The sequence below is a fragment of the Bubalus bubalis genome, chromosome 18 (genome assembly GCF_019923935.1).
Source record: "Bubalus bubalis isolate 160015118507 breed Murrah chromosome 18, NDDB_SH_1, whole genome shotgun sequence".
In the NCBI taxonomy this organism is placed as follows: Eukaryota; Metazoa; Chordata; class Mammalia; order Artiodactyla; family Bovidae; genus Bubalus; species Bubalus bubalis.
Genome location: NC_059174.1, coordinates 23397253 through 23541431, shown reverse-complemented (window position 1 = coordinate 23541431; position 144179 = coordinate 23397253). Strand labels below are relative to the sequence as shown.

The following is a 144179-nucleotide window of genomic DNA, read 5'->3' as shown; positions in this document are numbered from 1 at the left end:
TCAAGATAAGCAAGCCTCAACCTAATCTGGGGATACTCCACGGTCACAACTCAAAGAGGGAGAACAGAGTTGAGGAAATTGGGGCATCCGGTACCTCAGGACCAAGGAGCAGAGGGGCAGGCGGAAGCTGGTAGTGGGCAGAAGACAGGCCCCTTTTCCTCCAATCCTAATATCATACCCCCAGGCGCTCTGGGGTTTCTGCTGTGTATGGTGTGTGGTCCTGCCTTAGCACAGCAGGGAGCAGTGGGTCCCCACCCCTCAGCCCCCGCCAGAACGGTCCAAGCTGCACCTACTTGGAACTGCCTGATGTCCCTCTGGGCCACCAGGTGATGCTCGCTCTCTGGAGTTATGCCATAGGCCAGTCTCTGTGAGGATGGAGAAGTGGAGGAGGCCTCAGCTTGGCCCAGGGACACCCTTCCAGCAGCCCAGAGCACACCCCACATCAGGGCCATCTGCTGCTTGTCCCTACAGGCCCACATGGACAGCAGGAGAGGTTTGTACTAGACGCTCTCCACCCTGCTTTACGGAGCTGGTCAGTTCACTCTGAGATATGCATTCGGTGAACGCTTACTGAGCCAGTGACTGCTGTCACACACTGGCCTTGGCCCTGGGGGTCCAGGGCTGAAGGACACCCACACGCTCTGCTTTGGGGGAGCTTACAGCTCACAGAAGGGGCTGACACTGAACAAACACACACACAGGCACTTTTACAACCACGATCAGAGGCAGTACCGCAGACAAGCTCAGAGCACAGAGAGAAAACAGTGACAGAACCTCAGTCCTGCCTGGGGACCCGGGCCACCTTCTTAGGGGGCTAGACACAGGGTGGACTCAGGGAATGTGTCTGGAATCAATATCTGATCACTAGGTGGGGGGACCTCAAAGTGTGAAGAATAAAAATACTCAAAGTAGGTCCTGGTTCCACATCCAGGATGAGCTCACTGAACACGGTCCTCCCAGGGGCCCAGAAGTTCCGGGACCGTAGGATTTCATGAACAGGAGACATGTCTCAAGGGGGTGGGGGTAGACACAGCCCTGCCTGGGACCCTCTTCCCAAAGTTCCTGTACGGCTCACTCTTTTAGGTCCTCCTGTGTGTATCTGTCCTTTCATGAGAACGTGAGTCCAGGGGAGTGTGTCTAGTGCCGAGAATACGGTCTGCCCTGTACAGATTCTCAGTAAGTATGAGTAAAGACCGTGGGTAAAGAAGGAATGAAATCAGAAGGACACAAGGAAAAGACTACCACCATTATTTATAAAGAAAGGGCATTTAACCGAAGAATAAGGCAGACGTAATTTCAGTTAAAATTCTTTGGTTCCCAAATACCTGAATATATGTATCTGCAATGCACACAGCTCAAAGAAGAAATGTCCTTTGGAAATCTCTGGTTTAGGCTGGTCAGGTATCAGGTTCAGGAAAAAGGCAGATGAAATCCAAAATACAAGGTCATGGTGGATACAGATAGGGAGAGTGGGAGATATCTAGGGTTGTGACAGACCTTAGGAGATGGGACTCAGGAGTGGGTATAGTTAATGCAGACTAATTCCTCCCTAAGGGACTGGAGGGCTGAGCTCATCACGGTGACAGTGGTGGGAGCAGCGTGGGAGCACACACGTATGACAGATGACATAACAGCAGGCATCACGCGCTGGCAACCTACAGTGTGCCAGGCCCCGGGCTAAGCATTCCCTTTCTCCTCTCAAGGCCCACCTGATTATCCCAGGGTACAAAAGTGGAACCTGAGGCTTGGGAGTAAATAACACGGCCAACATGGTGGGTCCGTCTGACTCTAGAGTCTGTGTCCTGTCTGTCTCTCTTTTTTAAAGATTTATTTTATTGAAGTATAGTTGATTTACAATGCTATGCAAGTTTCTGCTATATAGCAAAGTGACTCAGCTATGTGTATTCTTTTTTTCGTGGTGTGTGTTTTTTTTAAATTTTTACAATGTTGTGTTGGGCCATACAACCATGTGAATCAACCACAATCACACATACATCGCCCCCCTTTCCTTCCTGTCTGTCTCTCACCCCAGCAGGAATGAGTTGGGATGCCCCTTCTCCTGCTCTCCCCACCCTCCCGGCTGTCCCCGACCCTGCCCGGCTGTCCCCCACTCTGCCCTGGGCTGGTTCAGAGCTCACCTCTCGAATGGAGCCCCGGGTGCTGAAGAATTTGTAGACGATGTAGGCGGGCACCAGAACCATGGAGGAGCCCGCAATGCCCCATCCGACCCAATTGGCCCAGAGTGGGAAGATGTAGTCATCGTAAGTGAGTGGCTTGAAATTGATGATACTCACAATCACCACAAACTGGGGGAGGAAAGGATACAAGGATGAAGGAGAAGAGAGACAAGGAGAGAGAGGGGAGGAGGTGGGAGGGAGGGAGAGAGGCAGAGAGGGACCAGAGAGAAGTGAGGACCAATGCATGAGACGGATGCAGGGGATGGAGGGAAAGAGAGAAAGGATTCAAGGAAGGATGGATAATGAAAAGGAGACAAAGAAACAGGAGCAATACAAATGGAAGACTAGAAAGGTGACCCTGGAGCTGGGCTGAGGGGTGGCACACACAGCCCCCACCCCAGACTGGCTCCAGGCTGGACACCCTGCTCACATGGAAGCCTCCTTGGAATCAACAGGGCAGGCGGAGCCTTCTGAGCAGGTCTCTGCATCCCAACCTCCTCCCCTTAGAAGCAAAGATCCCCACCTCCACCCTCACCCCAGGACGCTCCCACCACACACTACGCACCAGGAGGAAGGCAGGGCTGACAAACTTCCAGCAGAGTCTCCAGTACAGGCCGGGCTTGAACCCCATCATCTGCTGGATGTCGTTGCTGAACCTGTCCACACCTGCATACACACAGGCAGGCCTGTCACTGCGGCCCCTACAGAGCCTGGGGCCACCCACTCCCCTCTGCTGCCTCCCTGGAGGGTCTGCCCCCAGGTAGAGAGCAGAAAGCTGGGGCAAGCAGGGGCACCCTGGCTTATAGCAGACCTGGGGATGGGCACTTGGTTGATTCAGAACAGGTGAGAACACACTCAAGGGTAGCGTCCCCTTGTGTGAGTAACCCCAATTCACTTTTTAGAAGGAAAACCAGGGCCTGGGGAAGGGACACTTGTCCCTGTTACACAGCCAGGGTGGCCTGACCCCAAAGCCCAGCTCTTTCCTCTTGCTTCCTGTATCTTAAAACAGTGATTACTGTGGGTACAGAGGCTTCCCCGACTTTAATCTGGTAGAAGGGACCAGACTCTTTCTGGAGAGCAGAAAAGAATGAGAACAGGATAAATACATTAATTGTGACACACTGGGGACTTGCCCTGTGGCGCTAGAGGAAAAGAACCCGCCTGCCGCTGCAGGAGACATAAGAGACGCAGGTTCAATCCTTCGTTCAGAAAGATCCCCTGAAGGAGGGCATGACAACCCACTCCAGTATTCTTGCCTGGAGAATCCCACAGGCAGCGGAGCCTGGTGGGCTAAAGTCTGCTGCTGCTACTGCTAAGTCACTTCAGTCGTGTCTGACTCTGTGCGACCCCATAGACGGCAGCCCACCAGGCTCCCCCATCTCTGGGGTTCTCCAGGCAAGAACACTGGAGTGGGTTGCCATTTCCTTCTCCAATGCACTAAAGTGAAAAGTGAAAGTGAAGTCGCTCAGTCATGTCCGACCCTCAGCGACCCCATGGACTGCAGCCTACCAGGCTCCTCCGTCCATGGGATTTTCCAGGCAGGAGTACTGGAGTGGGGTGCCATTGCCTTCTCCAGGGCTAAAGTCTACAGGGTTGCAAAGAGTCGGACACAACTGAAGTGACTTAGCACACATGCGCGGGGGAAAAAGCGAATGACAGCACATTTCACTTTCTACCAAGTTCTCCCCGTCCAGCTCCAGAATAAGGTTGCCAGAGAAAATACAGGACACTCAGTTGCATTTGATTTTCAGAGACAACAATATTAAATTTTAGTTTAAGAAATTTCATGCAGTATTTGGGACATACGATAAAAAAAAATTACCCATTATCTGAAATTCAAGTTTAACAAGGCATCTTATATCCTGGATTGACTAAATCTGGCAGCCCTACTCTAGAATGAATGGCATGGCTCAGGGAGCAGCAGTTTCCTCTGAATTTCTCTCTTAGCAGCTGACACTGATGCCTCTGGGGCCTTTGCCACCTCTTGTTAAAGGGAGTTCATGCAAAGATGAGTTGAGAGCTACGACCAATATAAGCCACTTATACAACTCTGGGATCAGCCAGTGACAGCCCTGGAGATGAAAATCCCCTTTTCCTGACCAGGTGAGAAAGGTCTCCAGAAGCCCAGGGGGCCGAGGCTTTTCCACACACACTCAGGGCCCAGCACCTACCATAAAACCAGGAGACGCCGATGGCTTCCATGAGCACAGCAAAAAGAATGGAGGTCCCCGCCGCAAACGTGTCCAGCAGGGTCAGCACATATATTCCACCCTGGGGCGTGGACAGAGAGAGCCTGAGGCCTTCATGGCTAGAAATAGTGATCAACTGTTACATCCATCAAATTGAGCTCTCCCCTGTCCAGCTCACTCGGAACTCACCCCTACCCCATACTCAAGTAATGAGGTTTAGGGTGCTACTGTGTTGCTGCTACATATTCTAACGAAGACCTTCTGGGGTCACTGAGTCTGGGGGTGGGGACTTCAGCCAGTAAATAGCAAGCTGGGAGACTTCCAGGATTCAATCCCTGGTCAGAGAACTAAATCCTGCATGACACAACAGAAAGATCTCACATGCCTCAGAAGATCGAAGATCCTACGTGCCACAGCGAAGACACAGTACAGCCAAATAAATAAATAAATCAGTATTAAGGAAAAAAAGCAAGATGGATTTTATCAATGAAAAAAATGTTGATTCCCATGTAAGTAAAAAAGGATGCTGCAGCCATCAAGCCATCACATTACAGCTGCCCTGAAGGTGAGCCCCGAGGGAATTCAGGATAGAAACAGGATGCCTGCCATATGGCAACCAACTGCCGCAGTCACCCGCTGCGGGGGCACTCCGCTTGAGGAAGTGTGGATACTGACCCCCAGATAGCAGAGGTGTATATCAAAGGAATGATTTCAATGAGCCCAGACTCTTGTATCTTCCTATAGACAGAAAAGCCCTAAACTCCTTAACTTGAGATGTTTGGTTTTCTTTAATTAACGGTAATCTTTTGATGTTCCAACTTCCTCGTTCTTTGTTGCAAAAACTCATATATTCTTGAGGCAGGAGATAGATGGGCTCCAGGTTTGACATTTACAACTGGCCCCCTGTTCACACTTACTGGAGTGATAAAAAGACAGGCTCCAGGCCAGACACTCACTACCAGCCCTGTGTTTACATTTCCTGAAGCAAGAGACTAATGGGCTCTGGGCTACATGTTTAGGACCAAAGGCCTGCCTACATTTTGAGATCCGCATTTCGATATGACAATAGGCATACGGTGGTTAACCAGGCATTGGGTACTTCATTGGCATGAACAGCGAGGAGCTGCTGCTGCTAAGTCGCTTCAGTCGTGTCCGACTATGCAACCCCATAGACGGCAGCCCACCAGGCTCCCCCGCTCCTGGGATTCTCCAGGCAAGAACACCGGAGTGGGTTGCCATTTCCTTCTCCAGTGCATGAAAGTGAAGTCGCTCGGTCATGTCCCACTCTACGCGACCCCATGGACTGCAGCCTACCAGGCTCCCCCGTCCCTGGGATTCTCCAGGTAACAACACTGGAGTGGGTTGTCATTTCCTTCTCCAATGCATGAAAGTGAAACGTGAAAGTGAAGTCGCTCAGTCGTGTCTGACTCTTAGCGACCCCATGGACTGCAGCCTTCCAGGCTCCTCCATCCATGGGATTTTCCAGGAAGGAGTACTGGAATGGGGTGCCATTGCCTTCTCTGAGGGACACTACACATGTGCAAAAGGCTTCTTGGCGTCAAAAATGCAGGGAATGCCAGGCCATAATAATGCCAGACCCCCTCTATATGCCTCTGTGATGAAATCCATCTTGACTGAGAAATGTGTGCACACCCAGGAAAGGGTCCTGAGGTAAATTAGCCATGGCAGGGGTGCGGGGTGGGGGTGATGGGTGGGTGGTCAAAGCAAGACTACTGGCCAAGAAGATAAAGACCCGGAAGAGTTCCCCTTTAACAAGGATTTAAACTTTCCAAAGGCGCGACTCTAGCAACTCTGAGTTCACCCATGCATCTTTCCACATGCACTCTGCTTTTCTAATATATACTTTACTTGCCTCTATACATTCCGTCTCCTTGTCTGATTTTTCCTTACAAGGCAGACAAGGACTAGGGACGGAGATTCTAGGCACCGGCCCCTATGGTCTAATGGTTAGGATTCCTTGTTTCCACCCAGGCAACCAGGGTTTGTTTCTAGTCAGGGAACTAAGGTCTTGTTTCCAGCCACTGCTTATTGCAAGCTACTGCTTACTGATGCATGCATCCGAAATCATCCTGGCTCCTCCCTGACCTCATCGGAACAGCCCCTCAGAGCTATCTGAGATGCTGTGCCAAGCTTAGGGCTTCCTTGGTGTTCAGATGGTAAAGAATCTGCCTGCAGTGCAGGAGACCCTGGTTCAATCACTGGGTCGTGAAGATCCCCTGGAGAAAGGAATGGCTACCTGCTCCATTATTTATGCCTGGAGAATTCCAAGGAAAGAGGAGCCTGGTGGGCAACAGTCCATGGAGTCGCAAAGAGTCAGACACAACTGAGCAACTGACACTTTCAGGCTAAGTCCTCAGCTTGGTTCACCAAATAAAACCGATTTCTCAACTTTCAGGTTGTGTACTTTTTTTCAGCTGACAGTTTAAAATGGCCCTTTGCTGCTCCCCACCCCTAAACCAATAAGCAGGTTTGCCTGGATGTCCTCAGGCTTAGAGGGGATAGATGACAATGGGATATAATCCTAGAGGACTGGACCACAGAGTTCAGGATACCAGGTACTGCCATGGTCCCCCTAGTCCTACCTTCTGCTTCAAGTCTGGGAATATCTGGCTGGATTGAAATGTGGCCTCACAAGCCCCAGGTGACCCAGAGCCAAGCCCCCCTCACCTTGGTTATACAAAACAGAGCCAGAAGGAAGGTTCCAAAGGAGACAGCAAACGTGAAGAGTTTCCGGTGTCGCTTCAGAACCTGGAAGTCATCAGCCAGGCCGGTGATGACCGCCTCCATGCCTCCCATCTGGAGGGGACCGGGCAGGGTGGGATGCAGAGGTGAATGAAAATTGTGGCCCGCCATATCAGCAAACAAAGGATGCTCCAGCCATCAGCTCCCAACCAAAGGTACACCCTGAGGGGACTCAGGATGGGAAAAAAACAGGATACTGGCCCTAGATGGCTAAGATACATATTAAATGATTTCAGTGAGCCCAGACTCTTGCATCTTTCCCTTAAAGAAAAGCATTAAATTTGTTAACTTGAGATGTTTGGTTTTCTTCAGTTAACACTGACCACCTGGTTTTTGTTGCAAAACTCCCATACATGCTAGCTCCTCTTTTACCTCTTCAGAGCAGCCTCAGAGCAATCTGATAGGCTGCTGCCCAGGCTTGAAAATTTGCCAAATAGACCATAGGAAATTTGCCAAATAAACCATAATTATCAACTTTAAGGCTGTGTAAATTTTTTCAGTCCCTGGGGTCCAGGGAGTCCAGTCTCAGGTACCCAGCTCCCTCGGACCTCCTAGCAGCCCTGGACTCACGCACCCCAAGAGATTTCTAGAGAAACTGGCAGGTTCAGCTTTCTCCCTATCCTCTCACCCTACTTCTGCCCTGTTGTCAACCAAGCTCAGAACTCAGAAACTATGTGAGAGGGGGCCAAGAGTTAACTCCTATCTCTCCCTTATCAACAGGGTCTTGACTCCTGTCCACTCACTCAGCCTGAGTGGATGCTGATGAAATACCATGGGAAGAATGGTTGGTGAGAGAACAGGAGTTATGAAACTCTGAATTCAGTTTCCCCATCTGTAAAAGGAGAGTACTGGGCTGGCTTATCCCAGGTCCCTTCTAATATAAATTTCCACAGTGCCAAGGGGTTTCTCCTAGTTCCTAGCAGGTGGCTCAGTGATAAAAAGAAAACCCGCCTGCAAAGGCTGGAGATGCAAGAGATGCCAGTTCGATCCCTGGGTGGGGAAGATCCCCACCCAGGAGGGCACAGCAACCCACTCCAGTATTCTTGCCTGGAGAATTCCGTGGATGGAGGAGCCTGGTGGGCTACAGTCCATGGAGTCGCAGAGAGTTCGACACAAGTGAGCACATACACCGTCAGTGTTGACTTTCTGAGTATTGATTTCTTTGTTTGCATTTAAATAGGGCCTTCTGGAAACAACTACTGATCAGGGATTTGAATGGGGGAAAACTTGAGACTTAGTAGTGTGTGTGTATTTGGGGAGGGAGGGTCAGAGTCTAGTGGTGTCTGTGGGCAGAGGTAATCTGAACAAGGTCACTCACCGAGCTGTCAATTCCCAGAGCCAGGAGCATGATGAAGAACACAATGGCCCAGAATGTGGATCCCGAGAGGGTAGAAATGGCTTCTGGGTACAGGATGAAGACTAGGCCAGCTCCTGGAAGAAACATCAAGGACCTCATCAATGGCTGGGGCTGTGGGTCTGAGCTGCAGATGACAGGGGAGCATTTTGAGTCCCAATAAGCCCTAGTCCAGCCCCATCATATTTGGTCAGTCATGTGTGGATAGAGCAAACCAAGGTTCTAAAGATGATGGACAGGGACTTCTCTGGTGGTCCAGTGGTTAAGATGCTACACTTCCAACAAAAGGGCTGTGGGTTCAATACCTGGTCGGGGACCTAAGAACCTATATGCCATGTGGTGAGGCCAAGAAAGTAAATAAATAAATATGACTGATGAATCCAGATCCAAAATAAGGCTGGAAAGAAGGTGGGGTCATCTTAACAAAGCTCTTGAATGCATAGGTGAGAAGCTGAGAGGCACTTGGGAGCCATGGAAAATTTGTTGAAGAAGGAGGCTGGTGACTTGATTTCCCAAGAGTTTGATATCAGTTTCATATCACCAGAATGCCAAGGGTTTGATCCCTGGGTTAGAAAGATCCTCTGGAGAAGGAAATGGCAATCCACTCCAGTATTCTTGCCTGGAGAATTCCATGGACAATGGAGCCTGGTGGGCTACAGTCCATGAAGTCCCAAAGAGCCAGACATGATTGAATGACTAAGCAGGTACACATGTGCCAAGGAGGCTGACCTTAAACAGCCAAGCCCGAGAGCTGTACCTCTCCTGGACAGCTACGGGCCTCAAACCCCACCTCCTACACCTTGTGAGGGATCCTCTCACTCTCAAAACTTTGTGAGTTTTCAGAGTTCATCAGAGGCAGCCCCTGCCCAGGTCTCAGCCTATCTGTGGCCATAAAAATAGGAGAAGGAATAAAGAAAGAATATGAGAAGCCATGGGGAAGCATAGGCTCTACTGTAGGACTGGTCAGGGTTCAATTGCTGGCACCATGACTCACTAGCTGGGTGACCTCGAACAACTTTAATAGACTGAATTTCAGCTTTCTAATCTTTAAAATGGGTCTATTAAGACTTGCCTGGCAGCACTGCCAGAACTAAACCAAGATATATCAAGTGCTTAGCCCAGGGGCTGGTACAGAGTGGGTGCTCCAAAAACCTATCTGGCCTGGTCTGATTCAGAAGATTCTGCCTGGAATTTCTTCTGACGGCCTCAAAGAAAGTCCATCCAGCAGCAGCAGGGAAAGCCCCATGTCCAGCTCCCCTTGGTCCACAGGAGAACTGCACAGCTGAGAAGAAGGTGAGTTTCTCAGCCCCTTCCTTCTCAGTGGGCAGGACTACCAACCCACCTTCAGTGGCAACATCCTCAATGTTGACCTTGTGTTCATGGGCCATGTAACCAAGGATGGAGAAGATGGCGAACCCAGAGATGAAGCTGGTGACACAGTTGATGGTGCTGGTCAGCAGGGCATCCCTGGGGAAAAGCAGCACTGTTAATTCAAGTTGTCTGACTCTCCACAACCCTCTCATAGGCCATCTATGGAATCCACGGCTTCGAATGCCATCCCCCCTTCAGTTTGCTGATGCCATCCAGACCCCAGTGCCCCACCATCCCTGGGTCAGAGCCTGTGGATGTAGGAAACAGGTCAACAACTGCTGGATAAAACACTCTGATACCAGAAACTGCTATCAAACTCTTGTTGGGAGACTGAATCAACAGTCTCCTTCTTCAACAAACTTTTCGTGGCTCCCCAGTGCCTCTCAACTTCTCAGCCAGGCATTCAAGAGCTTTGCTAAGATGACCTCACCTTCTTCCCAGCCTTCTTTCATGAGACTCTTGAACACGCACTCTCTGAGCAAGCCAGTGAATTTGCTGGTTCACAAACATACCACCTCTCCTGGCTCTGCTCATGCTGTTTGTGATCCACCCACTCCATGTCTGCCTATCCCAACCCTAACTCTCTACCAAGGCTCACCTCAAGTGCACCCTCTATGCTCTCATTGATCCTCTATCAGAGGGCTGATTGCCCCATTTCCTTAGCCTCCCCACAGCCTGTCCCACTGGCATGCATTCATCCTACTCTGCCTTGTACCAGGGATTCTGTCTTAAGCCTTTGACAGAGAGTGATGAAGCAGCCCCATCTGTGCCCCTGTCTGAAGCCTTCACAGCACTGGGCCAGCAGGAGGAAGCATTAAATGCTTACAGAGCCAGCTGATCTAGAGCACCGTCTTCTGACTCTCCTACCCTGAGCAGGCTTCTTATTCTTCCCTGTGGTCTTAAGTTCTGACCCTGCCAGGGCCCTCACCCCTCAAGCAACCAGCCTGGATACTCCGCTCTTGTCTGCCCCCCAGGCGTCAGATGGACAGGGGGCAGTGCTGGCTGCTCTGAAAGCCACAGTGTCCCTCTGTCACAGCTCTGCACTCCCATGATTTCCCAGGGTTAGTGGCCTCAACTATCCCAGTTCCTCAGCTTGCACTGCTTAAGTGTCCTGAAGTGACATATGTTTACCAGGACCCCCATAGGCCATGTCAGAGTTCATAGAACATCCAGGATGGTCTTTACTCTGCCTCATCTCACAGGGAACTAAACCCAAGAAGAAAATCTGACTTGTTTCAGACCAGAACCCTCTTTTCTACCCCTGTGAGGGTCCCTAGGATTTAGAGCTTTCTGGAATCCCAGGAAGGATCTTACCTGTAGCAGTTATTGTCAAATTTGTTGTAACTAGCAAATGCAATCAAGACTCCAAATCCAGCCCCCAAGGAAAAGAATATCTGAGTTGCAGCATCAATCCACACCTGAAATGGGCAGATAAAGACCATCACCCTCTGCTCCCAGAGAACTGGACTACCTCACTGCTCCAGACGGGCTGAGAAGCCCCAGGGATGCTCTTAGACTCAGGAAATGAGATCTAGCCAGAGATGGGCAGTCACACAACTCCTGCTCCCCAGCAGCCTGTACAAAATCACTGTGGAGAGGCTGGGGTCTCTCTGGCATCATCCAGCCTTGGGTGGTCATGAGTAAGCTCACCCTGGAGGAACTCACTGGCTCAATTTGATATTTTGATTTTCAAAGAAAGTTAAAAACGGGAAGTTAATAAACTAAATGTGGCTTTAAAGTGGATGTGGCAAGGGCAAAGGGTTAAGACTATCTCAGGTGTTATGGAGACAACAGCTTCAGGAAGGAGTTATGATTCCTAGTAGCTTCTACCAACCCACAGAGAGTGGGGACTCCTTGGTGGCCAATGGGGCTTACTTCCCTCATCTGATGGATGATGAAATTACATGGCTAGAAGCCTGGAGATCTGAGCTCCTCCAATTGCTCAGCCTCATCGTCTAGCCCTGGTCAATTTCACTATCTATATCTCAGTTTCCTCATCTGTACAATGGGTATAATTTTACCTAGCTCGCCAGGACTAAGCCACAATCAGAGCTATGAGACTTCGGTCATCTACCCACTTTGTAAGCAGAGGGTGTAACAAGACAAGCCATCTGATGAAGGAAGACAGAGCTGCTCCTTCAGATGTCAGGCTATTTCTACTGTTGGAAAAATTTAAGATATATAAACAGTGCAGAACAGATAGAACTCTGACTTGCTTCACAATTTACAAGGCTGATTTGTTTCCTATGCTGTTATTTTTCTGGCAGTTACTAAGGAAGCAGGTTTTTCTCTTGGTTATTGGGCTATAACACTGAGGTATGCCTGGAGAGTAGAAGCTGTGTCCCTCCTAAACCTCATTGGTCCTCCCTGCCAGGATATCGTGGGTTCAAAAAGAGTATGGGGATGTCTTTGGGGATTCTGAGGGGAATATGTTGAGGTGTTGTCACTGAGGAGCACATGAGTGAAGAGGTTGCAAATCATCTCAGCTGTGATCTGAAGATGCTCAAGGCCCTAGGAACCTCCAAGGTGTCTCTGCTCCTGGCCTCACCCCGCTGTTTTGGACTCCACTCCAAATTCACCCTACCTGCATGGTAGTCTCTGGGCAGGACAGTGAGCTAAAGTAGATGTGAGGAGAGACAGTCAGTAGAGTTTGGGTCCCCCCATGGCTGATGCTACTCCTTATGCTGACATCACAGACGGTACCAGAGGCCAGGGTTTGGACACCAGAGTAGAAATAGGTCTGGGGTGTTGGAGTGGGTTAGGGAGCCATGACACTGGGCAGGGGTAAGAACCCAGGACAGCATAGTGCTGTCTTTGAAAAGAGGGGGTCTGCAAAGGCCACTTAGTAGAACCACAGATTCCAGACCATCAGAGCTGGACAGGCTCACGGATACTGTTTGGGTGCAGATGAAACCGGTCTTTGGTCAGACGGAGATGCTGCCGCTCAGAGTGGGGAGGATCCATCCCAGGCCACACAGAGCACTGAGAACTCTCCTCACCCTGGCCCAAGGGTGGGTGGTCGCTGGGCACTGACCGTGGCCTCTTTTAGGCGGTAGAAGTCGATGTGCAGATAGGCGTTGATGCCATTGGAGGCGCCGGGCAGCGTGATGCCATGGACCAGGAGCACGAACAGCACGAGGTAAGGCAGCGTGGCCGTGATCCACACGACCTGGCAGTGGACAAGCTGGCCGTGAGAGCCTGGCTCTGATGCCCGCGTGGTGCAGGGCTGGGGTGAGGGAGCCAGTCACACCCTCCCACCACCTCCTTCCCATAGCGCACGTGCTAAAGGCTCCATCGCTAGGTCAGACCTGGGTCTCTCCAGGACAGAGTGGACAGACCAAGGCTGCACCTAGTGAGAAAGCCAGCCTGGAGGTGCTGCCACCAGGAAGCTAAGGGCAGCGAGAATGAAGACCAGGTTCTCGCGGTGCCCAAGGCCTCCTCTTCTACAAGCTGCCTGTACTGATGCCCAGGAAGAACTAGGCACCCCCACCTTTATGCCCTCCATTGTCCCTCTTCTCTCTCTGTCTTGTTTACCTTCATTCAAGCATATCCTCCTAAGCTCACTGCCCAAGGAGGGATGTGGTTGGGCAGAAAGTCCCATCCATAGCAGTTCCTTCTTTTGGGCACATACAATTTAGGGCAAATACAAACTGCCCTGTCCAGAAACCTGTAAGGGAAGAGGCTGACCCCAGACTAAGAGACACTTGCCCGTCTTGCCCAAGCTGAAGAAACAGAGAAGTGGGGAGAGGAGAAGGTTGTGTGGCTTCCTCTTTGTTCCTTCTCACCCCTGACTATACACGAGAATACTCTGGGGGAAAGTATAGACTGAAAATGTCAAAGTTCAGATTCCATTTTTGGAGTTTCTGATTGGATTGGTCTGGGGTGGGTGCTGCACTTCAGGCTTTAAAAGCTCCCCTTGGCACTTTCCTGGTGGTCTAGCAGCTAAGACTCCATGCTCCCAATGCTGGGGGCCTGGGTTCGATCCCTGGTTGGGAAACTAGACCTCACACTCTGCAACTAAGAGTACAATGCTGCAACTAAGGATCCTGAATGCTGCAATTAAGACTTGGCATAGCCAAATAAATAAATATATATATATATAATTTTTTTTTAAAGCTCTCCCAGGTTGCAGGGGACAAAGATAGATGAGGAACATTTATGAAGCGATTTCCACCTGCTAGCCCAGCACCGAGGACCTCTCACCCCATCCTCCCAACTGCCCTAGAGGCTGGCAGGACCATTAATGGGTCTCACTTTGCAGGTGAGGACACTGAAGCTTAAGGGGCATCATTCATCCTGAGGGAATGATGGTGTCTGGACTCCAACACAGGTCATCTGACCACAAAGCTGTGTTCTTAATCCTTCATGCTACTTTATGTTTGAGCCCCAGGTTCAAGTCTTTTCTGTCAAGACTCCTATGAAACCCCGTCTGTCTCTTGGCCTCAGCGTCCCCATTTGTACAAGCACCTGGAGTAGATGGTCTTGGAGAACCTTTTAGATCAGCATTTAGATGTTCAGTACAGGCTTGTAGTTACTAAGGCTGGTTGAGCCAAGGACTACTAGTTGGAGGAGGCAGACAGGATTCCAGGGCAGCAAACAGCACTGTGTTTGACACCCTTGTCTGACGCCCTGGGGGCTAACTGACTCCTGACTCAAACCTCCAGCCTCCACCCTGCACTGGTCAGTGGGCCAGGGTCACAGAGTGTGGTCTGTGGTAACCCCGTTCCCTGAATCAGACTGTACTCGCCCCTCGACATCCCAGGCGCCAGCTGTGAAGTCATGCACCTTCCTAAACAGAGCCTTCACCAGCCAAGACAGAAAGTGTGAACATTTGCAATTCATCCCAGGCCAGTTCTGTGGCTGGGGCAGCCTGCTAAGAGAAGGTCCGTATTCTGTTCTAGATGTAGTCTGGGAAGAAATAAGCAACACTTGTGGTTTTCTCATGAGCCAAAGTATAAAAACAAAGAGCACAGCACTATCCTGTGTGAAGCTCCTTATTCTAGAAAGCCCCTCCCCATGGACCGCAGGGCCCCTTGCCCACTCAGCTGCCAGAACACTGGGGGACTTAAGCAAAATGTGGGCGGGGACTTTGGGTGACGTATCTTCATCTGGGGCGGGGCTTCCTAGGGCAACACCCCTGCCCTGCCAGGCCCCTCACTACACTCCTCAGGGGAGGGGATGAGTCCTCCTCTGAAGGTACCTTTGTATAAAGGAATGAAACATGTTCAGCTCCACTCCTTTTCTCTTTAGCATCGGTCCCCTCAGAGACAACTCCTGCCTGCTCCAGCCAAGTGCTAAACCAGCTGGGGCAGGCTGTACCCCTTCAGCGAAGGTAATAGGAAACTTAATTTGGGGCTGCAATATTAGAAATGCGTGGTGGCCCCTCACACAGGCTGGCAGCAGCAGTAAAACTCATACACCTTCTGCATCTCTGTTGTCTGCAGAGGCCAGAAGAGCCCTGCTCCAGACCCCCAGGAGAGGCACGAAGAGGCTGGATGAGGCTGGCCTGGGGCTTCTGTGGCTTCGCTTGCAGTTCCTTCCATTGACAACGCCTTCCTTCTGTTCCATCTCCACCTGCCCCTGTCCTTTGAGTTCTATCCCAAATGACACCTTCTGCATGGTCTTTGCACACCCTCTCAGTTTGATGAACTTCCTTCTGCCACTAATGCAGCTTTTTGGACCATAGGAACCATGGTAAGAAAAACCTTATATATTAAGACACATGGATTGCTATACCTGAATCACAAATTCCACAAGACAGCCCTTACTTTACTACAGGCAATGTACACTGCTATTATCTAGACAATTTCATTTTGAAAAACTGTGGTGACCCCCTAAATTGATTTAATGACAGTTGAAAAACCCAAAGATTGTATCTCAAAGTGCAACCTGACTACCTGTTGAAAAATTATCTTCAAGGTAAAGAAAGTTAAGTTTTTATAAAAGCAAGATCTGTAATAGTATGCATAGTTTGTGACCATTAGTGTTTTTGGAAATGGATGGGGATGCAAGAACGAATGTGATTGGCCTACACCTGCCTGTAACACACATAATACTACAATCCACTGAATCTGTCATATTTACTCTTGCATCACTAATACTAGCACCAAGCCTGGCACATAGGAGGTATCCATAAATGCTTAAAAAGTTGAAGTGGATCCAAAAGAACATTTAGTGAGGTTCCCCAAACTCATTTACCCACCCACCCTTCTTCCTACCTTCCCTTCTTCCCTCATTAGTTCTTCAATAAATATTTACTGAAGACCTACTATGTGTCAGGTATTGGGATGGTTGTGGTCCAATCCTGGCTCTGCTCTTAGAATTCCTCCAAGCCCTGGTCTGCATTTCATTTGGGTTCTTCCTTGGAGCAGATACCATGTCTCCAACATTCTAAGAGGAAGTTCCACTTCAAGCTCTTCTTGACAGATTTCATTCTCATTTGCTGCTGGTGCCTTGCTGCCATCTTTGCTATCTATCACTTAACCAAGACTCTAGGAGAACCACAGAGATGCCTGATGCATCCCACTTTCCAAAATTAGTTGCCTAATGAAGCTTCTCATAAATTCAGGCTGCCTGATTATGATAGGTTGTTGCCTTGTAACTCCCAATGAACACACACTCCGTGTGTTCCATGTTGACTCTGGGCTTTACCACAAGACTTATTTTGGCCCCTGGGACAATAGCAAGCATGATGTAAAGACAGACTGGAAGAGCTGCTTGCACATTAGGGTTTGTTTCCTTGGAACATGCTCTTGGAACTCAGCCACTACGCTGTAAGAAGCCTAAGCCACACAGCAAAACTATGTGGAAACAACCCAAGGTGCTCGGGTTGACAGCTCCAGTTGAGCTCCTAACCAGTACCAACTGCCCTCAATGAGTATGTGCCATCTTAAAGGTTCCAGCCCAGTCATGCCCCCAGACATGTAGCCCAAGCAATATCATATGGAGAAAAAGAACCATCTTGCTGAGCCAAGTCAACTCAAAGAATCATGAGAGACAATAAAATGACTGTTATTTTTCCATCATGAAATCTTGAGCTCTTTTATTGCACAGCAATAGCTAACCAAAACACTAGATAGAATATTTTCCAGCTACAGCCTCTTTAATACAGCCAAGCTCTACATAGACCCATAGGGTCCAAATGAAGTTGTTGTTCTCATGATGTTTCTCAGGCTCAGAATCGATGTGGGTGATGACCTGATTATACTCCACCCTGAGGGGCTGGCTATGGGGAGCAGTGTCACCTAAGTCAGAACACCAACTCTGGCAAGCTGTCCTAGGTCATCTAATGCTGTACTCCTCTCCCTAGGAAACCTAAACTCTTGTGAGCACTCAGCACTGTGTCAGAGGATGTCCCAGGATTCATCCAGATATCTTCTAGAGCATTCCATTTCACTCAAAGATTCAGGGGTGAGAATGATCAATTTTATAGTGAAGGAAATGGTTATATTCTAGAGAAGGCTGCAACACTGGCATTTTAGTCCCACAGAATTTAAGATTTATCAAGTACATGTCAATAGATTGCTTTGGGCTTTGGGTGTCCTCATTCCCTGGTCTCTGCTCTTAGGGAAGCTTTGGTGGAAAAGTGTGAGGAACCCTGATCCACTCACACCCCCTCACCCTACTGTTGGAGAGCCCGGAGCTTAGGAAAGGGAAGGGATTTGTCCGAGGTCTCCAGCAAGCTGGTGGCAGAGCTGGGGTGAAAACTCAGACTTTGTTCTTCTAGCATCACCTTTTCCTTTCACCAACTACCTGAATTACAGGTAGAAAAAACATCTTTTTTTTTTTTTTTTGAGGCCAACCTCCCAACTAAAAGAGAAACAAAGACATTACCTTTCCTGATGTCTTCACTCCTTTCCAGAGGCTAAAAAACAGGACGATGACAACGATGATCAGACAGAGCAAAAGCTGCCACTGGGGCAGGCCAATGTCATGAATCCCACTGCTCTCATGCAGATGCAGGACACCACGCCTGCCGGGGAAGATGGTATCATCAGGGAGGCTGACCTAGGCCTTGACCGCAGGCCAGTCCTTGAAAGTGCACATCGATGGAGACGGGCCCGGGCTGCCCCAGTCCCTGCCCCGCAGCACCTGGACCTGCTCTGTGCAGTCACAGCCTGTGCTTAGCACTGCCCTGCTCTAGCCAGCAAGTCTTCTTGGAAGACACCCCCACCCAAGGCTGTTCTTTAAACAGTTACAAAAGTTTTCAACATAATAAATATCTCTGCTTGCCAGGTCCTGGAGAGATGGTGGTGAATAAACAGAGGAAAGGTCTCTGTCCTCACAGCACTCACAGGCTAAAGCAGTGGATATTGGAACATCTGGCAATGTCTGGAGATATCTTTGATTGTCACAACTTGGGCAGAAGGCATCTAGAGCAGTGGACCCCAACCTTTTTGGCACCAGGGACCAGTTTCATGGAAGACAGTTTTTCCATGAGTTCAAGTGCATTATATTTATTTCATACTTTATTTCTATTATTATTATGTCAGCTCTACCTCAGATCATCAGGCATTAGATCTCAGAGGCTGGGGACCGCTGATCTAGAGGACAGAAAAGTGGAACACCCTACAATGCACAGGATAACATCCTATACGGCACGAAACAGCCTCCAAAATTCCCATGTTACTGAGCTTAAGAATCCCTGGCCTGGAGACTAAGAAGTAAACATTTCTCCTATTTTACTCAAACTAAACGTATGTATATCCTCTGCCTTAGCAATTCTACTCCTGAGTATCTGTCCAATAGAAACATATACACATGTTCATCAAAAGACATGGTGTAGAATGTTCACAGCGGCATTGTCCATAACAACTCCAAATTGCAAAATACTCAAATATCTATCAACAGTAGACTAGATAAATTATGACATATCCATAAAGTAGAACATTATACAGCAACTAACTCTGTATGGATGAATCTCACACACATAATTTCACGAGAAAGAAGTCAAAACCAAAAGAGGGCTGCTGGGGGCTGGTGACAAGGCTGTGGACAAGGAGGTGATGGCTCCAGCCACGTAGAACTCCTGGGTGACAACAGCTGGTGCAAACATTCCCCACCTTGAGCTTTTTTTCCCTCTCCAGTAAAAGGGCTCTCAAGAGGTTTACATTGCAGAATATGAGATAGTGCTAGAACTCAGGAAATGCTCAACACCAATGATCATTGGAACTACCAATCTGATTGAGTCCCAGCCTTCAAGGGAACAGTAGGCATCAACAAAGAAGCTGAGGGGGGCCCAGAAAATTCAGCCAAGGGAGTCAGCAGGGCAGGCTTCACAGAGTGGGTATCTGGTGCTTTCTCTGCAGGCCCATGGGAGAGCAGGTGAGTTGAGCTGGAATGCCTGGGTGTGGTAGGAGTGAGATGGGGAAGGTGTGGTGTTGACAGGCCTACAGAGAAGTCTGCAGTGAGTGAATGAGCAGAGCTGTGTGACTGATCAAGGCTCACCAAGACCTGTGTTCCCATCCCTAGAACAGCCTTCATCCTGACCGCCCCGGGGCAGGATGTCATGGCTGTAAGCTACTCAACCTGCATCAGCTTCCCCAGCAATGAGTCTCCATGTCTGGTCCCTCCTAATATTATCTCTTGATCTGCTACCATCACCCCATCCTCAGGGCCCAATGTCAAGCCAGACCCATATTCCCTTCCTTCAGGACTGCTATAAAAACCTCCCCACTCCCCATCATCCCAGTCTCTCCAGTCAGTGTCCTTAAATCCACAGGCTATGCTGCTGTAGAACCATCTGACTCATCTCAAGTTGTGTTCTAACCTTGTCAGTCTCCTGCCCCCCAATCCTCAGAAGCTCTTTATCATCTAAAACAATGGTTCTCATGGGGTGCAAATTTGCCCCTGCCTTCTCCAGACATTGGGCAACATCTGGGGACATTTTTGGTTGTCATAGCTGGGGGGCAGGGTGGGTGTTGCTGGTATCTAGTGGGAAGAGGCCAGGGATAAGCTAGACATCCAAAATGCACAGGAGAGCCATCCCTCTACAACATGGAATTATCCAGCCCCAGATGTCAAAAGTATCAAGGTTGTGAAATCCTGGTCAAGAGGATAAAAAAAAAAAAAAATTAAAGGCTTTCAGAATCTGAGGCCTTTCAGTATTGTCCTGTGCCAAGTGCATCCCCCTGCCTTGCCACATCATGCTTTTGGCTCCTTGTGACCGCCAGCCACTTGTCATTCCCCAGTTATATGAAGCTCTCATCGCTCTGGGCCTTGGAACTATCTGTTCCTTTCTGCCTAGAATACACTTTCTGGCCCAATGTGTCTTCCTGGCAAACTTCTCTCCCTGCTAGTCTCAGCTCTAAAATGATGCCCTAGCTGAGGCCCACTCTCCTGTCCTGAGAAGGAGGGAGAGGAAGAGAGAAAGAGGGGGGAGGAGACAGAGAGGGAGAGAGAAAGGTGGGGGAGAAAGTGAGACAGAGAGAGGGAGGAAGTGAGGGAGGGCGGAAGAGGAAGATGAAGAAAAGGAGGAAGAGGAGGAGGAGGAAGTGGAGGAAGAGAATGGGTTGGAGGAGGGGAGGGAAGTGAAGAGAAGTGAAGAAGAGAGACTGGGCATGTCTAAAAAGACAGAGAACTAGAATCAGGTACTGAACCCATCTGACTCTTAATCCTGCTTCTTTCCATTGCTTTACATACAATCAAGTGTTAAATGGTATGAGTAAGCATTTGGCCAATTTGGGGGAAAAAAAAGGCTCTGAACCAACTGTGCTTGCCCTGAAACATGCTAAAATGACTCCAGCATCCCATCAGATGGCTGACATGCCCCCTAACCAGTCCAGTGACTCACATGTGTGCAACGTCCACTTTAAGGTTTGCAGTGGTTGTCTAGCTATTTCATCAGTGAAAAAAGCTAGACTCCAGAGCTGATTTCCAAGAAAAGAGAATCCAGCCTCCTCCCCACTAGAGGCCCCAAGCCTTGGGGGTTAGGACAAGTAACTTGGGTTTGTTGCAGTTTTCCAGCAGTTTAATGAAAATGAATCATCGTTAAGCATATGATCCAGACTTTCCGAAGTCTGCGGGCCAAACGGGCTCAGATCTCACTTGACATTTAAGCGCAGAGGGTTAGTGCTGGGGTGGAGGGAGAGGTCTTTTCCCAACCAGGAACAGGAAGAGAATAGAAGTTTTTTATTCCTGGTGCGTGTTCACCAAGGGTGCCCTTTTACAGATAGAGTTACAGAGCATCATGGTTTCTTTTTGCCTCGGGCTGTTTGGCTTCAGGCCTGGATCCTGGGGAGTATTGCAGTTTTGTTCCCTTAAATGATATGTTCAGTTCATCAGCTTAAACGAACACAAGATGGTAAGAGAATTGGCCAGCAGGCTCCAAGGAAAGTAAAAAAAAAAAAAAAACCCAGCTAGCCTCCTCAGGGTTGGCACTGGGAGTCCTACTTGCTGGGTTCCCAAACTGAAAGTGAGTAACTTTTAAAGCAGAAGCATTTAGATAAAAGGGCCATTAAAAACAAATCCCAGAGGCAGCTCATGACTCAGAGACTGAGAAGCACACAAAAGCAGCCTGAAGGTGAGAAAGAGATGCATGAGAAGGGCTCCGATCTACCCACAGACACCTCTGCACTCCTGTCCCAAATACACCCCACTGGAGACTCTGAAAGGACAGAGAAGACAGAGAAGAGGCTCACGGATGGAGTGAGAGCCTCCACCCAGACAGCCTGGATTCAGATCCCTTCCGCCACTTCCCTAGAACCTGAACCACCACATTCTTGTCTGTAAAACAGGAGTAATTTCCACCTCTGTGAACTGTGAAGACTAAGTGGGACGTGGACAGGAGGAGATGCTGATGCCTGGATCACAGCAGATACCAGACTTGGGGTGGAGGTGGGGGCACTTAAAAGGATGGAGGAGAGGAGGGAAGGTGGAGGAGAGGATGGGAAGGGAGCTCTATAGAGCAAAAAGCTGCTGAAAATAAGTCTTGGACTCTGCCCTCAACGACATCCCCCAAGAGAATCAGCCCAACGCAAAAGAATTCCCTTTTCTACCTTCTCACAGCCAAGCTCGAGGAAGTTTAAGGCTGTAATTAAAGCAACCAGAGTCTCAAAACCCAACTCACCTCTCCTTCCTCCAGCAGCAGATCTGCTGGCCATGAAGATGTCAGAGGAGGAATCAAATAACAACCAGGCTAGAGATGAGGCTATCATTTTCCATTTTAATTTATAAGGACCAGGGTTACCAAAAGCAAAAAGAAAAATCGTGGATTTTCCTCTATCATGAGATGATAAAGGAGAAAGCCCAGAACCAATTACATGTATCAGCAGCACCCTCAGCTCCATTATCCTCTACCATTCCAAACTGCACTCATAAACTGGGAAGACCTAAAACCTCTACCAGCAAGCTCTCCAGGGGTTCTGGGATTGTCTGAGGCCACACCCCCTCAGGAGAAAACTAAAGGAGGCCCTAGATTTTCCATGACATGATACTGTAAGTATGTCAGACTGACCCCAGTAAGAATCTGTCAGAGATGGGAGAGTGCAGTGGCCAAGACAGGGGCTGTCAACCTTGGCTGGATATTAGAATCAGTGGAGGAACTGTTAATAAAATCCCTGGACCACAGTTGCACCTGGACCAATAAAATGAATCTCGAGGCACAGCATCCAGGCACCAGTGTGTTTTAAGGCTCTCCAGGTGGTTCCAGTGAGCAGCCAGTGTTTAGCATCACTGGGCTGAGAGCTTGGACTTTGAAGCCAGACTTCCTAGATTCAAACTCACTTCAAATGGCACTTCTAAATGCATGGCTGGGACATAATCGAAGCTGGATAAATGTTAGTTTTGATGACAATAATAATTTGATATCATAATAGCCATTCAAAATGTCTGGAATCCAATATAACACAGAGGTGAAGCCTGCAGGCTCTCGAGTTTCACTGCCTGGAAAGGCACGGGCTAGGGTGAAGAGAGCGAGGATCATGGAACAAAGGGTAAGGAGGAGCTCTCTCTCAAGAGTCCAGCAGGTGCCATCTGCCAGGGTCCAAATCTTGACTCTGCACAGGACTAGCCGTGTGACCATGGGCCAGTGATTTACTGTTGCATCTGCAAAATGAAGCTAATGTTTGCAGCGGAGTTATGTACGGAAGAGTTACAGAAACCTCATGGGGTTGGTGTGAGGTTTACATTGATATAATACATACAGAGAAGTGAGCAGAAAGCCTGATGCACATGGTAAGTGATTAGCTGTTGATGTGATGGAGAGGAAGACAGGGATGATGGTATTAACTTAAATAGATGCTCACTTCAAATTATAGCGGTTCTTTAGATTCTTTGGGGGCTGTAGAAGGATTTCAAGTTCTATGACAACTGTGGACCCTCTCCCCACAGAGTTTCCAAATCTATATAATTGTGCACTTGGTCCTGAAAGTCCACAGGAAACACAGATGGAGGCAGGTGGACATGTAGGTCCAGGATGCTTAGCAAAATCTCAGCCTCCATGGCTCATGGAGGGTACTTCCTGGGTCCTGAGAACCCCGACTCCCCTCCCCTGGACCCCAGGAGGCAGCAGACTTTCCAGAGGCCACCTTTAACCACATCAAATCTCCTTGGTCCAACTGCACCGAGATGGCAAAAGTGGGAATGGTCCTAAGGAACCCCATTCTCTGGATAACCCCACTCTCTGGTCTGTGGTTTAGCAAATACACAGAACCAGAGAAGACTGGCCCTGAATTTGTAAACTTGTCTTTTTTCATGCTCTAGACTTGCACTGTCCAAGGAAGCAACTGGATGTTTAAATGTAAATGAGGGAAATTTCCTGGTTAAGAATCGCTGTGCAATGAAGGGGATGTGGGTTCAATCCCTGGCCAGGGAACTCAGGCACTGATTGCCATGGATCAATTAAACCCACATGCCACAATTACTGAGTCCCAGCGCCACAACTAGAGAATCCACCCGCCACAACAGAAGGTCCTGCATGAGGCAACTAAGACCTGATACAGCCAAATAAACAAATACTTTAAAATGTAAATGAATGAAAATTAAATAAAATTAAAAATTCAACTTCTCCGTCACACTAGCCACATCTCAACTATTCACTAACCACATGTGGCATGTGGCTACTGCACTGGGCCGTGCAAACACAGGACATTTCTATCATCGTGGGCATTCTCCTGGGCAGCACTGCTCCAGACCAGGGGTCAACAAGCCACGCCCCCTGAAACTCGGCTGTGACCTATTGAGTGATGCCTGTGAGCTACAGATGGTTTCTATCATTTTAAAGGGTAAAATTAAATAAAGAATATGCAAGATAGGTGTTTGGCCCGCAAGGCCCAAAATGTAATCTTTTACTGGAAAGTTTTCTAACCACTACTCTAGACCATGTGTCCCTTGAGAGTGAGGTTCGAGTGGGATTTACCTGTCCTGCCCCACACCTTGTGCCAGGGACTTTCTGCTTATCTGCTAACACTTGTGCAGGGATTGCTAAAATGGGGCTCACCCCCATCCCCTGAGGGATAAAGACAATAGATGCTACATTCTGAAGGGACCACTATGCAAACTTTCAAAATTAGATGGCTGAGAAGTTGACTATCACCAACCTCAAGGACTTCAAAGGATGGAGTAGAGGTTGAAAGGGTTCAAGGAAGCAACAAAATAAATAATGACGGTTATGGGTTAAACCACAGAATAAAATAAACTCCAATGAGCACATACAGACAGAAATGAGTAAATAAATGAATGGACAGATAAGAGAAAAGGGACAACTTTTCCCTTCAATTAATCTAGAGGGAATGATGAGACTAGAAATCACTTTGGACAAACACTATAACAATAATTCTCATTTGTGGGACTTCCCTGGTGGTCCAGTGGCTAAGACTCTGAGCTCCTGGTGCAAAGAGCCCAGGTTTGATCCCTGGTCAGGGAACTAGATCCCACATGCCACAACTACGAGTTTGCATGCGACATCTAAATATCCTGTGTACCTCGCCAACGTCAGGCCTGTGGTGGCTGCTGAGGACACGTTACAAGGACTGACGTGGCCCCTTCCTCTCCAGTGGTGTCCTTTAGTGTTTGGCTCAGGTTCTGCCCAGTACAGGTCTTGATGTGAACAGTACAGGTCCCCATGCGAACAGGACGAGGGGTCAAGGACTTACTCGTAAAACTCTGCTGCAGGTGTGAACTTGTACTTGGAGTACTTGGTGTGGTTGCCCAGCACTGAGCTGTTGAGGAGCTTGGGGTCTGTGCAGTTGGGGCTGTTCCAGGCGTGGCCGCAGTCAGTCCAGGGCAGGTTCGGGGTGAAGGAAGAGAAGAGGTAGTAGAGGGACCAGGCGATAATGACGTTGTAGTAGAAGCCAACGTAGAGGGCGATGAGGATCACAGCGTAGCCAACTCCTGGGTGGGGGGCACAGCGGGTCAGGCAGGGGCTTCCCTAGGCCCACTCTCCCTCCCAGAGCCATGTCTCCAGGGAAGCTGGCTCCAACCATTGCACTACCCACCCCTACGCCTGTCTTTTTTCTGTAGCAGACCGTCAGGGCCTAAATCCCCCGGGCAGAAGAATGCAGTGGGGGGAGGGGAGTGGGAGATAGTTAGGGAGTTTGAGATCGACATGTACACACTGCTATATTTAAAATGGATAACCAACAAGGTCCTAGTGTACAGCACATGGAACTCTGCTCAATGTTATTGGTAGCCTGGATGACAGGGGAGTTTGGAGGAGAATGGATACGTGTATATGTATGGCTGAGCCCCTTCGCTGTCCACCTGAAACTATCACTACATTGTTAACTGGCTATACTCCAACATAAAACAAATTCCCCAGGCACCCACCATCCCTTTGCCTGAGGGCTCTCTCTTGCCACTGGAGCCCATCTGTCCACTCATAAGGCAGGACAGAAATGCCAGGATTTTACTGCTCCCAGGGAGCAGCCAGGCCAGGTGTTGGAGTACAAGTATCCCAGCTCCCGCTATAACTTCAAGTGAGCATCTATTTAAGTTAATACCATCATCCCTGTCTTCCTCTCCATCACATCAACAGCTAATCACTTACCATGTTCATCAGGCTTTCTGCTAACTTCTCTGTATGTATTATATCAATGTAAACCTGACACCAACCCAGTGTCTGGAATCCATATTTCCAGACTTTCTGCTGCTAAGTCGCTTCAGTCGTGTCCGACTCTGTGAGACCCCATAGACGGCAGCCCACCAGGCTTCCCCGTCCCTGGGATTCTCCAGGCAAAAACACTGGAGTGGGTTGCCATTTCCTTCTCCAATGTATGAAAGTGAAAAGTGAAAGTGAAGTTGCTCAGTCATGTCCGACTCTTAGCAACCCCATGGACTGCAGCCTACCAGGCTCCTCCGCCCATGGGATTTTCCAGGCAAGAGTACTGGAGTGGGGTGCCATTGCCTTCTCCATCCAGACTTTCTAGGCTATAGCTATTCCTGACATCTCCAAAGTGCTCCGTGTAACTTTGAATGGTGGATGTGCTTGACCTTGCCAATACTTATAAATTCCACAAGAGAGCTGGTCTACCAAGGATCCCACCTTTGGAGTAGATTCTCCAGGGGCACACAGAAGTCTTTTAGAACAACCTCTGACTCCTTCTTTACCTTTGAAGAATGGGCAGATTTTCCACACGGTGGCTGCCCCTTCCCGGTTGTACTGGCCCAGAGCCAGCTCCATGTAGAAGAGGGGCATCCCAGCGATGATGAGGAACAGGGTGTACGGGATCAGGAAGGCACCTGGGGGACATGGAGGCAGAGCATGAGCCCCAAGACCCCTGTCCAGCCTTGGGCCTGCCCCTCAGAGTGTGTGGATCAATGTTGGTCAGAGTTGTAAGGGTTGTCATTCATCTGTCACCTGGCCATTTCTCAAGGAGTGTCTTGTGGTAGGAACACCAGGGCAATTAAACAAATAATCATAATATAATGAAAGTTATAGCACTACTCACAATCATAATCATGAGGTTCTGTGGTCAAATTAGTAAAATCTGGTTCATCAAATCTAAATAGAGGACTTTCCTGGTGGCCCAGTGGCTAAGACTGTGCTCCCAAAGCAGGGGACTCGGGTTTGATCCCTGGTCTGGGAATTAGACCCCACATGCTGCAACTAAGACACAGGGCAGGCAAATAAATAATAAAATTAAAATAAATAAATATTTTTTAAAAGCTAAATAGGCTTGTTCCTTGCAGAATTCTCTATGCCTTTGATACATAAGCACATGTTGTGACAGGCTATGAGGAAGATCAGCTGCAGTCTTTACCAAACTGATTTCAACACAGAATCCTTTCTTTCATGAATCACCACTCTGGGGAATGCCAATCACCCCAAACCCTTCCTTTTATAGGTAAGGAAATTGAGAGCAGAGAGGGAGAGATAATGTAACTAGTGCCCAAAGTTATATATGATTGAGTCGGATATTTTTTCTTTTTTTGGCTGCACTGGGACTTAGTTGCAGAATGAGGGATCTAGTTCCCTGACCAGGGATTGAACCTAGGCCACCTGAATTGGGAGCTCAGTGTCTTAGCCACCATTTAAGGTCACCTGGGACTTTCCCAAATATGACCTCATTGGATTGTCCGCAGTCTCACTTCACTTCACAGACATAATCAGAGAGGGTCATTATTTGTGCCCCTGAGCCACCCCCACCCCACACCCTGGGGGCAACTGAAGGCAGAGAAGTCCACTTGGCTTTGTTTGCGTGGCTGCTAAGTGACAGAAGCAGGATTCACGTTCATTTCTTCCAACCCATCAGGCTCACTCTCTTACTGGCAGCTGAAGGTAAACAAACACTGGAGCAAAGAGGCCAGAGGCTCCAGTCTCTGACCAGGAAGATGCCCACCCAGAACACTGCCAAAACTAGAGAGAGCCCTTGGCAAGATGGGCAGCAACAAATCCCTGGGAGAATTCCTGGTGGAATGAGACAAGTCTGAGCTCCAGAGAAAGTTCTTGGTATGTCCGGTAGCCTGGGGTGAGCTTAACGGGTTCTGACGCTGTGAGGTGACTCACGGGATAGATACCACGTCAGCCTAGGCTGCAAGCGTGATCAAAGCAAAATGCCAGCTTCTTGGCCTGGGTGCAGCTGGAGGTGGCCAGGCCAGACCACGCTCCTCCCGCCACTGGCCTTTGGCTGAGATGCTGTAACCTTGGAAACCAAACACTCTCTGACCCGCCCACAGTAATAAAGTGCAGAAACTGGGAAATATTCAATGATGATAATATTAGGAAGATAATATTCCCAGCTGTGTTCCAGGCACTGTGCTCCATGTAATGTCTCATTCCACCCTCACAACAACCTTAAAAGTATTACTACCTCCAATTTATGGATGTGGAAACTGGGCCTCCAGGAGAGCAGAGAATCGTGGAAAGTTGTGTGCACCCAGGGTTACACTCACCCAGCTACCCAGACTGTCAATCTTCACTTTCTTCCCAGGGCTTCTCCTCAGGAAGCCCAGGGCTCTTAGTGACAAAGCATGAAATTCTGCCCCCAGTGCTCTGAGACCCAGTTCTTTTGTAGCAGGAGATGGGCCAGTAGGGTGGGCAGTAGGGAAGAAACCACTGGAAAATGAGGATCTCCTATGTATCCAGCAGAACACTGGGCACTGGACAGCTGTCATCCCATTTACCCTGCCCAGAAACTGTCTTGGGTAGCAACTCCTATACCCATTTTTCAGAGGAGGAAATTGAGGCTTAGAGAAATTAAGTGACTTATCTAAGTTCATTCAATTGGTCAATGATATCTGGGATTTGGACCCTTGTCTGCCTGGCTCCAAAACTCCAGAGCCATTCCCAAAATATTCTGCCAATTTCAGACTATCTCAGCCAAGATGTAGGACATGAGTCTGAATAAAATCTCAACAGAGGACGTTCTAAAACTGGGACTCTGGGGGCCAGGTGATCCACCTGGTCTATTGGCCATGTTCAACATTTCAGCCCCTGCTCCAGGCTGGATTTCTTCTTCCCTTTTTTTTGTGTGTGTGTGTGTGTGGACCATTTTAAAGTCTTTAGATTGAATTTGTTATAATATTGCTTCTGTTTTAAGTTTTGGTTTTTTGGCTGCAAGGCATGTGATATCTTAGTTCCTCGGGGATCAGGGATCCCTGATGAAGGGGAACTAGGGATTGAACCCACACCCCTACATTGGAAGGCGAAGTCTTAACCACTGGACGCCAGGGAAGTCCCAAGGCTTAGACTTCTTTGAAATGGCCACATGCCAACCTTTCCCTTCCCCTCTTCATTTCTTACTTTCAATCTCTACCATTCTCTTTCCCCACACAGAGAGGGCTAGTCTGGCTTCAGAATGCACATCTGTCCACATTGTCGACAGCAATGTTCATGACGCTGACCGAGGTCAGGGTGGTAGTGGTGATGATGGAGTTGGTAAAAGTAACAGGTACCATTTATTAAGCCTCCATTATATGCCAAGCCACACACTAAGTTTTTGAATAATTATTCCTTTAAAACCATCCCTGAGAGAGAATTACCACCAATCCCATGTAAAAGATGAGGAAACCGAGGCTTAGAAAGGTCAAGTTGCTTGTCCGAACCAGTAAGTAGGCAGCTTGGCTCCACATTGGGATCTGTCTGCACCCCCCTTATGGCCACCTGCCATTGCCCATGGGGCCTGGAGCCAGAGAGTAAGGGAAACAGACGTATTAGAGTGTTAAGTTAACAGGCCTGAAGACTGAAGTCAGTGGCCCAAGGAAAAAAGGAAAGAAAAAATCCAGGAGTCACGCCTCAGGTCTTGGCAGCGTGACTTGCTCCTGGCAACTGGATGCTCTTTTCTACAGCCAGAGGAAAGAAGAGCATCATCAGCCAATTCACCAGGCATCTCACGTTGGCCAGTTTTCTCAACTCTAAGCCTCTGGGCGGCACTGCCAACAGGTAGGTAAATTGCCCAGTTTGAGATTCATCTCCTCTTGTGCTGGCTGGGAGGCCCAGTGGAGGGACAAGAGGAAAAATGATGGGTCTGCACAAGTCCAGGACTCTTCCAAGTGCATTTGATGTGGGCCAGCCGAAGCTTCAGCTGGCAATAGACCAGAAACACTCAAGAATGACGGAATGGCTGAGTGTGAATGAAAACCAGAAAGCTGTCCAGTGGCCAGTGTCTTATCCTAATAGTAGACATCAACCGGTGAGCTGGTCTAAGCCTCCTTGCCGAAAGATCTGGAGGAAGCCAGGGCAGAGCTGAAGAGTCAGAAAGAGATTTATCAGGGGTGCCTAAAGGTCAGCAGAGGATGCTTCTCCTAGAAACAGCCCTGCAGCAGCTCCTGGGACACTGAGACTGGTTGCACACTTTGTAGAAGGTGCTGCTCTGTAAGGCCCCAAACTGCCACCTTCCCATGGCCCTGCCTCATCTCCCTGTGTGGTGGTGCCAACTGCATCCAGCCTCACAAGGGCTGGAGAGCTGAGAACCTAAGAGGCCACAAGCCCAGAGTCCTGGCTTCGGCTGTGCATGTTCTGGGCTGATAGGCGCAGAGCTGGAGAAACAGAGGCAGGGTGTACTTCCGCAGGATTTCAGCTCCTGGTAGTCTCCACCATTCACACACAAACTGCCTGACACCCCATCATTAGAGAGGAACCCTACTGGTCAGAGTGGGGTTCTGGAAATGCCAAGTCCTCAGAAAGGGAAGCCAGTGGTCACTCAGTTTAGAGTGGGGTGTGCTGGAGCAGACCCCGGGTGGGTGGGGAGGACCCCAGGACAAGGGATCCAGCAAAACATGGGAGGGGACTTAGTAAGACATGGCATGGCCCAGGCCTGGTGGGGAATCAGGAGGAGGTGGAGGGACTATGATCAAGGAGGGGCTGCAGGAGGGAGAGGAGAGTCCCTTGACAGGAGAGTCCCTTGAGTCCCTTGGACCAGTTTCCCAGTCTGTGAAGGGCAAGATTCCTCAAAGTGGCCACATTCTGATACATTAAGATATGAAAACCCACAGAACTGTTCACCTGGTGCCTGAAGCTCAGCTATAGGCTGTCACTGCCCATGGCTTTCACCAGAATTTCCAGAAAACCTTGGTCAGTGCATAGGGCAGCAGATCTGTTCCTGTTCCCCAAATACCCCAAGGGTATAGACAGCAGGGAGAAAGAGAAAGTGAGATTTCAGTAGGAGACATAGCTTCAGCATGTAGCAGGCCCACTCAACTGGCAGGGCCCAGGATAAGAGCACACGTGGAGATCTACCTTACAATGTCTACACATTAAAGATGACAACTCAGGCCGCAGCTGTTAAACATGCCCCTTCTTCCTACCTTGACGATTAGACCTTCAGCGTGGTTCTATTCATTATAAAGTTCAATTCTGGAACCCTCAGTTCTTGGAGAACTTGTGCTGGAATGTGGAAGCATGGTGGGGGGCCCCAGATTCTGATTCTTCCCCACCCCAGCTCCATCCAGAGATGTGTGAGGCCTTTTGCACGTTCATATGGACTCTTGTGCCCACAAGTCTAAGCTCTGTCCACAGCCTCTGCAGACAGCGGGCCCTTGGCTTCCCCTTGGCCTGGGTCTGCACAAGCCTGTAACCCAGTCCAGGCTGGGGTAGAAGGATCCAGGTAAGGGGACCATGCAGAGATTTCCCTGGTGGTCCAGTGGCTAAGACTCTGCACTCCTGATGCAGGGGGCCCGGGTTCGATCCCTGGCCAGGGAACCAGATCCCACAAACCGCAACCAAGAGTTCACATGCTGCAATTAAAGGTCCTGTGTGCCTCATCCCCTGCCCTTTACTGAGACTAGCCAGCAGCATCCATACACTTCTCTATGGAAGCCCCTGCTGTGCTATGAGGGGATTCTACAAAATGATCCACAAAATGACCAGAACTGACTTTTCTTGGCTCCGCAATCTCTCACTATCCCCTGTACTACCGCATCTTCACTTTGGGTCCTTCCAGCTGACCTCTGGCCTTAGCTCTGAGTGCAGGACAGTCCTAGCGAGGAAGAACGCTCACTCCCCTGTAGATTAAACCCCAGTTCTCTAAGGAGGTCAGTGGGGGTGAAATTCAGGCAGACTGGAGCTGGGCTACCCCTCCCCTCTGTGACAATTCTCCCCTGGCTAACAACTTTGCAGGATCTGACTTGAATCTTCCTAATGAAGTTTCTTGAAGATTTTGGTTTCTCACCTCCTCCATCCTGGTCTCTTTAAGAGGAAGCAATTATAGGCTGCTTGGAATGGTCCGAACCATATTAGAGAAGAAAACGTAACCTACGAAGAACAGAGTGGAACTCCCCTTCCTGATTTGGGAGCTAATACTACCTCAATAACAGAATATAAAATGACATTAACTTGTAGAATATCTATAATAGACTCTGAACTCCCTAAAGGCAGAGACTGCCTTTTGTTCATCTCTATATTCCTGGCACAGGATGGGCACTTAGTAAACGGGGTTTTTTTTTTGTTGTTAAATAAATGGATCCCAGCAGTGACTCACACAGAGGCTACAGCTAATGCAAGCCCCGGGGCCTATCTCCACTTGTGCTGTGGCCTCATCCTTACTTAGGCAATTGGGTTTGGGACCGCAGGGCAGGATGTAACATTTATACTTGTGAAACCCCATCTTGTTGCAAATGGTCTCTCTAGATCTTTTTGGCCAGCTCAGAGCAATGGGCCAATCATGCTGGTAATGTCAGATCATGGTCTCAGCTCCAGCCCTGGATGAACAGCCTCATTCCCACAAACTTCTTAGCCGGAGGGCCACACCAACTGGCAGCTCATGTGCATCTGAGCTGAATCACCAGCGTCAGGCTTGGGAAGTCCCGGATGTAGATGGCCCCCTGCAGCCAGGCCCAATGTGAGACCACTGAGTTTGCAAACTCCTGCCCTTTGTACCTGCCACCACTTCTTCCTTGGCCTTAAGAACCCCAGATATTTTGACCAAGAGGATTCCCAAAGGTCTGTGGGTACCTGAGAACCTGAGCTCACTTGAGGAAAGAAGGGAAACCTATTTGGGACCCAGAACTACATATCTCATGGGACCCTATATAGGAATGCTCATCCCCATTTTTCAGGTAGGGAAACAACAATGGGATAAGGTTAGGTGGTTAGAAATTCCAGGCCTGGGGCTTCCCTGGTTGTCCAGTGCTTAAGAATCTGCCTGCCAATGTAGGGGACATGGGTTCGATCCCTGGTCCAGGAAGATCCCACATGCTGGGAAACAACTAAGCTTGTGCTCCATAACTACTGAGCCCTTGCTCTAGAGCAATAACAAAGACCCAGCCCAGCCAAAAATAAGTAAATAAAAAGAAATCCCAGGTCCAAGCATGATTCCTTTCCAGTCTTACAGCCCTTCCAACTTTCTCTTAGAGCCAAGTCTGCTCCCTCCAAAATCAGGACCCTTTCCTACTCCCAGATCTAGCCTGGGTCTAGCAGTTCCAGATCTAGAACCATCAGTAACAACTTCATTTACTGAGCCCCTACTATGTGCCAGACACTGTTGTGAGTCCTTTGCTTGTAGTATCTCTAACATCACATCACTCTATGGGAAGATGCAATCACCCTCCGCCCACCTTTTCTGCACAAGGAAACTGAGGTCCAGAAGTGACTTGTGCAAGGCCACATTTCCAGGAAATGTCAGGTTCAGAGTCAAGCTCAGGTCTGTTGGAACCTAAAGGACATCTCTCTGACAGCTTAGAGCCATCAGCCGGACACGTCTCAAGCTGTCATTTACAAAAGATAATTCACAGTGGTCTCTTCTCTGGCAGGGAGGCAGACATGAGGACCCAACTGATCTGTCCACTTCTCCCTGGGGACCAGCAGGGCCAGGTGCAAGACCCCAGGAGTGGAGGACCTTGGAAAAAGCCTCACTGGCACTGCCTCCATGTTCAAGAAGGTTCTGAACAAAGCCTTGGAACTCCTGAGAGGGGCTTTCCTGGCCAGACGCCACCTGTATCCATGCATCTCAGCAATTAGCTTATGGGAAGATGTTCAGACAGGCTGATCTTTCTCAGTAATTCATTCAAAAAAATATTAGCCAGAGGCCTAAACTATTGTTACCTTTATCATTTCAAAATATCCTCCAGTCTGGGCCAGCGTGAACAGCTGGACTTGGAAGTTGCCATGTTAATACTGGCACCAGGAGAGCACACAGCTTGTTAAGTAACAGGGCGTGTGAGTCCTGGCTTGGGGGCAGTGCTGATCCAGGCCTTGGAGAGGGACGGATCTCAGGGATCACCCAAGATCACCACCAGCTTCAGCAGGGCACCTGAGCTCAGAGAGGGGGACTTGAGCTCAGAGAGGGTGATAGAGATGGAATTCGAACTTGGGTCTTTTGACTGCGTCCAGAATCACAGGTTATCACCTACCAACCTGCTTGCCCATCTCTGGGGCTGATTTTTAATCACTGGATGAGAACTGACCGACAAGGAGCAGCCAGGAGGTCTCAGCAGAGACAGTGCCCAGAAGAGGCCTGCTGAGCATTCCCTGGAGGGGTGAGGAGTAACTTAGAACAGGAGCTGCCTCAGACTCTAATATATGAGGCTGCCCTGCTCCACTGTGCTCCATGGACATTCTACCCAGAAATGGAAATTCACTTGTGTAACTTTCCCCGGCCCGGAGCCTGGCAGTCAAGGTCTCCATAGCCTGGCCCCAACTTGCCTCTCCACCCTTCTCTCCCGGCTTGCCCTTCAACCAGTCTGTACTCCTAATCTCAGAGATGACCCCACCTACATTCTCGCACAACTAGAATTCCTCCTCCCTTTCCTGAGGTTTGTGTGTGCCCCACCTGTCTGTGCTCCAACCACAGCCCATCTCCTCAGAGTCTTTCCTAAGTGGCCCTTCCCCAGGCTCATCCATCTCACACATCATCCTAAAGATGTGAATAAGAAGCGGCAGCTACCTTTACTAAGGCCATTGTTCACGTCAGGCCCTCCGGGGGCATTATCACCTTGAGTCCTCACAATGACCCTCTGAGTTGAACATTTGCCAGACGAGGAAACCAGGGCTTGGAGAGTCACCCAGTGTTACACAGCTAGAAGCTGGAACCCAGGACCCACAGCCAGGACTCCTAATCCCTAGGTGCCACCCCCACCCCCACCAGCACAGGCTTCCTCACTTTGTTGGTTCCTGCTGGCGGGGTTAGGGGTTCTACTGTTCCTGGGTAGGCATTAGGTCTCTGAGGGCCTGGACCATTTGATTCATTTACTCATTAGTTTGTCGGCCACCTTCTACCACATCCCCTGGATCTAGCCCTTATCTTGGGCATTAGAAATACAGGCATGGGGACTTCCCTGGTGGTCTGGTGGCTGAGTCTGTGCTCCCAATGCAGGGGACCTGGGTTTGATCCCCGGTCAGGGAACTAGATCTCATATGCTGCACCTAAGACCAGTGCAGCCAAATAAACAAAACTCAACCATAAGAACTTCCCTGGTGGTCCAGTGGTTAAGACTCCACCTTCCAATGCAGGGGCCCCAGATTTGATCCCTGGCCGAGGAACTAGATCCCACATGCCACAACTAAGAGTTCGCATGCTGCAACTAAGACCCCATGCAACCAAATAAAGAAAAAGTAATGTGACTAATATAATAAACAGAAAAAAGAAATACAGGCATGAAAAGCCACAGCCTCTCCTCTCAATGTGCCCTAGTCTGTTTGGAAGACAGACCCACAAAGAGACAAATGACCAAACAACCCAGAATGGCTGATGGGCAGGGCTAGCAATTCCAGGAGAGGGAGCGTCTGGCCAATTTCGCCCCAAAATCGGAACATGTGACAAATGTGCTGTGTCTTGTGCCCTGGGTGCCTGGGACAGATCACCTTGCATACAGCAGGAACTCTCAGTTGGTGGCGATGGCCAAGGGAGCACACAGTGTCAGTGAAAACACCAGAATATCCTTCTCGCTGACGTGTCCAATTGGCCACCTGGGGTGCTTTTGGTTTCAACAAACACTTAAAAAAGAGAATGACGTGTAGCAGCATGACAATGAAGCCCTTAGGTGACCAGAGCGCCTGGCAGGCAGAAGTGGCAGTTAATACATCTAGGTGACCCCTGCGGAGCCTAACACTGTGCCTCATGCCAAGAGGAACCCAATAAATACTGCTGATTAATGACAGAACCTGCCTCTGTCTAGGGTCATGCAGCCTCGGACGGTCATGGAGGACGTGCTAGACAGAGTGTCCTAGGTTCTCAGTCTTTCATTCCTCACCTCCCTGTCAGCTAAAAAATGACAGAGAATCCATGTCTCCTCCCTGCTTGAGTCTGAAGGGCCAGAATGCTTAAACCTGATCAGAAACTCATGAGAAGCTGCAGCAGCCCAATGAGGGAAAGTTTCACCTCTGGATTATCTGTTTCCCATTCCTCACCCAAAACAAGTGTCCAGAGTACACACTGAAGCAAACAGCTTGGGACCCTATAGGACAAGGTCATGAGCTTTCCCTCCAACTCCAAACTCTTACCCTGCCTCCCTCTGACCCCCTGGAGTCCTGAGCCAGAGCCCCCACCAGGCAGATGGCCCACTGGATAGAAAAATATTTCGGCTCTGGTGGCCCCCCACCCCCCTTGCCGACTTCTTCCTCTAGGTCATTTTCCCAGGCTCGCTACAGGGTACTCCTGAGCTCATCCCAGCAAAGAGGGGAGGTCTGGGGCAGTTTCGGCAAAAGCTCTCAGGAAGGAGCTAGGGCTAGGCCCCAGTATCCTGCACGCTGGGCTGTTTTCCCCAGGACTCTGCTCCTTGAGTGGGCTGTAGTTGATAACTAGGCTCTCATCCCAGGGCAGGCAGTATTAGGTTACCTGGCAAAGGAAGGGGGAGAGAGCCTGACTGCTGGAGTGACGTTTCCTCCAGGCCCTTCTCCCACTCAACCCTGCAATGTGGCCAGGACCCCAGGAGTTAGAGGCTTCTTCCTAATCACCCAAGCCTCTTGCCCCAAGGATTAGACCAGTTCTTGGTAGTGGCTGACACTACCCACCTAGGCTGTGCTCTCTGGCCCCTCCAGCCAAAGGACCATCAACCTGAGCAGTGGAGTTCTCTCTGCCACTAGCTTCTCTTTATGTGTCTTTCATCTAAGGGTTTCTGTCCCCAAGAGTACAGGGCCTCCCAAGTGCCTTCAGGGAACCCAAGTCCTTTATCAAACTCAGAGCGCTTGGAGTTAGGATTACTCCAGAATGTGCGCCTGGTTGTCACATTCTGTGCACTTTCAGTGCCGCATCAGAAGCTCTCCAGATCTCTACCTCCCTTCCTGCAGACCATCAAAAGGTTCGAGCTCCTCACCCAACTTGGTGCCCTGTAGTCTGTCCTTCTAGGCATGCGCCCATCACTGTCCAAGTTCATGCCAAGGTCATCCCTCGATTTCCCTCTTCCAAAGGGGACTCCTTTTCCCGTGAGCCCTGTTTGGTCTCTTCCTGCGCCCTGGACTTGCCCGTCTGTCTCTTTATCTCCTCCCGTGGGTATCCCCAGCTCCTCTCCCGGCCCCCGTCACAAACAGGTAGCTTCCCAAGTCAAAACCCCCAGCCCGTCAGGGGGCTCACCGCCTCCGTTCTTGTAGCAGAGATAGGGGAAGCGCCACACGTTGGCCAGGTCTACGGCGAAGCCGACCACCGACAGCAGGAAGTCGATCTTCTTGCCCCAGGTCTCTCGGGGCTGCTCATCGCCGTCGCGGGACGCCAGGAGGCACTGGACGCCGTTGCGCTCTTTCACCACCAAGACTTCTTTGCGCTTCCGCGGGGGCTGCTCCGACCCCGGGCCCGCCCCGCCATTCTCCGGCTGCACCTGCGGGTTCATCCGCGCCAGAAGCATGGGTGCGGTTGGTGAGAGGGGCGTCAGGAATACTGGGAGTACGCAGAGGCTCTGCTGGGATCAAAGGAAACGATGTGATCACTGGGCCATTCCACCCTGCCTGCGGCCTCCCGGGAGCGCCGGGATACTGTGGTTGGCACGCGCTGAGCGGGCGCAGGGTGCCCAGAAAAGGCGCGCCTCTGTTGGAAAAATTTGGAAGCAGAGGTAGTGGCGCGCCCGACTGGGACGGAACTTATAAGTGGAAACGGCCCCTGCAGCCCTCGGGATCGTTCCTGGGACCCCGAGCGCTTCCCTCATTCGCCCTCTCCCTCTTGCCCCCAAAAGGCGAGGTTTGGACACGCCCAGGCAGAGGTTTCCGGGGGTGGTGACTTGACCCGGTGCAGCTGGCTGACCCCTACCCTCAGCTCGGGTCTGCGCCACGTCCAACAGCACCAGGAGCCTTCCCGGACACTTATTACCTCTGCCCTTCAAACTCGCTGGCACCCTAGCTCTGCGCATCCCAGCCTGGGCCTCCTTGGCACACCTAGTCCGGTCCCGCGCGCAGGGCGCACTCACGTGTCCGGCAGCAAAGGGATCCCGGGTGCCGTGCGCCCTGCCTGCCCGCCCCGGACCCGCCTCGCCTCGCCAGGCTGTGGGGCGCGGGCTGGGGCTGGGGCTGGGCTCCGCCGCGTGGCGCTCGGGCGCGGCCAGAGGAGCGCTGAAAGCGCGGGGCGGCCGGCGGGGCGCGGGTCTGCTGGTTCTGACCGTGCTGGGCGGGGGCCGGGCTGGTAATGTAGCCTGCGCCCCAGGTAACGCGCCGATTGCATTAACCCAGCGCCGGGCCCGCTCTGTCTGGAGCCTGTTAGCGCTAATGGAGACTGACAGCGCGGCCGGGGATGGGCAGGGGCGGGGGCGCGGCGCGGGCTCGGCGGACTTCAAGAGCCCGGCTCACGGCGACTCGCCAGACCCGGGCGACCACTGCCTTCCCAGCACGCACTGGGACACCAGACTCAGCTCCTGGGGGCAATAGGCTCTGACCTTCGACTATAGGAAGTGAGCGAGACTCTCAGAACTAAGATCTGAGTTTGAGAGGGAACAGGGAGAAAACTGGGGAGTGCAGTGGCGGTTAAGTATCAGTTCTGTCATCCGCTGCAGGCCACGTAAGCTACCTGCCCAGAGTTTCTTCATCAACAAGATGGGAATGTTCTGTTCAGTGCCTACTGAGGGCTGGTGGGCCATCGGGTGGGTTTTGTTTAGCTTGTTCAGATTGAAAGGTCACAACGGGGTGCTTACTCCTTCATCTGTTTGTTATGGGCAGGCTAGCAAGGCATTTGAGATTCTGACCCCTATTACATGAGGCTTAGAATTGCTCTTCATTCACTTATTTACCTATTTGTGCACCCCTTTGCTCACGTGTTCCTACATATGCCTGTTAAGTGCCAGACACTGTGCTAGGCTCTTGAGATACATTAGTGGACAACTCCGTCAAAAATTAGTGGACAACTCTGTCAAAAATTAGTGGACAACTCTGTCAAAAAAGTCATGGGACTTCCCTGGCGATCCAGTTGTAAAGACTGCACTGCAGGGGGACTGGTTCAATCCCTGATGGGGAAACTAAGAGGCTTCCCATGTGGCTCAGTGGTAAAGAACCTGCCTGCCAATGCAGGAGACACAGGAGATGGAGGTTTACTCCCTGGGTTGGGAAGATCCCCTGGAGATGGAAGTGAATGGAAACCCACTCCAGTATTCTTGCCTGGGAAATCCCATGGACAGAGAGGCCTGGCAGGCTACAGTCCATAGAACTGTAAACAACTGGACACGACTGAAGTGACTTAGCACACAGGAGAGTGTTTAGAGCATTTTCATTAAGGCGACCAACATGACAGATGTCCTCTGTGAAGGATGCAGAGAGAAGAGAAAGGGGAAAAGAGTGGGGTGGTGGATCTGCCCTGGCCTTCCGGAGGCTGAGGGCTGATGGCTGGAGGCAGAAGGTCAGGGCAAGGAGGAGGTTTCAGGAGGAAAGCCTGGGACCACACGCACCAGCGATGTTCATCTCCTCTGACCCCTGGACCATTCTGACAATCCTGTGAGGAAAGCAGGATTGGAACCATCATCCCATTTGGGGGTCAAGAAACTGCAGCTCACAGGTTGGAAGTGACAGAGTTGAAATGCGAACACAGGTCTCCTGGCCCCTGGCCCCTGTCTCCTCCACTAGCTTATGGATGGAGACACTCAGAAACTCACTAGGAGTCAGGCTGCCCTCCTGCCTGCTACCCTGAGTATCATCCAAGTGATCCTGAGGATCCCACCTTAAAACATGCTGCGAAGCCCCATTCCCACTGCTGAAGCATCCCCACAGAGGGTCCCCATCCATCACCTTTCACTGCAGCAGCCTCCTTGCTGGTCACCCTGTGTCCAGTATCTTTCCAGCCACATGATATTCACCAGCTGCCAGAGCATTTTTTAAAACTCATCTGATCACCTCACTCTTCTGCCTAAAACTCCTCTGAGAGACAACAACACATAAATGTGATTTAATTAACCCCGGATTTGAAGTAATTTTATTTTCTTTTTTATACTTCTCTTTATCTGCCAACTTTTATACAATGAGCCTTTGATACTTATGCAATCAGAAAAGGATAACCCATGGTTTCTTAAAATCATCCCATCTTTCCAAGATAATATCAAAACACCTTCTGCAATACAGACAAGATTCTGCCTGCCTATTTAACCACATCTCTTGCTATTCTAATCTCTCTGTATTCTTTTAAAATTCCTTTACCATCTCCAAAATATGCTTTATTCTCTAGGAACAAGAGAGATACTCAACTACCAGTGATTCCTTGGATACTTTGTGCCTTTTTACACTTCTGAATTTTTAAAAAGTCTTTCCATCTTCCTCTTGTCTATCTGGAGAACTCCTATTCATCCTTTAAAACCTCAGGTGTCACTTCCACTGTAAAACCTTCCCTGATAACTACCTCCCACAAGAGAATAAACTCCTCCTTTATATTGTTTTGTATATTTATCTAGAACATTCTCTGCATGACTTCCCTACTAGGGATAAAGATAGTACCTGATATATCCTGTTACATAGCTTACACTCCAGAAATATGTACAAAACGGAACAAGGAGCGATCTCAATCGTTGGTTGGATTTGGTGTCTTTGATTGGGGCTTTTTTCTCTTGGATTCTACCAGAAACAGAACCTGAAACAAATAATTGAATTCAAGTAGTTTATTTAGGGGGCTTCCCTGGTAGCCCATATGGTAAAGAGTCCACCTGCAATGCAGGAGACCTGGGTTCAATCCCTGGGTTGGGAAGATCCCCTGGAGAAGGGAACAGCTACCCACTCTGGTATTCTGGCCTGGAGAATTCCATGGACAGAGGAGCCTGGCAGGCTACAGTCCATGGGGCCTCAAAGAGTTGGACACGACTGAGTGAGGTGATCCTGGAAACAGTGATAAGAGGATACGGGAGGTAAGAAAGAGAAGGAAACCAATAGAGGGGGCCTTAAGAAGCAGTCACTGCTGTGGGCAGCTGGTGGTCAGTCCTGCTGGAAACCTCTGGGCTAGGGGTGTCTCAGATCTGTCCCATCCCCGGGCAAGAAAGCTGGAGTATTTATCCATGAAGACTGCTCCCAGGGTGCTAACTTACCAGCATTTCCATTCTGCCTGGTGTGTGGGCTGAGCAAACTCTTGTTGCCAGAAAAAGGCTCCCATTAGAGTCCCAGGTTCGGGCAGTAGGAAGCTGGTGGTTGGGTCTATGTTGGCAAGAAGAGTGGATTACAAGGGGTGTGGGCAGGCCCTGGAGTGTCCCCTACAGAGATGAAGGGAGACACTGCCCGCCACCCCCACAATGCACATCACTGGAGGGTCTGACAGCAAAACTTGAGGGTTCCACCTTGTGGTTTCACAGACTTCTGGAGACTAGCCTGTGGCTGGGCTGAAGGGGAAAATGTCTTTCTCCATCTGGGGCCCAGACTCCCTGCCTTCAGATCCAAGAGCCATGGGGCCATGTGGCTTCTCTCTGTGCCCTGCCTCCTGCCCCTCCAGGTGGCCTGAGGGCAAGTGGGGGGGCAGACGGCTGGAGCGTTATCAGAGCTAACGTGATCCTTGGGGAGGCATCACTTCCACTTACCACGACACTTAGTGATACAGGCCATGGGCACAAGGTGCTGTTAGCCCAGCTCTGGCCATCTCCCCTCAGACACTAAGACCCTGACACACAAAGCCTGGTCTGTAGGATATTTGGAATCCAAGCGACTCGGTTCTGGAAGTGTCCTGAAGATAGTATCAGAACCTGTACCTCCGCTGCACTGATGGGGAAAATGAGGTCAGGGAGGAGGAGAAGTTCCCTGTACATTTCCTCCTTTCCTTCTTTCCTCTCTGTTTTCTTTCTTCCTTTCTTTCTGTTTCTTTATTTTGTTTTTCTTTTGATCAGGGGCATTAGACCTATGTCCTGGCCACTGACCTGCCCTGGATGATTGGTATACGTTAAACTGCATTTCCAGACAGCAAAAAAGTGCCCTCAATAAAAGACCCCGGTGAGCTGAAGTTAGTCTCCTTCAGGATATCTTCCTCTAAAGCCTCCCAGGTGTCCTTGAGGCTTCCAACCTCCTCAGATGGTCAGTCCTTTCACTCTTCTCTGTGGAGCTCCTACCTGACCTGGGACCACATCCAGGCACTGGCACTAAAGAGCATCCATCTGTCATTGATGATGGATGCATCCATTAACATCACCTGCCTGGATCCAACTACAGAGCAACATCTCCACATGGGCAACAAAAGACACCTGGAACCCCTGTGTCAGAGATAGAATTCTTGACCTCCCCTTGTTCACCTGCACACACCTGCTGTTCTTGACCTCCCCTTGTTTACCTGCACACACCTGCTCTTCCTTGTCTCCATTATTCCAAGTGATGGCATCATCTTCCTTGTAGATCCTCCAAGGCCCAAAATCTTAGAGTCCTCTTTCTCATGTTCCCACAACCAATCCTACCGCAAACTCTCTTGAATATATCGCTCCCATCTCCCCATCTCCAAGGTCACCAGCCTGCTCCCAGCTATGTCATCCCTCACCTGGGTTAGTGCCTAGGATCTGAATGGCCTCTGTCATGTCTCACTTTACCCCTGAGGCTCTACACAGTCACCAGGAAGACCTTCTAGAAACGAATGCAGATCCTATCCTTCCCTCTCTCCAGTGGCTCCCATCTCATTTGGAATAAAATCTGAAGTCCTTCAGTGGGTGAGACGGAGTAACGAGTAAACCATCCTTTTGCGCACTTGGCACTGCAAGCCTGGACAAGCACATGACTGCCCCCACAGGAGGACAGAGGTGCTGGGGGGGAGAGGACAGGTGTGCCAGGTGGGGCAGCAGAAAAAGCACAGGGCTGGGTCCTGACTCCTGCTCTATTAGGGCTTTTAGGAGAGGGCCAAGTCCATCAGCAAGATGGGGATGGACAGGAGGAAGAAGAAAGATAGACAAAAGTTATGTCAGGACTGGAACTGGGGAGAGAGAAAGGGATGGAGGTGTTCAAGGCAAAGGGACTCAGTTTCCTTGGAGGAAAGAAGGACATCCCCCTTCTGCATGAACCACCAGATGACACCCTTTGACCCTAAGGTGGTCACGTGAGTTATGACGACAGAAAACTCACACCTGGTTCATGTCCCTCTCCAAGGCAGAGTGGGGTTGAGGTCAGCTGATCAGGATGAACCATAATCAGGCTGACACAAGAGTTCTATCCATCTAGGGAATGAATATTAGAGCACGATGGGACCATAGAAACCTTCACACTCAGGTACACTCTATTAGAAGACCAGACACTTTGATAATCTGATGAATGTAGACTCTTCCAGAAATATGCACACACACAGCACTTAAAAATTTAGTGTGAAATTTCTCACACATAACAAAAAGCATATAAAACATATGTAAACAGTTTATAGTTTAAGTATCAGTAATATGAACATATAAGAACCCACCCCCTGGGGATTCCCTGGCAGTTCAGTTGTTAAGACTCCACACTTTGATTGTAGGGGTCATGAATTTGATTACCGGTCAGGGAACTAAGATCCCACACACCAGAGGATGTGACCAAAAAGGGAAAAATAATTTAAAAATTTAAAAATGAATTTTACAAAAAGAACCCATTCTCTTGGCTTAAGAAATAGAACACACCCTACAAGCCCACCTGTGCTCCTCCCCCCATCCCAACTCCAAGGTAACCACTTTCCTTTATTTAGTAAATCATTGTTTCTTTGTTATTCTTCATGGTATTGTCACCTATGAATCTATTCCTAAGAGTACATTCTTTAGCTTTGTCCTTCTTTGAACTTTACATAAAAGGAATCACACTACGGATATTGTTCTGTGACTTCTTTGGCAGAACACCATATTTTTTTTTTAATTTTATTTTTAAACTTTACATAATTGTATTAGTTTTGCCAAATATCAAAATGAATCCGCCACAGGTATACATGTGTTCCTCATCCTGAACCCTCCTCCCTCCTCCCTCCCCATTCCATCCCTCTGGGTCATCCCAGTGCACCAGCCCCAAGCATCCAGTATCGTGCATCGAACCTGGACTGGCAACTCGTTTCATACATGATATTTTACATGTTTCAATGCCATTCTCCCAAATCTTCCCACCCTCTCCTTCTCCCACAGAGTCCATAAGACTGTTCTATACATCAGTGTCTCTTTTGCTGTCTCGTACACAGGGTTATTGTTACCATCTTTCTAAATTCCATATATATGTGTTAGTATACTGTATTTGTGTTTTTCTTTCTGGCTTACTTCACTCTGTATAATAGGCTCCAGTTTCATCCACCTCATTAGAACTGATTCAAATGTATTCTTTTTAATGTCTGAGTAATACTCCATTGTGTATATGTACCAAAGCTTTCTTATCCATTCATCTGCTGATGGACATCTAGGTTGCTTCCATGTCCTGGCTATTAGAAACAGTGCTGCAATGAACATTGGGGTACACGTGTCTCTTTCCCTTCTGGTTTCCTCAGTGTGTATGCCCAGCAGTGGGATTGCTGGACCATAAGGCAGTTCTATTTCCAGTTTTTTAAGAAATCTCCACACTCTTCTCCATAGTGGCTGTACTAGTTTGCATTCCCACCAACAGTGTAAGAGGATTCCCTTTTCTCCACACCCTCTCCAGCATTTATTACTTGTAGACTTTTGGATCGCAGCCATTCTGACTGGTGTGAAATGATATCTCATAGTGGTTTTGATTTGCATTTCTCTGATAATGAATGATGTTGAGCATCTTTTCATGTGTTTGTTAGCCATCTGTATGTCTTCTTTGGAGAAATGTCTATTTAGTTCTTTGGCCCATTTTTTGATTGGGTCATTTATTTTTCTGGAGTTGAGCTGTAGGAGTTGCTTGTATATTCTCGAGATTAGTTGTTTGTCAGTTGCTTCATTTGCTATTATCTTCTCCCATTCTGAAGGCTGTCCTTTTCACCTTGCTAATAGTTTCCTTTGATGTGCAGAAGCTTTTAAGGTTAATTAGGTCCCATTTGTTTATTTTTGCTTTTATTTCCAATATTCTGGGAGGTGGGTCATAGAGGATCCTGCTGTGATGTATGTCGGAGAGTGTTTTGCCTATGTTCTCCTCTAGGAGTTTTATAGTTTCTGGTCTTACATTTAGATCTTTAATCCATTTTGAGTTTATTTTTGTGTATGGAGAACACCATATTTTTGAGATTCGTTCATGATGATGGAGTTAGCTGTAGATCACTCATTTTCATTGTTGTATATATTCATTCTGGGCTTCCTTTGTGGCTCAGATAGTAAAGAATCTGTGCAATGCAGGAGACCTGTGTTGGATCCCTGGGTCAGGAACACTCCTGGGGAAGGAAATAGCTACCCATTCCAGTATTCCTGCCTAGAGAATTCTGTGGACAGAGAAGACTGGCAGGCTACTCTCCATGGGGTCGCAAAGAGTAGGACATGACTGAACGTCTAACACTTTCACTTTCTTTTCATATATTCATTCTATTGTCTGAATTATAACAATCTATTTATTCACTCAACTATTGAAGTGGGCTTCAATGTTGGACTGTTTCTAGTTTTTTAAATATTTTGAACAATGCTGCCTAGAGTCTTTTTTACAGACAGCTCTGATGCCCATGTGTAGAGTATGTGTTCAGCTTTATCAAATAAGGTCAACTTATTTTCTCAAGTGGCACCAGCTGAAACTCTGTTATTTCTTCACTTCCAATTTCTTTACATCCTCAGGAACTCTGGGTATTACCTGGCTTTTATTTTTTATCAGTCTTTAAGATGTGATTTTAATGTGCGTTTCCCCGACTTCTAATAACCTGAAGCATGTTTTCACATACGTGTGTGGGTCATTTGTATTTTGTTTCCTTCTGCAACATGATGACATGCCATTTGTGCAATTTCGTGTGTTTTTTTAAAAAATTGATTCACATGTGTGTGTGCTAAGTTGTTTCAGTCATGTCCAACTCTTTGCAACCCTAGGGACTGTGGCCTGCCAGGCTCCTCTGTCCATGGGATTCTCTAGGCCAGAATATTGGAGTGGGTTGTCATTTCCTTCTCCAGGGGATCTTCCTGACCCAAGGATGGAACCTGGGCCTTTAGGTCTTCTGCATTGGCAGCTGGGATCTTTACCACTAGCGTCATCACAGTTGTTCTTAATATCCTGTGCACAAATCTTTGTCACTTATGTTGCAAATATCTTGTCTTGGTTGTATGATAAGTCTTTTTTCTCTATATGGTGATTTTGGTAAACAAGAGGTTACTCATTTTAATGCATTTTATTTTTTTGATTAATTATTTGGCTGCATCGGTTCTTAGTTGTAACACATGGGATCTTCATTGCTGAAAGTGGGATCTCTCCAGCTTCAGCACATGGTCTTAGCTGTCCTGTGGCCTGTGGAAACCTAGTTCACTGACCAAGGATTGAACCCACATGCCCTGCACTGGAGGGCAGTCTTAACCACTGGACCACCCGAGAAGTTCCTATTTTACTGTATTTTAATACAGCAATCTTTTCTTTTGGTTTTTGTATTTATGTCAGAATGATAGTTTTCCCCTTCATATTTTGGAGGAGGAAACGGCAGCCCGGGCCAGTATTCTTGCCTGGAGAATCCCATGGAGGAGCCTGGTGGGCTACAGACCATGGGGTCGTGAAGAGTTGGACTGAGTGAGTAAACAACATTAACAACAACCCTTCGTATTTATATCTTTAAACTATATGAAAAACTGATGCCGAAGCTGAAACTCCAAAACTTTGGCCACCTGATGCGAACTGACTCATTTGAAAAGACCCTGATGCTGGGAAAGATTGAAGGCAGGAGGAGAAGGGGACAACAGACGATGAGATGGTTGGATGGCATCACCGACTCAATGGACATGAGTTTGAGTAAACTCCAGGCATTGGTGATAGACAAGGAGGCCTAGCATGCTGCAGTCCATGGGGTCACAAAGAGTCGGACACAACTGAGTGACTGAACTGAACTGATATGGAGTTGATTTTGTATAGGGTATGAGATAGGGATTCCTATCTCTATTTCTCACTATTCACTATTTCTCAGGTAAATCACTGATAAACTGTCCTGGCCCATTCATTAAGTAGTTATATCCTTCCTGCTCTGCTTGGCAGAGAATGGTCACTCACCAACCAAGTCTCCTTATACAGCTGGGTTTGCCTCAGGGCTTTAATTCTGCTCCATTTGTCTGTTTTCTGTGTCCAAGTAATACCACACTGTCTTAATTAACATTGTTTTCCAAGTACAGACTTTCAGTCATAAGATGACTATGTTCTAGGGCTCAAAATTATGGCATGTTGTTATAGCTAAGAACACTATAGTGTATATTTGAAATTTACAGAGAGTAGATTTTATGTATTTTACTGCACACACACACACAAAAGGTGTGAGATGACACACTTGCTAATTAAGTTAATTATGGTAATCATATTACAATGTATTTGTATATCAAATCACCACATTGTACATTTTAAATACATAAATTTTTTGGTCAATTATACCCCAATAAAGGGGTCATTTATACCCCTTGTGGCTCAGCTGGTAAAGAATCTGCCTGCAACGAGGGAGACCTGGATTCGATCCTTGGGTTGGGAAGATCCCCTGGAGAAGGGAACAGCTACCCACTCCAATATTCTGGCCTGGAGAATTCAATGGACTGTATAGTCCATGAGGTCACAAAGAGTCGAACATGACTGAGCGACTTTCACTTCACTTCATATCCCAATAAAACTGGGGAAAAAGCAAACCGCGTTGCTTTATGATAAGTTTTTCTCTCTGATGGAGCATCACTGACTCAATGGACATGAGTTTGAGCAAACTCCAGGAGATGGTGAAAGACAGGGAAGCCTGGCATGCTGCAGTCCATGGAGTCACAAAGAGTTAGACAAAACTGAGCTACTGAACAACAACATTTAATGGGGCAAGATTCAGCAGCTCTTTTTCTTTGGAAGTGTCTTGGCAATGCTCTTCCCCGCAAATTTCAAAATCAGCTTATTGAGTTCCCTGAAAAATCCCATCAGAATTTCAACCATGATTACGTTGAACCTATAGATCAACTTGAGGAAACGACTTTTTTTTTTTTACAGTATTCAGTATTCCTATTCAAGAAAACAGTACTTATCTCTGTGTATTTTTCATTTTTAATATACACAGCATTTTATTTTTATTTTTTCTTAAATATTTACTTATTTGGCTGCATTAGGTCTTATTTGCAATCCATGGGCTTACTTGCCCTGTGGTATGTGGCATCTCAGTTCCCCGACCAGAGATTGAACCTACATCCCTTGTATTGCAAGGCAGATTCTTAACCTCTGAACCACCATGGAAGTCTCTACATAGCATTTTAAATGGAGGTTTAGGGGACTTGCAAACTCCTGCACAGACTCTATCTCGGGATCCCTGATATGACGGCCCGCTAGTCTCTGTGCTGTTTCCTTTTTCCTCAGGAAACATTTCCCAGTGGTGCCACCAGTGGTACATAATACATATGCATACACCTACCTTCCCACCCTCTTCCTACTTGTCTCTCTGGCCTTCTGATATCTATTCCTAGGAAACTTACCAAGTTAAGCTTTTTCTGCAGTCTGGAGAGACAGAATGGCTAAAAGCATGAACTTGGGAGCCATACTGCATAAATTTTAATCCTGGTTTCTTCCTATCTGTGAAATCTTGGCCAAGTTCTCCTACTTCTCTGTGTCTCAGTATCTTCGTCTGTAAAACAGGTAAGATGGTGATGACAAATAGAACTTAGCTCATAGAATTGTCGAGAAGATTAAATGAATAAATACATGCAAAGCACTTAGAAGAGTGCCTGGGATAGCATGTGTTACTCCTTGCTGTTGTTTCAAGAAGTTTAATGTCTTCACATCCGTGGGAGGAAGGGATCTTCTTTAGAATTTTAAGTTAGGACATCTGACTTCAAATTCCTAGGCTGGGATGAAGTAGCAAATATGGGTTAGTGTAACAATTATGCTTGTGGAATTGGAGTTTTAAAAAAATGTTGGATAGGTTGAAAACCTTGTTTCGCCATTTACCTACTGGGTGACTTTGGTTTCTGAGCCTCAATTTCCTCACCTGTAAAATGGGAATAACACAGCTATTAAATAAAACAATCAATGGGAAAGACTTTGGTAATGCTTTAGGAAGGGACTCATTTAGCAAGGCTCCGTGATGTGAGTTACAGTCACGTCCTTGAAGGTCATCTGCTTCTTTCTAGAGTTCTGTGGCCTCTTTGCCATGTTCACAGCTCACATTAGCCTAAGCAGATTGTTTGAAGAGCAGATTCCTGTGCCTGGCCCCAGAAATTTAGGTACAGTGGGTCTGCAGCCGGGACCAGGAATCTGCATGTCTGTGGCATGTTTAATTCCTATTTAAAAATATGCAATTCCAGTATTAACGATATGTTTCCAAAGCATGATCCCAGGTTGAGAGTGGCTATAGCAATTCACACTCGTCATCTGAGCGCCTTCTTTTCCTAGCACTGGGCCTTCCTTTTACTCTGGCCACACTTGGCAAAAAACATTCAGCCACTTCCTGGCTGAGCCACTTTCTCCCTGGGAGAGATGAACGGGTGCCCTCTAGGGCATGGAAGGAGAAGAGCTGCTTCCTGCTCATTGTCTAGAGGTACCAGGAGCAGCCATAAAACCCCCAGAGCATGTGTGGGGAATAGGCAAGGGGATGGAGGTGGGAACTGCACTCTCATCGAGGTGATCTTCGTGAGGCTTCAGCACAATGAAACCAAGGGCTGTGGGATCTGCCCCCAGTCTGGGCTGGTCCCACTCTGCTCTCGTGCCTGGGAACCTGAATCTAAGTCACTTAGTGAGGGCAGCACAGGCAGTAGCCACACTCTGTAGACCACGCATAGAAAACACCTGCCCACGGCACATCCTATGTGAGGCCTGCCCCCTACTTTACCTGTCGTTTTTAGCCCTGTTAGCCTGGGCTGATGTGTGCTTCAGTTCTCTATACAATGGGGCTTATCATAGTACTTATCTCATAGGGTAGTTGTAAGGTTTAAATGCTTCATGACTGTGAAATGCTTCATGCTGGGCACATACTAAATACACAATAGATATCTGCAATATATTGGAGTCTTTCCAGTCATTGATGCATGAATTACATGAATTTTATTGGTTTATTGGTTCTAGAAGCACTACACTAAGCGGGCTTCCCAGGTGGCTCAGTGGTAAAGAATCCGCCTGCCAGTGCAGGAGATACAGGTTTGATCCCTGGGTGGGGAAGATTCCCTGAAGAAGGGAATGGCAACCCACTCCAGTATTCTTGGGAAATCTTCTGGACAGAGGAGCCTGGTAGGCTATAGTCCATAAAGTTGCAAAAGAGTCAGATACAACTCAGCAACTAAACAATAGCCATGCTAAGTTTTATTTCACATAATACTCATTATTATCTCCATTTTACAGATTAAAGAATTAATGGTATTAACTATACTTCAATAATTTTTTTTAATTTTTCAAAAAAAAAATTAATAGTAGATGCCTTGCCCAGGATCACATGGATAGGATGGGACAAAGGGTGGGATTTGAAACCCAAAACTAGGCTGGCTCCAGGGTACATGCTATTAACCACTGTTCTATCCTGGTGGCTCAGGGTCTCCCTTTTTGGTCCCCACTTTCTTCATTCACCTCACTTTCTCTCCTGCCCCACTCAAGCCCCCCATTCTAAGCAGGTCTCCTCTCCCTTTTTGTTTGGAAACCTAAAGGCTGTGGTTGATGCAGCTCTGAACCCAGCATTGTCTGTCTGCAGCCACCATCTTCTCTGGTCCCTTCTCCTCATAGCTGGAGTCCTTCCCTCTCAAGGCTCACCACCTCCTCCTACCCCAATCCCTTATGTCCACCCTACCTGCCACCCCTGGGACCTGCCACAATGCCATCCTGCTTCTCTTCTATTTTTCTTCTCTCTCATTCCTGTTGTCCCACCCAGGTCTTCTCCATCCAATGGCATCCTCACTCAGTGTGGTATCATGCTCCTTTCCCTTCCTCCCAGAGAGCTACCTTGAAGAAGACCCTCCACCCACAGACGCCTCCCCCTAACTCCCAAGGTCATTTGGGTAGTGGCAGAACAAGGATTCAGACCCTGACCCCTGACATGTGGTCCAGGGCTCTTCCACATGCCACATCCTCTCCATGGAGCATTTATCAGACTAGGTAGTCTGGGCACACCCTGAAGGGATGAAGCAAGGGACAGGGAAGCTGAGATGAGGAGTCTGGTCCTGATGGAGGAAGTCCAGGCTAGGCAGGATTCTGGATGATGACAGAGTCTAAGAGAGGTCATTAGGCCTTCCCTGCTTATTCCAGAGGATACAGAAATGCACATACTAATCCTCCACTGCACTGCTTTCCTTGCAGTGAGACCAGGTAGCCGTTTCACACTGGCCGGGGACAGATGAGGGCTCTTGAACTGATGTTAATTCAGATACTCCTGTCCCTACCAAAATAAAATGTGTATTTCTGCTTGTGTGTATGCTGGGAAGTTTGAGGATAGGCAGTGGTGAAGGGACTTGCAGCCTTCAGGAACTGGGGGGCAGAGCTGCTGGCCTCACAGGGGGACATGCGGTCAGAGAGGAGAGGCAGCAATTATATTCTCTGTGACCCAAGAGCAGGACTGAAGCCCATATACACACCCTGCTGGGGGTTAGCACCCAACTCACCGGAGCACAGGAGAGGGCTTAGAGGGCTGTATCAGGGGTGGGAGAAGACACCCTCCCAGGTGTGATGGCCTGGTTCCCAGATGCGTCCAGGCTGAGCCCTGGTGGGAGGACAAACCTCACAGTGGGGACTGTCTGCCTGACAGGTTCCCAGGTGTGCACGAGGCTGGGGAAGGGGGCCTTGCGAGGAAGGGGACTCTTCCTCAAGGCTTTCCCAATTCTGCTCATCATTTTACTGATAATAATCCCTCCTGTTTTTCCTCCCTGTCCCATAGCCCACTCTGAACAAGACCTCACCCTACTCCCCAAACTATTTAGAAGCCAGGATGGCCAGAGCTTAGCAAGAACCTCACTACTCCTTCCTGAAGTGGGTCATGAGACGCTGATGGTTTAGGGCCACACAGGTCCTGCTTTAAATAACACTGACTCACATAGGAAGAAAGCATGACCCCCTTCCTACTACAAGAGAGAACAAACCTGACTCCATATTGGATCTGTTTTTTCTACTTTAACCTTTGTGTTCCATTGCTTTTGCTTCTGTTTAAGAATGTTGCCTATACCCTGAAATGTACAGCACAGCCCATTCTCAAGCCTCTGACCTTGAAGGATATAACACTATTTTATTCATATAGAGATAAAACAGTGCAGAACAAGGAGAATGACATTTGCCTCATTGGAGGTTTATAGGAATGTCGTGACCGGACTTATGTGGACAATGGCAAAAACAAAGGATTCTGACAGCAAGAAGTTTGCAACAACCAACCATGCTCCTCCCTCACCTTGCCTTTAAAAATGCTTTGCCAAAACCCTTCAAGGAGTTCCATGTTTTTTAGGGGAATAAGCCACCTTTTCACCTTGCATGGCTCTGCAATAAGCCTTTCTCTGATCCAAATTCCAACAACACTGGGTCTTTTTAACCCTGACTATTGGAGGGGCACTTCTCCTTTGCTGATGCCCATTTCAACAGAGGGAAATAAGGCTTGGAGTCAGACCCTTTTAGCCCCCCTCCTCCAGAGCCCCCCTTCCCCAGCCTCATGAGCGCCTGGGAAACTTTCAGGCCAAAGTCCCTGCCGTGGGGTCTGTCCTCACACCAGGGCTCAGCCTGGACGTCTCTGGGAACCAGGCTGTCATACTGGGGAGGGTGTCTTCTCCCACCCCTGATACAGCCCTCTAAGCCCTCTCCTGTGCTCTGGTGAGCTGGCGGCTGACTCCCTGTAGCACAATTGAATAACAGTATTTGGTCTCCTTGCATATTTGTATATGGCATGTGGTAGTGGTTTTCTAGGGCTACCCTGATAGCTCAGCTTGTAAAGAATTTGCCTGCAGTGCAGGAGACCTGGATTCAATCCCTGGGTTGGGAGGATCCCCTGGAGAAGGGAAAGGCTACCCACTCCAGTGTTCTGGCCTAGCGAATTCCATGGACTGTATAGTCTATGGTGTTGCAAAAAGTCGGACACGACTGAGCCACTTTCACTTTCTTTCTCTCAGTGGTTTTCTATTTCTGATGTTACATAAAGCTTTCCTCATTATTTACAACTTAATGATTTTAGACTTAATGACTTATCTCAGACTTATATAAAACTATGGACAATCCTATAACAAACAGCTAGCTGACTTAAGTAAGAAAAACATTAGATATATGGTTGAAGTCCCTGTGTCTCTCTCCCCAGTTGTATCCCGCTCCCTCCCACCTCTGCTGGCTTGCCACCATCCTTATATACTGTTGATTATTCCCAAGCAGGTATCTATGCTTTTACTAGGAGGGTGATACGTAAGTAGAGAGGGAGACAGATGGATGGATAAAGATAGATATAGGAATATACAACTATAACGGGCTTCCCAGGTGGCACTAGTGATAAAGAACCTGCCTGCCAATGCAGGAGATGTAACAGACGCGGGTTCAATCCCTGGGTGGGGAAGATCTGGAAAAGGATGTGGCAACCCACTCCAGTATGCTTGCCTGGAGAATCCCATGGACAGATGGAGTCTGGCAGGTTACAGTCCATGGGGTCACAAAAAGTTGGACATGCCTTGGTGGCTGAGTATGCATGCATGCATACCTGTATAATCACCACCCAGGCCATTTAAAAAAGTGTTTGGCACCCCAGAATTCCCCCTATGTTCCCCCTCTCAGTCAACATTTCCTCCCACCCCAAAGGGAACCATGACCTTACCCTCTAATGGCATGGATTGGTCTTGCCTGTCTAAACAACAGAAAGGATCAGTTTGCACGTTTAAAGTTTATACAAAAGGCATCATTCTGCACCAATCTTTCTGAAAATGTTCTTGAGCTTTTTCCATGTTGATACTCGAGCTTTCTTTTTAAAACAAATGTATTTGATTTAGAAGAGTGAGTTGACTTAAATGAAAACATCAAGGGCACACTGGGACAGTTTGAATGTGGACAGCCAGAGAAACAATGGCTCTAACTTCACTGCTTTCCCCTTTTACAGATGTGAAAACTGAGGCCTGACAGAGTAAGAACCGTCCCCCCAGGTCACTTGGCAAGTTCGGAGCACAGCTGGGATGAGGGCCACAGCCTTAAATGTCAGAGGCCAGAGATCTTTTCTACTGTGTCATGCTGGCAAGAACTTTTCCCTTCACCCCACCCCAGGGCAACAGATACCAACACTATTTCCTAGCCAGGAATAGATAGTTCTTCACCTAGAACAGCAGAAAGTGGACTGATTTTGTGAGTTGACTGTTGGAGAATTAAGCCTGGGATTGGGGTGGTGTGGTGTTGGAGGGGAACAAGACAGCTGTCCAGGCTTCAAAGTTATGACAAGCCTTTCAGTTGGCAGCCCACCTCGGTGACCTATATTTTAATACGTGCTATTAGATTATTGCTAATGAGACATCTTAGGGATAAAAGAATTATGCTCACTGGCCAGGCTGTGGTAAAAGTACAATTGAATTAAGGGCTGAAATCGTTTAGGACTCTGCTAGACAACCTGTCCCCCAGGCTGGGCCTGAATGGAGATATTAAGCTTTGAAAATTACACAGGAAAAATAAGTATAATTGATCTAAGGTAACTTCACTCGTCTAAATTAAATAATGTGATTGTTACAGGCAGAAAGGATCGGGATGAGGAGACGGACAGAAAAGGCTCGCTATCTGCAAACAAAGTTATAAGGAAAAGCCGTAGGGAACTGACTTTCCCTGATGAGCTGAGCACCCTCCTGATGGCTCCAAGGGTCCACTTGGGCATCAACAGGAGACGGACCTCATCTGAGCATCACAGACTCTGGTGCGGCAGGGACTCCAGACCACAGTCTTTACCATCTCCTACCTAATACCTGGGGGCTTCCCTGGTGGCTCAACGATAAAGAATCTGCCTGCCAGTGCAGGAGATGCACATTCAATCCCTGGGTGGGGAAGATCCCCGGGAGAAGGAAACAGCAATCCACACCAGTATACTTGCCTGGGAACTCCCATGGACAGAGGAGCCTGGTGTGCTGCAGTCCACAGGGTCGCAAAGAGTTGCACATGACTCGGTGACTAACCCAAGCACTTTTTGCTCTCCTTGGCCTCAGAGTGGGAAGCTCATGCCCCCTCCAGCCCCCTAGGCAGGCTGTCCAATGTCTGCACTCTCGGTTAGAAGAGATTTCTTTGCTGGTGGCCAGCCAGTGGCTTTTGTGGAGCGTGTGTCCACCCACATGAGTCCTGCTCTCTGGAACACCAAAGATTGGTGAAATGCCACCTCCCTGGAACAAGGTCCCACCCCTCCTGAGTCACCTTCATACCGCATTGTGTGTGCGGTGCCTACCTGAGCTCAGATCTTGAGCAATGTACTTCATCTGCATATAACTTCAGAAGACCCTGCCCTGTCTCCCAGGAGCTCCTGGGTTGAAGGAGGGAAACTGTATTCCTCGCTCTGACCTAAATATTTGCATTCCCCCAAATCTTTCATTGACTCTAGGTTATTTGGGGGCAAAGCTGATCCTGAAACTGTTTACACCATGGCAGATGCTGCTATTACAAACCTGCCGGGCAGGGCAGGTGCTGCCCACCTGGGAGGATGGAGACTTCTCCTCTCCTCCATCCATCACGCCCCCTGGTAGCTCCCTTTAGCTCCCCAGCTCCTGTCCTACCCCTGGGCTACACAGAGTTGGCTGCCTGGAAGGTGGGACTGGAGGTTCCCCACTGCCAATCTGCCCCCCAATATTGCTGTTTCTAATGCATTAAAGCCCACAGTTAATCCTTTTGTTTTAGCTCCTACTTCCTTTAAGTTAAAACTGAACTAGAGTATGTAGATACAAGAGGCTTCCTCCCTTTATCCTTCTCTATTTCTTCTCCCTTTCTCCTTCCCTTCCTTCCTTTTTCCTTCCTTCCCACAGTATTTCCTGAGTAACTATTACATATTAGGAGAAGTTCTATGAGCCAGGACTGTTATAGTAAAGACAACAGATGAGTTTTCTCTTAAACTCAAGCAGGGGGAAGGCTAGAAACAAACAAGCAAATAAATCAGCTATCAACAGATATTGACAAAGCCTTGCAAACACTGGAGCACTGGGTTAACTCAGAAAGTCTGGGGAGATCCCTTTAGTTGGGTGCACAGGGAAACTCTCTCCAGTTGAGAGACCAAACGGTGAGAGGGACCCAGGGTGGCAGGGATCAGGGAGGGGTGACTCAGACAGAGAAAGCACCTTGTGGGTTGGAGGACTGGAGCAACGAGGCAGGCAGTGCCTCCCAGGAGTGTGGCCAAGGGCAAGGGGAAGGAAGGGGAGGTGGGAGATGGCCTGATTTTCAGCTGCCTCTTGGCCACCCAGAGGAGGATGGCATTTACTCAATGCAGTGAGAAAGTCCCTGAGGGCTCTTTAGGGTGAGCAGCACAATCAAAGTTGTGTTGAAAAGGTCTGTCCGGCCCCTTGTGCAGAGTGGCTGGCAGAGGCCTGGTCAGGAGGTTCTAGAGTTACTGGAAGAGAAGGGGATGGGGTGCGGTGAGGAAAGGGAATTGGGGCCTTCCTCCCAGGCAGGAGAAGGACAACGGCAGGGGCAAAGGGTGGTTGTAACAACGAGTCTAAATCATACCCCAAAAGAACAGTCTGGGGTCACTTTCTGATCTTGAAAAAAATGTAAAGAAATACTGAAAGAGTAAACAGACCTGCTCTCTCTAGTTCCTTACAAAACCGCCTAATCTGCCCAGTCCTCCTGGCAACCCATCTCGGGGCTTCTCTCTGCCTTCAGAGTGGGACAGCAGGCTGCTTGCCCCTGAAACACCCAGGGATAGGCCTGCTCTCTGGATGGGTCTGTGAACAGTGCTGAACACAGAGCCTGGTTGTTCATGAGTACATCCCCAAACCTCACCCTGTCAACAAAATGTGACTTTTAGTGTGTGGGACAGGAGAAATCTCTTCTTCAAAATCCAGTTATTGAGTTGGAGAGGTTCCCATATTAATCTCAAAGATGACCTTTTTTAAAGAAAGAAAAAAAAAAACATGGCCACAGGAATCAATGGTCTTGTCTTTTTTTTTTTTTTAAAGAAAGTGAAAGTCACTCAATTGTGTCCGACTCTTTGTGACCCCATGGACTATACAGTCCGTGGAATTCTCCAGGCCAGAATACTGGAGTGGGTAGCTGTTCCCTTCTCCAGGGGATCTTTCCCACCTAGGGATTGAACCCAGGTCTCCCGCATTGCAGGCAGATTCTTTACCAGCTAAGCCACCAGGGAAGCCCAAGGATACTGGAGTGGGGAGCCTATTCCTTCTCCAGTGGATCTTCCCAACCCAGGGATCAAACCGGGGTCTCCTGCATTGCAGGCGGATTCTTTACCAGCTGAGCTACCAGGGAAGCCCAAAGGGTCAGAAACAATTGCCAAAACCTGGGATTGAACCAGGGACTTTTAGATCTTCAGACTAATGCTCTCCCAATTGAGCTATTTCAGCCATTTGGCTGCTCTGGGTCTTAGTTGCAGCACGTAGGATCTCTTGGTTGCGGAATCTAGTTGGGAATTTCTTAGTTGTGGGCTCTAATTCCCCAACCAGGGATCAAACCCAGGCCCCCTGCATTGGGAATATAGAGTCTTTGCCACTGGACTGTGGGGGAAGTCCCCCGAAGATTATGTTTTTTAAAAGATGATGTTTTTTTTTAAAGTAGAAGCATAAGCTCTAACTTAAGCAATATGAGCTTCTTTTCTATTAATTTAGGAGAGAAAAGGAATTGGCCTTTGTACACCTTAACCTTCCCTGTTGCACCTGACATAGGATCCACTCTTTGGGCCTCAGCTTTCCCTTCTGTACAATGGGCACAATGATTCCCACCGTTTACTTCTGTTCTGACATTCTGTGTCCTCACTGAGGGGGGATGATGAAATGGACTGATCAGCACTATAACTGGGGTGAAGGAGATTTCTTTGAGCAAATGGTAAGGCTCCAATCTAACTGCGTCCTGAGGTGGGGGTTGCAGCTGCTACTGACCAGAAAGGAATCCAGTGAGAAGGAAGGGCCAGGGGCAGGACAGTCTGGCTGTCTCGAAGGACTCACCTATCAGTGTGTAATTAAATTTTCCCGACTTCTGTTGTTTTGGTCACCAGGGGTCTTTGCAAAGCCTTCATTACTTTCCAATAGTCTGATTTTCTTTTCTCCTTTTTTTTTTTCCCTGTTACCTTCAGACTTTGAAATTATCTCAGTGACTCAGCCATTTGACTTCTTATTAATTCCAGGATCCTGTGTCCTATCTGTCCATTTTCCTTCCTGTTTTTCAGAAGCCTGGCTTGTACTTTAACTCTTCCCAGCAGCCACAAATTAAGGCACCGTCAGTGACTGCCTGCTGCCTTCACCTCGAAAGTATTGTGGTCCTGGGTCACCTTCCACTCGTCACAGTTCCTGGGCTGAGAGTTCAAAGTCCCGTTTCCAGAGTGGAAAGAGAATTCCAAAGTTTCTGCATATCTTCTAAAACAAAATCCCAAACAAACAAAAACAAGATCCCAAATAAAGCAGATTAATTGAATATTACAAACTGTGACTAATAAGTTAAGTCGAAGAATTTCAAGGACGGAAAGGACTCCAGAGTTTGTCCACAGCTGTGCTTCTCTCCACCATATTATCTCCAAAAGTTGGCCACTGAACGTGTGCTTGGATGCCTCCCATGACGGAGTGCTCACTTCTTCAAAGGCAAGCAACTCCACCTTTAGACCTCTCCACTGGCCCTGGGTTTAATGCTTGGGTCCTCACAAAAGAAGCTCCTTCCCCCTCCTTCTGTAACAACCCTGCAGGTATTTAAGGACAGGTATAACCACTCTCTCTCCACCCCTATCACCACCTTGGGTTTTCTGTTCTCTGAGAAGCACCCAGCCCCAAAACCTTTAAGTGTGTCTTAAGAGGCTGATTCCAAATCACAGCTCCTGGAATTGCCTCTAGAATTGAGTAGCTGCCAGGGACGCTGATGATAATTGCTTAAGAGGCCACAGGGACACATTTCTTCCCCTCCCAGTCCTTGACTTTCTCAGGTTTCCTTGATCCGGTTTGTAACGATCTCATCCTGGTGAAATGCAAACATTTGTACTGTTTCACTGCCCCTGAGATACCTGCCTGGTCTCCACACCAGAGAAGGCCATAACCCTTTGTGATCACTTAGGAAGGTACCCAAGGGCTCCTGTGGCATTGGATATACAGATGTACAGATGGAGGGTGGAAGGATGCCTCTGGCACAGGGCATCACCAACCAGTGCCTTATGGGCCCAGCTCAACATTCCAGTGTTTTACTTGGCCCACCCAGTGCTTACAGACCAGGAAATTTCTCGTAAACATCTAGGTCTCTGCACAGAAAACAAACATCACTACCAAAGGGGAAGTGATGGGGGAGGGATAAATTGGGCATATAGGCTTAACAGATGCACACTGCCATATATAAAATACATGAACAACAAGAATTTATAGCACAGGAACTACAGGGCTTTCCTGCTGGCTCAGACATTAAAGAATCTGTCTGCAATGTGGGAGACCTGGGTTCAATCCCTGGGTTGGGGAGATCTTCTGTAGAAGGAATGGCAACCCACTCCAGTATTCTTGTCTGGAGAATTCCATGGACAGAGGAGCCTGGCAGGGTACAGTCCATGAGGTCACAAAGAGTCAGACCGGAACTGAGTGACTTTCACACTCACAAGAACTGTATTCAATATTTTGTCATAAACTATAATGGAAAAGAATAGAAATATATATATATATATATATATATATTCTTATAACTGAATTATTTTGCTGTAAACCTGAAGCTAACAAAATATTGTAAATCAACTATACTTCAATTTTTAAAAAATCTAGGTCTCTGGTTTCCCATAAAGCATGGGGAGTTCTATCTGGCCATCCTGAGTTTTGAGAGGGCAGGAGCTCTCCTATTCACCCCAGACCCCTTATTTTTTCTCTCTTTTAAAATCTTTCTTTTTTATATTTGTCTGCATTGGGTCTTAGCTGCAGCATGCAGGATCTTTTGTTGTGGCACGTAGACTCTCTAGTTGTGGTGCTTAGGCTTCAGTAGTTGTGGCACATGGGCTTAGCTACTCCTCAGCACGTGGGATCTTAGCTCACCAACCAGGGATCAAACCCACATCCCCTGCATTGCAAGGTGGATTCTTAACCACTGGACCACCAGGGAAGACCTGACCCCTCATTTCTTGACAGCCATACTCACTTCCCTTTCTGTCTAGTCTGTCATTTTGAGGATTTCCACTTGGTCACCAGCGTTGCCACCATGATGTGGTGCTGCCTGGGGAAGAGTTACTGCTTTGCCTCTACAAGGGGCTTTCCATGTGTATCCACCTCCCCGGTCATCGCTGGCCTTCTGTCTGCATCCCTACCTATATGAGTGTTGCCAGGTGTTTCCTGACCAGGTCAGGTGCCTTTGGTCCATCCTCTGGGTCTGGCATGTGAATCTGAGCAGATGTTCTGCTGAATAGTCAGTAGGGATGGGGAAGGAACCATGGATTATCAGGGTAATCTGAGCATGAATTAACCAGTTGTCCTGAGAAAGTGTGGTCACGTGCTTCCCTAGTGGAGGCCTGGGAATCTGCAGGGCTGCTGTTGAATCTTGTTCAGCACCATCTTTGGAAACAATTTGCTGTTGTTCTTTAGTCGCTAAGTTGTGTCCGACTCTTTCGAGACCCCATGGACTGTAGCCCGCTAAGCTCCTCTGTCCATGGGATTTCCCAAGCAAGAATACTAGAGCAGGTTGCTATTTCCTTCTCTAGGGGATCTTCCTGACCCACAGATCAAACTACATGTCCTGCACTGGCAGGCAGATTCTTTACCACTGAGCCACCAGGGAAGCCCTTGGAAACAATACATTTACCAAAAATGACTGTATGAACTTCCTAGAGCCGCTGTGACAACGTATCACAAGCTGGTGGCTTTAAACAAGTTCCGGAGGCTGGAAGTCTCAAATTGAGGTGTCTTCAGGGCCTTCTCCCCGTGAAAGCTCCAGGAAAGAATCCTCCTGTGCCTCGCAGCTTCCAGTGTTTGAAGGCAATCCTTGGAGTTACTTGGCTTGGAACCGTGTGGCTCCAATCTCTGCCTCCACTATCGTGTGGTTGTCTTCTCTTTGTGTGTGTCTGTGTTGGACTAGGGCCCACCCTAACAAACTCATGTTAAATGAATTACATCTACAAAGACCCTCATTCCAAATAATTGCAGATTCTGAGTACTTAGGGTTAGGACTTTAACATGTCTTCTTTGCAGGGGGGATACAATTCAACCCACAACACGTACCAAGATCTCTTCCACTTCTAGCCATTGCTGTTTTCCAAGCTGATGACTGAACGATATCCTCAAAGGCAAAGGCAATTGAAATGTTGCCATGAATGACCCAAGACTAACAGGGCTCAACAGCCTACATTGGTCCACCCAGAGGTCCATTAAGGGGAGGTGTGGATGCCAGATGCAGGGTTTCCTTCATCTCATTTAATCTGCATGCTGCTGTTCTGGCCAGGACACCTGAGCATGCGTGGTGCTAGGTAATGCACCAGCCTCTCTGGGCAGTCTGTGATTTGGTTCCAAAGCTCAGGACCCTGAGATTGTCATGTACTTTCTCCTCCCTGCATGCGTGCATGCTAAGTTGCTTCAGTCATGTGCAACTCTTTGCAACCCTATGGACTGTAGCCCACAAGGCTCCTCTGTCCATGGGATTCCCCAGTCAAGAATACTGGAGTGGGTTGCCCTGCCCTCCTCCAGGAGATCTTCCTCACCCAGGGATCAAACTCACATCTCTTGTCTCCTGCAGTGACAGGTGGGTTCTTTACCACTAGTGCCACCTGGGAAGCCCTTTAATATTCTGAGTTGTTTCAGATGGAGCCTGAAAGCTTTCTGGATCCTAGGCCTCTGGTGGTATCTGAATTGAAGGTTGGTCTTCTTTATGTGATACAGCTTCGAACCAAATCCATTCAGCTCAGATGACATCATATGATATTTAGATTTTTTTCCTCTGGTACACCAGTTATAAAAATAATTAAAATTTGACTCCTATTGGAATGGATTTATTAGTGAATGTGGGGGATAAACAGGAAGCCATTGCTTAGCTTTCCTTTATGATTCAAGGGGGAAATAATGATTGGTTTGTTGAAAGCCCTAGGAAATGAGCTTGATTTTTTTCCCCCCTAGTTTGGAGTTCTGGGGTTCATGTCACTGAAGTATCCCTTTTAACAAAACTGAAAAGCATGCTTGTTCTGAGGAAAGGAATTCATACTCAACAGAAAGACATAGTAATACTCAAGGCTGCTGCTGCTGCTGCTAAGTTGCTTCAGTCGTGTCCGACTCTGTGCGACCCCATAGACGGCAGCCCACCAGGCTCCCCCGTCCCTGGGATTCTCCAGGCAAGAATACTGGAGTGGGTTGTCATTTTCTTCTCGAATGCATGAAAGTTAAAAGTGAAAGTGAAGTCGCTCAGTCGTGTCTGACTCCGTGTCTGACTCCGAGCGACCCCATGGACTGCAGCCTATAAGGCTCCTCCGTCCATGGGATTTTCCAGGCAAGAGTACTGGAGTGGGTTGCCATTGCCTTCTCTGAATAACACTCAACAGACCTCCACTTTCCCACCCCTACCCCCCATCCAAACTACATTAATAGCTGTTGTTTGGCCCCACCGGGGATGAATCAGAGAGCGTCCCTTCGTTCCCTTCGGCTGCTGCCTGGAGGGAGAATGAGCACCCATCTCTCCCATTCCCCCTGGTTCTACCTCTGCCTTTCTCCACGCATCTGCACAGTGGGTGTCCCAGGACAGGAGGACAACATAGGCAAGATCTCTGCTAAGCTCTGAGATCCCTGGGAGGAAAATACCAGATTATATCCACCCGAGTCTCCAGCTTTCCCAAAGCTCAGACAGTAATGTCAGCTTTCAAGGAAATACTTTGTATTTGCATAGGATGTTACACTTTGCAGGGTTTTCTCTTGCTCTCTCTCACATGCCCTCTCACGCCTGCTCTTTCTGTCTCCGCTCGTCTCTCTCTCTCTCTCTCTCTCACACACACACACACAGTCTGGTCTGAACTGATTCACAAAATCTCAGTGACTTTATGCAAGTGAAGTAACAGCCCCTTTTTACAAATAAAGAAACTGAGTCCCAGAGAAGGTGAGAGATGTGACAATATGTCAGAAGGGAAGCCCCTCATAGCTCAGTTGGTAAAGAATCCTCCTGCAATGTGGGAGACCCGGGTTCGAGTCCTGGGTTGGGAAGATCCCCTGAAGAAGGAAATGGCAACAAAACCATGGGCAAAAGAGCCTGGCAGGCTATAGTCCATGGTGTTGCAAGAGTTGGACATGACTTAGCGACTAAATCACCACCATTATAAGTGAGCTCAAGGCAGAAAACGGAATCATTCTCCAAAATGTCCTCTAGGGGCCAGACAGCTGTAGAACAAGACCTGTGATCTGGTTCCTTCACTTCTGAGCCATTCATGATTTACATTTGAATGTTCCCACAACTGTCCTGCATTTGCCAAACTAGCTAGTATTGCCTGTGGTGCAGGCATTGCAGGGCGATGATGGGCAAGGGGGAGTTTTGGCAGATTTAAAGGCTTTACAAGCTTGACTAGCTTACAGCTAGTAAATTACCAGATTTACTAGCTGGTTGGGTTTCTGTTTACACACAGTTTAAACAAAGAGTGAACCTGTCACTGGGGAAGGTGACAGGGCATCTCTTTGGAGATTTCTATGCTTTGTTTCTTCATCCAGAAACTCTGAAGTTGAGAGTATTCAGTTACTTATTCGTCCAGAAATAACATGTCAGAGTTGAGGAAGTCACGCAAGGCCTCTAAATGTGGCAGAATTTGGACAAAGAGGAAATATGATGTGTGAAGGTAACATTGACACAGTATGAGAGGGTTGGGGGATTATTGAACAAATGTTGGGTTTTATTGCAGGTTGAATCTACTGTCTGAGGAAATACTTGTGCTCAAATAAATTTCCTCCATCAGAAATCCATTTTAGCCCCCTAAACTTTCCCTTGTTCAATTTGTTTGACAAATCATTTGTTCTCCTCCAGTTTGTGAGTCTAAAAGGAAAGTAACCCTGAATAGGGTGAAAAGTGATTTCAGCAGTCCCTGCCAACGCTGTTCATAAGGCCTGTGTTTACCTTTCAAAGGAAATTGCTTTTCCCCAACAATGGTGCTGCACACAGAGATTTGGCTTCAATTCTCTCAACTTAAGGGCTTCCCTGGTAGCTCAGAGGTAAAGAATCTGCCTGCCAGTGCAGGAGACACAAGAGATGCGGGTTCAATCCCTGGACTGGGAAGATCCCCTGGAGGAGGACATGGCAACCCATTCCAGTATTCTTGCCTGGAGAATCCTATGGACAGAGGAGCCTGGTAGGTTACAGTCCATAGGGTTGCAAAGAGTTGTGTCCGACTGAAGCGACTTAGCATGCATGCATCCCAACTTAATTTGGAGCACCTTCTAGTTTAAAACATTGACAAGCAGGTAACTGAATCTAAGAAACTTGGAAAAATTTGAAAATGTACATTATGAATGTTTTCCATTGAAGAAAACTGTGTGTGTGTGCGCAAAATAAGTTCAGGGGATACTTCCGGCTTTTCTACTATTAGTTCAGTTCAGTTCAGTCGCTCAGTCGTGTCCAACTCTTTGTGACTCCATGAATCGTAGCACCCCAGGCCTCCCTGTCCATCACCAACTCCCGGAGTTCACCCAAACCCATGTCCATCGAATCAGTGATGCCATCCAGCCATCTCATCTTCTGTTGTCCCCTTCTCCTCCTGCCCCCAATCCCTCCCAGCATCAGAGTCTTTTTAATGAGTCAACTCTTCGCATGAGGTGGCCAAAGTATTGGAGTTTCAGCTTCAGCATCATTCCTTCCAAAGAAATCCCAGGGCTGATCTCCTTCAGAATGGACTGGTTGGATCTCCTTGTAGTCCAAGGGACTCTCAAGAGTCTTCTCCAACACCACAGTTCAAAAACATCAATTCTTCGGCGCTCAGCCTTCTTCACAGTCCAACTCTCACATCCATACATGACCACAGGAAAAACCATAGCCTTGACTAGACGGACCTTTGTTGGCAAAGTAATGTCTCTGTTTTTGAATATGCTGTCTAGGTTGGTCATAACTTTCCTTCCAAGGAGTAAGCGTCTTTTAATTTCATGGCTGCAGTCACCATCTGCAGTGATTTTGGAGCCCCAGAAAATAAAGTCTGACACTATTTCCACTGTTTCCCCATCTATTTCTCATGAAGTGATGGGACTGGATGCCATGATCTTTGTTTTCTGAATGTTGAGCTTAGAAGTTGAATTCCAATTCAGCAATGCTTATTCAAACAACCACTTTGGAAGGAATTTAATTCTTCCCCCAACTCCAGCTCCCCAAATTATCACTCACTTTAACTTTATCCATCAGACACATTTGCTTCATCTTTCTATCAATGCAGCAAAAATGCATCCAGCAACCTGTGAAGCTACCTACTGGGAAAATCAGTCTGGGTTAAAACTTACTAATGTTAAGAATATGAGAGTATGTCATTAAGATTATATGAACATCAACAGGATAACACAGGAATATTAAGAACAAATTTATTGCAACAAATTCAACAACTTAAGTAATATATATAAATTTCCTGCAAAATACGACTTATATTGACTTCATCAAATGCTGGTGAGAATGTAGAGCCATCAAGGTTTTTATTCATTGCTGAGGGGAATGTAAATTGGCACAGCTACTTTGGGAAAACGTTTTACAGTTTTATGCTTCTGGTGTCAAATTTCAAAACTCTTTGCCTCTCCATAGAGCACAAAGATTTTCTCACACATTTTTCTCTGAAACTTTTATAGTTTTGCATTTTACATTTAAATCTGTGATCGCTTTGAATTAGTCTTTGTAGAGGGTGTGAGATTTAAATTGAATTTCATGTGGTAACATGCAAGTAAATTAATTACCTGTCAGAATAAAACTCAAAACTCTGTTAAGGATAATAGCCAAGTCTAGACACTCGATAAGGTGGCATTTATAATGTACAGGATAAACTGTACACATTTGTGTACATAAAATAATTTGCATAAAGACATGTAAAGAAGGAAAATATGATCCATTACTTGGAGAAGAATCAGCCAATGTAAATAGACTCAGGAATGACACAGATGATGAAATAGGAAACAATGACTGTAAAACTACTACTAATATTATAAATATATTCCAGACGATTAAGAAATCTGTGAACATAATGAGGGGACAAATAAGGATTTCTCATTAGCCAAGTGGGCTTCCCTGGTGGCTCAGTGGTAATCCACCTGACAAACAGGAGACGCAGATGATCCCTGGGTTGGGAAGATCTCCCGGAGAAGGAAATGGTAACCCACTCCAGTATTCTTCTGGGAAATCCCATGGATGGAGGAGCCTGGTGGGCTACAGTCTGTGCTTGGTCACTCAACTGTGTCTGGCTCTTTGCAACTCCATGGACTGTAGCCCACCAGGCTCCTCTGTCCATGGGGATTCTCCAGGCAAGAACACTGAAGTGGGTTGTCATGCCCTCCTCAGGCTACAGTCTATGGGGTTGCAAAAGAGTCGGGCGCTATGTAGCAACTAAACAACAACAAACTAGCCAAATAGAAACTAAGAAAAGAACCAAACAGGACTTCCCTGGTGGTCCAGTGCTTAAGACTCCAGGCTCCCAGTGAAGGGGGCATGGGCTCCATCTTTGTCTCAAAACATGTAAAAGAACTGAAAGTTTTACAAAAAGTTATCAGAGGAGGATTTTTTCCCCCAATCTAGAACCCAGGCCAGGACAGAAAAAATTTCCTCAGTCTTTATTTACCAGAAGATGAATTTTTTTTAATTCATTCTTTTACTGAGAGTAGCCCTTCAAGATCTTTTTTTTTTTTCTTCCCCGAGATCTCAGTTCCAAATCCCCACATCATATAAATACCTTTTGTCTCCCATAGCCACAAAATACAACCCTCCTGGTTATAAAGATTGCTGAATGCCCCCACATCAATGGTAACTCAAGCCTTCACACAGTTCCAGAGTCCAGCTCTGTTTTCATTTTTGACTTCTGAGCATTTCCTTTAGTTTTGTGCATGCTCAGTTACACATTTCAAATATGTTGGTGACATTTTGCTTAACATTCTAGGGGTTTTGAGGCCAGAGGGTTCTCAGATTATCTAGTTTCCATGCTTCTGGAACCTTTAATTTTTTACTTATTTTATGGGTTCAGGTTACATTGGCCTAATCAAAAGTTCCCTCACTTAGAGCCAGGCAGCCTTGGGTTTGAATTTCAGCTCCTGTACTCACCAGTTAATATAACTCCGAGCAAGTGACAAAACCTCTCTGAGACTTATTCTCTACATGAGTTTTAAGGATCATAATCCCAGGTTTTCAAAGTTTGTTGTAAAGATGATCTCTATTCTAAATACAAGGCACAGTAAGTGAAAGATACAGTTATCATTATTCATTCTTCAAGTACTGAGTGTTCACAGGTATATCCTCTAAGTGCTAGGAATAACAGACAATAAATACATGAATAATATATTATATAAACATTGAAATATATATATATTTGTTATACATACATATATATATATATATATATATATATATAAACAAAACCCCCAGAAGTTTAAGTGCACTAATAAAAAGAGTAATAAGAAGAGAAGTGAAAAGCAAAGGAGAAAAGGAAAGACATAAGCATATGAATGCAGAGTTCCAAAGAAAGCAAGGAGAGATAAGAAAGCCTTTCTCAGCCATCAGTGCAAAGAAATAAGAGGAAAACAAAAGAATGGGAAAGAATAGAGATCTCTTCAAGAAAATTAGAGATGCCAAGGGAACATTTCATGCAAAGATGGGCTCGATAAAGGACAGAAATAGTATGGACCTAACAGAAGCAGAAGATATAAAGAAGAGGTGGCAAGAATACACAGAAGAACTGTACAAAAAAAAGCTTCACGACCAAGATAATCATGATGGTGTGATCACTCATCTAGAGCCAGACATCCTGGAATGTGAAGTCAAGTGGGCCTTAGAAAGCATCACTATGAACAAAGCTAGTGGAGGTGATGGAATTCCAGTTGAGCTCTTTCAAATCCTGAAAGATGATGCTGTGAAAGTGCTGCACTCAATATGCCAGCAAATTTGGAAAACTCAGCAGTGGCCACAGGACTGGAAAAGGTCAGTTTTCATTCCAATCACGAAAGGTAATACCAAAGAATGCTCAAACTACTGCACAATTGCACTCATCTCACACGCTAGTAAAGTAATGCTCAAAATTCTCCAAGCCAGGCTTCAGCAATATGTGAACCGTGAACTTCCAGATGTTCAAGCTGGTTTTAGAAAAGGCAGAGGAACCAGAGATCAAATTGCCAACATCCGCTGGATCATCAAAAAAGCAAGAGAGTTCCAGAAAAACATCTATTTCTGCTTTATTGACTATGCCAAAGCCTTTGACTGTGTGGATCACAATAAACTGTGGAAAATTCTGAAAGAGATGGGAATACCAGACCACCTGACCTGCCTCTTGAGAAACCTATATGCAGTTCAGGAAGCAACAGTTAGAACTGGACATGGAACAACAGACTAGTTCCAAATAAGAAAAGGAGTACATCAAGGCTGTATATTGTCACCCTGCTTATTTAACTTATATGCAGAGTACATCATGAGAAATGCTGGGCTGGAAGAAGTACAAGCTGGAATCAAGATTGCGGGGAGAAATATCAATAACCTCAGATATGCAGATGACACCACCCTTATGGCAGAAAGTGAAGAGGAACTAAAAAGCCTCTTGATGAAAGTGAAAGTGGAGAGTGAAAAAGTTGGCTTAAAGCTCAACATTCAGAAAACTAAGATTATGGCATCTGGTCCCATCACTTCATGGGAAAGAGATGGGGAAACAGTGGAAACAGCGTCAGACTTTATTTTTCTGGGCTCCAAAATCACTGCAGATGGTGATTGCAGCCGTGAAATTAAAAGGCGCTTACTCCTTGGAAGGAAAGTTATGACCAACCTAGATAGTATATTGAAAAGCAGAGACATTACTTTGCCAACAAAGGTCCGTCTAGTCAAGGCTATGGTTTTTCCTGTGGTCATGTATGGATGTGAGAGTTGCACTATGAAGAAGGCTGAGCACCAAAGAATTGATGCTTTTGAACTGTGGTGTTGGAGAAGACTCTTGAGAGTCCCTTGGACTGCAAGGAGATCCAACCAGTCCATCCTAAAGGAGATCAGTCCTGGGTGTTCATTGGAAGGACTGATGCTGAAGCTGAAACTCCAATACTTTGGCCACCTCATGCGAAGAGTTGACTCATTGGAAAAGACCCTGATGCTGGAAGGGATTGGGGGCAGGAGGAAAAGGGGATGACAGAGGATGAGATGGCTGGATGGCATCACTGACTCGATGGACATGAGTTTGAGTGACCTCCGGGAGTTGGTGATGGACAGGGAGGCCTGGCGTGCTGCAATTCATGGGGTGGCAAAGAGTCGAACAAGACTGAACAACTGAACTGAACTGAATAAAAGGAGTAAAGGATAAAGCAGGGAGACCAACAAAGGCAATGCTTTGCAATAGTTAGAATGAAGGTCCTAAATGCTCTACTTCTGGCTTTATCCTCAAGTCCCTCAAACTCTCCTTTATTCTGCATTTACTTTGTTCTGAGAGCAGAGATGTGACTGAAAAGGCTGCTGCAGCAGAGGGACCCATGAGAACCAGAAAATGCACTCTCCATCACTGCCCACAAAGGAAAAAGTTTACTGTAGTATCTGGACATTCACCTCATCTTTGGTACAGTAACTGGACTGTTCCTATAGGAAGGTTTCAGGATTTTCAGCTGACCTATCCTGGGCCACAAGAAGGGGTTGGGAGGGTTTCCTTGGGTAGGCTGTGGTTCGCCAATCTTTTTCAGCCACTGCTTGGAAGGAACCATTCTGAACCACCTCTGTTTCTCTTTAAGAACTAAGTCAAGATTTCCCACAAGGATGAAAATAAATGGCAGATGTTCAACCTACAAATTTTATAAATCAGGCAGCTTTACTACTTTATGTAAATTATTGGAAGCATGACCTTTGGAATCAAGACAAAATTGGGTTTAATTGCAAGCTCTATCATTTAATGAATGACTTAGGGGTAGTTCTCAATTTTGTTTAATAAAACTAGGGACAACAATACCTTTGCTTCATTGAGTGTTTAAATGTGTATTTGCTTGTAAATCACTTAGCATAATGCCTGATACATAGTAAGGACTCCAAATTGGTATTATTATTACTTATTGTAATAATTAGTAAGTCTGTTACTTTCACAAAGGGAAAAATTCTCTTAAAAAGATGAAGCCTACTTACCTTTAAAAGATATGAACGTGTAAACTACTACGGGAAGTTAGAATTACTCTACGGTATCTAGGATAATAATTCAATTTTTTCCTGTAATGAAATTAGTTTAAAATAAAGTTAATAATTGTAAAATCTTTAGGAAATTTTTCACTTTATTATTCAGAAAGTATAAATAAGCCCCTTAGCAAACTATTCATAATTCAAAACTTATCATGGAATATAGAATTAGTTATTTTTAATAGTCCCAAGATGAAAATGAAACTCATAGTTTCAAAATCTGAAGTATGATCACATGATTATGTTACAGTTATCTGAAGGAACCTTAGGCATACATTTTAAAATTTACATTTCCAGAGAATTTTAAGGATACTGGAAAATGTTACATTGCAAGTGGAATAGTAGGATATAAACAGCATATACATTGTTAATGATATGTATACAAGATATGTATGTTGGATATATGTTAAGAACTTCATGACGGCCTTTCCCCTCTATCAACTCACAGCATGGCATTGACAGAATACTCTGGTCTAACAACTGAGCAAAAAAATGGCAAAGTCAATCCAAGTGAACAGAAAAGAAAAAAAGAATTATAAATACATCTGCATTCCTAGGAAAGGGCTTCTTACTAGTATCTTTTTATCCTCTGTAGTGATACCCTTATAAGGATTCCACAAGGACCTTTGTGGTGAGGAGCCCATGTATTCTAATAGAGTCAGTGGTATATCAATTAACTGCCATCAACTAACCACCTTGCATTTGTAACAGTCTGAAAGGGAGAGTTCCTGAGTCTGAGAATCAGATATCCATACTGCCGTGCTTCATACAGATAGCACACCATACATCTTCTAAAAGGGGCTCTTTTAAATCTCCATTAGAGGTAGTACTGCCAGCGATCCTATTCAGCCTTGCAAGACTCTAAAAACAGTGGCAGAAGATAATTAAATATACATAAAGCAAGCAACTTGCACTGTAAACATTCAATGTGTCGTTATCCTTCAATAGAACTGTTCTGATTGAAAGTTTTATGGTGTATAAGTCTTAGGATCTAGTATTTCTCATTCAAAGAGTAACTTGGGTCTTTCAAACTATTATATAAAAGCACAGTGCATTTAACTGATTTAATGAAATTTAATTGCTTAACTTTAAATTCTAAGAGAAGAGCCGCTTTGAAGAAAATCTTTGTTTAGATGGCATAAAAGCAGAGGCCTAGTTGGTAGTAATACTAACGGTAATAACTTGTGTTATTACATACGCTCCATCAGTCAAAAGTCAACTTTAGGAATACTAACTATTGCTGCTTTGGCTAAAATTTGAGTCATTTATTAGAGTAAAATTATGTGTGATATTTCATAAGGCTTAAATGCAAACAAAATTGATCACATTCACAAATATACAAACTTACATTCAAACCATATTAAAAAAGTATATTACATTTGAGACAAAAATGGCAAAACCAGAATTTTTAATTGCCAAGAATTTTATGTAGTAAGTTTGTTCAGTAACATAATAAAAGAGGAATAGTACATTGGCAGAAGTGGAATTAAAGAACATAAATATTACTCTAAAACAGTAAAACAATGGGATCACTTTCAAGAGCCTCATAGAAAGCTTGTAATTTAAAATGCTACTTTTTCATGATTAATGGGATTAACATGTGACTTTTCCATGATAAAAATCAGGGTACCTGAGTATTATATATATATTCAATTCCATGTGATAAACAATATTATAAAGATGTACTTTCCTAATTACTTAAGCAATTGCTTTCAGCTCATTCCATTCTTTGTCTAAATAGCTTGTTGCTGCTACGGCTACTAAGTCGCATCCGACTCTGTGTGACCCCATAGACGGAAGCCCACCAGGCTCCTCTGTTCCTGGGATTCTCCAGGCAAGAACACTGGAGTGGGTTGCCATTTCCTTCTCCAATGCATGAAAGTGAAAAATGAAAGTGAAGTCACTCAGTCGTGTCTGACTCTTAGCGACCCCATGGACTGTAGCCTACCAGGCTCCTCAGTCCATGGGATTTCCCAGGCAAGAGTACTGGAGTGGGGTGCCATTGCCTTCTCCCTAAATAGCTTAAGATATGTAAAAAGTGAACAATCATACATATATACTTAAGGATGAAACTTTTTAGTAAGCATGCATGACATCTAATAAAATGGCATTTGAGGGAAATTATTGCTTAAACTAAAAGGAAAAAAATGCTAAACTCCTGCCTGGGGACTAAATAGTGATCTTGCATTAATAAAATAGGTTTTTGGATTCCCTAGCTTTTGGTGATACTTTGGAACCTTCCTATTTTTCCTGTTGATATTTCAGGCAAGCTCTCAGACGTTAAATAATTTGTGTGCAATGCAGGAGACCCAGGTTCGATCCTTGGGTCAGGAATATCGCCTGGAGAAGGGAATGACAACCCACTCCAGTATTCATTCTTGCCTGGAGAATTCCATGGACAGAGGAGCCTGGTGGGCTACAGTCCATGGGATTGCAAGGGTTGGACACAACTGAGTGACTAACACTTTTCACTTTCATTTTCTCAAATTTGAGAGGACACTTAATAAAATTCCCACTTAGATGGTAAAATATATTAATTCTAATATTATGTAAATAAAGTAAATCTGATTCACTTACTGGGCAAGTACTACATTCTAAACTACCCAACTAAAATGAAACTAAATTCTGTGGCAAACAATTTATTTTCTCATTATACAATTAATGTTACCTTCAATAAGGCAATTCCCACATAGCCTTTGGCCACAGTTGTTGTCTTTAAAACAAAGTTCTAAATCTGCAGATCTCAAAAAAAGGTATGATTTCCTTAGCAGATGGTTAAGGAAATCAACAATAGGGATACATGCTCAAGAGAATATGAGTTTTTAAGGAGTCTTTGCCAACAAAGGTCCATCTAGTCAAGGCTATGGTTTTTCCAGTGGTCATGTATGGATGTGAGAGTTGGGACTATAAAGAAAGCTGAGTGCAGAAGAATTGATGCTTTTGAACTGTGGTGTTGGAGAAGACTCTTGAGAGTCCCTTGGACTGCAAGGAGGTCCAACCAGTCCATCCTAAAGGAGATCAGTCCTGGGTGTTCATTGGAAGGACTGATGTTGAAGCTGAAACTCTAATACTTTGGCCACCTCATGCGAAGAGTTGACTCATTGGAAAAGACCCTGATGCTGGGAAAGATTGAGGGCAGGAGGAAAAGGGGACGACAGAGGATGAGATGGTTGGATGGCATCACTGACTCAATGGACATGGGTTTGGGTAAACTCCAGGAGTTGGTGATGGACAGGGAGGCCTGGCGTGCTGTGGTTCATGGGGTTGCAAAGAGTCAGACACGACTGAGCGACTGAACTGAACTGATCTAATTAACAGAGCTCTCCCTTCCAATCCCCCCACATTCAGTGATCCAAGAAACTGAAATACAAATGGAAAAGATGAATCTGTGAAATTAAAGGTATAAAATTATGCAACATTCCTCAGGCTCTTCATTCTTATTTCCAGAATGGGAAGAAACTAGAGTTAACAGAATACAACCTTATTTCTTTAGAGGAAGGTAGATGAAAAAGTGTTTATATTTAAAAAAAATTTTTACAGTGTTGATTAATGCTCCTCAGTAAACAAGGGAGGTCATTTCATTTATTTGGATATGCAAACTAACTTGGAAAATCCATAAAAATACCTTTCTTACCAGTAAACCAATCAGTATAGCAAAATATCGTACAAAAGAAAAGGAATATTGATAAATACATGTGAATAGAAGCCTTTCAATAAAGAAAAATCTATCATTTTTATAAAAAACCTATCTATTTTAAACATCATCCTTACTCAATCACAAGTAAAATACTACCAATACATGCCTTTGAAATTTCAAATAAAAGCCACCGCGGTTTCCTTATTAGAAATATTTGTTTTTAGTCGTCCTTCTTATCTGAGGTACTTTCTTCATGACTTTCAGGGCTGACTTTATTACTTACAACTGAGGGAGTTGCTTGGACTTCTTTTGGCAATGAAAACACGTGGCACGTCTGGAGATCTAAGTAGGTTGTAAATATCTTAGCATATTCTGGATGCTTTAGGGCAAAACTTTTAAATTCCTCTAAAAGAGTAGAAAAAAAATTCAATAAATTGAGATGAATCTTCTTTTGGCATGATGCAGATTAACACATGATCTTAATAATATAATGATTGCAAAAGTCTATTACTCAACCCTTATAAATTATACAACCGCTTTGGCAGATAGTTTTTTCCATTATCTAGTCAAGTTGAAGATATGCATACTTGATTCTCAGATAGATAAGCTAGAGGATTTGTGCATACTGTATTCTGGGAGACATGCATTAGAATGTTCACAGCAATGTTATTCATAATAGGTAAAAAATGGAAACAATTCAAATGTTTGTTAACAGTTGAAATGGAAAAATAAATCCTGGCATATTCAGAGAACATAATGCTGTACAGCAATGAAGATGAATGATTATCTGTGTTGTAACAATGTGGATAAATCTTAAAACCATAATGTCGAATGAAAAAAGCCAAATACACAAGAACACATGTGGTATGAGGCTACTATGCAAAGTTCAAAAACTTAGGCAAAACTAAAATATATTTAAAATTTGTACTTTTGTGGCGAGATGCTAAAGCAAAGCAGGCAGAGATTCCTTTTTAAGTCAGGTCAGCAGTTTCCTCCTTTAAGACAGAGGAAGGGGTTGTATTTTTGGAAGGGGTACATGGAGGCTTCTAGAGTTACTGAAAAATTCTATTTCTTGATCTGAGTGGTAGTATACAAGTGTTCATTTATAAACCTTCATTATGCTCCATGATTATGTTTTATTGTTATATATAATTTTACTATTTCTCTGTAATAAAAAATGTTTAAAAATTTATTCTCCAAGACTTTCTATTGTGCTGTGCTGTGCTTAGTCACTCAGTCGTGTCCAACTCTTTGCTACCCCATGGACTGTAGCCCACCAGGCTTCTCTGTCCATGGGAATTCTCCAGGCAAGAATACTAGAGTGGGTTGCCATGCCCTCCTCCAGGCGATCTTCCCAACCCAGGGATGGAACCCAGGTCTCCTGCATTGCAGGCAGGTTCTTTACCAGCTGAGCCACCAGGGAAGCCCAGGACTTTCTATTACTGACTTTTAAAATGATTTTAACCTTTAAAACTGGTAAAGAAATGAACCATGTTGAAAAGGTGAGCCCTGCCTGACTTATGATCAGTAAGAAAAAGTAGAGTGTACAATATAGAATAATCGTATCACAAGACCCCTCAGTCGTGGGCCTCCTTTTATCTCAGGTGTTTTGATTTGTGACATAGGTAGAGTATAGAAATTAACTTACTAAATTAACCATCAGAATTTGAACCTTAAGCCCCTAATAGTTTCTGAAATATGATGCTACCCTCAACTTTGAAATTTCTCTCTCCTTTTCTGTTAGGATAGAGAAAGCTTTATTGAACTTATATAGCAAAGGAAGCCTGGTCTTTGAATAAGCTTGCTATTTGACTCTCTAATAAAAGGCTTTTAACCCAATATCCTATTTCTATCGATTAAAAAAAATCCTCCTATAACCAAGTGTCTACTTCATGGCACATTAGAGTACCTAGCAATTCTTGATGATATAAACAGGTCTTAGTGATGAGGAAGTCACCAGATTGAGCCCAGATCATTCTCTGTAATTACAACATTATTTTGTATTAATAGACTTTATATTTCCAAATCAGGTAAGCTATTAATTATTATTTCTTAACACCCAAAATAAAGACTTATCTGCATGAGTCTATTTCAGTGATGGAGGTAAAGTAGACATTAAGTGATTTCTAAGATACATAGGCAGGAGAGTTATCTACAGAAACCATAAGCTTTAATTTTAAGACTTGTGCTCTGGTCAAAAGATGAAGGTCTCTGTCTTCTTTGGGGATGCCAGTGGCATTAAAGAGTAACTCATTTCTAGAGTGCTATGAACTGGTGATAAGTAGAATTTGGGCATTCATTTAGCTAAAGGAAAACCAAGAATAAAAACTTAAAAGATCATATTTAAATACTGTAAATGGCCACATTCATGATAAATTTTTATACCTATTCTTTCATAAAATCATATTTAAATACCTCAAACGTTCCTGCAAAAAAAAAAAGTGGGCTTGCCTAATATTGGGGAAGAGGAGATATTTTTTGTATTCTAAAAAGAAAAGTATTGAACTCCAAAAAAGCAAAGTATATTTCTATAAAAAAAATATTAAAATCAACAGGTAAACATATGACTACCTACAAGTAATTCTCAGTATTAGCTTCCATTGAAATAATAATTCAAAATAGTTTTTCAAAATTTGGTAGCTTTGAGACTTCTTTGTGGTCCAATGGTTAAGACTTCATCTTCCAATGTAGGGGATGTGGGTTTGATCCCTGATAGGGGAGCTAATGGCACCCCACTCCAGTACTCTTGCCTGGAAAATCCCATGGACGGAGGAGCCTGGTAGGCTGCAGTCCATGGGGTTGCACAGAGTTGGACACGACTGAAGCGACTTAGCAGCAGTAGCAGCAGCAGGGGAGCTAAGATCCCCCATGCCTTGAGGCCAAAAAAGTCAAATTAAATTGTAATATTGTAACAAATTAAATAAAGACTTTGAAAATAGTCAACATCAAAAAAAAAATTTTAAAGAATACTAAAAAAAGAAAAATGGTAGCTTGGAGTAATACAGTCTTAATTATGCAATGAAAATGGCCAGAGAATTAGTACACATGAGGTTTATGACTCTTTAAGTTTTACATCAGTATATACTTTCCATTTTATCCTTTCTTTTTTTTTTTTTAATGAACTTAATAGAGTAAGTGCCCTAGGCATTTAATTATCTAAAATAGAAGAAAAGATAGCCAAATGACAGTAATTAAAAACAGAGAGTAGGTGTAGTATGTGATCTAAAGCCGCCATCCAATGAAAGTTATCAGGCAGAAACTCTTTGAGCACCAGAAGGAAAAAGGCATTCAAGAGGAATCCTCCTCTAGCCCACCAGAGAAGACTGGGGAAGATAAGCCATGTCTATGACTACATCAAAGCTCCACCAAGTTGTGTTTCCTAAGAAATATGATGAAACATATTTCATTATGTTTCATTATGTTTCACCTAAGAACATTATGAAATACATGGAAACTGATGAACCATCCCTTCATCCCTTACAGGACTTATTTTTAAATTTTTGTTTTTATTTAATTTTATTTGTTTTTATTTTTTGGCCACATCATGAGGCATGAGGGATCTCAGTTCCCCAATCAGGGATCGAACCCGCATCCCCTGCCTTGGAAGTGCAGAGTCTTAACTACTGGATTGCCAGGGAAGTCCCAAGGGCACTTATTTTAATGCATGGACTTAAGTCATCAGGAGAAAGGCTTGTGGACAGACCTGCCATCTGGCCTCAATGTCTTCCTCCATGATAGTCCCTCCCTCAGAGGGGTGCCATCAACGTGACATGATATAATGAACGCGAAAGCTCACCTAAGCTACTAACAGGAAACATTAATAGACGGTTTAGTTACTGTTATTACTGTGGGTCCCCCAGCCTGTATCCCTCTACTGTGGCTACAACTCTGACATTTTCTCGTGAATGATCTTAGGTGAGTCACTGAGATTCTTCGCATGTTGATAACATAAGAATAATGAAGAGTAGTGATTGAATAGGCATGCTGTAAAGAATAAATGAATTACTATATATAAAATGTTTGAAGAGTGCTTAGCATATGGTAATTTCCCAATAATTAGCTTCTACCATTACACCACCACTACTATTATTGCTATTATCATCATTGTTACTATTATTTCTATGATTAACATATTAGAGGAGGGAAACAACACTTGTATGAGGGTCAGTCATAGTCTGCATGCCCTCCTCATACACTGAATCAGGAGCCAAACTGCCTACTCACCATAGGAGACAGAATCCCCCTGGGCTATTTCCTTGAAGAGACCAGAAACATCAAGGTCAGGCACTCCAAGGGAAGCCTGCAGGATGGTGGAGAACTCTTCCTCTGTTATGAAGCCATCCTCATCAACATCAAAGAGCTGAAGGAAAAAGAAAATAAAGCCTAAGAACGAGCTCCTCCACAGCAATGACAGTACGGAATAATCTTGGAAAATAAATTCTTTAGTAATTCAGACATTCACTGTGCCAGGGGCTTGGGATATATGTCCATATGTATGATCTCTGCTGCCTTCACAGTACTTATAGTTTAGTGGTAGAAAGAAATAAAATTAAAATAGGGGCTACAACCACAGTAAGCACAGAAGCACATGGGGGTCCTCTGTAGAATAAGGTGAATCCTACCTGGAGAGGTCAGGGAAGGCTTTATGACATTTGAGTTGGGTCTTAAAACATGAAGAAAATATACAAGGAATATATAGGTACTGGTAGGTGATTGCTTGGGGCTCGAGTCAGGAGAGAGAAAGACAACCAAGAATCAGATCATAGTGTATCATCTAACCCTTCAGGATGATGATGGGAAGGCCTGTGGCGTGATCGACTGTGAACTGAGGGAGCTCTCTAAGGAAGAGGGTGGAGGATGGATTGGAGGCAGAAGGTTGAAAAGGCTTCTGTTCTTGTTCAGTCGCTAAGCCAGGTCCAACTCTTTGCAACCCCATGGACTGCCTGTCCTTGGACTTCCAGGCTTGCCTGTCCTTCAGTATTTCCTGGTGTTTGCTCAAACTAATATCCATTGAGTCTATGAGACAAGAAAAACAATAAAGAGTCTTGGGTGGAGAAGCATGAAGGGCAGGAAGAGAGAATTTATAAGGAAACAAAGGTGGGACTTGCATTTCAGTTAGAGGTCTGCAGTGATAGAAAATAAGGAGCCAGTGATGGCCGAGGTGTTCTGACTTGAGCAAGGGGTGAAAACGTTATGTTACCCAGAGTGGGAGACCAGGTACCCAATGAGATCAAGGGTTAGACCTGGAGAGGTAAATTTGAATCAGAAGTGTCAGTTACAAGTAAAGTCTAGCACATCAGCACAGGAGAATAATGAGCCGTGAGATATGAATTCAGTTAAGAACTGAAACTCTAAGTGTGTTTGAGCTTCTATGTGGAAAATGCACAAAGTAAGGCAGAGTACTGGAAACTAAGAGTAGAGGTGTGTGCAGGGAAGAGGAGCCAGCAGAAACAACAATAACAAAAGCAGTCAGAGAGATGGAGAAGCAGAAAGAAAGAATATGCATCTTGGAAGCTAGGGGAGGTTTTTAGGAAAGAGGAAGAAACTCTGACTGGTAATGGCCAACACAGTAAAATGCCATTGGAAGCAAGGTAGCAAAGAGGTTTGCTGGATTTGGCAATTAGGAGATCATCCTGATGACAGATGATAATGGGAATCAAGGAATGAATAGATGATCCAACCAGTCCATTCTGAAGGAGATCAGCCCTGGGATTTCTTTGGAAAGAATGATGCTAAAGCTGAAACTCCAGTACTTTGGCCACCTCATGTGAAGAGTTGACTCATTGGAAAAGTCTCTGATGCTGGGAGGGATTGGGGGCAGGAGGAGAAAGGGACGACAGAGGATGAGATGGCTGGATGGCATCACCGACTCGATGGACGTGAGTCTGAGTGAACTCCCGGAGTTGGTGATGGACAGGGAGGCCTGGTGTGCTGTGATTCATGGGGTCGCGAACAGTCGGACACGACTGAGCGACTGGACTGAACTGAACGGATGGAAGCAAAGGCACGGGCTCTTCTTTTAAGAAATTATGGAGGGCTTCCCTGGTGGTCCAGTGGTTAAGAATCTACCTTGCAATGCCTGGGATACCAGTGGGTAACATAACTTACTTTTACCCATTTGCTCAAGCCAGAACACCTCAGCCACCACTGGCTCCTTTTCCAGCACTACAGACCTCGAACTGATATGCAAGTTCTGTTTTTGCTTCCTTATAAATTCTCATTTCCTGCCCTTCCTGCTTCTCCACCCCAGACTCCTGTTTTTCCTGTTTGATCCCTGGTCTGGGAAGATCCCACATGCCACAACTACTGAAGCCCGCTCACACTAGAGTCTGTGCCCCACAACAAGAGAAGCCACCACAATGAGAAGCCCACATGCTGCAACTAGAGAGTAGCTCCTGTTCTCTACAACTAGAGAAAAGCCTGCTCAGTGACAAAGACCCAGCACAGCCAAAAATAAATCATTAATTTAAAAAGAAATTATGGAATAAAGGGCAGGAGAGAAATGGGGTAACAACCACGCACAAAAGGAGGCTGCCTACAGGAAGGGAGAGACTGAATATGTTTATAGGCAGAGGGGAAAGGGTGGGATACACTGAAAGTCAAGTTGCAAATCAGGGATAGTTGATAGGTCATATTCAAAATCTTCTCCAGGGTATTCACATTTTTTTTAATGATATCAACACTAACTCTTTGCAGGCACTGATCCAACATGTTCAAATCCCTTTACACACTCATTTAACCCTGATGACAGTCTCCCCTAATGAGTCTTATGTAGGGAGGGGTTGTTATTAGTCATATCTCACAGATGAGAAAGCGGAGGAACACAGAAGCCAGGCAACTTTCCCAAGGTCACAGAGCTTGTCGGTGGTCAAGCTGGCACTCAAAGGCAGGCAGATAATATCTAGACCTCCTGCTGTTAAGGTATCCACTTTTGACCAAACACATAATCAAAAACAGGCATAGGGTAAGGTGTGATAATCGTGAAATGAACAACAAGCATAGTGCTTTAATTGTCCACTAGGGTGGGAGGAGAAAAACAGAATTTGAAGTTGTGATTTCCTATCCCTTGATGAAGACACAGACTCCTAGTCCATTTCCTACATTGAGCCCCTGAATGGAGGATAAGACAGTTGGAAAGTACAAAGTGCATTAGCATTTGTTTTTACAAATGGTAGCCCCAGGGCTCTTTATGGGCCTCAGACTTCAGACATGAACAGCCAGGTTGTCACACACCCCACTCCCATAAATTCTAAGTTTTCTATAAAAGTCTTCCATTCCTAAACAATTCTCACCAACTCATCAAATTGTCTAAATTCCTGCCACATTTGGTTCTTTGATGGCTCTCTCTTCTGTATAAGTTCCCTTCACACATCCATCCTGGGGCTTTTACTTCCTATCACAGTCATTGTGACAAAGGACATTTTGCCACAACGACCCCATAATACCACTCCATTTCTGTCAATTCCTCATGTTCCCAATAGTCTCTTTGCTACACAGTTCCCAGATCTCAGGTAAATCCCATCCTCTGGGCTCTGGTAGAAGGTTTAACACCCCAGTTTCCTTGGAGAATGGGGGAGTGCTATCTCCCCAGTGCACAGAATGCTGCAGGATTCTGTATCCATTCAGCCAGTCTGTGTATTTTGGTTGGAGCATTTAATCCATTTACATTTAAAGTAATTATTGATATATATGTTCCTATTGGTATTTTCTTAATTGTTTTGGTTTTGTTTTTGTAGGTCTTTTCCTTCTCTCGTGTTTCCTTCCTATAGAAGTCCCTATAGCATTTGTTTGTAAAGCTTATTTGGTGGTGCTGAATTCTCTTAACTTTTGCTTGCCTGTAAAGCTTTTGACCTCTCCATCAATTTTTAAATGAGATCCTTGCTGGGTAGAGTAAACTTGGCTCTGAATCAAAACATCCTGTCTTCCCTAGCAAGCCCGTGGTTCAAGACCACCAGGACCCTGCCTGGAATCTGAATGATGAACAGAGTTTGGAGTTTGTCTCTCTGACAGCAGTGCCCAAGGGAGACGTAGAGCAGTTCCTGCAGCTGGGACCTCTGGAACTGCCTGCTTCAGGGTCTTCCCAGGGGCCTGCTTGTTGTCCTCACAACTGATTCCTCAGCCAGTCTACTGCTAACGACTGAAGAATGCTGACTAATATTCTACCTCTAAAGGTCACCATGGTGATGAAATATGATCAAAGATGGGCAGTTAACTGTGAAGCATTACTCAAATAGAAGGATGAGAAGGGATCCTGTATATATAAAATGATACTGCTAAATGAAAAACATAGAAGCATGCCAAAATCATTTTCAAAAACTTCAAACACCCTTGAGAAGGTTAAAAAAATAACCAAAATAAACCGTGACACTTGCCTTACTGAAAAAAAGAGCTAATTATAGTTTTAAGTTCTCCTTTCCTTTCCCTACCTCTCCCCCACCAAAACCAAGGTCTAGGCTACAGAAAAATCTCAGGACTTCTTTAAAAACAATAATTACTATGATTAAGGGCCAAATTTTCTATCAGGTCTTTCATTGGTAAGCCCAAAGTGACCACTTGCCCAGCTGAACTTATAATCACACAGAAAATCCCAGAACGGGAACAGAAATAACTGTATCGGAATAAGTTAGCTATGTGTATAATTTTAGGTTTTACGATGAATAAGTCTGTAAAAGCCAAAAGTTTTCAACTTGGAAAGTGTTCTGGCCCTTTCCTTGTGACCATCTGCTAAGCATCAGCCTCTTAGGTTCTTTATAGACCCAGCAGTAATTTTTGTTGAAAACAATCTGAAATAAAAAGTCAACTTGGGGGCTCTCTGTCAATGACAAAACACATGGAAATTCCTGAGGCTACACAGGACGGTCTCTAAGACGTGAGAAAGGACTCTGGGAGGAAGAGTCTTCCTGAATAATAGAGGGGAAGACACTTGTTGAGGACACAGTGGGATATTCTTCTCTGAGAAAATCAGGAAGAAATAAGAGTAGGAAACAGACATGGGGAAGGTCCTCAGGCATATGGTGGATGAAGCAGAACCTCAAGTGGCTGAATGATAAAAGAGTCCACATACACAACTTAAAAGACACATAGTGAAATCAAGCTTTTATTTTACTTGAGAACAGAGCATGTATGATTATCCCATTCAAATACAAATTAGATGAAGCACCTTTCATCTCTAAAGAATTGAAACATACTTTGGGAATGTATTCTTCCCCTATTTTTGCACATATAAGTGATAAATGAAATCTGAGTTCTCATCATTTAAACCTCCATTAAGTTCTGCTGGGGATGGGGGACATGGATTTTATTCATTGCCCCCTAATCCCCCATCCTGCTATGACAATATATATGATACAACAGGAAACATACAGGGTGGAAATCCAAGACATCATGGTAGAGATGAAAGGTGCTTCATCTAATTTGTATTTGAATGGGATGTTCCCTTCCGAATTCTAATCATACATGCTCTGTTCTCAAGTAAAATCAAAACTTGATCTCACTATGTGTCTTCTGAGTCATGTATGTGGACTCTTATCACTTGATACCACCACAACAAAATAACTTCATCAGGAAAAGATTGCCAAAAACATCTCTGACACATAGAGTGAAAAAATAAGGATGGATCAAAACTTTCTGCATGGCAAATTAGGATGACAAGAGGCAGGTCGTGTTTATTTATAAACCTCACTTTGGGGCTCCCAAACAGGGAGGCTGAAAAGAAATAATCTTTTAGCTAATTTATTAAATCACCTGCTCTTCAATCTTGATGCTGCTAACTGGGCTGCTTCCAAAGACTTTTTTTTGCTTAAATGGATGCTTGTGTTTTCTTTATTCTCAGTAGCGATTGTCTTAATCACATTATTCTCGTGTTCATGTCACAGCAAATCTATAAACACTTGTAATGGATGAACTGATTTTCAAATAATACACTTAGAGTCAACACTTGTTTATGAGACAGATCTAGATGCTTTCAGTGGGGCTGACAGTACCTTAAATGCCACCTGGATGATCTCCTCTGTGTTGGCGGGGTTGCACAAGACAGCCAGGCCAATTACATACTCTCGGAAGTCGATACTGCCATCGTGGTTCTGTGAAAGGATGGGTGAAATCAATTAGCAGGGCCATTGGTTGAATAACTATTAATCACAAGGTGAAATTCAGGCAGGCCATGCAACTCAGCATCATCATGCACTGAGTCTATTTGGAAAAAAGCTCACACTGAGATAGAACAGCTAGTGAGCAGCCCAATTCAGAGGGAAGAAAAATAGATTTGTGTTCAGTGATAAATATAAACATTTTATCCCTGAGGGTCATTAAGAGTGATTCTATGGATATCAGTATGGGGTTTTGAGCTCAGCCTTGATGGGAGTCTCTCTGGGAAGCAGGATGGAGGATTCATTCCTAGGTGAGACCAAAGCCTTCATCCCACCATTGATGGTGGGCATGCCATGATGGCCAACACTCAGTGGGTCACGAAGAGACCCTCTACAGGTAGGAAACAGAAGGGAAAGGAAAAGGGCAAATTGAGGCAATAATCACAGCTACATTCTTTCTTCTTTCCAGGCTTAATTTGCAATAAAGCAGGAGCAAGTGAGCAAACATGAGCAATGGCAAGGGCCCCTTAGTGATATCAAGCCCTGCAAGATCCTGCACTTCTAAGCCTCTGGAAGCTAAAACTAATTCATATGATGTTAATATCTATACACTTCATCAGGTATTTCATGATGGCAATACAAAAGGATGGGTTGATAATTCTAACCCATGCTGACTGAATGCAGTTTTTCCTGCACATGAACTAATCACCTAGACAGGAACACTGAGGGGATGAAATGTGGAGAAAGGAGAGCTTAAGGAAGAGAGGGAGAAAAGATGACAGAGGCAAGGAAGAGAGGGAGGGAAGACAAAAGGAAGAGATAAAAGAGGCAAAACAAACAACAAGGAAAGGGGAAGAGGAGAAAGGAAAAGTGAGACGGAGAGTGGAAGAGAAAGATGGAGGAGGAGAGAGAGGAGTAGGAGGGAGAAAAAAAAACAGAATAACAAGCACAATAATTATAATCCCAGGTGTGAGATCATTTTGGCAGCAAAATCTTCAAGTGATGAGTTTCCAGATAAGCTACGAACTAGTAACAACAAAGTTAGTGTGCTACTTGATAAGTAAGCAGACTTTTGGTACTGGTAAGACCATAATCTTTAACTGTGACTAAGTGTCTACATTTCAACTATTAGGAGTTCCCCTAGGGCAAGGGTTGCCTTCCTTCTGTACAGTGTGTTCTCACTGCCTAGCACACACAGGTAGGTGATAAAAACCATGCTACCTTTTCCTCATCTACCCTTACCTACTACTTTGGGTTCACCTTAACACATTCAGGTAGTGTTCCTCACTAGGGTTTCACAGATGAGCTAGAAAGGGAAAGCTTTGAAGCCCCTGAAAGGGTGTGCCTTTTCTATATGTACATTATTTTAGGGAAGCATTTTTGCAGCTTCTGTGAGTTTTGGTTTTGGCTGTGTAATGGTGGCATGTGGGACCCAGTTCCCTGACCAGGGATTGAACTCATGCCCCCTGCAGTGGAAGCGTGGTGTCTTACCCACTGGACCACCAGGGACGTCCCCTGTCAGCTTCTCAAAGCAACCAAGTCTGTCACCATGTTACCTTTATTTTACTGCAGGGTAGGAACGAAAAAAAGTAATTTACCTTCACTAACCAGCCCACTGGATAAGGTAGAAACAGAGGTTTCAAGAGTTCCCTGAAGTAATAGGGTTTCTTCCTGAGATTAAAAACTCAGATCTGACTTCCATTTTTGTCTGATTTATTGTTGTTGTTGTTGTTTAGTTGCTAAGTCATGTCTGACTCTTTTATGACCCCATAAACTGTAGCCTGCCAGGCTCCTCTGCCCATGGGATTTCCCAGGCAAGAATACTGGCGTGGGATCTGCAGTATTTCCTTCTCCGGGGATCTTTCCGACCCAGAGACTGAACCCATGACTCCTGTATTGGCAGGTGGGTTTTTTACCACTGATACACCTAGGAAGCGCTTTTGTCTGATTATCAGCCTCTAAAAGAGTTATTTTTTTTCCCCTTAATCAACTTCATTGAGGTATCATTTACAGTCAATAACAAGCATCAGTTTTCAGGGTACAGTTTAAGGTTCTTTGAAAAAATGTAGACACCAAGGTAACCACTACCACAACTGACAGCGACATTGTCATCACCCCAGAAGTTTCAGAGATGGGAGACTTTTAAGGGACATAAATTTTCCTTGCTGTGACTCTATTTAATTTTCTTATGTACTATGGAGGGCTGTTGTTCATTAAGCCTTAGCGGTTGAACAGCTTATTGAACTGTGGATATATGCCTAATAAGGTAAATTTCTTGTGCAATTGTTCTCTTTTCCACTAAGAAACAAAGAAGTGTTAAATACAAGTTCTGAAGAATAGATATAAGAATGATCCAGGACTATATTCAATATCCTGTGATAAACCATAATAGAGAAAGATAGGAAAAAGAATATATATATATATATATGTATAACTGAATCACTTTGCTGTACAGCAGAAATTAACACAACATTGTAAGTCAACTTAATGCTTTGATTAAATAAATTTTAAGAAAGAGAATATCTATGGACATTGAAGATACAACCATAGGTAGTACGGTTACCACCTATTGAAATACTCCTTTGAATTTATTGTGAGGCATCCAATTTTATTTTACACTACTAAATCCAATGTTATAATACAGGTAAAGCATTATAACTTATTTTTCAATGGAGCACCAGAAATCTAAAGAACTCTTAATATTACTGCTATTAATATTAATTAGTAATAGTAATATTACTAATTAGTAATAGTAATATTACTGCTATTCACAAATAAAGGTAATATTCTGGGACCCTGATTTTCATTAACAGTTTTATATGAGTGGCTTTGACCAAAAAAAGAATATTAAAGCAGACTCTTGATAATCAATCACATGAGAAATTATATGCGAGTTTTTATCCTAATAATGTGAAGGAAAAAACATATTATGGAAATTATTCTGAGATATTTTATTACTGGACTAATAAAACAATACATTTTTTTATACCATACAAATTCAGAATAATAAAATTTCGAACTGGGGGGTATCTTAGAAATCATCCAGCCAACTTCTTCATTTTTACTAATAAAAAATTAAGACATAAGTTTTACTTGAGGTCACAACACTCATTATTGCCATAACGACAATTAACATTTAGGTAATCTGACTCTCATTCAAATTAAAGCAGGTATATTCAAAAATAGATAATAAAAAAGTGTAAGTAAAATGCAGTCCTTTAAATTTTCAAGTTCAAATTAGTCCCATAGTAAAAAAAAAAATGATTCCTCAAATCTGTGGGTTTTTTCCTGTAAAAATCAATTGAACTTCTCAGGAAAAGTACTATTATTCAAATTCAATAAACTCTCAGTTATACAGGAGAGTTCAGGAAGAGGTACTGTTTCCCTCAGTATTCTTATTAAGATCATATTTCTACCCATCTGCATAATTATATTATCAATTTCTAGGAATTAAATTGTTTTAATCCACTTAGCATTAAAAATAGACATTAAAAAAAAGTAATTCTGAAAGCACTGCAGGATCAATAGGTATATTTAATATCAGTGCCCTGCAGGTGCTTGAGCAAATATTTTTTAAGGCCCTACTGTGGGTGAGTTGTGTAGTATTACTGGTGAAATTTCTGACTGAAGTTGATACATAAGTCAACTTTTTTTTTTTTTTTTTTAATTTATTTATTTGGCTGCGTCAGGTCTTACTTGCCGCATTTGAACTCAGCTCTGACTAGTTTCCTGACCAAGGATAGAACCCGGGCCCCTTGCACTGGGAGCTTGGAGTCTTAGCCACTGGACCACCAGGGAAGTCCCATAAGTCAACTTTAAAAAACACATGCACTATTACTCAAAAAATATTTTTAAAGTGAACTTTGAGATGATATACAAATTTTGAATGTTTTTGAACATTTGCTGTGTTTAGGTACAGAACACACAGTTCTTTTTCCTGCTACTACAGGTTATCGAATTCAGTGGATTGTATCAAGATTAAGTGTATTCCAAAATCATATGGGATACTTTGCAATTTAAAAGTGTAAATGTATAATGTCACATTTAAACAAATCATTATTATTTTCTCCTTACTACATTGATTGCATTGCTCTTAAAAATTTTTAAATTATAGAGTTATATAAATCAAAGTCCTTCATCTTAGGCTATCAGTAGTTTTCCAAGTAGGAAAGGCAAAATTTTTTTAAAAGTATTAGGTAAACTCTTCCTTTTATATTGAAAATCTGCCTTTAAAACATCAACTTAAAAAAAAATTGAATGGAAACTAAGAAATCCAATCACTTCTTAAGATATTGGTTTGACACAATGCCAAAGGTTGGGTTACTTAGAAAAATCCAGACTTTGAACTAAATTTTCTGGGGTCAACTCTAGTGCCTTGGGTCATCTATACAAGTTTTATACAAATTCATAAGAGAATAAAAGAGAAACTTGAGTAATATCAGAATGTTTTGCCCTGGAATGCAGAAAGAGAATCATAAAAGTAGTAATCCTTTAACATGAAGAGGAAGAGAAATACTCAGTGCCACTCCTAGTGTGAGATAATTGTCTTAACTTTCATAAAACATTTAGAACGAAGTGAGGGGAGAAAAGTGGGCCTACATTTTCTTTTCCCCAGCCATCACGTGGAAAGGTTAAATTATAAACTTAATATTCTTAGACCTTAAAAGGCACCTTGGCAGCTCTCCCCTTTCCTGGCTACATTACTACATCCATGCCTAACATATTAGTGGCTTTATTCTAAAATAGGGATCCTGATATTAATGTGTGGTTTCTGGCAGCAGCCTCACTCTTATATAACCACACCTGGTTTAAGTAGCTCCCCAGACCAAGCTTAAATTACAACTCTCTTGAGGAAAGTGGACATGATCTCTGTGCTTGGCTCAACTCAGAATCACACATATGTGGTATTCAATAAATATTATATGACGGTGATGATGGTGTACACAGAGGCCAAATGCCAACCTCTCTCAATTTCAATGGGGATTTCTAACAGGCAGCTGAGTCTGTTAATAGGCCAATTACATCATTTTAAGAGTTACAATTTTCCTCCAAATGAGTCAGAAAGGAAGGATTTATCTTTGAATTTAGGATGATCTTCCAAAGTACAGTAGGAGATAGGGAATGAATTAAAAACCAGCGAAACAGGAGGGGTAGAAATCAATTATATAGCAGGTAGATGAACAGAGCACTTGCAAATGAGCCCTCTCTAGCTGAGTCCACTGGCCAGGGGATTCCAGATTCTGGTTTATCCTGCTATCAACACCTGAATCAAAATGAAGAAAGCCAGGGACTTCCCTGGTGGTCCAGATGTTAAGGCTCCATGCTCCCAATGCAGGGTGCTCGGGTTCGATCCCTGCTCAGAGAACTAGACACATGCTGCAATGAAGATCCCGTGTGCCACAACTAAGACCCGGCATAGCCAAATAAATATTTGAAAAAAGAAAAAGCCAAACCAACGGGCATTCACAAGGAAGGCCTCCGCTTTTTGGGTGGCAGTTTCTCCATACTCCTATCTTCATTCTTTTGGACACTGGCAACACTGACTTCTGCGGGGCCTCAGTTTTCAACTGAGGCTGCTATGAAAAATACAGTAAAACAGCCTAACCTTAAAGCACTGTCAGACAACCTTGGTTGCTCATCAGAATCATTTAAAGCTGGGGAGCTTTAAAAATACTCATCTTTGAGCCCCACCTCTAAACCTTTTTCTTTAACTTGTGTGGAGTGGGACTCAGCTATCACTATTCCTTAAGAGCTCTCCCAGTGATTCTAGTTGCAGTCAGGGCTGAGAAACACTGCAATAAAGACTCAGCAACATGTATATACACATAATGATTTATATAAGTGTACATTTATGTACACATATGATTTGCGTATATGTTCTTTTTTTTTCTCTTTGTTCACTTTTTTCCCTGTCTGCGGTTTTCAAACAAATGAAAGAATATTCCTTGCTAGGAGGCAGGGCAAGACATGACAAGAGCTGGCTAACATCAGCTGGGCATACCTGATTTGGTGTGTGAAGTACATGTAAGAGGGATCATTTTGATTCATTAAGGCAATCAGTGACATTTCAACTATGAGTATACCCTTTCATTCCTCAACACTCTTGTCCTCCATAAATATATCAAAACAAAACTTTTACATGTTTATTTTACTGAAAAAATAAGACTAAAGAATTCTAGATTTTAGATAGCTGCTCCACCATTAAAAAAAAAACTACCTTATATAAAACTGCTTAATTTCACATTTCTGAGCCTGTTTCTGTACAGTTAAATATGTTTCCAGGAAAGCGTATTTTTAATGTAATGGGAAGACCAGACATGAATTAAGAGAAAGACAGATTTTGAATTTCCCACCTCCTCACCTTTTTGAAGGAAAAATATATGTCTCTTGAGAGCTTTCTTGATTTATCCCAGGATTTTTTTCCAAATCTCATTCTTAACAGTAACAACAACAAATTCCCTGCTTTTTGGAATTAATCCACCAAACAAGCAATGTACTCTTAAAATGTACTCCATGAGAGCCTGCTCTGCTTGCCTCCCCATCAAATATATAGGTCCATATAAATTCCAAATCTCAAAAAACCAACATACAAACCACTCAGAATATTTTTCATGAAAAATCTGTTTTAATTAAGCAATAAAGGGCAACGCAAGTTCAGAAATAGGTCCTGTTGTGCAAGAACTCGGCAAAAAATGACAGCTCCAGATGGGGTATCTGCAACCATGCAGAAAGAATGGCTAGGCTTCTAGCAGTCCTATCCTCCAGGGAGGGTCCTGACTTAATGCCCACTTCAGGAATACATGGTCATCTGCAGCCACTCTTGGACAGAAACCTGAATCAGGCCATCTGCATCTCTATCCAGGGATTTGAAGGCACGGAACATGGCATCCAGGCGAACCAGGCAGCTGATGAAGTTGTTAAAGTCCATACTTCCATCCTCCTCGGCGTATCGGCGGACAATCATTTGGTAAAGTTGCTCATTTAGTTGGAAGCCTGCTTCCTGCAGAGCCCCCCAAAGCTGAGAACTTCCCAAAAATCCAGATTGGTCCCTGTCATACTGCTTGTAAACACACTGCCATTTCTTGATGTTGTTCCAGAGATACTTAAATTCTTCAAAGCCCAGCTTCCCAGTCGTGTCACTGTCCATGATAGATACAATGCTCCGGCAGGTGTCAAGACTAAAGCCATCAGACTTCAGATCCTTGTGCTTAGAAAGGACTTTGTTGAGAATATTCATTAGGTCAGTGGCACCCACCTCCATGTCTGGTCCAGCCAGCTGAGCAAACTGTTGCCGAAAACTCCTAACTTCCTCACTTTCATTGGCCTCCACGTTGGTGAAATGTTGCTGAGTAGGTGGTGGTTCTGGGGTATACTGAGCAGCCGCAGCTTCACTGATAAAGTTCACAATTCCTCCAACTATCCCTCCAATATTCCCTCCTCCTCTTCTCTGATCACCTCCTCCAAGAAGGCCTCCAAGGGCTTGTCCAAGACCTTGATTTGCTCCTTCCAATATAGCCTTTGCAAGAAACATGCTTTTGGTTTACCCAGCAAGGATAAAAGCTGCTGAAATCTTGGAGGTGGTATGAGAGATGAAATGGAGTCTAAGTAGCTTACATGTGGAAGAACTGGCTTTTCTGTACCTGCCTGCACTGTACCACACCCTGGGGTGTGATGCTTTACCTCCTACTGAAGTTGCCTGAATTCCACTAGGTCCTAGCACCTGCCATTTTTCAGAGGGCCTCAATAAAATATTCCTAAATTACAGTATATCTGACAAATTAGAAGAAATCATATTTTAAGTATAATATATTAAACTACAGATTTTTCTATGCTGTTAATTATTCTTAGTTCTCTTTCTCAGCAGGTGACATGGATTTTCCTAGCAGAAGAAAGTAAATGACCTAAGGATATCAAGAATTTCTTCTCTAAGGAATATTTATTGCTAGGGCACAACTGAAGAATTTTTGGGCATTAGAAAAATATTTATCTAATTCTCTTCCTTTGCAAGATTTGCAATATCTAATGTTCTTAAGAAAAACTTGGAAGGGAGATTTTTTAAATGCAGGGTCCCTAGATCCCATGCTCTGAGCTTCTGATTCTGCGCAGTTTGGTGTCACATTCATGATCTACATTTCTGGAATCTTTTGGAAGTATAACATTCACATAGAAAAGTGTAAAAATCACAAATGTATAGCTCAAAGAATTTCACAGACTGCAAATAGCCCATGTTATAAGACCCAGATCAAAAAGTAGAACACAAGCAGGACCCCTGAAGCTTCTTCATGTCTCTCTCCTCTTCCAAGGGTAACCATTATTCTGACCTCTAACACCACAGATTCAATTTTGTACTTTAAATAAATGGAATCATACAGCATATGTGTTTTTTTTTGGTATTGTGTTTTTAAATTTTAAAAAATTGTGGTAAAATACATATAACATAAAATTTACCATCTTAACAATTTTCAAGTACACAGTTCAGAAGCATTAACTACGTTCACATTGTTGCACAACCATCATCACCATCCAACTCTAGAAATTTTTTTCATCTTGCAAAATAAACTCTGTCCCCATTAAATATTTCCTTCTCCCCCTAGGCCCTGGCAAGCACCATTCTACTTCATGTTTGTATGAATTTGACTGTTTTAGGTATCTCATATAAGTGGAATCATACAGTATCTGTCCTTTTGTGTCTGGCTAATTTCACTTAGCATAATGTCTTCAAGGTTCATTCATGTTGTAGCACATGTCAGAATTTATTTCCTTTTTAAAGCTAAATAATATTCTATTGTATGGATATAACACTTTGTTTATCCATTCTTCCACTGATGGATGCTTGGGCTGCTTCCACCTTTGGGCTTTTGTGAATAATGCTGCTATGAACATAGGTGTACAAATATTTCTTCAAGTCCTTACTTTCAAATCTTTTGGATATATACCCAGAAGCAGAATTGCTGGATCAAATGATAAATCTGTTTTTAATTTTTTGAAGGACCACCATACTATTTTCCACAGTGGCTACACTATTTTACATTCCCATCAACAATGTACAAGAGTTCCAATTTTTCCTCAGACTTTTTTTTTTTTATCATAGCCATCCTGATGGATATGAGATGATATCTTACTGTAGCTTTAATTTTCATTTCCCTAATTTTCATATACCTGTTGGTCACTTGTATGCCTTCTTTGGAGAAAATGTCTATTCAAGTCCTTTGCCTATTCTGGATAGGGTTGTTTGCTTTCTTGTTGCTATTTTATAGTTCCTTCTACACTCTGGATATTAACTCCTTATCAGTTATATGATTTGCAAATATCTTCTTCCATTCCATGAGCTGTCTTTCCACTCTGTTGATAGTGTCCTTCAATGCATAGAAGTTTTTAACTTTTATGTAGTTAGTCCAATTTATCTAATTTTTCTTTTATTGCTCATGTTTTTGGTGTCATATGCAAAAAATCAACAAGGAATCCAATGTCACAAAGCTTTTCCTCTATGTTTTTGTCTAAGGCAAAACATAATAGTTTTAGCTCTTAGGTTTAGGTCTTTGATCCATTTTGAGTTAATTTTTATATATGACATAGGGTAAGAGTCCACTTCATTCCTTTGCTTGTGGTTATCTCAGCACCATTTGTTGAAAAGATTATTCTTTCCCCATTGAATGGGCTTGGCACCCTTGTTGAAAATCATTTGTATGTACACACATGTACACACATGAGTTTATTTCTGGGCTTTCTATATTATTCCATTGGCTTATATATCTGTGTTTATGCCAGTACCACGCTATTTGGATTACTACAGCTTTGTAGTAAGTTCTGAAATCAGGAAGTGTAAGACTTTTAACTTTGCTCTTTTGCAAGACTATTTTGGAAATTCAGTCTCCCTTGAGATTCCATGTGAATTTTAGGATGGATTTCCCTACTTCTATTAAAAAATGTTGTTGAGACTTTGATAGGGATTGCACTGGTTCTGTAGACCACTTTGTGTAGTACTGACATCTTAGTATTGTCTTCTAATAGATGAACATCAACGTCTTATCACTTATTCATGTCTTCCTTAATTTCTTTCAACAACAGTTTTCAGTTTTCAGTGTATAAGGCTTCCACCTTCTTGGTTATATTTATTCCTAACTATTTTATTCCTTTTAATGCTTTCTTAATTTCCTTTTCAGATTGTTTATTGTTAGTTTACAGAAACACAACTTAGTTTTGTGAGTTGATTTGTATCCTGAAACTTTGTTGAATTTATTAGTTCTAACAGTTATGTGTGTGTGTTGTCTGCAGGGTTTTTTACATCTAAGATCATGTATTTTGTGAGCAGAGATAATTCTACTTCTTCCTTTCCAACTCACATTCCTTTCATTTCTTTTCTTGCCCAACTGTTTTGGCTATGACTTCCAGTACTATTTTGTATAGATGCAACAAAAATCAGGCACCTTTTCATGCTCCTAATCTCAGAGAAAAAGTTTTTAGGCTCTTACCATTGAGTCTGATGTTGGCTGTGGGCTGTTCATACATGATTTTTATTATGTTGAGGTACTTTACTTTTATTCCTAGTTTGCCAAGTGTTTTTATCTGAAAGAGTACAGAATTTTGTCAAATGCTTTTTCTGTATCAGTTGAGATAACCATGTTTTTCCCCTTCATTCTGTTAATGTAGTTCATTACATTGACTGATTTTTCCATGTTGAACCACCCTTGCATTCAAGGAATAAATCCCACTTAGTCATGATGTAAAATTCTCTTAATGTGCTATTGAATTCTGTTTGCTAATATTTTGTTCAGGATTTTTGACTATTCATATGGACATTGGTCTTTAGCTTTCTTTTCATGTACTGTTGACTCTTGAACAAAATGGGTTTAACTATGTGGGTTCATTTCTACTAGGATTTTTTTCAATATGTATGTACTACAATACTACACCATCTGAGGTTGTTTGAAACTGTGGATGCAGAACCATGGATATGTAGGGCTGATTTTAAAGTTATATGCAGATTTTTGACTGCACAAGGGGTTGGTTCCCCTAACCCCTGCATTGTTCAAGGGTCAACAGTAGTATCTTTTTCTGACCTTGGTATCAGGATAATGTTGGCCTCACAGAATGAGTTAGGAAGTATTCCTTCCTCCTCAATTTTTGGAAAGAGTTTGAGGAGGACTGATACTTAATTCTTCTTGAAACATTTGGTGAAATTCACAAGTGAAGCCATCTGGTCCTGGGATTTTCTTTGTTGGGAGGTTTCTTAAAACTTACTCATTCAATCTTCTTACTAGTTATAGGTCTGTTCAGATTTTTTTATTTCTTTGTGAGTCAGTCTTGGTAGGTTGTATATTTCTAGGAATTTGTTCACTGTATCTAAGTTACCCAATTTGTTGGCATAGAGTTGCTCATAGCACTCTTTCCTAATACCTTTGTTTCTGTTAAGTTGGTAGTATTGTCCTCTCTTTTCTGATTTTGTGTGTCTGGCTTTTTTGCTCAAAATTACATTTGTGAGATTTGATTTTATGTTTTTAATATGTATCTTGAAAAGTCAGTCTATGACAGGTAGTCTCAGACAATATCTTGAGAAACCTCAGCCTTGATACTAGGTAGAATCAGAGTACAAGTCCTCCAGAAGTCTCTGGAAATTCTATTGGTAAACTCAGGGAAAAGTAGCCAGGATGTAACTAAATCATTATATCTCTCAGCATTTTGGACCTTAATTTCAATCTCCTAAATGGTAATAATAGTATCTCCCTGTCTACTTTATAATGATTCAATTTCATTTATCATGCTTCAGGACTTAGACTCAATATTTAAGAGAGATAGATGAATGCATCAGGGTCACTGTGCTTATGGGTAAGAAGACCTACAGAAACCTAGGTGTTGTAATTATAATCTGAAGTCTATTTCACATCTATACCATTAATACTAAACTATTACATTTCTATATAATATTTGCATATAATATTCTTTGGTATCTAGGTCTCATATAATTCCTCTGAAAGACACAAACATTCAAGATAAGGAAAGAAAAACTCAAGAGATGTTAAGATACTTTGAAAAGGTCATACAGCTAATACGTTATCTAAACAGTGGATTATCAAACCACTATGAGTCCCCAAAGGGGATAGCAATAAGTTCTGTTGAGGCAAAGGATAGGAGAACATTTACCTATAGAAAAGATAATGTGTAGGCCTAACTATAGGCTAAGTCAGAGTTCTCCAAACAGACAAAGGATATACATGAAGGGGTGGTATTGTGAAAATATAGAGGAACTAAAGGATGTGTGGAATTCAATAGATGGTGAATAGTTCAACATGATGAGAGTTTACTGCTGGAAATGATAGGAGATAAAGGCTCAATAGGATAGAATGAAATTGGAGAGGACTTTGAATAGCCATTTGACAGAGTCTATCTCACAGGCTACTGTGGAAACTCCTAAGCTTCAAGTATAAAATCAAATAGTATTCCATTATATGAATATATCACGTTTTTGGTTACTCATTCACCTGTTAGTGGATATTTAGGTTTTCTGCTGCTGCTGCTGCTAAGTCACTTCAGTCATGTCCGACTCTGTGCGACCCCATAGACAGCAGCCCACCAGGCTCCCCCGTCCCTGGGATTCTCCAGGCAAGAACACTGGAGTAGGGTGCCATTTCCTTCTCCAATGTATGAAAGTGAAAAGTGAAAGTGAAGTCGCTCAGTTAGGTTTTCTACTTTGGAACTATTATGCATAGTGTTGCTAATAGCAATCATGTGTCACTGTTAACTTTTTTTTTTTTTTTTCAGGAAAACCTTTTATTTGTTTATTTTGGCTGTTTGACCTAATAGTTTTCTTTCTTTCTATTTTATTTTATTTTTTAACTTTAAAATATTGTATTGGTTTTGCCATATATCAACATGAATCTGCCACAGGTATATACATGTTCCCCATCCTTGAACCCTCCTCCTCCTCCCTCACCATACCATCTCTCTGGGTCGTCCCAGTGCACCAGCCCCAAGCATCCAGTATCGTGCATCGAACCTGGACTGGCAACTCGTTTCATATATGATATTACACATGTTTCAATGCCAAAAAATATGGAACGCTTCACGAATTTGCGTGTCATCCTTGCGCAGGGGCCATGCTAATCTTCTCTGTATTGTTCCAATTTTAGTATATGTGCTGCCGAAGCGAGCACCACTGTTAACTTTTTAAGTTCAATAACTTAATAACTTTTTAAGTGCAAATAGGAGATTAAATGAAAAATTACTTCATGAACTGTATAATTCTTGAATTAAATAATGATTATTCTATCTATGACTGGGGAGAGAATAGTAGCTGGGAGACCCTGCTCTGCATAGGACATGGGGGCAAGGTCTCCTTCTGCCACACCTAGTGTTTTGTATAAAATTCTCTGCCAACTAGTTTTATGGCACTAGGACTCCAATAACTGGTCTCAGGGGCACCATGAAATGATCTCTGTAAATACCAAACGCAAAATGTCTTCCTTTACCACATTGAGGAAGCACCACAAAAGGACTTCTTCCCTTTAGGGGATTACAAGGGGCCATCTGGCCTCAGACAGATTTAAATCCATTCATATAAGCTTCTCTCTGAGGAAATTACATGGGCTTTGTTTTTATAATATTGCAAAATTAACTTGACAGCATCCATTGCCATATAAAATGTGCCTCCTTATGCTCATATGAAGTGTTTTTTGCTGAAGTTTAAATCCAATTCTTCTCATTTATTTTCTGTGAAGATAGAGAGCATTTGGCTAACAGTTTCTCATAAGCCATCATGGAATAAAAGACTGTTATTAGATTAACAAGCCTTTTCTTCTCTGGACTATTTAATCCCTTATAGCTATTTATTAGACCATTAATAGGAACTTTGGTTGCTGTCTGGGCAAACTCTACTGTCCAGATCTGGAGAGAAAGAGTAGGGGAAGAGGCCACATTCAATGGAAAATTTAACCTCAGTTTGAGGGGGGAAGAGTTACTGAACTTATTGAACTTAAAAAGTCAATAGTGATACTCACATGCTATTAGCAACACTATTCATGATAGTTCCAAAGTAGCAACAACCTAAATATCCATTAACAGGTGAATGAATAAACAAAAATATGATACATTATATAATAGAGAATTATTTGGCAATAAAAAGGGATGAAATTACTGATACATGCAACAACACAGATGGACCTCAAAAACTGCCAGACACGAGACTATATATCGTAGGATTCCATTCATTGAAATGTCCAGAAGAGGCAAATCTATACAGACAGAAAATCTCTAGTCTTGATTCTAGACCAAGTCTAGAATAACACACGGGGACTTACAACTCTATGGTGGTTGCCTAGGGACGGGAGATAAGTAGGTAACAGGAATGAACAGTTAAGGACACAAGGAATAATAATAGAAAAACTCTAAAACTGATTTATGGTAAACAGTAAAAAAATCATAGAACTGTATGCTTAAAATAGCTGAATGTAAAATATGCCTCAAGAAAGTTATTTTTTAAAAAGTCCAGAGACAGTCTGTAGTAAAAAGAATACTGAACTAGGACTTCTGGTCCCAGTCCTGTGACTAACTAGCTGTGTAGTCTTGAGCATGCAACTTCCTCTCTTGAGCTGGAAGCTTTCTGCAAAATGAGGAAGATGGGCAATTTCACACTAATCATCCTTTCAGCTCTAGAATTCTGAGTCTAGATCTTCATGTGCTATGAAGTAGCAGCTTCATTTTTGCATTGTTTCCTTCTCATGCCTGAGTATTTTTATGCAATATATGAATTTAATCTCATCTTTTTCTTGGGTCTGATTCTATAACTTTTAAAGACATCCTTACTTACTCTTATTTTTGCTTTGATGTACTGTCTTGTTTTCAAAAGTATTTCGACAACCTATCAAGTATGTTGCTCCTCCAGACAGAATTCCAAGGTTGGGGGACTGCAGTGGGTAAAACCCAGAAGGACACACGGCTCCCACTTTCAGTGAAGCCTCTCTGTCAAGTGGGGCTTTCACCTCACTGCAACATGATCTGAACCAGACCTTCCTAATTTATTGATGAGAATGTCATGTTGCATGAAATCAAAAGCCTTTCTAGAGTCCATATAGATAATATATATTTCTTCTTTATCATCTTGGACTGTCACTCTGTCATAGGAGGAAATTAAATTGGTCTGACACAATTTGCTCTTTACAAAGCCCTATTCTTTACCTCCTTACACTCTTTGAGGAGGCCAGCAACTGCTCACTTGCTCCAATAAAAAAGTTAAGCTTTAATCAATGCCCTCTCCTTCCTGTTTCCTCTAAGTGTCTCCTCGGTAGATTCACATTGCGAAGCCAAAAAGAAAGCATATAATTCTCATGCTTGAAAGAATATTTCTAAATAAAACAGATAACTAATGAGAACCTACTGTATAGCACAGGGAACTCTACTGGGTGCTCTGTGGTGACTTAAGTGGGAAGGAAATCCTTAAAAGAGGGGATATATGAACACTGATTCACTTTGCTGTGCAGCAGAAACTATCACAACATTGTAAAGCAACTGTGTGTGTGTGTATGTTCAGTTGTATTCAACTCTTTACGACTCCATGGACTGTAGCCTGCCAGGTTCCTCTGTCCATGGGATTTTCTAGGCAAGATTACTGGAGTGGGTTGCCATTTCCTCCCCTCCAAGCAACAATAATCCAATAAAAATTCTTAGTACATAAAAAAAAAGGATATTTAGACCATTCAGGGAGGGAAAATATTGGGTTAGTCAAATGTTACAGAAAACTCAAATGAATGTTTTGGCCCACCCAATATTATGATGGACTACACGGGGGGATTGAGTTAACCTGAGAACTGAAGAGGGAAATGGTTGGTCATATAGGACCGTCCAACTTTCAGGATGGCTTGTACAACTGGATAGAAATGTTCATCTAGTCAACTCAGAAAGTTATATCCTTCTTCTGTTAATTATATCATATGAGCTTTACAGTATATTTCATATAACAAATTCTATTAATTGAGACTAGAATCAAGATGAGTTCTTTTCACATGAGTTATGAAATATTTAAGTACATATCAAACCTGAACTGGAAGTTTAAAGGGTAGAAGAAAGGGGAGCTAGGGGAGGGGTAAATTAGGAGTTTGGGATTAACAGATACCTACTACTGTATGTAAAACAGATAAACAACAAAGTACTACTATATAGCACAGAGAACTATATTTAGTATCTTATAATAACTTATAATGGAAAAGAATCTGAAAAAGAATATGTAAATATAGCTGAATCACTTTGCTGTACACCAGAAACTAACACAACATTATAAGTCAACTAATATTTCAATTAAAAATTAAAGGATAGAAGACTTCACTCTTTGTTGCAACTATTCATGTCTGGCATCGTGTAAGAAAGCAGACATGGACAGTACGTAAATAAATGAGCATGGTTGTGCCCCAATAAAGCTTTATTTATAAAACAAGCATCAGACTGGATCTCATCCATCAAGTGTAGTTTACTGACTGTTACTTTCTATATTTTCTAAACAGATGAAAATAAAATATGCTGGTAAATTTTAAGGACTGGATTGAAGGACTGCAGTCAGGGTTCATGGTGACCACTGTTCCACATTTGATTTAAAAGAGGTCACTCTGAATCTTTATTCTCGCCATATCTGTCTACTTCTTATTGACATCCTCCCCATTTCTAATTAGTGGTATATCATTCATCTACAAAGATGACAGGAACTAATCACTCAGCTATAGTCTGCCACAAGTTCAGTCTTTTTACCAAAACCATTATGCACACGAGAGACCACAGGCTAAGAAAATTTAGATATTTCCATTTTGTAAAAAAATGTGAAAAGTATGATTTTTTCCATTTGTGCCTTCTAGCCAGTACTTAATTCTTCTGGTTTTACTATGTACTTTGTTTAAATATTAGACAGGAAAGATGTGTGTGTACTTTAGCACTTTGACAATCCAGCACTTTTGACTATTACAAATTTTCTGGAGATCTTTTAGGACTGTTTCTCATTGTGTGGAATGCATGTGTTTCTTTATCCCAAGTTCTTCCTGTATGCCCTGTTCTTGACATTAGTTCAAGTGTTAAATCATGAGCTAACAATAATAAGCATCCTTGCTTGCCATTCCCTGTAGGGTGCTGGGGAGAGAAGGTAGGGTGCTGTATTATACAGATTTCCATGCTGAGAGTTAGGAAAGGGTACTTAAGAGGCTTAAGTGACTGGAAATAAACAGAAAAAATCTTTCTAAGTGGGGTGGATTAACAGTTTTATTCAGTTGTGCAAGTTGTGCTCAAAGTTTAAGACCAAATGTCCCACAGAGTCAAAACCATTTACTATCTAGCTCTTTGCTGAAAAAGTCTGCTAACTGTTGAAATACAGGTTTGCCAGCAGTGAACACGAGAGATGTGGGTTCAATCCCCAGGTTGGGAAGATCCCCTGGAGTAGAAAATGACAACCTGCTCCAGAATTCTTGCCTGGAAAAATTCCAAGGACAGTGGAGCCTAGAGGGCTACAGTCCATGCAGTTGCAAAGAATTGGACATGACTGAGCACACATATACATATGCATGGTGATGGGTGCCAGGTGGAGCATTACACTGAATGTATCATGAGATGTAGCCTAGACGAGATGTGACTTGTCCCTAGTAAGAGGTGGATAACATGGTATATTGTCAAACTAGTAACAAAGAGACAACATGCGTCCTAACACATTTGAGAACTTTGTCTCATGGGTATATAAAATACTGCTGGCAGGGCGGCACAGGTTCAGCTCAAGGATACAGCACTGAAGAATGAATGAAATAAAGTGATGCTGTGTGGACACTATTATAACTGTAAAAATGACTGTGTTATAATTATTTCTGACTTAGCCAGTATTGTTTCTCAGTCCCATTAAGTGCATTTAAATCCCTTGGAGAGTGCTGGCAAAAAATCTAGTCTTGAAAACTGAATTATGAATATAAAAAATATTGAGAAGCCACTATTTTAAACTATTGTCTCAGCTCTCAACTCTAACTCATCTGAACTTTTTGACTAATCCAAATCACCCTCTGATCTAGACAGTTCAGTGTACATTCAGGAAAATAAAGAGGGTGAATGAAACCTAACGAGCAAAAGGGTATTTTTCCTTTTTTGTCAAAGAGATGAGACTTCTCCTAAGGAAATGATCCCAAACTACTGAACCATGCCATGCTTTGGATCATGAAGGCCACATTTCTGTTGAACCTTTAAATTATCTGCCATCACATATCTGACAATCTAAAGGAATGTGTGAGACTATCAGAAGGAACTGAATAGACAGAATTTTTTTTTTTTCAGGAACCAGACTGAGATGAAAATCGTTAAGAAGCTTTTTGCAGACTAGCCAGGAATGCATGTGGGAAAAAAAGAGTAAGGGAATGTGGAGAGATACTTAGGTCTCTCTACTTCCCCCAAATACCAACCACAACTGCACGAGACTTGGGGAGAGACTGAGAGAAGTAAAGAAAAAAGGGGAAAAGAAGGATCAATTGGGAAAGGCACATGGGAGGAGCCCTCTGCCCTGCAAAAATTTATAGCTACTGAAAGAACAAGAGGAACACCCCACCCTCTCTCTTTCCCACCCTTCTTCCTCCCCCACCCCTCATAAACACTGAGTTTAGCAAGATAAGCTACTCAGACAGAAACAAACTATGACATTACTGAACTTCTTTGTCTTTCCTGTGGAACACACACATACACACACATTCCCCAGCTAAATCTCTCAAAGAGAGCCTGGAAACAGGGATGTGCACAGGGTGTGGCAAGGACTGCATAGTTCAGCTTCTCAAAACAAAGCAAATCTTCACAGGCTCAGACATGCAGGTATATGAAAAACAAAAAAGGAAAGAGAAAGAAGAGACAGAGAGAAAAGAAAGGAAAGAAGGAAAGGAAGAAGGAAAGAAAGGTCAAATGCATTCTTTGTTAATTCTCCAGATTATCTTCTCTACCTTCCAGGGTGCTGGAGATCAAAAGTGTTTTAAAGACCAAATCATGGTCTATATCTAAAGCCAAGTCTACACACTACACAAAGAAATGAAGAAAACTCACAGAAATAATTGGTATGTAATGAAGGAATGCATGCAAAATTGTGATTGATCACACTGGCCACAAAGGCTCACCAGTCTCCAAACTGTTTGGAGTCAACTGTATTCTCTAGCTCAGAGTGAGTCACGCTGGCTTACTAGGGTTTATTGTAATCCTTGGTTTACACTCCCTTCCCTACTCCCAAATCTTCCCGTACATCCAGTGCTATAGAAACAATGAGGCCACTGGCAGGTATCATTAGTCATCAAAAGACAGAACTGGTGTCAACACAATCCTCTTACTGCTGGTATGACACCTCAACACCTGAAAGGCGGGGCAACCTCTATAGAGATTATTTTTAATCTTGATTAAAAATCTTGACAAGCGTAACGTCTGCCGTGCTCTGAACTTCCTTGGTCCCTGTTTCACGTCACTTTCCATTTCCACACTTTCTGTCCTTATTTGTATGTCCCTGCCATATTCCTTCCTGTCACCAAGTTCATATTTCTAAAAACTTTAAGATTGCTTTTATTGTTCCCAGAGCCATAACAAAAGATGCTATATAAATCTCATAGAAACACAAGTAATGGTACAAATGAAAAGAGCCTTTCTTTTCCCAATTTGCACAGTTACATCTAGTAATTTATCTCTCCTTTCCCTTAAATCTTCATTACACTTTTTAGCAGCACCATTGCAGTGATACATGACCTTTTCCTGGACAAGGAAAGATTATTTGTATGCTGCAGCAAGCCCGGAAGGGAGGTTTGCACAATCCATACAGAAGACGGTTGCTTATCTGCTTCATGTTAAAGAATAGTTCATCTAAGAGATCACAGAGTAAGTCATTAGGAACATTAATGAGCTCTGGGTAAGAAGAAAAAAAAGCAAGCTCTGTCCTGGTTTCTGTCATCAAGCTATAATTTCTTTGCAAAGTATCTTTTCCCAGTGGTAGATAGAGAACTGGGACTTCTGGTGCCAGCCAGGATGGAATGATCCCAGGGCAGCCTATCTCTCCTTCTCACTACAATCACAGACTCTCATTGAAATTCAAAAATCACTACTTCTGGGATTTCCCTGGCAGTCCAGTGATTAAGACTGCAGGGGCATTAAGACTGCCTCCAATGCAGGGGGCATGGGTTCAATCCCTGGTCGGGGAATCTAAAGATTCCACATGCCTTGTAGCCAAAATAATAATAATAATGTAAAAAAAAATTTTTTTAAAGACTTCCCTTTCCCCTACAGAAGGGGGGGGCGGGGGGAAGCAAGCACTATCTCTGGATAAAATACAGCAGCAGGAGGCAGTTGAAAAACAACTAGTTAAGCAGTGCAATTATGGAGGCCTGAAGGCAAAAGATGAAATTATTAAATTGTTGAAAGGGAAGAACTCTATACAGAATTCTATATATGTACAACCAAAATATCCTTCAGGAATGAATGCAAAATAAAAAGATCACAACCCCAATTATTTAACCAATCCTAAGTGTTTGCCCAAGTGAAAGGAAAATCTACATTCACCCAAAAACCTATATGTGAACACTTTGAACAGTTATATTCATAATAGCCCTAAGCTGGAAACCAAATGTTCCTCAGTTGGGGAATGGATACACCAAGTGTGGTACACAATAGAAATACCACTCAGCAATAAAAGGAGACAAATTACTGATACAGGCAACAATATGGCTGGATCTCAGATGCATTATGCTGAATGAGAGAAGCCAGACCCAAAAGGATATACTAAATGATTCTATTTGTATGGCATCTGGAAAAGGTAAATCTAAAGGGATAGAGTGACTGCCAGCAGTTAAAAGTGAGGGAAGGGCCTGACTACAAAAGCATACCTACAGGGAATTTTTCCCCCAATTATTGTGTATCTTGAATGTGGTGGTAGTTACACGCTTCTACGCATTTGTTAGAATTCACAAAACTATAATCATAAAGTGAGTTTTACTGTAAGTTTTACATATTAAAAGAACAAATTGAAAGAGAGAGAACTTGAAGTCTTGATGCATTTTTCCTAAGGAAACTTCTGACAATTCAGTTATCTAACTCCATGTAGATACATATTCATAAGCAGAAAACTGAATCCCCACTATAAGGACAAACAGTCAAGCTTTAATTAAAAACTTTGTTATAAATAAACTAAAATCTATTTGGTCTTCAGATGTTTTGGGGAAAGTCCAGAAACCTTCAGAATAGAATACTGCCACCAATGTCATCAACGTATGATTTTGACATAAATTTTAAAATTCTTGATAATTATATAAACCTTTCCAATTCTATACACAAATATGGTTATATGGTGACAATATTTATTTCTGGCCTGGTGTTTAAAAGAAACAGAAACCACAGTTGTTTGGGGGGTGGGATGGGAAGGAGGCTCAAGAAGGAGGGGATATATGAATACATATAGCTGATTCACCACAAACTAACACAACATTTGTAAAGCAACTATATTTCAATAATAAAATAAAAATAAAAAATAGACACTCATAATTGTGGCCATACACATATTCACAATTATGATTCTATTACTATTATTATTACTACTAGTGCTACTACTACTGCTGTTAAGGGGAAAAAATCAAAATCATGCAATTCAACTATGGGCTCAGTCTTGTTCTTTAACAGTGACCTAGCAAGTTTTTCTAATGCCTGCCATGCTGATTTATATTCTGCGGGGACTTGTGAAATAAAAATGTTAAAGATTAAACTTTAACCTACCCTGTCAAAGAGTGCAAAAAGTTGTCTCAAGACATCTGAAACAGGCAACTTCAAATACTCTGCAAATTCTTCAATTCCAATTCTTCCTCCTTTTGAGGAACTTGCAATAGCGGCATACTCATCCAAATGCTTTCGAATCCCATCCCAATCCAATCTAAACAAAGAGTTATGAAGACACGTTATTAGCCCTTCACAACCCACATGGACATTTTGTGAGTGCGATTTTATTCATCTGTCTGTGTTTGAAGTGTTAATATCTGAAAAGGAGAATAAAATGAATTATTTTAAAGCACATATTGGATATGATTACAGACTTCTGATTTTTTTTTAAGAGTATTAGCATAACTGTAATTATCCCAAGTATCTGAGAGAAAGAAAAGTAACTGGGAGGATGAGCAATGTGGTAGGATAATAAATGATTCCTGAGAAGAAAACAAGGACTCACATTTTAATCTAAATAGTACTTAGTAAGTCAACAATACTTACTGAGTTGTTTTAAAAAAAGATATAATTCTTGCTTTCAAGGTGTTTTCCAGCTGATAATGGGCTCACATTTCACAAAATGTTGTGATGGGGGATTCATTAGACTATGCACACTTCCTCCAATGTTAGTTATAAAAAACTTTAAAACCCTGGAAAATATACTGTGGCTTATATCACATCCTATAGAATTAAACAGGTGACTTAACACATACTTCTACATCTAAGTTCATTGACTAACTAAAGTTTTCATATCTATAGGCATATTGTAAAAATATAATATCACAACATTCTTATGTAGAAGATATAAATAGTATTTCCTACATCAATTATCAAAAAATATTCATTTTAAATCTTATTTATTTATTTATATGTGGCTGCACTGGGTCTTTGTTGCTGGACTCAGGCTTTCTCTAGTTGTGGTGAGGGCGGATGCTATTCTTCATTGCGGTGCCTGGGCTTCTCATTGTGGTGGCTTCTCTTGTTGCAGAGCATGAGCTCTAAGGCACATGGGCTTCAGTAGTTGTGGCTCATGGGCTCCAGAGCTCAGGCTCAGTAGTTATTGCCCGCAGGCTAAGTTGCTCCTTGGCATGTGGGATCTTCCCAGACCAGGGATCAAACCCATGCCCCCTGCACTGGCAGGCAGATTCTTAATCTAGACCACTACAGAAGCTCCCATAATATTTTTTTTATTTTTGAACTTTAATACAGTAACTGGTTCTGCAGCTCCCTCCAAGAGAGGATGCCAAGGTCTACTGAAGTAATAAATTCTGCAGATCCCTGATGCAGCTGAAAACAATGAACCGTAATCAGAGAGGGATGAGGAAGCTACACCTTCATACCATGAACTACAAAGGGAATGTTCTAAACAGTTTTAAACTAGATCATAAAATCACAAAGGAGTATTTTGCCTTAAAAAAAAACACAAAAAATTATGTGCCCAGAAGGAGAAGGTTGATCTAGGGAAGTATTTAAAATGTAATGATGATCAGAGTTGCTACTCTACAAGTCAATTCCTATTTCACATGAGAAGTTCTGACCACCTCATGCCAGTACTATATAACTGTGTCATCCTTCTCTTTTTTTATATGGACCGTTTTTAAAGTTTTCATTGAATTTTTAGAATATTGCTTCTGTTCTATGTTTTGATTTTTTGGCTGTGAGGCATGTGGGATCTTCACACCCCAACCAGGGGTGCACTCCAACCCCTGCATTGGAAGGCAAAGTCTTCGCCACTGGACAGCCGGGGAAGTCCCGATGCCATACTTCTCATAAGAAGGTGGCAGGACTGACTGACTGTTCTGAGCCATTCTGAGTAGAGAGGCAGATTTGTGCTGACCCATGTTTACTATCTCTTGTTCTCCCACTACTAACAAACATTTCTGAAGTAGCATTTCTTTAAAAAACAAAACTGTATAAACTAAATGGCTTTCCTAATAAACATCATGTAGGTTCTAGAGCTGGGCATTAATGAAACCAGAGAAAATAAACATACAGGATTTCAGATCTCTTTCAGACACCTTTAGGAAAGTGTGGTGATTTAAAAATATGCTTACTTCAATTTCCGGCTGATTTTGGTAAATTCCACCAACCCAGCTTCCATAGGCAGTGTCAACTGGCCGGCTGAAATCATCAATCTGCAGTCTTCGTAGGTGTGATCTGTTACTGGAATTTTCAGAGCTCTATAAAGTATTAAAAAGCAAACAAATTCAACTTTTTTAAAAAGGTGATGATTTTTCAGTAAGCTTGAATTGGTCAACAAACAGTAAATGGAAAAGTATTTACTACCTTTTGAACCAGTGGCTTTGGCTTGTTATTGCCAAAGACACATATTTCTTTACTTCACAGATTTACTGTGGCCCAAGTCAATCTCCTCATGTCTGTGTGCTCTGCCAGTTCACCATTTTTGTGTTTTGACTACAATGATAATAGTAGTTGACTTCAGTCCATGGAAAGTAATGAGAAAACTTAAGTTCAAGACTCTATGGAGTCTTTTACCAGCTGTGGAACTTTTGGCACTTAACCTAAGCCTCGCTGTTCTCATCTGTGCGTAGGAATAGACACTTCCTCCACTGGGTTACTGTGGGCTTCCTTAGTGGCTCAGTGGTAAAGAATCCACCTACAATGCAGGAGATGGCTGGAGCCACAGGTTTGATCACTGGGTCAAGAAGATCCCCTGGAGAAGGAAATGGCAACCCGCCATTTCCTTAAATAACCCTGGTTATTTCCTTAAAATAACCCGGGTTATTTTATAAAATATTTTAAATATTTCCTTAAAATAACCCAGGTTATTTTAAGGACCAACTAAGAATCCCTATGGACATGCTATTTAAACAGATAAATGACACCTAGATATTATAAGTGAATAGTTTATACAGATCACTAGTCATCTGCATTTTTTCATCTTTTAAGTTTGAAGATTGTCTTCTTGCTACCCAGCAATCTTCAAAAAATACTGAACAGAACTGATAATAGGATCATATTTCTTACAAACCTAAACACCCTCCCATCCTCAAAGAGGTGCACAACTCCAACTACCTCCCTCCTGCTCAGAGATCTACTAATAGGGAATCAGACTTGGCAAAAATACATATTAACAAGAACTTGAAAAGACACTTGAGTGACAAGAAGAACACCTGTGCAGTACAAATTTCCTGCAGATCCCTCTTGGCTAAAGTTTTATTCACACCTATTCAGTGACAATCATAACATTATGTCATCAGCTGTTATTTGATTTTGCTGAATCATGGCTAAGAACATTAAATTTTCAATGAATGCAATATGAATAAACATTTTTTTCTTACCTGCAACTAAGCTGTTTTGATTAATAACTATTTGGTGTAAAAAATATGAAGAATTAAAAAACACTTCAGGAATTATAACAGTGAACAGAACAAAACAGTCAAGAACTTGGGCTTTGGTAACATGACGTATGGCTCTGAATCCCAGTCAAGAGACTCACTTCCCTGGTGGCTCAGTGGTAAAGAACCTGCCTGCCAATGCAGGAGACCCAGGTTCAAGCCCTGGGTGGGGAAGTTCCCCTGGAGAAGGAAATGGCAACCCACTCCAGTATTCTTGCCTGGAAAATCCCATGGACAGAGGAGCCTGGCAGGCTACAGTCCATGGGGTCGTAGAAGAGTTGAACCTGACTTAGTGACGGAGCATGCATGCCAGAGACTCTCACTATCCACCGTGGTCTTGAACAAAACACTTTGCCCTCAGAGCCTCTGTTCCTCACCTGTCTCAGAGCTGCTGTGAAGATTATGTTACATAACACAAGTAAATGGTCTAGCACAGCGCTTGGTAAATATTTATTGGTGGTCGACCACCATGACTTACTTTGACTTCGCTCTTTTCCATTTCAAATGCATTCAACAAATACTTTCCTACTTGACTCTCATAATAACCAAAACCATGAGAAAGGCCAAGCAAGGATTAGAACTCCCACTTTTACACATGAGGAAAGGAGCCTTGGAGGGAACTTGTCCAAGCTTGTGCCACTAATTGAGGTCTTTCTTGCTCTTTTTTTTTTTTTTGGTCATCCTATGCAGCATATGGGATCTTAGTTCCCCAAACAGGAATTGAACCCGCACCACCTGTGCTGGAAGCACGGTGTCCTAACTACTGGACCACCAGGGAAATCTGCTTCCTTATTCTTTATCCAAGGCCCTTCTACCTCCACGCCTCCAAATCCAGGAAAAGGATGCTTAAACAAATCCTTCCTCTGTTTTTAGGCACACACACAAAAATGTTTTTAGACATTTCAGGAAGCCAAAATATCTCATATAAATTATGTCATTTCCTTTTACTTATCTTCCTTCCTAACTTTTGGACATAAGCTACTATGAAAACACAAGGGAAGAGGGAAGAAAACAATATCAAAGCAAATTTTGTAGCTGCTCAAGAAACTAGGTAAATCAACTACATGCTGGGACATAGAGTAACAAAACTTTTTCAGCCAAAGACTTAGACATTTATTTTTTTGAAAATAAAGTTAGTTTCCTGTGAAGTATTAATATATACAATATAAACATACTGATATAACGTATATAATCCTGTTTATAATGCCAAATTCAGCTATGAAGCTAAATTCAGAGTTCTCATTGCATTTTCACTAAGAGAATAAATACAGCTGGTTTCTTAGCTCCAAACCCACTGCTGGACATGACTGAGGGAGGTGGTGCTGGGAAAGCACGTACACACCTGGAGGGCTCTGAGACTGCCTGGGTGGTGGGGACAGTATTGGGTTGGCCAAAGAGTTCATTAGGGTTTTTGAGAAAAAATGAACTCAATATAACACTCTTTCATTATAGGAGGAGATTTATATAATCAGAAGAGCAATCAGTTAAAACTCATTTATGTGCAGGAAAACACTTGGCTTATGTTTTGCAGTTTCTAAATCCTAAATTACAGCCATCCCCTTAGTGAGGGTGACTTTTCCCCTTTTTTAGGTAGCTAGTGCATTCCTTGCAGACTTTTTCCTTTTCAGTGCTGTAATCATTTATGCCTTTGAAACACCCGGCCTCAGCAGCTACATGGAGGCTGAGAGGATAGAAGGTGGGTCATGGCACGAACTGCTCAGACCATCCTTTGTCTGATGGTGACAGGCCAGGTTGGGGGAATCCATCCTTTGGAAGTCACTGGCTGGTTTCTTCTGGGTCATGTACCCTTCCTGCTCCCATTCTGGCAGAGGCACATTTCCAATAGTTTGGGGTTACATCTGGGAAAATATTTATAGACTGTCTTACTGACTACATTCCTGGGCACATTCTTTTTCCTTACCAAAATGAGTTGGGGAATGAGGCCCTCAGAAAGAAAAAACAAAAACTTCAAACAATAGTAAATGTCATTTACCAATAATTTAAAAACTATTTATTGATTACAATCACATATAGATACTTACTCTGCCATTACATTCCGGATTGTACTGGCAAAAAGGACAGGATCACTTCTTTCTTCATCACTTGGTACTTGAACAGGCATAAACTGAAAGGCAAATAAACCTTTCCATTACAATTGTGAGGCCTAATACTTTAATTGCTAAATAAATTAGTTTATAAGCTGTCATTATATGAAATCCCCTGCCTTTCTAGCACACAGGTTACAAGATAGAATGTAAAGAATACACTGTGCTTGGACTCAGGAGATGTGAATTCAAGCTCTGGGTCTTTCTGTATGTTAACTATTATGACCTTTAAGTTTTCTGAACTGTCTCCTCAACTCTAAAAAGAGGGCTATGATCACCCACATCCCTGGTTGTGGTGAGGATGAAATGAGTCAATGTTTGGAATTCTGGAAGTCATAAAGCTGAAACTGCTCAGATCTTATTCTCAAAGCTGCCTTTTCTCCCACCCAGCCTTTGTGTTTGAAAATGTTATTAGGAGTAGCACTTTGTTCTTTGCAGTTTATCTTCTCTATCCATTCCTATATCAGTCATACTTTATCACTTGATCAAACTTTGTTTTATCATTTCTTCTGCTTATTTTTTAACCCTATGTGGGCTTTCTATCTTTTGTCTAACATCATGTTTTCCTTTATCATTTTAAATTTTACTTTTTTTCTCCACGTGATATTCTGTGATACCTCATTGATACTGTCCTTGTTTTTGATTATAGTCTTCTAACATTAACAAGGTTTTGGTACTGTATTTAAGTCATTTTAGATTTTTTGAGCACCTACTATGTAACAGGTAAGAACAGGACCCTAAATCCTGCTCTAAAGAAGATACATATTTTAATAGGGTAGACTGACACAACACACACTAACTATCATTACCCTTAATGATAGGGCTTAATTAACTTACTTAAAGTTATATAGGTCACATGACCAGGATTCAGCCCAAGGCCTGTCATATTTTACAACTCTCCTGGAGTATGAGCATGAGTGACAGGAAATGATTAATTTGGTCAAGGGGCTGAAAAAAGCAATCAAAGAGGTTTTACAGAAAAGCTAACACTTGATCTTGAGTTTTTGAGGATAAGCATGATCTTGTCAATAGCTGCTGCTGCTAAGTCGCTTCAGTCGTGTCCGACTCTGTGCAACCCCATAGACGGCAGCCCACCAGGCTCCCCTGTCCCTGGGATTCTCCAGGCAAGAACACTGGAGTGGGTTGCCATTTCCTTCTCCAATGCATGAAAGTGAAAAGTTAAAGTGAAGTTGCTCAGTCGTCCCCGACTCTTAGCGACCCCATGGACTGCAGCCCACCAGCCTCCTCAGCCCATAGGATTTTCCAGGCAAGAGTGCTGGAGTGGGGTGCCATTGCCTTCTCCTGTCAATAGCTACTGTTCATCAATTATGAACCAGGCACCATGCTAAGTGTTTAATATGTATTGTTTTATTTCACTAATCCTTTCAATTCTAGTCATAAGGAATTGGGGTTCACAAAGATGAAATGAATTGCTCAAGATTTCATGGCTCATTTCCATTTAAAAAGTACTGCTTAGGCACCTGGTATCTTCCAGGTACTGCACTAAGCCTTGAGAACATGACACGAAAGTTCTGCACTCAAGGAGGTCTTCATGCAGTGGGAGAGAAATGTATGATACAGTGAACTAAGTGCACAATAAGAATTACCATCCTTCAAGCACCTACTGTGTGCTGGGTAGTTTATATGCGGTTTAAAAAAAAATTAACTTCTACTGGAGTGTAGTTGCTTTATAATTGTGTTGGTGTCTACTGTACAGCAAAGCAAATCAGTTACAGGTATACAAATATCCCCTCTTTTTTGGATTTCCTTCTCATTGAGGTCACCACAGAGCACTGAGTAGAGTTCCCTGTGCTATACAGTAGGTTCTCCCCTATTTTAAACATAGTATCAATAGTGTATATATCTCAATCCCAGTCTCCTAATTCATCCCACCCTATTTCCGTTCCCCCCAACCCATACGTTTGTTCTCTGTGTCTGTGTCTCTATTTCTGTTTTGCAAATAAGATCATCTATATCATTTTTATAGATTCCACATATATGCAATAATATATGATATTTATTTTTCTCTTTCTGACTTATTTCATTCTGTATGACAGTCTCTAGGTCCATCCGCATCTCTACAAATGACTCAATTTCGTTCCTTTATATGGCTGAGTAATATTCCATTGTCTATATGTACATCTTCTTTATCCATTCCTATATAAAGGGTTTTATGTGATGAACTCTTTCAACAATTTCATGAGGCAAATTCTCCCCATTTCCCTTTGATAGGTAAAGAATGTGGCTCTGAGAGGTTAAACAATATAGCTAAGGTCACACACAAATGACCAGGTCACAGCTTGAAAGAAAAGTAAAGATTTGTATAAATAACACCACTTTCGGACTCACACAGATCTGTTTTCAAGCCTGTTAATCATATTTAAGAAGCCTACGGGCAATGGTGACTCAGAGATAAAGTTTGAACAAGGGAGTTAAATGACCAGGTCCAAGTTTTTGAGCAGTAACTTCAGTGGCAGGGAGTGGATAACCAAAGGGGAAGAGGCTCAGAGCAGGGAGGAGCCCTGGAGACAACTGCAATCAACGTGAGTGATGGTAATAACATGAGCAGAGGGAGGGAGGATGTAGAGGCCAGAATGGACCCAAGGGACATTTTTAGGATAAAATGGACAGAAATCATAGGATAATGTCACTTTACTTCTCACATTTTTTTTTTAACATCCTCTTCAAGAGGACAATGTCACAGTACGGAGACAGCATGGGCCTGGGTTGACGCCTTGGCTCTGCTATGCGAGATCCTGGAAAAGTCATTTAGCCTTTATAGGCCTCAATTACCTCTACTGTCAAAGGAGAAAAATTGACTAGATTCCGTCCTTTTCAACTGCACTTCTAAGTCTAGCTTTTCACTTAGTACCCAGTCATTCTTTAAGCTGGAAAAATAAACTAAGCCACCAGAGGTCCCCACATCACTTATATATCCAGAGCAACAAACAATGCAAATAAATATTTCCAAAAGTTCCCTCCATCATGTTCAAGTTAAAATCTCTTACAGTTGCTTGGGATAAAATCCAAGGAAGAAAACTATGTTAAAAGAGATGTTCACAGAAAAACTAACAAAATAATATGATCAATTAAAATTTTAAATTGTCGAATAACTATTCATTTTTAAAAAGCCAAAAGATCATTTATAATACACTTGATTGGTGGGTCATAAAAGCACATATTGAAAACCCTAAAAAAATAAATTGCTGTTACACTGCTAACCGAACACAATACAAAGAACTATGAGTTTGGTTGCTTTTAGTGCAGGAAGTATTTTCCACAAAAACAAATTCCACTAACAGTCCAAAATAATTAACAGCCTGGATTTGACACTCATAGGTCTTGGAGGCCCCCAACCCTTCTGAGAAGCCATTCAGTGGAAATTCTAAAAAGTCACTTCTCCTTGGAGAAGACTTTGTCCTCTATATCACATTTCCAATTTGTACAAAGTCATTCAAGGTTCACTGCATTAACATATCTTTTATTTGGAAGGAAGATCAGCCATAGAGAGGGTAACATGATTGCCATTATCTATCACTGAACCCTAATACACACCTAAATACCCCAGTGATCCCAACCACAAATTTTCTACCTTTATCTTCTCTTGCTATCCTCAGTATCCACACTGATGGCCTATCTTGATTTCACAGCCCCTTCACCTAGCCATAGATACCCTTCTCAACTCCGCCTTGGCCATTCTGATCTCCTCCTCTGACAAGGTTTTCCATGAGACTTTCTCATTATCTATCAGTGTTTACTCCTCCCTTAACCTAGTTATGCAGAAACTCCAAGAACCTGATGGTCTCTTTCAGCACCTATTCATCCCTCTCTATCCATCCCCTCCTGGCAACATCTGTCTGCCTGTCTACACTGGACTTTGGGAGTCAGACACTTCTATATGAACTTTCTGTCACCTAAATCTGCCACTTCCGCCACATGCAGGGTGCTAATCACATGCTCAGTCAACTCTCCTCATCCTGCCTTCCTACTCCTGTTAGAGAGTGATGCTAACTGAGAGATGCTCAGCAAAGGTACAAAACCTCATTGGCTGAGGCTACTACAAATTCATGTTCAAGTCCTTGGAGCTGCTTGAAAAATTATGTAATTTCTCAAGGTGACCATGCTGGCTCCAAATATAAAAGTACTTTTTTGGGAATTCCCTGGCAGTCCAGTGGTTAGGACGCCACACTTCCACTGTAGGGGACATGGATTCAATCCCTGGTCAGGGAACTAAGATCCCACATGCTGCAATGAGACAAAAAATTTTTTTTGTTTCTTATATTGAAGATCTTTTATCCTTCTAGTTTGTGCAGGTGGGCCAAAATATGTGATCTTAACACCAAGTCTGTTTTTTTTTTTATTGTCGATGTGATGGGCGAGGATCAAGTTACTTAAATCGAACCTCACTGCTGCTTGGAAGTCCTCTTATGTCCCTCTTTGACCTGCTGCCATGCTATTTTCCTGTTTCAAACATGGTCCTTGTGTCTCAAGTTGCAATTCCACTTTCATTTCAATGACACTTCATTTTCAACTTTAGAAAGAAGGCAGTGAAGGAGTTCAGGACATGCCATACCAAATATGCCTCTTAGATATATTATTTTAAGCTGAAGACACTTAAAAACAGCAATGGAGGGAGAGGCTTTCTCTGAACTCCCCTTATCTGCCTATGACAGATCTTACAAAAAGAACTTAATTGTCCTAAATCTCCTCCTAGTGAATTTCATCATACAGGCAAGACTGACTCTCATCAGAGGGGAGGAGACCAGAAGGCAACATCACACCCAAACTTTATCACACACCATCACATCTCCCATCTATTCTAAGAGCCTACTGTTCTTTCTTAAAAATCATTTATTCTCCCCTAAGTGGCCTATGCCCTTCCTCCCCTGCTTTTATTATTAATAATAAGGTATGCTGCTGCTGCTGTCACTAAGTCGCTTCAGTCGTGTCTGACTCTGTGTGTCCCCATAGACAGCAGCCCACCAGGCTCCCCCGTCCCTGGGATTCTCCAGGCAAGAACACTGGAGTGGGTTGCCATTTCCTTCTCCAGTGCATGAAAATGAAAAGTGAAAGTGAAGTCACTCAGTCGTGTCCAACTTTTAGCAACCCCATGGACTGCGGCCCACCAGGCTCCTCTGCCCATGGGAAATAATAAGGTATACAAGCTCTCAAATCTCACTTTTTTTGGGTATTCACTTTTTATCCCCTGTGATGCCCTTATGCATACCATATGAAAAGTTAATAAATCTGTATATATCTTTTCTGCTGTTAATCAGCCTGTTGTCAGTTTATTTCATAGACCCAGGAATCAAACCTGGATGGGGAGAGGGAAATCTCTCCTCCCCTACAGCATCCCATGTGAACTTCAATTCACTTTCCCACTGCACCTGAGATAGGCTCCCCAGGTCCATTCCCCTCCTCACTGCAATCTTCTCTCCTCCCTCACCCTATTTACTCTGTACCATTTTGACCCAGACGAGGAGGAGGTCAGAGTCTAACTGGACTGCTTCCCACACTAGCATCCTTTGTACTTTTGGTCCCAAAAGTACCTCCTCAAGGGCCTTAGACTCCACACAAGATTAAGCCCCAATTCTCCCAAGCATTGTTTAAGGCTCTCTGTTACCCAGAGCCAGTCTTTTGCATGAATACTCTGAACCAGTAAAGCTGGTTTATTCGTTGTTTAATGACCACATGAGCACAATCCTTTCATTAAATAAATGATGACAAGAGGAAGATTGATTAGTAATGATACTACAATCAATCTTTTCCTCCTCTAAGTAACAGAAAAGGATTTTAACAGGTGAATCTTTAGAAATGTGCAGTTCTTTGAAATAGTGCCATTTGCAGAGACGTAGATAGACCTAGGGCTTGTCATACAGAGTGAAGTAAGTCAGAAAGAGAAAAACAAACACTATATAATATCACTTATATTTGGGATCTAGAAAAATGGTACAGATGAACTTGTTTGCAAAGCAAAAATAATCATAACCATTGGACCACCAGGGAAGTCCCTTGTGAGAGTCTTGAGCCATGGTGCACATATACTTAGTGCCTGGCGGGCCTCTGGGATACATTTTGCAATTACAGCCCACCAGTGAAGAATTCGGAGAAGGCGATGGCACCCAACTCCAGTACTCTTGCCTGGAAAATCCCAGGGACATGGATGGAGGAGCCTGGTAGGCTGCAGTCCATGGGGTCGCGAAGAGTCTGACATGACTGAGCGACTTCACTTTCACTTTTCATGTTCATGCATTGCAGAAGGAAATGGCAACCCACTCCAGTGTTCTTGCCTGGAGAATCCCAGGGACAGGGGAGCCTAGTGGGCTGCTGTCTATGGGGTCGCACAGAGTTGGACATAACTGAAGCGACTTAGCAGCAGCAGCAGTGAGGAATTAACATATTCAAAAGTCATAAAGTAGCTAGGAGTTCCCTGGGTGAAAGGCAGACTCATAAACTTCAAATAACAATTAAAATAAGAATTTGGGCTTCTGGGTACGCAGTGGTAAAGAATCCATCTGCCAGTGAATGAGATGCAGGTTTGATCCCTGAGTTGGAAGACTCCCTGGAGAAGGAAATGGCAACTCACTCCAGTATTCTTGCCTGGGAAATCCCACGGACAGTGGAGCCTGGTGGGCTACAGTCCATGGGGTCACAGAAGAGTTGCACACGACTAAGCGACTAAACAACAACAACAAAAACAAGAATACCCAATTTGAACTCCACAAATTTCCATCTTCAATTCTTACACCTCAAATCCCTACCTATTCAGCTGTTTTCAACTGGTTGAAAGCTATTTTGAGTGTGAAGTTATCGAACAAAGGATATATTCTTTGCTTTGCAGAAAATATTATCTGAATAGTCTAAGAACTGGTAGGAGGATGCAAATGCTGTAATTGAAAAGAAAGAAAGCAAGCCCCTACCCAAAAAGGAAATGTGGTAACAATGGTCAGGGCAAAAGCACGAGGAATTTGCATACCTCTGTTGTAACAGAATTTGACCACTGATATGTGTGCTAGACGAAAAAAATGAACAGTTCTGTGTGCATTTCCACATCTACTGCCAGATCTTAGCTAAAGAGGGGTAACTTAAGAGGAAGGAACTCTATATATAGTTATAGGCTCCTCTGTCCATGGGATTTTGCAGGCAAGAGTACTTCCCCTGGAAAAGGAAAAGGCAACCCACTGTAGTATTCTTGCCTGGAAAATCTCATGGACAGAGGAGTCTGGCAGGCTACAATCCATGGGACTGCAAAGAGCCAGACATGAATGAGTGACTTCTCACACACATATATAAAAACAGTATCTCTGAATTTGCAGGGAAGATAGTATGGCTGTTTTATGTTTGGGTTTTCTTTTTCTTTTTAGATAAAGAAAACAGGGCTAGCTATCTGAGAAGCTATTCAAGAAGGAAGAGCAGTGCTCGGAGTACTTAGAAGTAATAAGATATTTCTTTCCACAAGGTTTCCCAAAATGCTATTCTATGGAACACTGGTTCTAGGAGGTTTCCAGAGAGAAAAGGGGTTCAGTGGTCAAACATTTCAAAGGCACTGAGAAGTCTCAGAAAAAGAAATCTGATTCATTTGCTTCTCCTCATAGTTTCTAAACTTATTAGGATACAGATGAATAAATTTGTATATATCTTTTCCGCTGTTAATCTGCTTGTTGTCAGTTTATTTCATAGACTCAGGAAATTGAACCTGTTTCTCTAGAAACATCTAAGATCTAGTGTTTTCTGGTCACATGGAGAGATACTGAGCTGGTTATAAAAGTGGGGAAGTGTGACATGTAATTAATAAACAAGTATTTTCATGGCAGGCAAGCAACCTGCAAGTCTCAAGAAAAATTTCATTGTAGTCAAACTCACTCTGACATAATTTGAGCTCCTACAACATTTGGCATTACTGACATCTAAATGGCTGAATAACCAAGCTATCCAACAAGGTAAAATAAGATTCTTATAACTTAAATTCCACAGTCTTGTCACTTAGAGCACTGGCCCCCACTCAGGACTCTGAATTACATATACAAACTTAAGGTTTTCATTACAAAAGCTGTGGATGCAATTGGAAAATCCAAGCAAAAATCTGGAGAACCACTATTGTGATCCTCTCTTCAGAAGCTACCTAAGGGTATCACCAAAGCCAACAAGATTCTGAACTCAAAGGCCCATTATTCCATGTCATCCCTAGAAACTAAGCAGAGTTCTTGGAATCAATCTTCAAAGTCTTAAAAATCTGGTCAGAATTTTCAGAATATTCTATTTATTCCTCCACTCCCCACATGCCACTGTCACTGAACGTGAAAAAGTGTCCTGTGAATGATGATATGAGCTACCTTTATGGCTCTTCTGCCTTAATGGCTCACATAACACGATTTCTTCAGGTTTTCCATGTACAGACTATTCTAAAAATGAGAGTTTCTGACTCTGTGCCTCTCTCACAATCTCTCAGATTTCACAGAACATAAATCTTCAAGAAGCTGAGGGGTTCCACCAGCTACTGTAGCTCCTTTGGTCAGGATGTGAAGGCTTATCATGAAACTTGGCAGAGGTCAGCATTCAGTTCAGTTGTTGCTCAGTTGTGTCTGACTCTTTGTGACCCCATGGACCACAGCATGCCAGGCCTCCCTGTCCATCACCAACTCCTGGAGTTTACCCAAACTCATGTCCATTGAGTCGGTGCCATCCAACCATCTCATCTTCTGTCATCCCCTTCTCCTCCAGCCCTCAATCTTTCCCAGCATCAGGGTCTTTTCCAATGAGTCAGCTCTTTGTATCAGGTGGCCAGAGTATTGGAGTTTCAGCTTTAGCATCAGTCCTTCCAATGAACACTCAGGAATGATCTCCTTTAAGATGGACTGATTGGATCTCCTTGCAGTCCAAGGGACTCTCAAGAGTCTTCTCCAACACTACAGTTCAAAAGCATCAATTCTTCAGTGCTCAGCTTTCTTTATAGTCCAAATCTCACATCCATACATGACCACTGGAAAAACCATAGCCTTGACTAAACGGACCTTTGTTGGCAGAGTGATGTCTCTGCTTTTCAATATGCTATCTAGGTTGGTCATAACTTTCCTTCCAAGGAGTAAGCGTCTTTTAATTTCATGGCTGCAATCACCATCTGCAGTGATTTTGGAGCCCAAAAAAATAAAGTCTGACACTGTTTCCACTGTTTCCCCATCTATTTCCCATGAAGTGATGGACCCGATGCCATGATCTTCGTTTTCTGAATGTTGAGCTTTAAGCCAACTTTTTCACTCTCCTCTTTCACCTTCATCAAGAGGTTCTTTAGTTCTTCTTCACTTTCTGCCATAAGGGTGGTGTCATCTGCATATCTGAGGTTATTGATATTTCTCCCCGCAATCTTGATTCCAGCTTGTGCTTCCTCCAGCCCAGCGTTTCTTATGATGTACTCTGCATATAAGTTAAATAAGCAGGGTGACAATATGCAGCCTTGATATACTCCTTTTCCTATTTGGAACCATTCTATTGTTCCATGTCCAGTTCTAACTATTGTTTCCTGACCTGTATATAGGTTTCTCAAGAGGCCGGTCAGATGGTCTGGTATTCCCATCTCTTTCAGAATTTTCCACAGTTTATTGTGATCCACACAGTCAAAGGCTTTGGCATAGTCAATAAAGCAGAAGTAGATGTTTTTCTGGAATTCTCTTGCTTTTTCGATGATCCAGTGGATGTTAGCAATTTGATCTCTGGTTCCTCTGCCTTTTCTAAAACCAGCTTGAATATCTGGAAGTTCACAGTTCACATATTCCTGAAGCCTGGCTTGGAGAATTTTGAGCATTACTTTGCTAGCATGTGAGATGAGTGGAATTGTGCGGTAGTTTGAGCATTCTTTGGCATTGCCTTTCTTTGGGATTGGAATGAAAACTGACCTTTTCCAGTCCTGTGGCCACTGCTGAGTTTTCCAAATTTGCTGGCATATTGAGTGCAGCACTTTCACAGCATCATCTTTCAGGATTTGAAATAGCTCAACTGGAATTCCATCACCTCCACAAACTTTCTTTGTAGTGATGCTTTCTAAGGCCCACTTGACTTCACATTCCAGGATGTCTGGCTCTAGATGAGTGATCACACCATCGTGATTATCTGGGTCATGAAGATCTTTTATGTAAAGTTCTTCTGTGTATTCTTGCCACCTCTTCTTAATGTCTTCTGCTTCTGTTAGGTCCATACCATTTCTGTCCTTTATTGATCCCATTTTTGCATGAAATGTTCCCTTGGTGTTTCTAATTTTCTTGAAGAAATCTCTAGTCTTTCCATTCTGTTATTTCCTCTATTTCTTTGCACTGATCACTGAGGAAGGCTTTCTTATCTCTCCTTTCTATTCTTTGGAACTTCGCATTCAAATGTGTATATCTTTCCTTTTCTCCTTTGCTTTTCGCTTCTCTTCTTTTCACAGCTATTTGTAAGGCCTCCTCAGACAGCCATTTTGCTTTTTTGCATTTCTTTTTCTTGTGGATGGTCTTGATCCCTGTCTCCTGTACAATGTCACGAACCTCTGTCCACAGTTCATCAGGCACTCTGTCTATCAGATCTAGTCCCTTAAATCTATTTGTCAGCATTAAAAGGAATAAAAAGATAGGAGTGAGCGATGAAAACATGGCCAACCATGGTGGTGACATGTTCGAAATTCCCAGAAGCTAGGAAGTTGTGCTTCCTAACACAAGTTTAAGGGCTAGTTCTGACAGCTTGGGTTTAGATACACAATTTGAAAAAGAACAGGGCTTATTTTCAAGGTGGCAAACTTAACTCCCAATCTTTCTACATCTGATCTCTCCAGACTGAAAATTCACTATGATAAGAAAGGCCAAACCACAAGTTTCAAGGCTACATTTTGAACCACTTACCTCAACTTCCACCCTTGTGAAGGGCTGGCACCAAGTAAGCACACAAAGTTGAATGCTGAGGAGAAAAGAGAGAAGGCCATTTTTATGTGGTAACACAAGTACTATCTAATATTGCTCAACCATCCTTTCCTGACAAACAAGCAACGTTTGTCACTCTTTGTACATATTCTGCATTTATAAATGCCAGTCTGCTGCTTTACCACTTTTTGGGCTTAGAGACCTATTCTTTTTAAAATATTTTAAATTTTTTATTACATTCTTTTTAATATTCTTTTCCTTTATGGTTTATCATGTGCTCAGTTGCTCTGTCATGTCTGACTCTTTGCAATCCCACGGATTGTAGCCCAACAGACTCCTCTGTCTTGGGATTTCCTAAAAATACTGGAGTGGATTGTCATTTCCTTCTCCAGGGGATATTCCTGACCCAGGGAATGAACCTGTGTCTTGCATCTTCTACACTGGCAGGCAAATTCTTTATCACTACGCCACCTGGGAAGCCCCCATGGTTTACCATAGGATTTTTTTTAATTGGAGGATAGAGAACTATTCTTGATATTCAAAAGTTAAATTGCCAAACACAATACCAAATATGTATTTGTGGGTCAGAGCCACAGCTCAGCAGAAGGAACCCCAAATTTGAAGTCTCTTTGACAACTAATACTCCTAGACCTAGAGAAAACTACTCACAGTCACATTTTAAGATATAGTAATTTGTCTACAGAAAAACTCCTGAGTAGAATATTATGTTACTAAATTATTTTTAATAGTGAAAAAAAAAATGTGGGCCCACAAAAATAAAAGCCAATCCACATTATCTCTCATTAAGTAAGTTTTTCTTTAATGATTAACAGAGAGCTTTGGAATTCAATGATTTAATATTGATTTGAAAATTCTGAACACTATTAAAACAAAATGAAACCACACACCACATCTCTTGAAACTCGACTTGTCCACACTACAGACAAACCAAACAGCATTTCTTATGGAATTCTCAAGGACAATTGGGGAAACTGATTTGGACATAACAGACACAGTGCTAAATATAACATGATGGAGATGAGAAGATAAGGTAAAAACGGGAGGTTACCACACATGAGTGCGATGTGACCTAAGATTAAAAAGTTGTTTCTTTAGAAGATCTTGTGTTTGTTTACAAATCCTAAGATATCTTTAACTCTGAAAATATTCTTTTTCCTTTCTTAGCTGTATTCTCTCTCCTATTTTTCCTCCTGTCACATACTTCTCAGGTTAGAAGCCTAGATTAAATACTTAACCACGCTATTTACCCCCAATCTCCTATTTGACCTTCATTTCCACTGGTCCAGCTGCAAAACCAAAAAAAGTCACAATGAACCCAAAGTCACTATCTCTAAGCAGACTTGTAAAGGCCCTGAGGATGACATACCTCAGGAAATAGAACTATGTTATCCCTCAATTTTCAGGTATTTTTTTTCCTAAAACGTTCTCATACTATTTGTTTCTGAAAACCAGGAATTCGAAATTAGTAATGACAGGAAAGATATTCTAGCCAAGGGAATAAATAGATATCCTTTACAGTTTATGTGCCCTATTTTTAGTGTTATTTACTTAACTCTGACGACCAAGGGCTGAAGCATAACAGGAATATAAATGTCTCACAAGTATCAGTATTTATTAACACATGTAATCAGCCCATCTATTCTGATTTAAATATGTTATTTCAAAGCAATTTACATACACAAAAAATGGAGAAAATAAGTTTGTAGTGAAAAAAAATCTAATTTTCATAAGTTGTTTGGATTGTCTACAATGTATTTGAAGGCAAAGTATGATTTCTTTTAAATATTTCCAAGTGATGGTCACCTATCCATCAATAATTTGAGCTCTGTGTGTAACAGTATCAAAAGGCATTACTGCATAAGCTCTGGGAAAGCCCTCAAACCCAAAATGTAAACAGGTTGTCTTTTTTTTTTTTTTTTTAATTTGGGGGAAGGTTTATCATTTTATTTTTCTCTTCTGCAGCCCAAAGCCAGCCAGGTTCCTTGAGGTGAACACTGAGGGATGTCAATGTTGTCTGCGCAGGTAAAAGGACCAAAGGAGGCACCTGAATCGGGAGGGGAACTAAACAAAAGAACTTGAGAGAAAGTAAGATTCTATGTGTTCTGCTCTTTTTAAAAGGTCTATTTCACTTCAGCTTGCTTAACAGTGAAACTGTATTCCTTTCTTCTCTTAACTGTTTACAGAAACTGCTGATTTCCCAGCCTCTCAAAACCCAAGAGTGGAAGTGAAAAGTTGCTTAGCTATTTCCTCAACTCAAATCAGACACATCACAACTATTTCAGGCCATATGACTAAACTACTCTGGACTATTTAAACCAATGAGGTGAAAAAAAAAGATGGAGACACCAGATAACGTTAAATTTGCACTGAGAATGAAACTACAAAATTTAAGCTAAGGAGGATGCAAATGAGATCACTGGAATGTTTCTTAAGAATTGGTAAACACTTGAGATGCATTAGAACTGACGAACAACTAGAATTCTGCACATGGGAGAATTCTGCACATTAAATCCTGTACATTAAACCCCATTAAACTGGGGTTTAATGGGCAAGATAGTTATGTTCTCTACAGAAACTTATCAGTTATTTAAGGCTCTGATGAGAAATCTTTACTTCTATAAAAACAAGGCTTTAAAAAAAAATTCTTTCTCTTTCTTCACTTAAATAAAATTTATATAAATGAATAATAAGCAACTTACAATGTATATCCTTGCCACGTCCAAGTCACAGTATCCTAGAATAACAATAGTATTTAAACTATTACAGAAAAAATATCAAACAAAACCAAAAATTTTATTTTGATATTGGTATTCATATACTTCGTTTTTGAATTAAAAGCAATATGTTGAAAAGCAAAACAAGCACTAAACAATAGTGAAGTGATCTATCAATTCTTGGATTATATATCTACATGGCAAAGATCTGTCTGTCATCCATATGTAACCACGTATCTTTTTATGGAATTAAGTTGATCTGAATTTTTTTTAAAAAAATGATTGTGTATGCTTAACTATTTTCCTAATATAAACGTATCTGGATAATTAATTGGCTTACAAAAACCAGAATACGTCAGTTCTCAAAAAGAAGTTTATATCAGAGAAAAATGAAATAGTACAGAGTGAAAGAATTTGGATAAATGACAAATGCAAATCCATAGGCAGAAGTATATTGAGTAAAAATTTGATAAATTTTAATTTTTTAACTAAAAGTGTGCAAAGCTGAGAAATTAACCACTGATAGGAAGTTGATCAAGAACTCAATCTTAAATAACATAGAGCACGAATAATTACGTCCTGCCTTTTTATGTAAATTCTACAGTAAAGAAAGTTCCTCTCAGAAACAAAATATCCGTCTCCCTGCCAAAAAATAACTTTCTTCAGGAAAATGATGACACAACCAATATCCAGAAGACAACAATACATCTTGCTGGAGCAAAGGCTATTTCCTGAGCCCACATGGACTTTCTGTAGAATGTGAAGTTCTTTGCAGCTATTTTCTTATTTAAGCTACTTGCCAAGTGTCTCAGCTACTAAGTACTGAGTGTCATTGAACACCAAGCCTCTTCCAAATTTATCCTGCTACTTCAATCCTTCTCTACCAGTAATGACCATTCAATCAGGAGATGTTTTTCCTTTCAAGCTTAATGAAAAATCATAACTTTGTGAGAGCTTTTTCAAATCTAATCTAAAAGACCCTGGAGCTGAGACGTACTCATAATATCACAGGGACAATAGGGCAGAAGCTAAGGAGATATCTTCCTGTAGCTTAGTAATAGCAAAAGCAGTATCAAAAATTGGTATCAACCAATTTGTGCCTACTTTCCAAGTTTTTTTAAGAAAGTATCTTTTTTTTAAGGTTGTAAACCAGGCTTCAGACTTTTAAAAAGAAAACTTTATTGAATTTGTTACAATATTACTTCTGTTATTTATGTTCTGGTTTTTTGCCCATGAGGCATGTAGGATCTTAGCTCCTCAGCCAGGGATCCAACCTTCACCCCCAACACCAGAAGGTGAAGTCCTAACCCCGGACCACCAGGGAACTCCACAATCTTGCAAATTTTTAAAAACTAAATGTGGCAAGGAGAATGAGACTGCCCACCTGTTCCCACCATTTACCCATTCATCAATTTATTCAAGCAAAAGGGGTCCTAGAGAATTTGTGCTGTTTGGAATGGTGAGATTCTTCTCATAGTAAAATATGATGCTTACCAGCTTGTTTGGGTATCTGAGGAGAATTGGCTGCACTGGAACTCCTGGAATGAAGGCTCCTATAACCACATAGTGAAATTTTATAACATGCTCTTTATATGAATACAAGTTTTACAGTGAATTAAAAAATTAATAATAAATGATGTAAATATACTAAATGTTTTAAGAGTACACATAAACTATTGGCTGAATGTTGATAAATTCCTAATGTTAGCCAAAATGAGAGATTTTTAAATTTAGAAATATGTAAGCAAAATATTAAATGTTATGCCTAAGTCACTTAAAATATTATTTTTATCTCCATTCGTTTTCATTTTCCAAATACCTTTTATTCATCAATTTTTTTTTTTTTTAAGAGGAAAAGATAAAATAAAGAGAAGAAAATGTCGATGAAACTAAACGCTGAACCACTAACTGCCACACTTGTTAGAGTGAGTTCTGACTTTGGTTCTGAGCATTCTAGCAGCCAGTACAAAAACATTTAAAAATATTAGTAATGACTGTTAAATGACATATGAAATTATAAATTGCTATAAAATTCACAACTTCATAATATTTTAAAAAGGCATGACCCTCAGAAGGAATTGAAAGTATTATAATGATAATTGAAATAGATTTTCTTTTTTTTTTTGAAATAGGTTTTCTAACTTGATAACACGGACCCCAAGTGTCTGTGGGGGTTGTTCTCGGAGGAAAAGAAAAATTGCTAGTGGTTTCTGCTCAAACACACACACACACACACACACGACATTTCAAAGAAGAAGGCGTTATGATACCAAAAGAGAAAGTAAAAAGAGTGAGTTGTGGATTCACAGTATTAAAAACATTTTATCAGAAAATAAGAAATGCTCCAAGCAAACTGATGAGTTATTTTGTATATTTATTATTAGCTCATTTGAGATATCATTATTTTGTCACAATACATAATTTAATTGATCTCACCTGGTTTAAAAGTAATCAAACAGGACCGATTAGTACAAGTACCTTCTGGGAAAACTAGTATCTTGGGAGAAAAGGAATAGATTTAATATTTCAGTCTAAGTAACAGATTATCTCTATACTTGCTTTCTTATGACTTCACAGTTGCCAACTTTTATAAAGCAAAAATAAAAGGCTAGCACTTGATTTCAGTGAAACCTAGAATCAGATCATTCAGTTTTGCTCTAAAAGAAGTATAGTCTGACCATTAAGATAACCTGAAAATGAATTAAAGTTTTGAAGAGAGAATATACACAGTAAATGTTTCTTAATGATGATGCTAATGATCTGAAAAGGGTTCAAAGAAGCTGTAGACCCTGAATCATGGTCAAAGTTGCATTCATTTTATGCAATATTAAATTCTTTCTTCTACTGGTATACACCTTTAACTAAATCATTTGCTACTTCTGTTTCAATTTTCCCATTAAATGATATTCCCTCTTACAACATACAGTTTCAGGTTGTACTGAGAAAAAAGGAGGAAATACCAACAATATGCTTTATGCTTACTTGAATTTGTTGACATACGGAATACAATTTAATACTCTTTTCTGAGGAGGTGTTTTTAATATATTATGATTTTCACACAAAAACTATGCACTACAGTTCCCCATTAACTGAATAAAACAGCAGGTTGATTTTTCTGAAACTTTTGGAATTTAGCAATGAGTAAATTGCTAAGCACAGAAACAAAATCCCTGCACTTACAGCATTTAGTAATGGGTATTTTGTAATAATTAAAGTAATTAGTAAGCTAAACTGCCATAAAACAAGTTATTTGTAAAACAAAAATTGGGAATAGGTGTGATTCCATTCTCCAACTTAAAAAACAAACAAACAGGTTTCCTATTCCAATTAGCTACAATAACAAATATAATTCATGCAGTGCATTTTCTATAGCTATACCATGAAGAATAAATTAATATAGAGTAAATCATAAACTCTCAAGAATCCCAGGGACGGGGGAGCCTGGTGGGCTGCTGTCTACAGGGTCTCACAGAGTCAGACACGACTGGAGCGACTTAGCAGCAGCAAGAACTAGAAGGGGCATTAAACATCATATAGCATCTCTAATACTTGAATTCTTTTTATAATATCCCCTCAAGTGGTTGCCTAGCTAATGCCTGAACATTCCAGAAAGAGGTTCCAAATCAGACCATTCTAATTCTGGACAGGAAGTTCCTTGAAATGAGCAAAGTGAACTGAAATCTTGTTTACTTTCACCCACCAGTCCTAGATAAATTCCTTGGAGCCAAAGAGCAAAATCAAATCCTTATTCCAAATGTCATTTCTTCCCAGTCACTCTTTAAATCATTCCTCACATACCTTGGTTTCTAAAACCTCCTGGCTGATCATATGCCTCTTAGTACTTTAATATCTAAACATTACCACGAGTAGCCAGATCACCTCAGGACCATGAGTTCTGCTAGAGATCACTTGTTTTCACCTGGGCAAAGACATGGGGGTACTTATCAGAATCACCCATGAGGCTCTATTTATGCAATAAACGTTGCACCTTCCACACCTTAAAAAGCATTCCAGGGACTTCCTTATGGCCCGGTAGTTAATAATCTGTCTTTCAATGTGGGGGAGGTGGGTTCAATCCCTGGGCAGGGAACTAAGATCCCACATGCTGTGGGGCAACTAAGACCAGACACAGCCAAAAATAAACAAACTTAAAAAAAAAAAAATTATTCCAGAGGAAGGAGGAGATGGGATGGTAAAATGTAGAAAAGTTCTACAGGTGATTCTGAAATGCCCCCTGAACTGAAAAGCACTATCTAAATATACTTCAGATAATCTTAAAATATTAATCACTTTCAAAAAATACCCACCCACCATATTTTTGAGTATAACTGAGCTTTAGTATCTCATCTTTAAAATGATAAATAAATTCAGAGGTAGAGAATTACTTTTTATGACACAAAGTAAAAACCAGTTCAAAGAGTTTGGAGAATAAAAAAGAATGATACATTTAATTCTAGGAGTATCTCATGCAGAAGAGGATCTCTTAATCCTTACTCATTTATTCTGCTTTTATTATGCTAAAGACAACTAGCATACGGTGTACCCTGATATTGTTATCTGTGGATCCAAATGAATATATACAAGTGTACAAAAAATAAATTCTCAAAACATTTAAATAAACATCTACTGTGTTTTACCTGGGGCCATTCCCCTCCTGATGTGGCCCGCCTTATTATTTCATTTATTGTGTTTTTTCGAGAATCTGGGTCTACACGGGACACCAACACTGGCTGCAAGGCCCGCAATATTCCTTTAAAACAAATGAAAAGTCGTAAGTCATATTTTGGGCTACAGCTACTATAGAAATGATACCAAATCATAAAACAAATTGCATGGAAAATTAAAAAGATAGCAAATCAAAGAGAACAACTTAAAAAACCCTCTAACTCAAAGTTTGTTAGAACTTATTAATAGATTCTGGCTTCAAAAGGACAGGTGGCTATTTATACCTAAAAATATTTCATTGATTTCACAGAAGTTAGCAACAGGAATATGAAAAAAAAATGCAATTTTCTCCCTAAAAGACTTCTTTCTCAATTTACATTAAACATTCGCAATACACCATAAGATTGTCTTGTTTTATTTTGGGAATATTCCTGCAATAATACTGCAAACTAATTATGTGAAGCCATAGTACAGGTGGGTAGGGGGCAACTGCTATTTATCTTAATAAAATTTTCAGTGCAACAGTCTTTTAAGTAGGTAGCTTCCTAGCACAATAAACCTCATTTCACCAAATATCTATTGCTAAACAACTTTGGGGGAAAATGTCATGTTACACAAAGCAAGGTGGTTATCTTTAAAAAAAAAAAGAAAGAGAGTGTGTGTGTCTTTCTTAGCTGAATGACAAAACTGTAAGAACTACTATCATTTTCTCTAGAGTACCAAGACAGCATCAGGCAATTTTCAAACCTACCCTCTCACCACCTGATGCTTGGCAATAGCCTTGGGACAACTGGAAGCAGTTACTTAGAGACTAATCCCCAGGGGAGAGAGCAAAGCATCTGGTGGGAAAAAGCAATTTCACTTGTTTCATTATTTTTATGTCAGGAAGCATTTATTGTTCTACATCATAATTTTCAACGAGTTACACATTTTTCCCTCATGGAGATTTGGGGGCAATAATGAAGAAAACAGAGTTAGGAGAAAAGACTTATTGCATTTATCAGCCTAATACCCTGAAGAGAAATTCACTGAAATACTAGGTAACTGGGGCTTTCACAAATTCTTCAATTAAATTCTCTCTTTAAAAAATTTACCATATTTTGTATTGAAAAACTGTTCTTTTGGGCTTATATTTAGGAGCAGGAAGAAGTGATGGTGCAGCAGCAGAGGTAAGGTTTCAAAAAGAATGATAGGGGATTTCCCTGGTGATCTGGTGGTTAAAACTCTGTGCATTCCCTGCAGGGGGTGCCGGTTTGATCGCTGGTAGGGAAACTAAGATCCCACACGCTGCACGGCACGGCCAAAAAGATAAATGAAATAAATAAATAAATATTTAAAAGAGTTATATCTGAAAGGTTTAAAAATTAAAAAAAAAATAAAAAGAATGATGAGGCATAGGTAGGGAGGTCTTTAATCTTTTTTCATAAATTCATTCTTTTGATATTATACCTCATTAAAAGCAATGAAATATGTTTGAAGTGTTTTATTATTTTTAAGTCTTTAAAAAATTAATCAGTAAACTATACAGAACTTTCTAAATTCAAAGCATGAACATGAAAATATTTTATCACTGTTGTCTTACAGAGTACTTACTGCCAATCAGAGGCACCTGCACATTCTCATTTCGAGATACTATAGAAGGTAATCCAGCTGCAACACAGGCAATTCCATCAAAGAATGTTGAGTGAGGGGCAACGACAAAAATTGGTGCTTCCAACGGAGTTGCAATCTTTCCTTTCACAGTAACTACAAACCCCATTGAGAAGAACATGGCATGGCCTAGAAACTTCAAGACTGGATGAGTAATTTTCCTTTGGAAATAAATATGAAAATGGACATAATTAGCTTTACCAATTGCAGCTACCAGCAGGGTTTTACTCTAAAGCACAAAGCAAAAACCAAAACACGTCAGCACTTCATTTTAAAATATCAGCTAGGAAGAATGGCTAACACTTCAGCAGAGCTCTTTCTGCCAGGCACTGTTCTAAGTACTTTATGCATATTAATTTCTTTAATCCCTAGCCCAATTTTATGAAATATAGAGCATTTATCATTATTCCCACTTTACAGATGAGAAAACTGAGGCCCAGAGAAGTAATTTTTCCAAGGCCACGTGGCTAAGTGGCTCCATTATTCTGTGACTATAAAGTAATAAGAAAGAATTTTCAACATGCATCCCCTACTGAGAAATTCAAATCAGTTTTGTCCTTCATATGAGTCACCTTAGATATCTATATTTGTGTAATAAAGATGCTGCTACCCCCAAAAACACTCTTAGAACTAGCATGCTGAAACAGTCCTCAGAGTTATTTTAAAAATAAAATTTTAAAAGTAAGCTTTATTACTTATATCATTATAGCCCTTAAAAATCATGAAGAATCTTAAGAAGTAAATTTATTATCTCACTTCCTGGAACAAAGATGCACTTAATTCTGGTTATTGATTTGTTTACTATTTTAAAAGAATCTGTCATTAAAAATTAATTAAATCAAATTGTGCCAGGAATCCTGTTGGACACATAAGACAAGTAAGATCCAGTCTCTGTCTTTGATAAACTGAATTGCGTAGAAAAACAAAAACACAGTCCTAGAAGTGCAAACACATGATGGACATCTCAGTATATGAATAAGCATACAGCTTTTCATGAAAAATATGTGTCTCCCATAAGACATCTGACAGGAGTTTTAAAAAATGAGCTTCCTATTGAATTCTCTCAACATTCACATAATAATATTGTGAGGAGCTATTAAGCAACTAACTCCCAAGGAAGTTTCTCTTTTATTTCATGGTGAGAAGTAAGACACAGAAAGCCCAAGTACTTTTCAGGAGGGCACAGGGAAATGATTGCTCTCTCCTTGCTCTGTAGTTTAAGAGCTGAGATCTTTATTTATTTAAAGATAAAGAACTCACCCTGTCACAGAACTTTCAGACCTGTTTTTGATTTATAGCGATGTAGCCTCTAACAAGGTCCAATCCCTGGGTTGGAAAGATCCCCTGGAGGAGGGCATGGCAACCCACTCCAGTATTCTTGCCTGGAGAATCCCCATGGACAGAGGAGCTTGGAGGGCTACAGTTCATGGGGTTACAAAAAGTCGGACACAACTGAGCAACTAAGCACAACACAGCACAGCCTCTAACGACTGCATTCCAAAATATCCTATATTCAGAGCCACAATTGTTGATCACTGCCTAAACTTCAATGAATTCTTCTAATCTTGATTCACCTAATATTTAGACATAGTTACTTCTTACCTCTTCCAACCAGTTATTGGGTGGGTCAGCTTTTCAGGACAGCATGCTGTTGAAATTGCAGCCAGTGACCACGCCAGTAATAAAATTATTGCAATCAATAGGGCACGAATTGGAAGCAGGATAATTCCAAGGAAGAAAATCTGAAAGTCAAAGTTAATTAAAAAAAAAATAGATGACATTATTTTAATGCTGTAGTTATCAAACAGACATACTTAAAAGAAAAATCTTGGGCTATTCAAGCTTTCACTCAAAGATGAATTGAGCATTACCCTGCACCAGGCAACGATCTAAGCACAAAGGAAATAAGACATTATATCTGACCTCACAAAGTCTGCTAGGTAGCAAAAGAAATAGGGGAGAAAACCAGTGAATGTGAATAGGGGTTGCTGGGGAAACAAAGAAAAGGTGTGTTGGGCTTACTGGTAGTGCGGGATTAGTAGTTGTGACACAGAGGCTTAGTCGCCCTGCGGCACGTGGAGTCTTCCCAGACCAGGAATTGAATGCCCTGTCACTGGCATTGCAAGGTGGATTCTTAACCACTGCAAGTCCAGTTGTATCATTTTAAAATGTCACTGGTAGTGTATGAGAATTTCAGTCACTGTATATCCTTGCTGACATTTGGTGTTTAAAATCACTTTCAAAAATCAATTTTATGAAGGCATAATTTACATAAAATACAATGCACCTATTTTAAATATGAGCTTTTCAAATGTATAGCCCTATGCAGACACCACCATAATCAAGATATAGATCATTTCCATCACTCAAAAAAGTTCCCTTGTGTCTCTTTGTAGTCAATGTCTCCTCAGTGTATGGCAACCACTGACAATCTTTCACTATAGTTTTTGCCTGTTCCATATTTTCATATAAATGAAACCACAAGGTATGTACTCTTTTATGTCTGGCTTCTTTCACTTCATATTTTTGAGATTCAACCATGTTGTCATATGTATCAGTAATACAGTCTTTTTCATTGCAGAGTGATATTCCATTGTGTGAATATACCACAATTATTTTACCTATTAATCTGTTCAGGGACCTTTAGCCTATTATAAGTTCTTATCTATATGAGTAAACATCAATTTTTGAGACTCATACATTTTCATTCATGGTGGATGGTGGTGAAATTGTCAGGCCAGAATGTGCTTAAAGAACATGCCAAATTGTTTTCCAAAGTGGTTGTGTCGTTTTATACCTCCACCAATGAAGTGTGAAAGTTCCTGTTGCTTCACATCATCAATTTTCAGTGTTGTCAGTCTTTGTGGCCGTCCTGGTGGGTGTAAAATAATATCTCATTGTGGTTTCCTTAATGAACAATGATGCTGAGCAAATTTTTTCATGTGCGTATTGGTCATCCCTTTAACCTATCTGTTCAAGTCTTTAGTCCATTTTCATTGGGTTGTTAGTCCTTTTCTGATCAATTTTTAGGAGGTCTTCATATATTGTTTACAAGCCCTTTTTCAGTATATATATTGAAAATATTTTCTCCTATTCCATGGTTTGCTTTTTCATTTTCTTATTGGTATCTTTCAATGAGAAGCGTTTTAATTCTGATGAAGACTAATTTATCAATTTAGTTCTCTTCTGCATCCTTTCTAAGAAATCTTTACCTATCTCAAGATCATGAAGATATTTTATATCTTCTTCTTCTAGATGATATATGGATTTTGCTTTTATGTTCAAGTCTATGATCCATTGTAAATTACTTTCTGTGTAATTTACTGTGTAATTACTTTCCCCCCCACCCCCCCCAACCCCCCACCGCCTCCCCTGTGAGGCCTGTGGGATCTTAGTTCCTGGACCAGGGATCAAAGCTGTGCGCCTTCCAGGGAAGTGCAGAGTCTTAACCATTGGACCACCAGTGAAGTGCCATCCCCAGAACCAATGTTGAAAAGACTCCACATTCCCCAATAAATTTTGTTGGCCACTTTGTCAAAAAATCACTTGAACATACATGTAGGCTCTCTATTCTGTTTTGTTGATCTATTTGTCTGTATGTCTGTCAATTCCCTACTCTCTTAATTGCTGTAGTCTTGTAGTAAGTCTTGAAATCTGGTAGTATATGTCCTCCAACTTTCTATTTTTCAAACTTCTTTTGGGATAATCTAGATCCTTAGTATTTCCACATAAATTTCAGAATTAATCTGTCAGTTTCCACACAAAAAGCCTGTTGGAATTTTTGTTGAGCTTTCGATGAACTTATAGATCAATTTGGGAGGAATTACCATCTTAATAATGTTGATTCTTCCAACTTACAAACATGGTATAGCTCTTTATTTTATGTAAATCTTCATTAATTTCTTACAATAGTGTTCTGTTGTTTTCATTGTAGTGGTCTTGAATCTGCCTGCAATGCAGGTGACCCTGGTTCAATTCCTGGGTTGGGAAGATCTGCTAGAGAAGAGACAGGCTACACACTTCAGTATTCTTGGGCTTCCCTGATGGCTCAGCTGGTTAAGAATCTGCCTGCAATGTGGGAGACCTGGGTTTGATCCCTGGGTTGGGAAGATCCCCTGGAGAAGGGAACAGCTACCCACTCCAGTATTCTGGCCTGGAAAATTCCATGGACTATACAGTCCATGGGGTCGCAAAGAGTCGGACATGACTGAACAACTTTCACTTATTGCTATCATGAGATTATTTAATTTCATTTTGCAGTTGCGGCTGGTATACAGACAAAGTTGATTTAAAATTTTAATATTTAAACATTATTAAGATGACAAAACCAATTTTGAGTAACTGATTAAGAGGATTATGCATATTTTCTTTTGGTAATAAGTTATCTCTGTAGGAAGGCCTTCTTTTGACACTATTGTGATTATTTTCCTCTCTTTCTTCATAGCACTTACTAAGACATGGAATTATATATATTTCTATACTTGCTTATTTAACTTTTTCAGTGAAATACAGGCTTAAGATAGGCAGAGTCCTTTTTTCTCTTGTTTATTATATCTCTATCTCCAGAGAGTAACATTATGCCTGGCATATGGAAGGCATCCAACAAATATTTTTGATATGGTAAATGACCCATAGTTATAATTCCATATTCTATTGAGGAAAGAAAAGCTAGGCTAATTTTCTCCATGCCACTATGGAACAGACCCTTTAACAGTCAAAAACAGAGGAGGAGCAGTAAAGCTAAGTAAGCCCTATGAGATGCAGAAGTGACAACAATCTTAAACAAGATATTGATCATCATTTAAGATTAAATTTAGCCTATATTCATCATATTGAGTCATCCTTAAACACAAGTATATCAATCTTTTAAACTGGATAATACAGACAACATTGTTTTTCAATCATGTCTATTTAAATTTTGCTTTACCCAGACTGTTCAAGCCATTGAAACTACTTTGGAATCTCTGTCTACATGCATTTTAACGTTTTAAAAAATATTGCGACTATATTCATTTCTATCCAATCCAAGTGGTAAGTTAAGTTTTAAGTACAGTATACAATTTGTCAGAGAATGCAATGGCACCCCACTCCAGTACTCTTGCCTGGAAAATCTCATGGATGGAGGAGCCTGGTGGGCTACAGTCCATGGGGTCGCTAAGAGTTGGACACGACTGAGCGACTTCACTTTCACTTTTCACTTTTCTGAAATGGAGAAGGAAATGGCAAGCCACTCCAGTGTTCTTGCCTGGAGAATCCCAGGGACGGGGGAGCCTGGTGGGCTGCCGTCTCCGGGGTTGCACAGAGTCAGACACGACTGAAGCCACTTAGCAGCAGCAGCATACAATTTGTACATAACAAATGGCATTGATAACTATCAAGATCAGCAAGCAATACCAGGTTCTTTCACGTATTATTTCACTTAAGTTTAACCCTCCTTTGATGTATTATTATTCCAATTTAATAGATAAGGAAAGTGAGGTTCAAAGAGGTCAACTGACTTGGCCAGTCATACAACTTATAAATGACAGGGCCTGAGCAGGTTTTCTAAGACTAGTGATCATTCCATTATATCACAATTCTTATAGAGTTACTTGGAAGTGCTCTCTAAATGGTTGCAGGCATGCTATTTAAAAACCAAAAACTCAGTAATCCAGACACAATGTACATACTTACAAACATGCCACTTTGAGCCTCTCTCCAATATATGAACCAGAAGAGATGGACATACTTTCATTTAAGTATAACTGATTTGATGAACTCAGGCCAAAAGGAATTCTGAATGAGAGTCAATGAATTTGTTAAGTGTTTCTGAGTGACTTTCACCTTCAGAAATTTTAACATATCATGGGAATATCAATGTGGGCTTCCCTAGTGGCTCAGACGGTACAGCGTCTGTCTGCAATGCAGGAGACCCGGGTTCAATCCCTGGGTTGGGAAGATCCCCTGGAGAAGGAAATGGCAGCCCACTCCAGCATTCTTGCCTGGAAAATCCCATGGACCACGGAGCCTAGTAGGTTACCGTCCATGGGGTCGCAAAGAGCCGGACATATCAATCCATTTTAAGACACATTTTAAGATCATGTTTTTAAACATTTAGTTTCTTTACAAAGAAGTATTGCTACATTCATTATCTTCCTCTTCCTTTCTCATACCTTCGCACCCATCAACCATTACTGTTAACCACCACCCACACTGCTTAGCCCAGCACTTAACCTATCTCTGCCGTAGAGGACAATGGTCTCAGTGCAGATAAGCATGCTGTGCAAAAATTACACTATTTCAAATCCAAAGTAAATAAATACGTAAGATGGACAGGAAACATTAAAACTATTTTTTTCCCATGCAGAACACAGAGGACAAATGTAGCTTGCATAGTCTATCTTGTTCTCTGATCACTAACTTCACCAAAGAGGAAGTCCAAAGAGTGAGTGTAACTGCTAATGGTAAAAGCAGTGCTTTACAAGAAAAAGGAAAGGACAGAAACTTCCTTTTTGTATAGAGCCGTTTTTAACAACCAGAGAAAGTCTCTCTTCCTTGAATCTACGTCCTTGAATCTACGAGAAGTGTTTGGGTGAAAACTGATTCAGGACCAAAAACTCTTGAATACCTTAAATGGACCCATATTATTCCTTTTCTTAGGTTGTGATTTCCCACCCTTGATGCAACTGCTCCGCCAAAACATCGCACCTTTCTTTTGGTTCTAATTCCAGACCTGGGTTCTCTGCCTTCTCCCTCACTCTTCTCATCCCAAAAGGACTCCTCTCCTTCCCTCAGGAAAAACAACAACAAAAAGCTCCCCAAACTCACTCTCCTGCAATACAATGAGCTCCCACTACACCTCCACACACTCAGGTTGAAGTTCTTCTCCCAGAGCCCTTCCCTCCTCTCAGTACGGAATGTTTCCTCTGCCATGGGCCTGCTCAGCTTCCTCCTGTTTAGCACCTTCTCCCAAGACCCACATGCTCTTTGCATCTTCTCTTGTCACACACACACCCAGACCTCCAAGCATCCTCCAAGGGTCCTAAATTCTCAGCGCAGCATCTCTGCCCCCTGCAGACTCCTGGCCCCTTCAGAAGCCCTCCCCTCTCAGATCTACATCCCTTTCTTCCTCGAGCCTGGCTTCCCAGACTCACTCCCCTCAGTCACTTCCCCTTTACACCCACACTGCCGTCTAAAACAGCCTCCCCTGACGGACCCATGGCCCCCCTCAAACTGCCTCCTCCCTCAGATCCACACCCCTGCCCTGCATCTGTCTCCCCTGTCAGGCGTCCCTCACCTGGACTGCATCCTCCCTCAGACCTACTCCCCTCACTTGGACCTACCTCCGTTCTCAAACTCTGGTCGCTCACCGGAATCTGCTTTGCCTGTCAGTCTCTAGTCACTCCCCTGAATTTTAGTCAGACTCACATCCCTCACCTGGGTCTGCCTCCCCTGTCAGACGTCCCTCACCCGGATCTGCCCTCCTCCCTCTAACCCATGACCCTCACTGGAATCCACCTCTCCTGTCAGACCCTCGCCCCGCACCTGGATGCGCCTCGCCACGCCCAGCCGCGTCTGCTGCACGAAGGGATTGGGCACAGGTGGCGGGAAGAAGGACGCCTGGCGGGGCACCATGGGCGGCCGCAGCCCCGCGTTCCCGACGTCAGCTCCCGGCACAGTGGCCGCCACGGCCCGCGCGTCAGCGCACCGGTTCATGGTCGACCCTGGCGTCTGACTAGAGCGAAGCGACCCACGCGGAGCGCGCCAGTGGGCACCGCCGCCAAGACTAAGCGGGAGCCTCTTAGGAGTCCGGGGCTTCTGCGCAGGCGCCAAAGTTACCTAGCCGCCCTCTGCTCTAGCCCCGCCCCTCTGGCTCCGAACACGCCCAGGTTCTGGCCCCACCCCCCAACCCCCCACCTCAAGCACAGTCCCACCCTTTTAGGTGTCTGTCCCTTCCTTTTGGGATTCATAGCTCCGCCCCCTTGGAGGTGAATGTTTTTTCCTTCAAAGCGACGCACCCGCAAGAGAGACAGTTTACACTGTTCTCTGCTCCAGCATCAGGCCAACCTGGCTTAACTTTCGCTTTTACTGGCTCTTTGGCCAAATCATTGTCTCCATGAACTTCCGTGGCCCCATTCGTAATACCAAGATAAACAGAACCTGAATCCAGCGATTGTAGGAGCAACTCTTGGGCTGTTCCATTAAGAGGGTTCATTATCCAGGGTGGATCTGATTTCTGGTGCATGTTTTGCTTTTGCTTAAACCAGTTTGAGTGTCATGTTTATCAGTTACAGCTGAAAGAGTCCTGACTAATATAGAAACTGGTGCCAGGAGTGGGCTGTCTTCCAGTCAAAATATGGACTGACAACGTGAAGATAGTTTTCCCAAGGAAAATTGAGCTGCAATAACTAGAAAAATACAAAACCACCATGGCCCTCTGAACTAGATGAGGAACCTGGTCTCAAAAAAAAGAGAAGTGACTTGGAAACTTGGAGACTGTTAGTCTCCACTTTACTCGCATCAGAGTCTGAAAAGAAATAAAAATCATGATCAGAAGGTCCACCAATGGAGGTTCCGCCAGGCTGGCTTCAGGAGAAGGCAGGACATAGAGACAGCAAATCCATGGAAGAAGGGAAGCGTTTTGATGTCCCTCAGCAAACACTCATCAGGCAAAAATGAAATCAGGTGGCATGATCAAGGTATGAAAAGAGACTCTTGAGAATTGGAAGTGGCTTATGGCAGGTTTCAAGGAATCGATTGAAATATGTAGCGCCTTAGAAACAAACATCCTGCCTGTAGCACTTCACTGTCAGAACCAGAGAGATGATGTGGTCTGGTGAAAAAAGAGCACAGCCTTGGAAATCCCAAAACCCAAAAGCAAGGTTGAGGTCCAGGGTTAACTTACCACAGACCCATGACAAAAATCACTCCCCTTATTGAGCCTTTGTTTTCACTTATATAATGGAGAGAACAGGGTTCAGGAGTCCCTAAATTCTGCCTCCTGAGAATTCTGTATACAGGTCAAGAAGCAACAGTTAAAGCTGGACAAGGAACAACAGACTGGTTCCAAACCAGGAAAGGAGTACGTCAAGGCTGTATATTGTCACCCTGCTTATTTAACTTATATGCAGAGTACATCAAGAGAAATGCCGGGCTGGATGAAGCACAAGCTGGAATCAGGATTGCCAGGAGAAATATCAATAACCTCAGATATGCAGATGATATCACCCTTATGGCAGAAAGCAAAGAAGAACTAAAAAGCCTCTTGATGAGAGTGAAAAAGTTGGCTTAAAATTCAACATTCAGAAAACTAAGATCATGGCATCTGGTCCCATCACTTCATGGTAAATAGAGGGGGAAACAATGGAAAGAGTGACAGACTATTTCTTGGGCTCCAAAAATCACTGCAGATGGTGACTGCAGCCCTGAAATTAAAAGACACTTGCTCCTTGGAAGAAAAGCTATGACCAACCTAGACAGCAAATTAAAAAGCAGAGACATTACTTTACCAACAAAGGTCCGTCTAGTCAAAGCTATTCGGTTTTTCCAGTAGTCATGTATTGATGTGAGAATTGGACTATAAAGAAAGCTGAGTGCTGAAGAATTGATGCTTTTGAACTGTGGTGTTGGAGAAGACTCTTGAGAGTCCCTTGGACTGCAAGGAGATCCAACCAGTCCATTCTGAAGGAGATCAGCCCTGAATATTCATTGGAAGGACTGATGCTGAATCTGAAGTTCCAATCCTTTGACCACCTGATGCAAAGAACTGACTCCTTGGAAAAGACCCTGATGCTGGGAAAGATTGAAGGCAGGAGGAGAAGGGGACAACAGAGGATGAGATGGTTCCGTTGTATCACCGACTCAATGGACATGAGTTTGAGCAAGTTCCAGGAGTTGGTGATGGACAGGGAAGCCTTGCATGCTGCAGTCCATGGCATCCCATAGAGTCAGACTGAGCGACTGAATTGAACTGATTTATAATGTTGTGTTTGTTTCAGGTATACAGCAAAATGATTCAGTTATACACATATTTATTCTTTTTCAGGTTCTTTTCTCATACAGGTTATCACAGAATATTGAGCAGACTTCCCTGTGCTATATAGTAGATCCTTGTTGGTTATCTATCTTATATATAGAAATATGTATATGTTAATCCCAAGCTCCTGATTTCTCTCTCCCCACATTTCCCCTTTGGTAACTGTAAGTTTGTGTTCAATATCTGTCAGTCTGTATATGAATCTTTTTAGATCTCACAAAATTATTTTAGGATAATAAACCAAGTGATGATTAAAACAGGGAATTATTCTCTGGTGGTCCAGTGGCTGGGACTCCAAGCTCTCAATGTCGAAGGCCCAGGTTCAGCCCCTGGTTGGGGAACTAGGGTCCCACAGGCCACGCAGCACAGCCAACAGAATACAAACAAAACAAACAGAAAAAAACAAGTGATGAATAAAACAGGAAAAGAAAGAACTATCATGGGGCAAGGACATGTATTATCTTGGTATCTGTAGCTGAATTTCTTTAATATATTATGAAGAATTGAAAAACACAGCAAAACAATTTCACAGTTTTCCCATCAAGAGGCAGAGTCTTTCCCCATCCCTAGAATCTGGGCTGACCTCACAACTTGTTCTGACCAATAAAATGTGGCAGAAGTAGTACCATGTGAGTTCTAGAGCCTGGGCCACAAGGGGCCTTATAATTTCCGTTCTCAAACTCTTGCCACTACTTAGGGAGGCTCAGGCCAACCTGCTGAATGACTAAGAGCTCATAGTGAGGGAGAGGTCCAGTGAGCAGGCAACACCAAGAAAGTGAGAGAGGAGCTTCCCCAGTGGCTCAGGGGAGCTTTCCCAGTGGCTCAAAGAATCCACCTGCTGATGCAGGAGACACAGCTTCAATCCCTGGTCCCAGAGGATTGAACATGCTATGGAGCAATGGAGCCCATGTGCTACAACTAATGAGCCACAACTAATGAGCCTGTGACCTAGAGCCTGGGAAGCACAACTACTGAGCCTGCAAATCACAATTACTGAGCCTATGTACTACAACAACTGAAACCTGCATGCCCTAGAGCCTGAGCACTGCCACTAGAGAGTAGGCCCCCCCTCACAACTAGAGAAAAGCCCATGCAGCAACCAAGACACAGGACAGCCAAAAATAAAATAAATTAAAATTACTTTAAAAAGAAAGAAAGAAGGAAAGTGAGGGAGGCCTCCTTGAACCCTGGGCTACCTTTGTGGCTCAGCTGGTAAAGAATCCGCCTGCAATGCGGGTGACCTGGGTTCGATCCCTGGGTTGGCAAGATCCTCTGGAAAAGGGAAAGGCTACCCACTCCAGTATTCTGGCCTGGAGAATTCCATGGACTGTATAGTCCATGGGGTCGCAAAGAGTCAGACACAACTGAGCAACTTTCACTTTTTCACTACCCTGAAGAAGTTCAAGGGCCTAGCTGGACCTTTCACTGGTAGGGGTTAGGGAAAGGATATTCCCAGTACCTGAGACCAGCTCGTCAAGCCCTGAGTGGCTGAGAGGTAGATGGAGTTGGTGAATGACATGCTTATCAGTCAACCGCTCAGAGTAGCCTGAAGGCATGATGAAACTCTGACTCTGGGCCCTGGGACGGCTGCTCTTTCCAAGGTATTCACTGTAGAAATCTCAGAATCTTCCTACCCTACCAGATAGATGTAGCCTTTAGCTACTCATGTGACCTCTCTGAGACTGCATACTCATCTCAGAATGGGAAGATTCATTCCTACCCCAAATAGATTGTGGTAATAAGTAAGATAATGCCCGTGTAGCATTCATAGCAGAGAAGGCAATGGCACCCCACTCTGGTACTCTTGCCTGGAAAATCCCATGGATGGAGGAGCCTGGTAGGCTGCAGTCCATGGGGTCGCGAAGAGTGGGACATGACTGAGCGACTTCACTTTCACTTTTCACTTTCCTGCATTGGAGAAGGAAATGGCAACCCACTCCAGTGTTCTTGCCTGGAGAATCCCAGGGACAGGGGAGCCTGGTGGGCTGCCGTCTATGGGGTCGCGCAGAGTCGGACACGACTGAAGCGACTTAGCAGCAGCAGCGTTCATAGAAGTGCATGCAAGAAATGGCACCTTTCAGGTATTACACGTGGAGCAGCTGGATTTTCTCAGTATAAAAAAGAACCTTAATAACAGTGTATTATAGCCATGATATAAACTGTCCCTAGGGCTTCCCTGGTGGCTCTGTGGTAAAGAATCTGCTTGCAATGCAAGAGATCTAGGTTTGATCCCTGGGTCAGGAAGATCCCCTGGAGAAGAGAATGGCTGGCAGACCTGTGTGGCCCTTCAGCACAGAAGGAAGTCTCTCGAGTCTTTAAGAACCTGAGTGATTGAACAGGCCACAGGAGAAAAGAGGACTCCACTGAGGTCACCTCCAGAGACCTGTCCATTCCTCATCCTCTCCCCACCAGCCCCACCATGAGAGGAAGTAATAGACTGTTGGAACCAGGGAAGGTCTCTGAAATAAGCCCAGGCCTTATGTTCTGTTAGCAGCTCTAGGGGAGGCCTCTCTGGTAGCTCAACTGATAAAGAATTTGCCTGCAATGCAAGAGACCCCGGTTCTATTGCTGGGTGGGGAAATTCTCCTAGAGAAGAAATGGGTTACCCACTCCAGTATTCTTGGGCTTCCCTGGTGGCTCAGCTGGTAAAGAATCTGCCTGCAAAGCAGGAGACCTGGGTTCGATCCCTGGGTTGGGAAGATCCCCTGGAGGAGGGAATGGCAATCTACTCCAGTATTCTTGCCTGGAAAATCCCATGAACAGAGGCAAGCTACAGTCCATAGGATCGTGAAGAGTTGGACAGCACAGCTCAGCAGCTCTAGAATTTCCATATATAACTAAGCACAGCACAG

General features: G+C 43.1%; 3 protein-coding genes, 1 long non-coding RNA gene and 4 other non-coding genes across 10 annotated transcripts in view; 3 read left to right on the top strand and 5 right to left on the bottom strand.

The window, feature by feature from the left end:
• The window catches only part of SLC6A2 (solute carrier family 6 member 2), a 41743-nt gene extending 4122 nt beyond the window's left edge, over positions 1 to 37621 (bottom strand). For 2 of the 3 annotated variants that reach the window (XM_025268683.2, XM_025268682.2), the window contains exons 1-12: positions 37238 to 37621; positions 26400 to 26531; positions 24947 to 25184; positions 17688 to 17826; positions 12889 to 13023; positions 11169 to 11272; positions 9826 to 9950; positions 8448 to 8560; positions 7055 to 7183; positions 4349 to 4448; positions 2743 to 2843; positions 2139 to 2306 (exon numbers count right to left, since the gene is read on the bottom strand). In XM_025268683.2, the coding sequence (XP_025124468.2) occupies positions 2139 to 2306; positions 2743 to 2843; positions 4349 to 4448; positions 7055 to 7183; positions 8448 to 8560; positions 9826 to 9950; positions 11169 to 11272; positions 12889 to 13023; positions 17688 to 17826; positions 24947 to 25184; positions 26400 to 26531; positions 37238 to 37505 (1752 nt within the window). In that variant the 5' untranslated portion in view covers positions 37506 to 37621. Of the gene's footprint in view, positions 1 to 293; positions 366 to 2138; positions 2307 to 2742; positions 2844 to 4348; positions 4449 to 7054; positions 7184 to 8447; positions 8561 to 9825; positions 9951 to 11168; positions 11273 to 12888; positions 13024 to 17687; positions 17827 to 24946; positions 25185 to 26399; positions 26532 to 37237 lie in introns of all 3 variants that reach the window. The other variant, XM_025268681.2, reaches the window with a different exon arrangement.
• On the top strand, positions 31359 to 31431 carry TRNAR-CCU. The gene has a single exon. It is a non-coding gene; the product is annotated as a tRNA-Arg (tRNA).
• Positions 37622 to 57493: 19872 nt separating the features above from the next.
• On the bottom strand, positions 57494 to 57566 carry TRNAF-GAA. Its single transcript has one exon. It is a non-coding gene; the product is annotated as a tRNA-Phe (tRNA).
• A 345-nt stretch (positions 57567 to 57911) lies between these two features.
• LOC123330372 lies at positions 57912 to 58632 on the top strand. The gene is made up of 2 exons (XR_006546244.1): positions 57912 to 58044; positions 58385 to 58632. It is a non-coding gene; the product is annotated as an uncharacterized LOC123330372 (long non-coding RNA).
• A 15407-nt stretch (positions 58633 to 74039) lies between these two features.
• Positions 74040 to 139127, bottom strand: LPCAT2 (lysophosphatidylcholine acyltransferase 2). The gene is made up of 14 exons (XM_006053679.3): positions 138837 to 139127; positions 132915 to 133054; positions 131256 to 131473; positions 129635 to 129747; positions 127434 to 127494; positions 126492 to 126550; positions 124983 to 125017; positions 122245 to 122299; positions 111317 to 111399; positions 107970 to 108095; positions 105934 to 106087; positions 84100 to 84198; positions 78341 to 78476; positions 74040 to 74521 (listed from the first exon to the last, which is right to left on the bottom strand). The coding sequence occupies exons 1-14, from the start codon at positions 139005 to 139007 to the stop codon at positions 74337 to 74339; spliced, it is 1635 nt and encodes a 544-aa protein (XP_006053741.1). The 5' UTR covers positions 139008 to 139127; the 3' UTR covers positions 74040 to 74336.
• Positions 87852 to 93138, bottom strand: CAPNS2 (calpain small subunit 2). The gene has a single exon (XM_006053678.3). It carries the CDS (start codon positions 91733 to 91735, stop codon positions 90995 to 90997), a length of 741 nt encoding a protein of 246 aa, XP_006053740.2. The 5' UTR covers positions 91736 to 93138; the 3' UTR covers positions 87852 to 90994.
• On the bottom strand, positions 97249 to 97355 carry LOC112580503. The gene has a single exon (XR_003104898.2). It is a non-coding gene; the product is annotated as a U6 spliceosomal RNA (small nuclear RNA).
• Positions 109377 to 109448, top strand: TRNAG-GCC. The gene has a single exon. It is a non-coding gene; the product is annotated as a tRNA-Gly (tRNA).
• Positions 139128 to 144179: the final 5052 nt, after the last annotated feature.

Excerpts from the sequence above, each read along its gene's own strand:
- CAPNS2 (XM_006053678.3), bottom strand. The coding sequence starts at position 91,735 with ATGTTTCTTGCAAAGGCTATATTGGAAGGAGCAAATCAAGGTCTTGGA.
- LPCAT2 (XM_006053679.3), bottom strand. The coding sequence starts at position 139,007 with ATGAACCGGTGCGCTGACGCGCGGGCCGTGGCGGCCACTGTGCCGGGA. Across the intron at positions 125,018-126,491 it reads TCAGATACCCAAACAAGCTG|GATACTGTGACTTGGACGTG; the intron begins GTAAGCATCATA and ends TTGTTATTCTAG. Across the intron at positions 74,522-78,340 it reads GGGGGATTCTGTCTCCTATG|AGGAATTTAAAAGTTTTGCC; the intron begins GTGAGTAGGCAG and ends CTACTCTTTTAG.